Genomic DNA, 144,179 nt, shown 5'->3' with positions numbered 1-144,179 from the left:
ATTAAAATAATCTATTTTGGCTTACCTCTCTAATTTCATTTCTCTAAAACAAGGCACATGTTTTCTCTGTAAATGTACAATTACCAGTTGAAACTACATTAAGCTTTTAAGCTAATGAATTTAATTTGGTGCTTTGGTATAGTTATTTACTAAGCAGTTTAACATCAAGCTATGGAAACATGAAGGCACCTGTAACAAGTCCATAGTAATAGCAAAGCTACCCCAAACTGATCTGAAAATATCAGCTCCTGTTTTTTCGAAACTAATGTATTTTCACACCTGGAGTAAAATTGCCTGTTTTACGTCCATCTTATTGAATTAAATATGAGCAAGGGGAGAGGGCGGTATTTTAATGAAAGAGGCCATCAAACAGAGCCTAAACCCTGAGGTTCCTTCATCTCTTCACCACACAGTGTTCCTTCATCACAAATGGCAATCAGATTTTTAAAAAATCAGGAGAGGGAATTGAAAGAACTGCACCTATGGCAACAGGATTTTTGAACAATAGAGAGAAATCACCTGGGAAACATTAGATCCTTGTTGTCAGAATCTGGGGAGTCACAAAGGAAGTTGTATAAAAGAGGCCTATCGGGACACGTGGATAGACTAGAAAGAACATATGGGAAGTGTGTGAGAGGAATCAGTCTGTCTCAATTAATTACTATCATTTTATGTACGCAGATGGACAAAAGAACAATAGGAGACTGGTTGCTCTGATATGCAAAAAGGCCCCTACACAGTTGTAATAGTTGCCAAGGTTCTTGATTACCATTATGGTGTTGAGTTGAAATATTTCACTTCAAAAATATTTTCCTACTCTCAAATCTTTTGTGTAAAGAGGTGGCAAAAAAAGAAGAGAAAAACAGAAAACAGCAAGCTAGGCCACTAGGGGAACAATGTTGAATGAGTTCTAGTCTATATGTGAGGAATTCACAGTTTTAGGAGGAAAATATTACATAGAAAGATAAATTAAGATATGACATGGTAAATGCTATTACAGAGATGTGAACAAAATACCAGTGGAGGATGGATGGAGCAAGAATGGATCTTGAAGGAGGTTGGAATTCTCACAGCATTTGAAATGGAGAGTGAAGTAATAATAGCAATTTGCCAGGAAAAAAAAATTCAGGTGTGGTATTCCAGTCTGGAAGGTCGGTCCTAATGTCTGGCATTTGCAAGATGAGACAGTCAATAAGAAAATAACATAAAGTGCAAGAGAAATACAAATGCAGGAGAGGCAGCGAAGTCTGGTAGCAGCATGAACAAACAGGTTCATCTACTAGCCAGCTGGGGCAGTGGTTCTCCAACTTTAGTGTGAATCAGAATCACCTGGACTAAAGTGTTGGGGCTTCAATAGCTCTGAGATGGGATCAAAGGTTTTGTTATGCTAACAAGTTCTGAGGAAATGTTGACTCTCCTGATCCAGGGACCACCCTGTGAGATCCTGAAATAAGGTGCTGGAGCTTCATCTTGGAAACAACAGAGAAATGATAGAGAACTTCATGGGAGAGATATCCATATCATTGGCTTTGGTTTACAGTGTGAGATATGACTAGAGTATGGGACACTAGTAACAGGAAAATCGATTAGGGACTATTATATTTTCTAATTGAGAGAAAAATGAGGGCTTCCCATCACAATCACTTCTGGGAAGAAGAAGAATAGCTAAGAACTATTTCTCAGGTAGAAGCTATGGGATTTGGCATCCTGTATTTGAGAGTTGAGAAAAAGAAAGAAGTGAGAAATGACACAGTACCATACAAAGGGCATTAACTGATGTGTAGAGTATAACACATTGGAGCAGTTCTCAAGAAGGAGGAGTTGTACAACTTCCAGTTCTAGCAATATTTCCTTATATAGAGCTTTAAAAACATTTGTGTACAATGCTGAACTCTTTTAAAAAAAACAAATCTTCTTGACACACAGGTGTGGCATAGTGTCAAATGCTAACCAGAGGTTAAATAGGATGCATAATTAAAACATGTTGGATTTGGGCTGCAAGAGGTCATTGTCTTCCTAATTAAAAGAGTTTCCTTCAATGGGAGAAAATAAACTGTAATCAGTTGGAGATTGCATGGGAGTTAAGAAAGTAGACACATCAAGTGTGACTGACCTCTTAAGAAATGTGATAAGGAATAGGAAGGACACAGGAACTTGATATAATGGTTGGATCAAAAGAAATTGGTGGTTTCTGTTTGAGGATAAGTGGGACTTTTATCATGTTTCAAGGCAAATGCCCGTGTAAAAGAAATATGCAAAATTTTTTTTCAAAATTCTTAAAATTAGATATCACCAATCAAGCAAGATCATAAGTAGGCATGAGGATAAAAAATATGTCAGCTGGCTCTCTAGATTCCTCCCCTCTGGGCAGGGCATGTCTGAAAGAAAGGCAGCATCCCCAGTCAGGGGCTGATAGATAAAACTCCCATCTCCCTGGGACAGAGCACCTGGGAGAAGGGGCAGCTGTGTGTACAGCTTCAGCAGACTTAAATGTTCCTGCCTGCCAGCTCTGATACAGCAGCAGATCTCCCAGCACAGTGCCTGAGCTCTGCTAAGGGACAGACTGCCTTCTCAAGTGGGTCCCTGACCCTCATGCCTCCTCAGTGGGAGACACCTCCTCCCAGCAGGGGTCAACAGATACCTCATACAGGAGAGCTCCAGCTGGCATCTGGCAGGTGCCTCTCTGGGATGAAACCTCCAGAGGAAGGAGCAGCCAGCAATCTTTGTGTTCTGCAGCCTCCACTGGTGATACCCAGGCAAACAGGGTCTGTAGTGGACCTTCAGCAAACTCCAGCAGACCTGCAGAAGAGGGGCCTGACTATAGAAGGAAAACTAACAAACAGAAAGCAATAACATCAACATCAACAAAAAGGATGCCCATGCAAAAACTGCATCCAAAGGTCATCAGCGTCAAAGATCAAAAGTGGGTAAATCCAAGAAGACAAGGAAAAACCAGCACAAAAATGCTGAAAATTCAAAAAAACAGAATGCCTCTTCTCCTCCAGAGGATAACAACATCTTGCCAGCAAGGGAACAAAACTGGATGGAGAATGAGTTTGACAAATTGACAGAAGTAGGCTTCAGAAGGTGGGTAATAACAAACTCCTCCGAGCTAAAGGAACAGGTTCTAGCCCAATGCAAGGAAGTAGAACCTTGATAAAAGGTTACAGGAACTGCTAACTGGAACACTTAGTTTAGAGAAGAACATAAATGACCTGATGGAGCTGAAAAACACAGCAAGTGAACTTCATGAAGCATACACAAGTATCAATAGCCGAGCAAATCAAGTGGAAGAAAGGATATCAGGGATTGAAGATCAACTTAATAAAATAAAGCATGAAGACAAGATTAGAGAAAAAAAGAATGAAAGGAATGAACAAAGCCTCCAAGAAATATTGGACTATATGAAAAGACCAAACCTACAATTGATTGGTGTACCTGAAAGTGATGAGGAGAATGGAACCAAGTTGGAAAACACACTTCAGGATATTATCCAGGAGAACTTCCCCAACCTAGTAAGGCAGGCCAACATTCAAATTCAGGAAATACAGAGAACACAACTAAGATACTCCTCAAGAAGGGGAACCCCAAGACACATAATCATCAGATTCACCAAGGTTGAAATGAAGGAAGAAATGTTAAGGGCAGCCATAGAGAAAGGTCAGGTTACCCACAAAGGGAAGCCCATCAGACTAATAGTGGATCTCTCTGGAGAAACCCTACAAGCCAGAAGAGAGTGGGGGCCAATATTCAACATTTTTAAAGAAAAGAATTTTCAACCCAGAATTTCATATTCAGCCAAACTAAGCTTCTTAAGTGAAGGAGAAATAAAACCCTTTACAGACAAGCAAATGCTGAGGGATTTTTGTCACCACCAGGCCTGCCTTGTAAGAGCTCCTGAAGGAAGCACTAAATATGGAAAGGAAAAACTGGTACCAGCCACTCCAAAACACATACCAAAATATAAAGACAAACAACACTATGGAGAAACTGCATCAACTAATGTGCAAAATAACCAGCTAGCATCATAATAACAGGATCAAATTCACACATAACAATATGAACCTTAAATGTAAAGGGGCTAAATGCCCCAGTTAAAAGACACAGACTGGCAAATTGGATAAAGAGTCAAGACCCATTGGTGTGCTGTATTCAGGAGACCCATGTCATGTGCAAAGACACACATAGGCTTAAAAGAAAGGGATGGAGGAATATTTACCAAGCAAATGGAAAGCAAAAAAAAAAAAGGAGGGGTTGCAATCCTAGTCTCTGATAAAACAGACTTCAAACCAACAAAGATCAAAAAAGACAAAGAAGGGCATTACATAATGGTAAAGAGATCAATGCAACAACAAAAGCTAACTATCGTAAGTATGTATGCACCCAATATAGGAGCACCCAGCTTTATAAAGCAAGTTCTTAGAGACCTACAAAGAGACTTAAACTCCCACACAATAATAGTGGGAGACTTTAATGCCCCACTGTCATTATTAGACAGATCAATGAGAGAGAAAATTAACAAAGATATTCAGGACTTGAACTCAGCTCTGGACCAAGTGGATCTTATAGACATCAATAGAACTCTCCACCCCAAATCAACAAAATATATATTCTTCTCAGCAGCACATTGCACTTATTCTAAAATTGGCCACATAATTGGAAGTAAAACACTCCTCAGCAAATGAAAAAGAACAGAAATTACAACCGTCTCTCAGACCACAGTGCAATCAAATTAGAACTCAGGATTAAGAAACTCACTCAAAACCAGACAACTACATGGAAACTGAACAACCTGCTCCTGAATGCCTACTGGATAAACAACGAAATTAAGGCAGAAATAAATAAGTTCTATGAAGCCAATGAGAACAAAGACACAATGTACCAGAATCTCTGGGACACAGCTAATGCAGTGTTTAGGGGGAATTTAAAGCAATAAATGCCCACATGAGAAAGCAGGAAAGATCTAAAATTGACACCCTAACATAACAATTAAAATAACTAGAGAAGCAAGAGCAAACAAATCCAAAAGCTAGCAGAAGAAAAGAACTAACTAAGATCAGAGCAGAACTGACAGAGATAGAGACATGAAAAACCCTTAAAAAAAATCAGTGAATCCAGGAGTGGTTTTTTGAGAAGATTAACAAAATAGACCACTAGCCAGACTAATAAAGAAGAAAAGAGAGAAGAATCAAATAGACACAATAGAAAATAATAAAGGGGATATCACCACTGATTCCACAGAAATACAAACTACTATCAGAGAATACTTTAAACACCTCTACACAAATAAACTTGAAAATCTAGAAGAAATGGTAAATTCCTGGACACATAAACACCCTCCCAACCTCCCAAGACTAAACAAGGAAGAAGTCAAATCCCTGAATACACCAGCAACAAGTTCTGAAATTGAGGCAGTAATTAATAGCCTACCAACCAAAAAAAGCCCATGTCCAGACACATTCGCAGTCAAATTCTACCAGAGGTACAAAAAGGAGCTGATACCACTCCTTCTGAAACTATTCCAAACAATAGAAACAAAGAGGGACCCCTCCCTAACTTATTTTATGAGTCCAGAATCATCCTGATACCAAAACCTGGCAGAGACACAACAACAACAACAAAAAGAAAGTTTTAGGCCAATATCCCTGATGAACATCAATGCGAAAATCCTCAATAAAATACTGGCAAACTGAATCCAGCATTACATCAAAAAGCTTATCCACCATGATCGAGTTGGCTTCATCCCTGGGATACAAGGCTGGTTCAACATACACAAATGAATAAACGTAATCCATCACATAAACAGAACCAATGACAAAAACCACATAAGTCTCTTAATAGATGTAGAAAAGGCCTTCAACACCCCTTCATGCTAAAAACACTCAATAAACTAGGTATTGATCGAACATATCTCAAAATAATAAGAGCTATTTATGACAAACCCATAGCCAATATCATACTGAATGGGCAAAAGCTGGAAGCATTCCCTTTGAAAACTGGCAAAAAGGCTGGGCGCGGTGGCTCATGCCTGTAATCCCAGCACTTTGGGAGGCCAAGATGGGTGGGTCACAAGGTCAGGAGTTCAAGGCCATCCTGGCCAACATGGTGAAACCCCGTCTCTACTAAAAATACAAAAAATTAGCTGAGCGTAGTGGCGAGTGCCTGTAATCCCAGCTACTCAGGAGGCTGAGGCAGGAGAATTGCTTGAACTCTGGAGGCAGAGGTTGCAGTGAGCCGAGATTGTGCCATTTTACTCCAGCCTGGGCAACAGAGTAAGACTCCATCTCAAAAAAAAAAAAAAAAAGAAAAGGAATTTTAAAATATGTATCATTCTTTTTAACCAATGGCTCTGGACCAACTGGCATGCAAGTGCAAAAAAATGAACCTAGATATAAACCTTTCACTCTTTGCAAAAAACTCAAAATAGATCAGAGACCTAAATGTAAAACACAAAATTATAAAGTTCCTAGAAGATAACATAGGAGAAAATCTAGTTGATCTTGGGTTTGGTGATGAGTTTTTATCTACAACCCCAAAGGCACAATTCATGAAAGAAAGAACCGATAAGCTGGATTTGATAAAAATTAAAAATGCCTGCTCTATTAAAGACATTGCCAAGAAAATGAAAGATAAGCCACAGACTGGAAAAAAATATTTGCAGAAGACATACCTAACAAAACGCTGTTAACCAAAATATACAAAGAAGTCTCAGCATTCAAAAATATGAAAACAAACAGTAAAAATGGGCCAAAGACTTTAACAGACATCTTACCAAAGAAGACATATAGATGGTAAATAAGCATAAGAAAAGATGCCTTACCATATAAGTCATCAGAAAAATGCAAATGAAAACAACAACGAGATACACACCTATTAGAACAGCCAAAATTCAGAACACTGACACCACCAAATGCTGAAAAGTTTATAAAGTAATAGGAACTCTCATTCATTGATGGTGGGAATGCAAATAGATGTAGAAAAGGCCTTCAACACCCCTTCATGCTAAAAACACTCAATAAACTAGGTATTGATCAAACATATCTCATAATAATAAGAGCTATTTATGACAAACCCATAGCCAATATCATATCATGGGACAGATGCTTTCAAAGACAGTTTGATAGTTTCTTACAAAACTAAACGTGGTTACTGTACAATCTGCAATCATGCTCCTTGGTATTTAGCAAAAAAAATTAAAAACTTTTATCCACACAAGAACCTATGCATGGATGTTTATAGCTGGTTTATCCATAATTACCAAAACTTGGAGGCAATTGAGATGTCCTTCAGTAGATGATGGATACATAAACTGCAGTACCTCCAGATAATGGAATATTATTTGGTGTTAAAAAGAAAGAAACTACCAAGCCACGAAAAGACATAGAAGAAATTCAGATGAATACTACTAAGTAAAAAGAAGCCAATCTGAAAAGGCTACATATTGTATGATTCCATACTATATATTGCCAATATAACATTTTGGTAAAGGCAAATTATACAGACAGTAAAAAGTAAAAGGCAAAATTATAGAGACAGTAAAAAATCTGGAAAGGCTATATACTGTATGATTCCATACTGTATGTTACCAATATAACATTTGGTAAAGGCAAAATTATAGAGACAGTAAAAAGAATAGTTGTTGCCAAGGGGTTTGGGGAAGGAGGGATGAATAGGTGGAGCACAGAGGATTTCTAGGACAGTGAAAATACTCTGTATGATACTATAATAACGGATACATGTCATTCATATCCACATTTTTCCAAACTCATAGAATGTCCAATACCAAAAACAAAATAAAAAAAACACCCTGAAGTATAGACTTTGAGTGATGATAATGTATCAATGTAATTCCATCAGTTGTAATAAAGGTACCACTTTGGTGGAGGACTTTGATAATGAGGGAGCTATCGTGTGTGGGCAGGAGGTATATGGGATATCTCTGTACCTTCCTCTCAATTTTGCTGTGAAGCTTAAACTGCTCTAAAAATGGTCTATAATTTAAAAAACATTGAAAAAAGATCTACTCCCTTCGATTCAGCTATTCTATTTCTGAGAATTTAACTGTGATTATCTTTTGATGTGTCAACCTGGCTAGATTATAGTTCCCACTTACTCACAAACACTTAGGTAGGTGATGCTATGAAGATATTATTTTTTAGATGTTATTAAGGTTTGTAATCAATTGGCTCTAGTAGGGAAAATTATTGAATATCATAGGTAATATGTGTAAGTCTTATTCAATCAGTTAAAATTAAATGCAGAGTTAGGCTTCTTTGAAGAAGCATTTCTGCCTGTAGGTACCAGTTTCCTTCCTTCCTTCCTTCCTTCCTTCCTTCCTTCCTTCCTTAGGCTTCTTTGAAGCATTTCTGCCTGTAGGTACCAGTTTCCTTCCTTCCTTCCTTTCCTTCCTTATTTTTTCTATACAGACAGAGTCTGGCTTTGTTGACCAAACTGGCCTGGAACTCCTGGCTTCAAGCAATCCTCCTGATGAAGTCAGATATTATAAAGGAAGAGATAAGCACTCTGAATTTTCAAATACTTTTTGTACTAAGGTCTAATAACTTGCCTTTACTCAAGTTACAGTTTGTGAGACATTATATAGAGTGACTAGTAAATGCTTACCATAACAAGCACAATCAGTTAGCAAGCTAAATACATAGAAAGCACAGATAAGATAGTTACTATGATTGGCTTGGTGAACAACTGCCTGAAATTAGATTTTCATCAGAACTTTTTTCTATCAAAATGAACCATAATTTAAGTGGTTATAATAGGCATATATTTTAATGCTTGTATATCTGACTTCTATACAAAACAAATTATTAATGCTTCTTACTACCCCATTATTCTCATCACCCCACCATTTGTGAGTGTTCTCGCAGGTCTTTGCATATGCATCTGAACATATCTTTCTTCTCTCCTAAGCTATCAGAGGAGTCAGGGAAAAAAAGATATAGATGAAATAAGAGCTATATACCGTGAGATTACTTAAGTAGTTAAATCAATATGGAGTATATACAGAGAAAGATATGAAATGAATTCCCCACTTTCTTCTATGATTTGTTCAATGAAGATGAAAACTTGGTAATATACCTTAGTCCTAGCTGCCACATTCAGTTGCTTAATATCTAATCTATTATCACTTCTTAAAACATATTTTATATAGCCATTTATAGACACATCAAATCTAAAGCAAATAGCTCAATAGCAAAAACCACTGTTTTATGTTTTCTAAGAATTATACTACCCTTCTTTATCAAAAGATTTACTGTGCAAATATGTATATATGCATAGGAATATTGATATATCTCAATAGGTCAAATCCACAAATATGTAATTTAAAGGCACAAGAATCTTGATAACAAATATTCACAACACAACATCAGTGTTTGGTATCCAGATACCAAATTCTGCTTGCCTTGTGTCTCTGGATCATGGAGTGACTACAGATTTTCAGATCTGGAAGGACTAGAAGTTTGGAAGATTCTGAGATCATAAAGCAGGGTTTAGGCTAAGAATGTCATGCAATGCATCTGTATGCCTCCCTCCCTCAGTGCCCCTGGGGGCACCAGGTCCTTTGAAAGGGCATCATCCTGGTGAGGTATGCTCTTTGGTAAGCAATCCTGAACTCTATGAGATCATAATCATAATTTTATACAAAAATTCTGGAAGAAGTCAATAAACTTTGGCAATGTGCTATGGGCATATGAGCTTATTAGAGAAAATGTAGTGATCGTGAAGGGCTGATGACATTTCTGAATCCTCTTCTTTATGGCCATCTGTTTTCGTTTATATTCAGTTGTTCATCTGTTATTCATTCAAGAAGGTTTATTAGTAGCCTAGACATATTTAAGTAGTTGAATCATTGAGTCTACATAGAAAGTTAATAATATGAAGTTGAATCATTGAATCTACATAGAAAGTTAATAATATACTCAATGATCAGTGATATGGTTCGGCTCTGTCCCCACCCAAATTTCATCTTAAATTGTAGTTCCCATAATTCCCACGTGTTGTGGGAGGAAACGTGGTGGGAGGTAATTGAATCATGGGGACAGTTACCTCCATACTGTTCTTGTGATAGAGTGAGTTCTTACGAGATCTGTTGGTTTTATAAGGTGCTTTTCCCCTCCTTCACTTTGCACTTCCTGCTTTCCCTTCACTTTGCACTTCCTGCTTTCCCTTCACTTTGCACTGCCTGCTTTCCCTTCCGCCATGAGTGTAAGTTTCCTGAGGCCTCCCTAGCCATGCTGAACTGTGAGCGAATTAACCTCTTTCCTTTATAAATTATTCAGTCTTTATTTTGTCTTTATTAGCTGCAAGAGAACAGACTAATAGAGTCAGAAAAGATTAAAGTTAAAAGATAAAAGATTATATCTATATTCTGCTTGTTATATATTCTGCATATATATAGGTGTACTAGAACTGGAACATTTTGTTATAGTATCATAAATGGATAAAGACAGTGAGGATATGGAGCAACTAGACTCTCATATGCTGCTGATACGAATTGTATGACAGCTTGGCAGTTTCTTGGAAATTTAAGTATACACTTACCTCCTAGAAATTTACTCGAGAGACTTGTATACTTCAAACCAAAAACAAAATTCTAAGCCCCCAACCATTCTGAATGGACCTCTCCTCTCAGCCAAGGGCATTCCAAAGTTAACCTGTAAAACTAGTTCAGGCCATGATGGGAAGGAGAAGTCAGACGTGCCTCATTACCATTAACATCAACACAGACCTTAAGACTGATAGAAAAGGCTCTTTAAGTCTGATAAGAAACATTTACAATCTATTCTCTCTGAAGCCTGCTACCTGGAGGCTTCATCTGCATGATAAAACCTTGGTCTCCACAACCCTTTATTGTAACCCAGGCATTTCTTTCTACTGATTCCAGGTCTTTATTTTAATTTTACTTTTCTTAAAACTCCCACGACAGATTAGATTCCAGGTCTCTATATAACTCAACCAACTGCCAATCAGAAAAATCTTTGAATCTGCCTATGACCTGGAAGCCTCCACATCCTGTTGTCCTACCTTTCGGGACCAAACCAATGTACATCTTACATGTACTGATTGATGTTTTTTGTCTCCCAGAAATGTGTAAAACTCAGTTGTAGCCTATCACTTTGGGCACATGTCATCAGGACTTTCTGAGGCTGTGTCATGGGCATGTCCTTAACCTTGGCAAAATAAACTTTTAAATTGATTAAGACTTGTCTCAGATACTTTTTGGTTTACAATACCAATGTTCACAGCAGCTTTATTTCTAAAAATCAAAAATTGGAAACAATCCAAATGTCATCAACAAGTGAATGGATAAACAAATTCTGGTACATCCATGTGTGATGTACTATTTGGCAATAAAAAGAAAAAGATATTAATGCATGCAACAATGTGGATAAATCTCCACATCATTATGCTGAGTACACACTGTATGATTTCATTCATACAAAACTCAAGAAAATGTTCATAGCAGCTTTATTTCTAAAAATCAAAAATTGGAAACAATCCAACTGTCATCAACAAGTGAATGGATAAGTTATGGTACATCCATGTGTGATGTACTATTTGGCAATAAAAAGAAAAAGATATTAATGCATGCAACAATATGGATAAATCTCCACATCATTATGCTGAGTACACACTGTATGATTTCATTCATACAAAACTCAAGAAAATGAAAAGTTATCTATAGTGACAGAAATTAGATCAGCATTTGCCTCAGGATGGAGCTAGAGAGAGAAATAAATTTAAAAAGAGCTTGAAGATACTTTTGGGGTGACAGAGTTGATTATCTTGATGGTTGCAGTGGTTCTAAAACAGACCAAACTTTATACATTCAATATGTAAAGTTTGATTACATCTCAAGTAAGCCATTTTTTAAAAAAGACTCCAAGTTCAAGCCCTGCTGACTGGAAGCACTGTAGTGCTATATGTAGAAATAAGAGGGTAATATAACAGGAGAAAATGTTGACTTGGTGGTAAATTTGCTTCCCATTTCAAACATTTTGAATTTGAAGTGGCCATCTGCAGCAAGAAGAAATGTAAATCTAGAGAATGGGAAAGAGTTCAAAGCTCAAAGAAAAGATGTACTAGCAATCCTCATAGAAGCATAAAAGCTTAGGGTTGGCTGGGCACCGTGGCTAACGCCTGTAAGCCCAGCACTTTGGGAGGCTGAGGCAGGTGGATGACGAGGTAAGGAGATGGAGACCATCCTGGCCAATATGGTGAAACCCCGTCTCTACCAAAAATACAAAAATTAGCTGGGTGTGGTGGTGCATGCCTGTAATCCTAGCTACTTGGGAGGCTAAGGTAGGAGAATTGCTTGAACCAGGGAGTCGGAGGTTGTGGTGAGCTGAGATCACATCACTGCACTCAAGCCTGGTGACAGAGCTAGACTCCATCTTAAAAACAAACAAACAAAGAAAACCTTATGGTTGGCCTGGCACAGTGGCTCACACCTATAATCCCAGCACGTTGGGAGGCCAAGGTGGGCAGATCACAAGATCTGAAGATCAAGACCATCCTGGCTAACACAGTGAAACCCCATCTCTACTAAAAATACAAAAAATTAGCCAAGCATGGCAGGCACCATAGTCCCAGCTACTCAAGAGGCTAAGGCAGGAGAATCACTTGAACCCGGGAGGTGGAGGCTGCAGTGAGCCAACATGGTGCCACTGCACTCCAGCCTGGGCGACAGAGCAAGACTTAGTCTCAAAAAAAAAACCAAAAAACAAAAAACAAAAACCATGGCTTAGGGATGAGGGAGATAAGAACTGAAAAAGAGATTGAATTCCAAATATTAGGACCATCAATTTAGAAAAGTGCAAGGAAAAACAAACCTTTAGGAAACTGAGAAAGGTGTTAGACCAGTGGCAAAATCAGGAAACCACTATTTCATGAAAGCCATGGGGGAAGAGGGATGCGACAAGGAAGACGAGGTGGCCGACATCAGGCAAGCAATGCAAATGATGTGAAGGATGAGGACTGACAAACAGCAGTGGGTTTGGTGATTAGAAAGCCACTAACAATTCCCTTGGGAAATATTTTTTTAAAGCAGACAAAAAGTTATCAAAAAGTATGTTAATCTCACTATTTTTTATAAAATCAAAAATTAAAAACAACACAAAAGTCTAATAAGAGAGGAAACAAATTATGTCACATTTGTACCAAGAAATATTTTGTAGCAATTAAAATATTTATGAAGAATTTTTTGCAATATGGAATTAATGATGAGGTAAAATTTAGGAATCAAAATTGTTTGTGTATATATGTGTCTGTGTATGTGTAGGTGTGCATTTGCATATATATAATGATATATAGAAAAAATGAATGCGAGGTAATATGAGAAAATAACTGTACTTACACTTCACAGTAGTGAGATTATAAATGATTGTTTCACATATCTTTTTATTTTTTCTGTACTTTCTGCAAATGTTATACTTATCTTTTTTAATAAACTATTTTATCATTATAATACAAATGTTTGATATATCAAAAAATATACCTGAATTTGGCTGGGCGCAGTGGCTCAGACCTGTAATCCCAGAACTTTGGGAGGCTGAGGAGGGCAGATCACCTGAGGTCAGGAGTTCAAGACCAGCCTGGCCAACATGGTAAAACCCCATGTCTACTAAAAACACAAAAATTAGCTGGGCATGGTGATGGTCAACTGTAATCCCAGCTACTTGGGAGGGTGAAGCAGGAGAATCGCTTGAACCTGGGAGGTGGAGGTTGCAGTGAGCTGAGATTGCACCACTGTTCTCCAGCCTGGGCAACAGAGCAAGACTGCTTCTCAAACAAACAAATATATATATATATTGATATATATATATTTGAATTATCTGAAACAAATTCAGATATATATCTGATATATATCAGATATATATAATTTTTGTTCAGTAAAATATCAAAAAAAGTGGGTTAATTTTAGAAAACAGAAAAATATGTAAATATTTAAAAGAAAAAGAAACCCATATTCTCATGTCCCAGAATAACATGTTGGTGTATGTCTGTAGGCTTTTAAGATGTTATTCTATATTCTATATAAAGTATTCAAGTCTAGCTTTTGCCTTACTACTGTAGCAATTATCCTTCATACACACGGTATGAGTGACTGTAGCAATTATCCTTTATACACATGGTATGAGTGACTGCAATTCCCTTGTTGCTTAATAGAACGTTTCCTTTATTTCTCTGTTATCAATAGGTCTGCAATGCATACCTAGGTATATCTAGTTATGTCCTTAATTCAGAATATAAAGATACCAGGTTTTAATAATATGAACATTTTTAAGCCTGCAATGTATATTGTAGCATTATTATATGGATAAGTTAAATAAATTAAGTATTGAGAAGACACTTAAAATGATGCTTGGCCTTTAATAAGTGACACATACACTATTGGTAGAAATCTACAAGATACACACAGCCAGACATGGTGGTTCAATCCTGTAATTCCAACACTTTGGGTGGCTGAGATGGGAGGATTGCCAGAGATCAGCATCGAGACCAGTCTGGATAACACAGTGAGACACTGTCTTTAAAAAAAATAAAAAATGAGCGGGGCATGGTGGCATTCCTGTAGTCCCAGCTACTCCAGAGACTGAGATAGGAGGATCGCTTTAGCCCACAAGTTCAAGGCTGCAGAGAGCTATGATCACTCCACTGTGCTACAGCCTGGGTGACAAAGCAAGGCCCTTTCTCCAAAAAAAAAAAAAAAAAATTAAAAAAAAGATATGCACAACAATAAATAATAAATATGGTCCCCATTTGTGAAAATATAAAGTACCAGGGGTTTGTTAAAGAATAGATTTCTAGACAGAGTGACGAACTGAAAAATCCAATCTGCAGTCATTCCCTATTTTTACCAAATGGCTCTGGAAAGAAGCTGACCTTTTTTTTGAGACTGTTCTTTCACTCTCACTGCTAACATCAAGAAGTAGGGAAGCAAAAGCAAAAGCACTTGGGCTCGTTGGAGAAAACAGCTGTTGTGTCAGTAGCTTTTATCATTGCCTAAGATCCAGTGCCGACTCCTGAGGTCTGTAACTCTCCAAAATACACAGTACAGGAACCACTAAAGGGCATGGCAATGAATAAAAGAAGAAAGAAGAATTCTACTTCAGCCCATTTTTTTTTTCTTAATCAAAAATAAAAGTAGAAGTCTAAGATGAAAAAAAAAATGCTCACTAGTACCAAGGTATAGGGAAAGGAAATTTGAGATAAGAAGCAGCTAACCATATTTCCAGTTTCAAAAGCCTGGCTCCTAGAAGTATTTCATGTCAATGCCCCAGGCTCACAGATTTAGGGAATATGGAGATATTAAAGGCTAACTTACTGAGCATGAATAAGACTTGAATTAAATGTGTGGTTAAATAATCGAGGGAAAAACCATAGTCTTGTGGGATTCAAAATGAAAACCAATAACTATAAGGCAATCCTGATGATTCCAGAGCCATTGATGTCAATAAATAAAACTGCACCTGGACTAAATAGACTCAGCGTTGATCAAAATGATGGGAAGGGAACTGAATGTAGGAAAGAGTATTTGGTAACTCATTTTGTTTATTTGGTTTCCATTGCCTGGCCCAAAAGCTACTCTCAATCTCCACATTTGGCTTCCAATCCTAGAGACCATTCTGAAGAGATGAGTTAGTAAGTGAGTTAGTAAGTCATTAGTTGGAGTCTCAGATACGACACCCTTCCTTGTCCAAGAGACTTGATGAACTCTTGAGACTCATGGAGAGTCTACAAGATTCTGGTCTAGACCCATTAGATTTTGCAGAGATTATTTAACAATTTGCAGTTTGCACATTCAAATCTACTAGTAACATTTTAAAGAGAATTTACAATAAGAAATTGGTATGGTTCCTTAGCATTAAGGGAGGAAGGGGTCAAGGGTTAACAATGACATTTGAAACACAATGCTGAATTATGCAGTGTAATGGCCTCAAACCACATGGATTTGAATTCAATTCCTTTATTTATTAACTGTGTGATCTTTGGCAAGTCATGACACATCTCTTAGAGTCAGAAACAAATGTAAAAATACTCACAAAGACACTCCTCTTGAAAAGTGCAGTCTTTTTCCCCATACTTTGAACCTGATAGGGGTCGTGACTTGCTTTGACCAACAGAATGCACCAAAAATGAGGTTATGCTAGTGTCACGCCTGGGCCTCAAGAGGTCTTGCAGTTTCCATTTGAGAGCTTTTGGAACTGTGAGACTACTACATGAACAAGCCAGGGCTAGTAGGCTAGAGATGAGAAACTGTGTGGGGAGAGGCCCTGTTGGGGTAGGACCTAGCTAAGGTCTTTATAGACCAGTCAAGCCCCAACTGGCTCACCAGCTGATCACAGGTTCATAGAGCTCAGCCAAGATCACCTATTCCTGGCTAACTAAGACCAAGAACAAGCCAGCTAAGCCGCACCCAAGGCATCAATCCACAGAATCTTGAGTTAAATGATGGGTTGATATTTTAAGCCACTAATTTTAGAGGTAGTGCATTAATCACAAAAGAGAATTGACAGATATCTCATCCATAAGATGAGATAACAAAAGTACCTGCCTAATAGGATTGTTGGGAGATTCAAATGAGATAATATATGTAAACCACTTTGTGCCTGGCCAGAGTAATTAAAGTACTCAAACATGTTAGCAATGACTATTATTATTTATTATTGATAAAGATTATCTTGTGAAGGGACTTTTTCAAAAGTATGACAGGTTACGTAGCTAACATGTTATCTGGTAGGCTATAACATTTCCACTCTGAGAAAATATTTACATCATGAGCTACAGTGCTGCTTGCTCTCCTGCTACACTGTCTGAAAATCACTCTCTCTGATAGGGAAGCTGGAGGTGCTCCTCTAGATGACTGCTGTTAATGTAAACATATTACCCAAGAAGAGAGGAGGAAACCTTATGGTTCTTCTCCCTACTAATCTATCAGCTTATATTCTTCCATCAAATAAGCTTTTTGTCTTGTGTGGCATCAAGTTGGACCAAACAGATGTAAGAAAGGGAGGAAGAAGAGCATGAGAACAGTGTCATTAAAAAGACAGAGGTAACAGAAGGACCACATAGAGCTTGAGGAGAATATTTTGTTCATCTTTGTTTCACCATTAGATAGGACTCTTACCCACATTCCATTAAATATTACTATGAACAAAAATGCTCATTTACATATAAGATTTAGAATTTTATTCCAGTGAATCTTCTCATTATGCTCCCAAACCCTAAAATTTGAAGGATACATTCCTAAAAATATATTCTAAAAAAATACATCCCTAAACCTATAAATGCTGATCAAACACTACCCTTTTTAATCTTCCCTTCATTTTTCGCATAATTTTCTGATTTTTTACAAGGCTTTTCCAGCAATGCATTAACTTTTACACTAACAAGTATTAATGTAGTTCCTGTCTTCCCCCGAAAGGACTATAAAACGGCAAGGCTTTTAGGATTTAAGGCTGGGATATAAATATTCAACCCAGGTGTTTCTAAATCACCTTCCACAATCTCAAACGATGCTATACTTGAAGAGCTCTGGCAAAATGTCTTAAATTGTATTCTGTGTTTGTACCAAGTTATGTTATATCCAGAATAAATGCACAAAATAAAGCAAAGCCTGCTGACATATTTATTTTCAGAATAGGTCTGTCATATGAACTTTATAATCATATTTGAAAATCCAGCTGTAGAAAGGTATGCATACTAGATAAATGACTATTGGGCCTTTGCCAGACCACAAAATTGAATAATATAAAGAAAAATTCTAAAGCAGTGTTAGAGCAATTCATCCTTTTACGCTCTCTAATTAACCACCTAATTTCTGTCAATATCAATATAACAATCCTTTTTATGCTTATTAAAAATTACAAAAAGTTGACAACATTTTTCTGAAAATGCCCACTAAAAGTGATTTCTGGCTTTTAAAATTCTTGTCTTATCTAAAATGTTTCTATAAATATAAATGTCCTATGTGCCCAATGTAATCAGTTTTCCATTTTCAGTAAATTCCGAAGAACTCTTAAAATGTGGGCTTAACATCCTGGTGGATTGTTTCTATTAGAAGATGTGTTAGTTAGAAAGGAATATCCCCATGTTTTCTAGCCCTCAAACCCAGGAAGGTTAACAGGTTCAAACCTAAGCATCATATCCCTCCAACTAGGAACAAACTTGTTTATTACCCCCAAAATACACTGCTTGAGCCAGAGTTTATGGATATGCTCAACTTGAATAATTTTTTCTTTAGCCTAAGGCACACTCTGAGTCTAGCCCCATGTACTGAGTAAGTATCTGAACCAGGTCAGTAAGTGGTTGTGATTAATGCATGCTATGCCTGAGATCTCTGGCAGTTCAGATGTGAAGCCCATAAAATATCTGCCACTTTAAGATATGGACCATTTGGGAAGATACTTTCCACTTTAAATATGTTCATACAAATTAAAGTGAATTTTATTTGATGAAAATTATATGAAAACAATTATATGTTGTCAATTTAAGGAGCCAATAAATGCAACGAATAAAGCCAAGGCCTATTACATATGGCCTATGGAAATGTGTTTTATAAGATGTGGTTGATGCAATTAATAGAATGAGTCTAGAATGCTGCCTGTGTTGCATGGTCAGAGAATGAGCAAATGCTATCCCCGTTATTTTCCCTTCTTTCCATTGCCACTGCATATGTAATCAACAGAGAAATAGAGGTCTTAGGTATAAGGGACTTAATTTATTTTTCTTCATATTGCTGTAGTTAATATGGAACACCGTACCTATAGCCTACTGTACCAACGGCACAAAAGATGGTCTTTGCCTTGCCCAGCTCTTTCCCTGCTACTTTCACTGTTGAGCTATATCTTAACCTCTACTTCCCTCAGCCATTGTTGGAATCTTCCGCCATTCTGGATTTGTAACAGTTTACCTATGTGTGGTCTTAATAGACATTGGGAAGAAAGGAAGAATGGTCTACTTCAGCACTTCTGTAATCTTTGACTTTCTCTCTACTGATCTTGTAGTAACTTTATGCATTTTCCAGAGCTGATAAAAATATTTAAGTTAATGAAGGAGAGAGCTTCTGTTTTAAGAAGGCATGTGTTTTCTCACCTTCCACAGCCTCCATTTACAATAATAAAGAAATATGAAAGCTATAAACCCACATGAAAAATATGAGTGAGGGGCTATCAGCAAACATTTTGAGAAATTTCTGGAAAATAGAAATTAGACAAACAACTAAGTTTTACCCATGTAGCAGGAAAGAAAAAGTCATCAGTTTTGATATACCTACTAAAAGAGCTGGAGCTGAGGAGGAAGCTGGTTTCCAGGCAGAATTCTGGACTTCGTGGATGAGCTTCACTGAAACATCAGAGTACAGCAGGAAAAGGTAAGCACAGGATCCAAGAAACAGAGATTACATGCAGGAGAGAGGCCAAGCAAAGCTCTGTGATGAAAGGTATGAAGTATGCCCATGGAGCAGCCAGCTGAGACTGGAACAAGAGGATGTAGCACTCCATGCAGGAAAATTCTAGAAAGGAAACACAAAATTATACATTAAAATATGATCTAAATGCATTGGCAGAATGGATAGATAGGAATTAGAGCAGTGTCAGAGTGCTGTTAATATTTCCTCCTCTTCCATAATAGGTACTCTGAAAGTAATGCCTAAAGAAGACCAAACAAACAAAGAGAAATGACAATCATATTATTTAGAAATATGTTGTTAGATACCGGAATAAACAGCTAAATGTTCAGAGTTTTTTTTCTCATTGGTGAGGAGTGATAGCAATAAGAAATCTATGCAATTGTCTTACTTTAATTAAAAAATTGGTAATATAATTATGAGATATAATTTATGTACTAATTAAAAATGAAAATACTCCATTGTGATTAGCATACACTTAAACAACAATTCCTATAGAAAAGTGTACCTTTTGTGGATGTAAAGCCATCAATAGGTATCAAGTGCCTTAACCACTGCATATCCTGAAAGCACATCCTAAGAAAATAATAATACATATCATCAAAGATTTACATGTAGATATGTTTACCATGGTACTTTTTATGTTAAGGAACTTTATAAACCAGCAAAATATGCAATAGGAAAATGATTTCAAAGATTATGGTAAATATTTTTAGCAGGTTAATGAAGAGGTTGAGAATGAATTCTGAGAACCCCTGACTATTAGATTATGAGTTGCCTCTAGCTCTTGATCAAAGAGAAACAGGCTTTCATGTGCATACTTGGCATAATCCCTGGAGAGAAGTATATTAAGAAAATGTTTTGAAATGTTTCTTTTTAATTTAAAAAACACATGCTATAATAAAAAAGATTATGGTGCTATGCCTGGCACATTAAAGATTAAATGTTTGTTGGACTTGTAGGAAAGAATATTTTGTAGTTATTAAAATCCATATTTTGCATTTGAAAACATATTTAATGATATGGAAAATATTCATAATTTCCATGAAAAGAATAAAAATTCCATGTACCACATAATTTTTTTTTTTTTTTTGAGACGAAGTCTCACTCTGTTGCCCAGGCTAGAGTGTAATGGCATGATCTCGGCTCACTGCAACCTCCACCTTCCAGATTCAAGCGATCCTCCTGCCTCAGCCCCACTAGTAGCTGGGATTATAGGCACGCGCCACCACGCCTGGCTAATTTTTGTATTTTTGGTAGAGACAAGGTTTCGCCATGTTGGCCAGGCTGGTCTCGAACTCCTGAGCTCAGGTGATCCAACCACTTCGGCCTCCCAAAGTGCTGGGATTACAGGCGTGAGCCACTGCGCCCAGCCAATCTTCATTTTTAATAAACACAAAATCTACATAAATATACATATAGATAGAAAAAATAAGAAAATAAGATTTGTCAAAATATTAACAAAGTTTATTTCTGGGTACAACTTGATCTTTGACTTTTAAAGAAAATTTTAATGACAATAAAATGAATGTGTGTTACTTTGAACAATTAAAAAATGAACATGTGTTACAAATTCAGGACATATTCTGAATAAAAACATTAAAAATATTGTATTTTCTTATACAATCATTTTAATAAGTATGAAAGTTGAAACTATAATAAGTATTCCTATCTAAAATATTCTGGTTTACATATTCTTTTTGACCTAAGGGTAGAGGATGTTATTTGCAACTCATCCAAACTCATCTTTAAAAATTTAACAAGACAGTTCAGTAGTCTATTTTTACCATAAATCTATCTTGAGTAAGAATGATGATAGCCTGAAGGTTAACATATATTCATTAATATTTTTTTAACTAAATTAGAGAACAACATAATCCAAACAGTCTTATCCTTTCTCTAAACCTAAAAAAAAAGTTATGAAGTACCTTTTGAACTTTTCCCCTTTGGTTTCTCAAAGCATAACATTTTTAGTTCCCATGAGTAAAGTACATTCTTAAAGCTATAAAGTGTGAGAACATTATCCTGGAAGCAAGATAATGTTAAAGTACCAAATATATTTCAACACTGACAACTTTATAACTTTTATAACTTTGAAGGCATATCAAAACAATTTAAAAACATGTTTCCTTAACATTTACAATGTAAAACCAACTAAAACTGTACTAAGAGGGAAAGGGCTAAGAACTTTTCTAAAAACTCTTATAATTAACTCTTATTAAAATGTGTGTGTATGTGTGTGTGTGCGTGTGTCTGTGTATGTGTCTGTGTTTGAGCAAAGGGCTTTCCCATGATATTTTCCTATTCATCCTGAATCACCTTCCTAATAAAATGGAAAAGTATAGGGCCAGCCTGGTGGCTCATACCTGTAATCTCAACACTTTCAGATGACGAGGCAGGAAGATTGCTTGAGGCCAGGAGTCTGAGACTAGCCTGGGCAACATAGTGAGATCCCAACTCTGAAAAAATACCAGTAAAAAAAAAAATCCAGGTGCAGTGGCACACATCTGTAGTTCTGGCTACTCACATGGCTGCTGTGGGAGGATTGCTTGAGCCAAGGAGTTCTAGGTTGCAATGAGCTATGATTGTGCCACTGTACTCTTGCCTGGGTGACAGAAAGAGACTCTGTCTTAAAAGAAAAAAAAAAAAGGAAAAGTATTGCCATTACTCTTGTACACACTGATCTTAAATGTTAATGGTTTATCATGTTTTTCTATGTAACTTCAGAATAGAAACCTATTTTAATTTATATTGTTAAAGGATGATTTAGGCTTGAAAAGTTAAGCATAACTGATAACTTCTATGCAGAATTTAATTAGCCTGAGTTGTAAATTAACAATATCTTTTATATATGTCAAAGTATTATGGTTAAAAAATCATGTTTATTGAGAAATTCTTTGCCATGAGGGAAAAAAATGAAAGAAATAAGTTTGAGTTGCTCCTAAAAATTACAGACAATTTTCTGGATACACCATAAGACTCTAATCAATGCCTCATGCAACTGAAAAGTCCATAGGTAGGCCTGGCTTTGACTGAAGCTTCCTCCAGCATTTCAAACACTGTCTTATAATTGTACTGTTTGAGATATTGGCTTCCTCCTGGATTTCTATGAGGCAGCTTTTCATTCAAGTACAAATCACTGTATCAATTCCAGTCTCTTCTGATAGTTACTATGGAAATAAAAATTTTCTTTCTTAGAAAAACTAGCAAAAGTTCCTTATCTATATTGAGTTATCTTCTGGACCACTGCCAACATTCTAGGTAATCATCATCTACTCAAAACAGAAATATCCTCTTCCTTTCTTTCCCTCATCCAACCAGTCAGCCCTTTGGGACTGGAATGGCCACATGGCCACAACTTAGCTGTTTTCTCCTTTTCCTACTTCTTGGTGGAATTGTTGGGATCTGGATTGTCTACGGTTCCCCCTTGGTTATCAGATTAATGAGCCAATTGATCCCCTTTCATGCTTAAGCCAGTTTAAGTTAAGCTTTCTGACACCTATTTGGGACAACTTCTGGGAAAAGGCTATCTTTTAGCTAGTAGTTGAAGTATTTAATTTTAATATCATATTTATTTTTTCTCTTATGGTTTGTGCATTTTGTGTTTTTTAAAAACTATTTTCCCACCCAAAGTTATAAAGATAAATCTCCTTTACCAGTGTTTCTCCAACTTTAATATTCATATAATCACCAGAAAAATTTTTAAAATGCAGATTTAGCTTGTAGGTGGTATTGATATTACTGTTTACAGTCCTCACTTTCATTTCTCTTTTCACATTTATGTCTTTAATCTACCTGAAAATGGTTGTGAATGGTGTGAAACAAGACTAAATTCATCACACACACACATCCCATCCATATAAATAGCCAGGTATTCCTAGAGCTCTTTACTGAATAATCTATCCATTCCCCACTACAGTCAGTAATGCAGTATTTGTCACACATCATATTCTCTAGAGTCTGTTTGGGGCCTCTGTACTCTTCAATTAGCCTATTTGTCTGCCCTACACTACAACAATTGCTATAAAAATTTTAATTATTGTTATAATTGCTACAATTAGGAAATAATTTTAAATATAAGACAAATCCCCCACCCTGCTTTTCTTCCTCAAAGTTGTCTTAGGTACCTTTTGTATTTTTCTCTTCTATAATATGTATAATCTTAGACTCTGGGGAAAAAAAAAATGTCAAGACTCTGAGATTACTTGAATTAAAATTATAATCTGGGTGAGAATTAATCTGTATTGAGTCTTCCTAACACGAAGATGGTATGTCTATCCATTTATTTAGGTTTTCTTTAATATTTTGTTTTTAATTTATATGTTTCATAATTTTCTACATAAAGTTCATGCACATATTTTATTACATTTGTTTTTAGGTACCATTTATTATCTGTTCTTTCTCTCTCTCTCTCTCTATATATATATACACACACACAAATACACACATACTACTTATATATATGTAGATATATATATACATACATATATGTGTGTGTGTATATATATATATTTATATATATATATATATAAATCTCCACTTATGGCTCCTATCTAGAAGTAAAATTGGTTTGGATATATTGATCTCATATCTAAAAATGTGCCAAATTCTATTAATTCTAAAAAACTGTCTGTAGTTTATTTTGGTTTTTCTACATAGCTCTTCCAATTACTGAAAATCAGTGGTAATGAGAAATCTCAAATGTAGCGAAGCAGACAAAGTAAAAAAAGATTCCATAAATAAATAAAGACAAAAATAACAGTAGATTTCTCATCAGAAACAATGCAAACCAAAAGACCATGGAGGGCCATCTTTAAATTACTGAAAAGAATGAAAAACAACAAACAAAAAAACCAAAATCCCGTATTCACCTAAAATTGTATCCTTCATTTGAAAATGAAGGTGAAATAAAGACTTTTCCAGAATTCATCACCAGCAACTAGTATTACAAGAAAAGTTAAAGGAAACCCTTCAGGCAGAAGGAAAATTATATCAAGAAGAAATGTGGATCTACATGAAAGAATAAATAGCACTGGAAATGGTAAATAGGTTGGCACATATAAAAGACTTTTTAAAAATTATTTAAACCTTTTAAAAAGATAATGGATTGCTTACAGCAAAAGTAATGATAAAGTTTTGCAGTTTATAACATATGTAGAAGTCAATGTTTGACAAAAAAAGGCTTGGCGGGCGCAGAGAGAATGAAAAGTATATTATCGTAAGGCTTTTATTTTATACTTAAAATGAGTAGTATAATATTTGAAGGTAGCCCATATTAAGTTAAATATATATACTGAAAAATGAGTAGTATAATATTTGACAGTAGCTTATAGTAAGTTAAATATATATACTGCAAATCTTGGAGCAAACACACAGACACACACACACACACACACACACACACACACACACACACACAGAGTATACTTCATAAGCCCAGAAAAAAAAAAAAAAAAAACATTTAAAAATACCCAGTGAAAAATAATTCAGGAAAAGAGGCAAAAAAGCAGCTAAGAACAAATGATAAAAACAGAAAACAAATAGAAGGTGGTAGATTTGAACCCAACCATATCCATAATCAAGTTAAATGTAAATAATCTAAACATTCCAGAGATTTTTAGATTCAATAAAAGAGCAAGACCAAATTACGTTATCTTCAGGAAACCCACTTTAAATACACAGACTCAGATACATTAAAAGTAAAAAGATGGGAAATAAATACTGTAGTAACACTTCCTAAAAGAAATCTGGAATGGCTATGTCAGACAACATAGATATCAGGAGAGAATATTACCAGAGATAAAGGGGGCCAACTCATAATAAGAAATAAGTCTCTTTATCATGAAGAAATAGCAGTCCTAAATGTTTATGCATTTAATAACAGGTTAAAAAATACATGATAGAACTGAAAGAAAAAATAAAAGTTTTTTAGTCTTCATCTACAATTCTAGTTGGAGATTTCAACACCTCTCTTTTTCTATTTTTAGAGACAGGGTCTTACTCTGTCACTCAGGCTGGAATGCAGTGATATATTCATAGCTCACTGAAGCCACAACCTCCTCAGCTCAAGTTATCTTCCCACCTCAGCCTCTCGAGTAGCTAGGACCACAGGTGCATACCACTACGCTTGGCTAATTTAAAAAAAAATTTGTAGAGACAGGGTCTGGCTATATTGACCAGGCTGGTCTTGAACTTCTGTCCTCGAACTTCTGGCCTCAAATGATTCTCCTAACTCAGCCTCCCAAAGAGCTGGAATTACAGGCATGAGTGACTGTACATGGTTACACCCCTCTTTCAGTAACGAATAAAGTTATAAATGGATGTTATAAAAATTTAAAACTTCTGCTCCTTAAAAAACACTGTTAATGAAATGAACGAGAAACCACAGAGTGGGGGAAAATCTTTGCAAAACTGTTCAACAGAGGCCCTTTACAACCCAATAGGAAGACAAACAACCTAAATACAGTAGGGAATATCTTTGAATAGACTCTTCACCAAAGAAGATATACTAATGGCAAATAAATACTTTATGCTCAACATTTTAGACGAATGTAAGCTAAAACTACCATGAGAGACCATTACACACTGTTTTAATCACCCCCTATTCACCATATTGGTGAGGGAGGAATTCCCACCTAGGGTTATGGGAAGGCCCAACACAAAACCCAGCACAAGGCAGATGAAACTGATAACAGCTTATTAGTCATATGTACTAACAGCTTGTAGGGGAGGACACTGCCTGCTCTGTGGGGGTTGAATTTGGGAACAGAGAACAGCTGAGAGATGTGGGAGGCAGACTTTGTAATATGAAGAGGGTGAGACATCCCCTGGTTCCCACAGGAATATGTGATTGGTTTCTTGGAACAATTTCACCACTGGCATGGAACTGAAACCCTGCTACTCAGGGGTAAGTGTCTGGTCCCTCTGTTAAGGAGTGGTTGTTTGGCTAGGGTACCTTATCCATGGAAGGAGAGTGACGAGGGGATCCGCTGGTTAGGCCATTTGAGACCTTCTCAGTTTACCAGATGTCAAGACAGTACATAAAATTGTGCCTTAACTTTTGGTTTACACCACACACGTCCACTAGAAGACTGACAAAATCAAGTGTTGGTATGGATGCAGAGCAACTGAAACTCTCATACATTGCTCGTGGGAAAAGCAAATGGGCCAGCCAGTTTGGAAAAGAGTTCGGCAGTTTTTCATAAACTTAATCATAACTTTACTATATGACCCAGCCATCCCACTCATAGGCATTTACCCAAGAGAAGTAAAAACATGTGTCCAGAGACACATGTTCCAGTGTTCATAGCAGCTTTATTTATAAAATGTAATACCTCCAAACTGGACATATCACAATGTCCATCAACAGATGAAATTGTGGTATGTTAGCACACTGAAATATTCATTGGCCATATAAAGGAATGAATTACTACATAAAACAACATGGATGAATCTCAGAAGCATTATGCTACATGGAAGAAGCCAGACACAAAAGACTAAATATGGTGTGACGATATTAATATGAAACTCTAGCAACAGCAACATTAAAATGATGGAATGCAAATCAGTGGTTGCTGAAGGACAAGGTGAAACCCAGGGCTAACTTAATTAGGCCTATCAAACTTAACTTGCCTTGTTTGTAGTCGCTTGCTTCTAGTTGATTTTAAAACCTACATAGCGAAAAGTCATGCAACTAAGCAACATGTGACTAAACTTCCACTAGTTTCCTTATAGATAACATCTCTGATATACAGGTCACCATAGTAATGGTTGCTTGTTTTTCAGGAAATTAGGATCAGCTCTTGTCCAGTTCAAGCTGACTGACTCCACTGATCCTCCAATGGCCTGTATGAATGCCCAGTGAGTGCCCTTTTGACATCAGAAGGCCAAAAACTCCACCCTCAGATTGTGCCAATGACACTATTTTGCGAACATGCATCCTATGAAAAGCCATGAAGCTTAACTGCACTCGCACAGATGAGCAATTACCTCACTTTTCCTTACCACCAATCACCTTTTTCCATGCATTGGACTGCCTTGCTCCTTTATCCCACAAATATCCCTAATGCCCCAACTTCAAGGAGGAGAATTTGAGGGGTGTTCTCCCACCTCCTCACTTGGTTGCCTCATGAATAAAATCTTTTCTCCACTGCAAAACTCATTGTCTCAGTGATTGGCTTACTGCAGGATGGGCAGAACGTGCCTGGTTTGGTATCAGAGGAATGACTGCAAAGAGGCATGTTCTATTTCTTAAATATGGTGGTGGCTATATGAATGTATGACTGAAATTGGTGAATTTTATTGCATGTAAATTATAACACAGTAAAGCCTGATGCAAAAACATGAGGGGGGAAAACCTCTCAAGGCCTTAGTTTCTAATATCAGCAATCTCTCAGGGCAGCTGCTGCTTCAGGCAAGCATAATACTCTGAATTTCTGCTTCCTCTTCTTTTGGCCTTTAGGGATTTCTTTTAATTTCCTGTGATATCTGTGATAAATATTTATTATTTTTTTTTTCAAGAATGATGATTTGTTGCAGGAGTTTTTTATATATTTTAATACCTTGTATGCCATATTGCTGCAAACAGAAATATCATTTTCTCTAAAAATCTGCTGCCTTTTAGTGCTTTAAATGAGACGTGTTTACTTTTTTGAGTAACTTTTCAAAAATATCATAAAATTTCCTCACCTTTTTATTAGGAAAATCTCACATTTAGGCTCAAAAATATCATGCTTAAAGTATGGGGAAACTATTTTAAAAGTTACCAACTTGGGCATTAATGCTACATACGATATTCTACATTTAAATATATTACCAAATACAGAAATGTAGTATAACAATAAATAGTTGACATTAAATTAAAATGAAATTAATTTCAGATATTGAATTTAGAAATCAGCTAACAGTTGCTTACAAAATTTGAATTCTACCATAATATGGGGAATGGGAGGACGTCTTAAGTGTTTGTCAAGCCACAAAATAAAATGAGAATGTCCTATGTACCAAGCATTGTGCTAAGCATGGAGGATACATCAGTAAACAAAATTCAGGATCTCTTTTCACATAACACTCATAGTTTAGCAGGGAGGACAACCTTAAGCAACAATTGCAAATAGTAGGTTTAATAATGTACAAACTGAAGTGAAGAAAAATTACAGGGTGCTTTTCATAGCATAAACAGGGAATCTAACCTATTTTAGGGACCTAGGGGGCATTATTTGGAGGGAGTTATGTTTAATCTGAAGCCCCTATGATGAGTAGAATTCTACCAGCCAATGTGGTGCAGAGGATAGGAAATGAAGAGTGGAGAACAATGAACATTTTAGGTGATGGAACAGCATTTGTAAAGTCACGGAAAGCCCAACACATTCAGAAAGTGAAAAAGCACAGTATATAAAAAGTGAAGGTGGAAGAGAATGATGATTTTAAAAAATGGTGCGAAATTGAGAGGATAATTGGAATAATGAAATGCTTTTAAACTTTAAACATTTTTCTACTTTCTCATGGCAGTGTGAAAAAATAAATAAATTTTAAACATTTTGATGTTTGTTACTGATCTTCATTTAAAAGTCCTCAGCTGTGGTGGTTTTAAATGTCCTAGTGTGAATATCAACAGACAAACAATGATCAGAATTTAAAAACAATAATCAGATTCTTACCCAGTAAATCAAAGCTTACTTAAACAGAAGATGGCAAATCTGAAGGAAGCCACATATTGATTGGGTAAAGTTTATGAACTCCTAGTGGTTTCTGTTTTCCTCTCCTCTCGCTCTCTTTGCACCTAATTCATCTATGGAAACTGCTTTCTAAATATTGTATTTTCTTAAACTTAAGATGCATTTTTTACTCCATTGTAACACTACTCAAATGGGGTTTCCCTGACAAATGATTTTCAGAGTTTGTAAGACCCTACATTACTGAATTTTAAACTAAATGTGAAATATGGATCTCTAATAATTGCTTTCCATATCTTCAGAAAAGTCACCCTATGACATAATACAGAAAAACAAATATGTATGCAGAATATTGCCTGTTTTACTTTGGGCAACATAATTAAAAGTAAAAAACTAGGAAATTTTTCAACATAAACAGATATTTCAAAGATGGAGGCTAATGGTATGAATTGTGCATGCTTAGTAAAGAATCATTATTGATGAGGACCAAACAAGTTATTTGTACAAAGCTTACACCTAATTTTGAAGAAAGGATGTTTTAATTCCTATTTATATATTATTTGACTGAGGGAAAAAAATCATTTAACTAAATGCACTCAAAACCCTAAAACGCTAACCAAAGGTGCTAAGGAGTCCAAGATACTAAATGTGAATTACAAAAAGCTGTGTATGTTTAGATGAAAGCAATTCCAGAGAATCTGAATTTGAAGGCTTAGATTCAAATGTTAGTTACAATAATAAAACAAGAAGTATGTGAATGTAAACTAATATTTCTTGAACTTAAGGTACCTACAAATTTCTTTGGGTTCTTTGTGTAATGCAGAATCTAATGTAGTAAGTAGGTCAAGAGCAGGGCTTGAGATTTTGCACTTCTAACAAGATTCCAGACGGAACCAATTAGGCAAGATATCAGATTAAACACTAGTGTAGTATCTTTTTGCTATCTCTCGTCCAGATACTAGATTGAACATAGTCCTTAAACTGGAAGTACTACATTCACTCCAAATCCCATTATTTCCCTCCATCTCCACTGTCATCATAATTCAAGTCACTCTTACTATGTTTCTTTGATTACTGTAATAGCCTCCCACTGATTTCTCTGCCTCTAGTTTTGCCCCCTTACCCATTCTCCACATTAAAGCAGTAAAATAAATCCTTAAACTCAGATCTGGTTATCATATTCTGCTGCTTAAATGGTTCAGTAAATAAGATACAAGCTGCCCCTTGGGCCTGTGTCAACTGAGCTCTAGACACACACACACACACACACACACACACACACACACACACACACACACACACACACACACACACACACACACACACACACACACACACACACACACACACACACACACACACACACACACACACACACACACACACACACACACACCACTCTGTATGCTAGCCCTAGTGAATTTCTTTCAAATGCTCTTCCTTTCAAGCCTTTGTTTATGCTAGTCCTTTTGTGTAAACCATCTTCCCTGGCTATATTCTGTTCACTCTTTAGGACTTAAGATAAACATCACTTCCTTCCACGCTAATCAGTATGATGCCTAGCCTTATCACAGCACACTACACATTGCTATTGTGTATTTAACTGTCTTTGCTGCTTAGCTGTTAGCTCGGTAAGAACAGGAACCATGTCTATATCGTTAGCTCTGCCTATATCCAGTGCCTGGCACTAGTAGACACTTCAATTAACTTTCATTCTAAATGTATTTATTAATCTATCAACGAGGTATTCATCTTTGGCTGACTCTTTTCTAGAATTCATGATTACATCTTCCTTCTGTCAATACATTTCCCATAGAAAAGAATATAGTATGATTGACCAGGCCCTAGCTTTACCTTGATAAAACCTTGTTTATCTGGAAACCTTCATTATAATGTACTTGATATTCATTTAGTCAACAACTAATTATTAGTACCATTTAGTCTGTAATGAATAAATAAATGGTAGGCACTAGGTGAAACAAACATTAGAAAAAAGACTGAAAGCTGGAAGACTAATAAGGATTAAAGTCATACAAACAAATAATAGCTATAAAGTGGGTATAAAAATCAAAAGTATAAAAAGGGCACTAAAGCAGCAAAGAGACAGAAGTAGATAATTTGGCCTCTACAGTTGAGAAAAGCTTTTCCAAGAAAGGTATTGGGTCTTTGAGGATAAGCAGAAACTTGCCAGATGAAAGGAAAAGTCATTCTAGACAAAAGAAACGCTGTTTGAAAGCACACTTTTAAGAGAGTTCTGTGTATTTATATTCTCTATAGAATTGTGAGGTCACTGGAAACAAAGACTTCAAAGAAAAAGGCCTTTGCTGTCCAGCATAAAAAGCTGGGCTCTACTCATTAGTAATAGGAGAAACACAAAGATACATTTTTAGCAGCAACATGGCATAATCAATTAAAAAAAAATACACTTTCGTATTGGTGTGGATACACTCAAGGAGGCAAGATCAGTGAACAGTGCAAGCAAAGAATGAGAAACCTTGAATACAGTGGTAATGGGAATGTATGAAATAATATAAAGGACTGTACAGTATAAATAACAGGGCTTAGGCAGGGGATGGACTAGTAGTAGTAGTAGTAGTAATCTTTGAGTGACAGTCTACGTACTGTTTTTGATAGTGAAGTGTGGCAGAATATGCCACCACAAAATATGCCACTTGGCATAGGATTATTTTGAGCTAAAGGCACTTGAAAATCAGCAGTTGCAAAAGAGACACTGCCCTCCTGGCACCAGGAAAAAAGAAGTATCACTGAAGGGAGAAAACTTCCATGTGAAAGATGCCCTCCTTGTACAAGGAGAGAAGAAACATTCTTGCTATCAGAGATGAGTGGAGGTGGAGAAAAACCCGTACAAACAGTCCCTGTTAAAATAACTTACCTTCCTTTAGCCTCTTCATACATTTTAGTTACTTTTCCACAATTGCTGCTCTTCGTTCAACCTACTACACAAGCATTTAGGTTTTGCCACTTCTTTGGATGTTCATTTTCCTATGGGGGCTCCCATGCACATGGGAAAATCCGTTTGTCTCCTGCTAATTTATCTTATGTCAATTCAATTCTCAGGCCTAGCCAGAGACCCTAAGATGGTAAAGTTTTGCCTCCCATACAATAGCAAAGGGCAGGCAAACAAAATATCCTCCACCTTACGAGGACTTATAGAAGGTAATGCTTTCTCATCAAAGTGGGGAATGGCAAAAATGAAAAAAAAAAAAAAAAAAAAAAGGTGAGCCAGTCATGGGTCTAAAAATGATCAATCTTTACTATAATTCAAATTAATAGAGTTTTACAATTGTAATTACAAATAACTATTCCATAGCTTATTTTAAAACATTTTTTCATAAATATCCTAACAGAGATACAGTCTTTGAAAAGCTCAGAAGTTTCAGAGACAAGATAACCAACACAGAAATACTGTTGATGGGGAGCCTGGAAAGGAGATCTACCTGGGGCAAACATTACTGGGAAACTGCAAAAGTAAATCTATAGGGACTGCCAAGAGACATAAGAAACACGTACAGAATTCTGTTGCATTGTCACAAGTGCCTCTCAGGGTTTCAACAACAGATGAAGAGCTACATCTCATGATTTAATAAGTTGATTTGCACTCCAAGTACATAACAACTTAAGTGAACTGAAGGACTGAAACAAATTAGGAACTATTCCAAAATATTCAGCCTTCTCATCACTCTAATTCCCTGACTGTTCAACTTTCCTGTGATTCTCTACTTTTTTTCTTACCACCCATCCCTCTAACATAAAATTAAAATAATTTATACATTTGGGATACTTACTGAATAAGTCCTATGTTTAATATTTTACATTTAAATGATTAAAAAAGCAAAATCAAATTAAATTTTTACTAGTGATTTAGTGGACTTCACTGAGAAAAAAAAAAACCAAACCATATATATATATATATATATATATATATATATATATATATATATACTCCTAATTCCCACAAGTATTAGGAATAAACATAAGTCATAATAAAATTAATATGAATTTTTAAAAATTTCCTCTTCAAAAATAAATTTGCATGTTCTGAATGTGCTACTGCTGTCAGTGCTGTACTGACTTTCCAGTTTTCTTCTCTGAGTGGGATAAGAAACCTGCCATTTTCACTAGGAACATTAAAACTCAAGAGACACAACAATTAAAGCTTTAATTTTGTAGTTTAATGTTTCATACTACCTCTACTTCACCTTCTTTATATCCTTCAGTTTCAAAGAAAGGAGACAAACCTGGGGACTGTTAAAAAGTAAAAACCAAAGCTACAATGTTATCTGAGCTCAAAAAGTGTTGTAGTTTATAAAATTGAGAAGGTTGTATTAATTTTTATGCTTCCCGAAGTGTGTATCAATTATATAAAGTTATGAGTAATGAATGGCATGAAACAAAGTCCCAATATTTTCAAGTTTTATTTTTAAAATATATTACAACATCACATTAGAAACAGTAGAGGAAAACAAGCAAACATGATAGAATTACTTTTTTCCAACTCAATAGTACTTAGCTTTACCTAGAATTTTCATATAGCTGACGCTAACTTCTTCTGAACCCTTTCTGACTAGTATTTTACCTTATGTATTCTTTACAGTATTTCCATATACTCTTTACCTAGGCCTATTCAGAGCATAACATAGACAGGGCAGCACAAGCAACTGACACCTTTGTTGGTAGTACAGTGTTTTTTCATCCAGTTTATGAGAGAATGAAAAGAATGAAAGTGAAAATTTTACTTAACTTAGGGTTATGTAGCTCCAGGTAATCTCTTCAGAACTTCCCTGCTTCACCTTCTCAAGTTAATCAACAGTGGCTAGTTTATGACTAGAAACCACTTACCCAATTGCCTAAACAAAAAAACTTTTTAAAATAACAATTTGCTGATCTGTCCAATAACTCCAATAAAGTTGAATTTGCTTTATTTTTCCAAAAATTATGTTGTCTAGATAAAGACTCTTTGTAAGTGTAAATGTACGATATATTGAGTTGATTTTTAGTCTATTAGAGAGTTGTTAGACAAGTTATTAAAGTTTAAGAAAATTTGGATTCTAAATTTCCACCTGATAACATATACGAAATATTTTATATTTTCAATATATACTTATACTTTGCACACTGTATATAAACTAGGAGATTAGAAATGTTTTAACTCCTTTCACTGTGTGTATATCTGCACTATATAAAGAAAAAAAGAAAGGGCAGAAAGAGACTTAACTTTTTTTCTATCTTCCATAAGAAAACTTCAAAAATGTTTCTTTCTAAAATTGAGTTTTTCAAAAGGGAAAAAATATTATCCTGTTTGATGGGAAATCACTTGTTTTAATAAAAGGTAAAATACTGGCATGTTAACCACAAGGTGGTGCTATAATTCCATGCTGGTACTGATATTTTAGGAGTTAATCGATACAGTAGTTTTTTCCCTTATAATTATAACCTCTTAACCTCTTAATTTTTATAAATGTACTTCTCTCACAATTGAAAAAAATTAAAGCTAACATGCTTCATTAATTCTGGAAATATTTACTGAAACTCTGTTAAATTCAAAATTGTATGTTTCTGTAGGCTATCATTTTAAAGTTCTGATGACCAAATATTTATTAGAATACTAAAAATGTGGCCAAGCATGGTGACTCACCCATGGAATCTTAGCACTTTGGGACGTCCAGGTGGGCAGGTAGCTTTAGCTCACGAGTTCGAGAACAGACTGGGCAACATGGTGAAACCCTGTCTCTACAAAAATACAAAAATTAGCCAGGCATGACGGTACAGGCCTATAGTCCCAGCTACTCAGGAGGCTGAGGCACAAGAATCTGCTTGAACTCGGGAGGCAGAAGGTGCAGTGAGCCGAGATCACGCCAGTGCACTCCAGCCTGGGCAACAGAGTGAGACCCTGTTTCAAAAAGAAAAAAAAAAAAAAAAAGGGAATTCTAAAAATGTTTTCTTAAAAGTGATTTCTTACACTGTTTCAAATTCACAAACACAAAAAAAAATTTAAGTGATTTCTACTCATATAACAATATTTTATATTTGACAGTGTAATATAGAATTATACATATATACCATAAATAGATGAATAAAATGTAATCAGATGGTCCACATAATAATAAAAAAAAAACTCTTTTTCCTTCCGAATAACGAAGTCAATTTTCTTGAGGATTTTCTGGTATTACTGCTACACTTTTATCTACAAGTTTTAAAAAAGATAATTCATATAGTAATATTAAAAATAAATTTCATTTTTCCATTGATTTAACTTCAGCTAAGACTTCTCTCCAAAAAATGTGTAACTTTTCATCATTAAAAAAACAAAACACAACACCTCACTGTCTATCTTTTAACGTTGGCTAGAATGGCTACATTCTCTTTCTGTTATACTGGTCTTAAAAAGTGTTACACCACCAGGTGTGATGGCTCACGCCTGTAATCCCAGCACTTTGGGAGGCCAAGGCGGGCAGATCACCTGAGGTCAGGAGTTCGAGACCAGCCTGACCAACATGGAGAAACCCCAACTCTAATAAAAATACAAAATTAGCTGGGCATGGTGGTGCATGCCTGTAATCCCAGCTACTCAGGAGGCTGAGGCACAAGAATTGCTTGAACCCGGTAGGCAGAGGTTGCGGTGAGCCAAGATTGTGCTATTGCACTCCAGCCTGGGCAACAACAGCGAAACTCCATCCCCCCCCCAAAAAAAATTATACAATAGAGCATACTAAAACGTTCAACACATTTCTCATGGTGAACCTTGAGACCATAGTCCTCTTGGTCTAAACTTGAGGACCATAGTCCTCCAGCCTGTTTCCCAGTACAAAAGGAGAATCTTAACCTTAATTTCTCCGTGTTAATTGGAAAGGTATTGATGTTTTTGACCAAGCATGAAATAGCTGTCTTTTTGTTTTATTTAATTTTCAATGAGCATTTTTAACTGTTCATTATAACTTATTCATTAGTACAGATGCCAAGATGGTATATATGAGAGCCTCTTGGGTATAATACACAAGTCCCATTTGGAATGTTTCCAACAGGATGTAAACCATAGTCCTCAAGCCTGTGCTTTAAAAAACATTACTTAGCACACTGCCAACAAATGTCAACACAGAAATACAGTGCTGTAATGACTTCACTCTGTAAGAGAAATATACTGGAACATGAGTTTTTCCTAAAAAAAAAAAAAAAAAAGTGACACAAGGTAAAGCAGTATAATCATTGCTCAAAAATATTAAAAGATTTATTTAATAATGAATGCAAAAATTCATATACCAAATGGAATCCAAATTGTCAAAAATTGCAGTATATTAAAATTATATAAAGAATTCTTAAAATATACAATATATATAGTAACCAAAGTCCTAGAAAAGTTCATGTAGAAAATCCTACAAGTAGTGATTTGGACATTTCAGTAACTCTGCAGTTTCTTCAAACCTGAAATACAATAAATAATATATTAAGTAAATCAATACTTCATAATAAAGCATAGCATTTTAGTTGTTGAAATTATGCTTTTTAGCCTAAAATAAATTTGAATATTTTTCTTATCTATAAGTACAGTTACTATGAATAAACTTAAGTATGGCCAGAGGGAAGACAAAGAGGAGTCAATTCTGAGTCTTGTATTCTTGGAGTGTAAGTTAAGTACTTTTTGCATTTCAAAATAATATTATAATTTTCTATAGTAATAGGCTGCATAATCATCTTATATGCAATTTCATTTCGTATTTCCTTTGAACTGCTCTTTAGAAAAATCACATCATTTGTACTAGACAAAAACATCATTTTTAGTATCTTATCAATAACTTGCCGAAAAACACCAGTGATATTTTCACAACACTGAAAATGTCTCCAAACCATCCATCCACATATATTATTTAATATTTTGATAAATCAGTTATCAAAAATAGATAATACTCTTGATTAGTTACCAACCAAAAATATCTTTGTACTCTATCTGCAGTTAATTCCATTAACAATTCCAACAAGTTTTAAATCCCTTGTTGGAAACTAAAACAGTGACTCATCTCACAAACACATAACTGTAGGTGGATTTATTATCCAGCGGAGTCCTGAAGGAAATTCCACACCTGATTCAGAGACCTTTAAGGTTTGAAACACACATGCACATTCTATATATACTGTAATCCAATACAATTCCCTATAGAGAAATGAATTTCTGTTGCCCCTTTCTGTTACTTACATTTTTTTCATCCTTTCCATTTTCTGGATTGTTGTTTCCTTTAATTTAAAAAGCAACAAATTTAGATGATTTCTCAAAGTAAACCATCATCAAAGATGGACCGAGAATGTACAAAACACAGTTTGAAACATTGCATTAAGTACTGTTTACTTATGAAAGAATTTTGAGAGACTAAGATTTGGTTTTGCTATTTTTCTTGCCAGCAATAGTTACAACTAAAACTAACGCTTGCTTGTTTTCCTAATTTAGAAAGGAAATAATCTAAGCATTTTCTTACCTCCGAAATCTCATTCAAACCACAGTAATTAACGGTAGAGGCTCTGGGAGTTGAATCTGATGATGCTGTACTATAGCCAGAGGACAGAGGAATACTTGCTGGCCTCTCTACTTTGCTTTTTCTGTCTGTGAAGAAATTAAGTTTTAGATTCCCTTTTCCTTTCACAAAAAGAGTGAAATATCTAAAAACATTATTTACAGATGGAAGAAAAACATACTATTTTAATTAAAAATGGCTAGCGGTATAGATCAAAGAGTTTTTAGTCTCTTTTAAGGTAACAGCTTTCATATGGAGATCTAGATGTTAAAAACTGCCCAATAAAAATTACAAAAGGCAGTATTATTATCATGATAGCAATCAGTTTGAATAAACAGGTAAGTTAATAATTTATTTTAAAATATAACCTATTGAATCAATCATGTATATTCTTTTCTTAAAATGGTGATATTTACATTAAATAATTAGTATCCATGAATTTGTCATGATGCTTTTATTCAGCAACATTTAGGCATTTCACAAATTTTTTTACTACTGTTCTGTGGCAAGTGACAACTATTATTATAAATGACCATATATATCTTTTAAAAATCAAGAAACATTCTAACTTGATTTGACACATATGAAAATAAGTAATGCAAAAATTTAAGATCCACAGATTTCTTTTTCTAAAAAACTGAAAAACTTAACATTTCAAATATCCTGATAATATTAATTTGACAAAATGATGGCATCTCCCCTACAAAAATATCAATTAGAGAAGATTACGGATAATGTAATAAATCCTGCAAACCCTGTGTTTTAGTCAGAATACATTTGGCTGCAAAAGCAATGCAAAAAAAAAATTAGACACCCATTTAAACTGGTTCACATAAAGAGAGCTTTATTGTAAGCCTATATAGACAACCTTAATTGGGGAACAAACTGTTACCACTGAGAACTGAAACAACTAGAAGACTAATTTTCATCTCTCATAAAGCCACAGTCTCTTTTGCCTACTTCTGCTATTTGCTCCATTCCTCCACTCTTCTCTGTAGAATGGCGTTCTCTGCTGACTCATCAGCATAAACTTCCACCACATGGCCAGCCCAGCCCAGGCTCAATATCATTTGACTAACTAACTCGTTCGTGGTGTCCTAATTCCAAATGCTAAGAGAGAGAATGTAATTTGACTCATCACACTTTGAGCTGGTATTCTCTGGGTCAGGTGTCTACTCTTAATCCAATTAGCTAAGCCTGGAGGTCAAGATTACAGGGTATAATTCTGAAGACTACCTAAACCCAGATCTTTTAGTAGGAGCTATGGACAAGAGGTTATTTTAAGAAATAATTTGAAATTAGGCAGGAACTATATCTACTATGCACTAAATCTTGGACTTTTTTCTGTGGGTACAGATAGTTGTCCTGAACATTTCTTTCATCTTTCCAAAAAGAGGAGGGAGTCCTAGGAAAAGGAAACAGGTCAGGGAAGACAGATAAAGGGTGAAGCAATGTCTCTCTTTGTCTTCCACTTTGGGGTCCAGACTTTGCGGTGTCTAACCTTATTCAAGAGTGTGCCTCATGGTGGGAGAAAGCTGGTATTTGGCAGGCTGGCAGGCTATTCATAGTTATTCCTACAGAGGATACCAGAGGTTACAGAGTGGACCATTACAGAACACCAACTATATTTAATAGCCAGATCAGTTAAGTGCACATTAATTTCTATAATTTTTCTTATTGCTATCCTGAACCTTTAGTAAAGCCTTACTTGTTTAAACATTAATAGTTTCTTAGCTGTGCTATAGGGGATTGAGAAAAGATTGGTAACTGAGTTCAGGTTGGAAAGGAATGGGGAAAGGCAATGGCCACTGACACAAGGACCCTGACACCAGTTGTTATGTACTTCAGTAGTGACTGCTAAGAAGTCTCTGTAAAGTCCCTTTCTACTTCTAAGGGTATGGGGGTATGGGACATGAAATCTTCTACCCAACTCTTACCATGTAACAATTAATTTTTCACTGCCATCTTTGGAGGCTTACCACCTTATTCCACTAAGGGAATCAGTAGGGTCCTTTACCATTTAATAATTTGTAAGCCAATACTTCTAAATCAAGGACCAATGTATGTATCCAATGATTTCTAAATATTCTGTCTTAAGGATTTCATACATAATTTATTATACTCAAAAGTGAACTCATTATTTCTCCCAAACCTTCTCCTCTTCCTGAATTTTTTATTTTATTAAAGAGTAACAATCACCTACCCAATCACATGAGCCAAACACAAGTAGTCAGTCTTAACTTCCTTACTTTCCTTCACCCTTTTTGTATCTATCAGGAATCAAGGCGTATCAATTTTAACATCTAAATTTCTCCCAAATAAATCACCTGCTCTTTATCCTCACTATCATTGCCTTAGTAGAGACCCTCATTATTATTCTGAAATAATGACTATTAAAATTCTCTTCAAATTATCCTTGCCTATCTTACTTTCCTAACAAATCACTATTCTGCTTTGATGATAATCTTTGTGAAACACAAATCTGAGAATATTAGCCTTGCTGAACATCTTCCTACGACTCTGGGATAAACTCCATGACTTGATCTTTCTACTCTTCTGCTACAGCTTCCTTCAGGTGCTCACATGTACCCTTCCTGCTAGTCACACAGGAACAAACCACACTCTTCTGTGGTGCCATACCTTTCTTTTTTTTTTTTTTTTCCCCTCTAAGGGAAAAAAGGCACAAAACAAAGCGAAACAAACAAGCAAACAAAAAAGGAGCACTAACAGTTGGTGCCCTGTCTGGCAATTAACACCTAAACTACTGTACCCTCTAGTGAATATAAATAATTTCATGAAAAATAACATCACATGAGGTCACTTCATTAGCATAATGAAACAACACGCCCAAAACCACTATTCATGTCCGAACATAGACAAAACAAGGGCACCATGTAACCACATAAATGAGCAGATATAGCCCCCCTTGCTTAACATGAGTACTTATTTTATGCTAAAAATTTCATTCTTACCATCAATCATCAAATTGCTCCTGCTCCCTGACAGCACCCGTAGCCCTTGCTTCCTCAAACCCTCTCCAAAATTATCCAACACAAGTCCAATCCTTAAAAGCCCCTGCTAATTCACTCTTACCAAGACATTAAGGTGGCTTACAATTCCCCATGGAACACTGTATTCCTGAAAAAGGCAAAACAAATCTGGAACCTCACAAAAACTATTACTGATTTAATATGATCCTAAACCCAGAGTAGTAAATTATTGCTCTCTGCCTCCAAATGAAATCAAACCCTATTTCCAAGTAGCATGTATAAGGTATAATGTGTAAGTCTTTATAAACTTGAGTCTTTTAATTAATCTAGATCAGATCATAAACTCTATGAGACCAGGTATTCACCCTAATCATAATCATTTCAGATAGTGGCCTGTTAATTACTTTCAGTCCTGGCACAGTTGTTGAAATTTAGCTATGTGAACCCGGACATGGTAACTCACACCTGTAATCCCGGTACTTTGAGAAGCAGAGATGGGAGGATTGCTTGAGCCCAGGAGTTCAAGACCAGCCTGAGCAACATAGCAAGACCTCGTTTTACTAAAAACAATACGTAAATAAATAAAAAATTATCCAGGTGTGGTGGCACGCACCTGTAGTCCCAGCTACTCAGGAGGCTGAGACAGGAGGATCACTTTAAGCCAAGGAGTTAACGTCTAGGAGACTGCAGTGAGCTATGACTGCATCACTGCACTCCAGCCTGAGCAACAGAGTAAGACCACCCTTATCTCAAAAAAATTAAAAAAAAAAAAAAACAAAAAAAACTTAGCCATGCGTTTTCTAAATAGGTTAAAGGTATATTCTATAATCATGTCATTAAAAAAATAAGCCTGAGCATGCAAAATCAAACTTGAAAAAGGCAATGTTTTGCAAATCACAAGCATTCAATATTCTCTCAGTGAATAAATATTTAAACTCTACTATATGCAAATACTGGTGATAAAAGCACCGACATACTTTCTGTGTGCTAGACACGCAGATCATAAGATAAAGTTTTGACTCTCAAGGATCTTACACTCAAGCATTAACATTTGTTGAATAGATATATGAATGGATAAATAAAACAGGCAACATTTTACCAAATCTGAAATCTGCAGCCTATAATAAATTTAGTTGCCTTAAATAGCATCTCAAATAATTATATTTAATAAGCTAATCACTGAAATTGTTCTTTGTGCAATGATATTGATATGTGCTCCAAATATGCAGTGGTCAAGAAAAAACTTCAGATCAGTTGCCTGGATTCAAATTTGATCTACCATTCAATAACTGTGTGACCTTTGTTGTAGTTACTTAATTTTGCTGTACTTCAGTTTCCTCAACTGTAAAATATAAAAATAGTACTTATCTTGCATGGTTACTTCAAGAATTAAATGAGTTAATATAGTAGTTAGAATCGTGCCAGGCACACTGTTAGTGCTAGAATACATATTGTTATTTTATTGTTACACATATAGTAGAGCTGAAAGATTTTATAATGTTAACAATCCACAGATATTAAAAATTTAACTTAATGATGAATTCTCAATTGGACAAAACATCTCTTCTATAGATATGATTTAATCACAGATATGGCACAAAATTTAGATCTTTTAAAAATATAACAATCAAAAAAAACAAAGCTGTCACTGAAAAACAGAAATCTTATACTTGCTGCTCAGTTACACTAAGCAAAATATCAGTAGCCTAGTAAAGTGACCAGGAAAAGACCTGTCCTAATATCAGATCTTTCCCATTTTATCATTATCAGTGAACTATTCACATGGAAGAGGTTTGCAATACTTTATAGATACTGACAAATGTGTTCTCTTCTCTTACATATTATTATTTACATATGAGAAAGCTACTACCTACCCAAGCTTAAATTTAAAAACTTGGAGGCCAATTTTAATATTCTAGAGCACTTGATTATTCTCGAATGATTAAAACAGTAAAATATCTCTAAAAATTTTCAATTTTGTACACTGAAATTTATTCGCCCACTATGTTATGTGAAATAAGTAGGCTGGCTTGTTAGGCAATTCTTGGCTTTAGTAGTCTGTAGGTTCATTATTTTATTTGTTCTAGGAGCTCTGCAATTTCTAAACAATAAAGCTTAAGAATATTAAAATTACCAAATACCTATAACAATCACTTTTCTGAAAACTCATCATACCAATTCTCATAGTATTTACAAACTTACGAGGATTCAGAAGGTCCATGTCGCTACAAGAAGCGTAGTCTTCACTAACTTCATTAAACTCTATAAATTCATCATTCTGGAATAACACAGTTAAATATTTAGAATGAAATAAAAAGAAAAACCCTCTCATTTTATATTCTTAATACTGAGCATAAAATATAAAGGTAGCATGATAAATGTTTAAATATTTTTAATTTTTTATTAAAGCAATACATACACTGTATATTCCTACATATAAGAAATGTTTTGAATATGGAAGCAGATAGCAAGCTACTTGAATCTATCAACTTCACTTTCTAGGAAGGAAAGACAGACCAGAAATTGAAATCCCAAGTAAAAAAAACAAATTTATCAGATTTGATAAGGCAATGGTAAATTTGGTAACTATTCTATGAAATTCACAATATGATTGAAGTAAATGAGTGAAAAAAAGATAGGAAGAGTTATCAATATCTTCTGTATCTTTTCTACCCTATGAAAATAGGTCATTTGTACTATTAAAAGATATAAAATAATTTTAAGCTTTTCATAATATCTATCATATTCTTACCTCATTTTAAGTTCTTCAAGTATTATTAACATCTGTAAAGGCTCAACTGACAAGTTTTTCAGATTATCTTATTCAATGAAGAGAGAAACAACAGCCACAACAAACAGGCTATATTTAAACAGAACTTCATTCTAACTAGACATTTTCTCATTATTCAAATATTCTCATATTTAGCATTTCCAAAAAAATACACATACAACAATCAAAGAAATACTTTGTTATATCTGAGATATTTTATAAATGTTAAAGGAGGAAAATACCTTTTTAGACAAAAGCATTTCTGTTTCAAGTAGAGTGACACGACTAAGAAGATTATTCCAGGTGTTTTCATCTACCATCACTTTTCCTTTCATTTTTTGTTCCAAACAGTCTAACCTTTTCTCTATCAAAGTCAGTTTCTTAAGCTTTTCTTGGCATTCAGCAAGCATAGTCTGTAGTGCAGTAATCTCAGGATTAACATTTACATCCTAAAAAGGTTAGAGAGATTAAAAATAAAATTAAACAAACTGAAATTTCTTTAAAATTAATGTATTCTCACTTCCACAGTGTTATCTCAATAGTTAGGAGAGTCGGTCCTGCTTGAGATTTAAGAGAGCTATCTCTGGATGGAGACTACTTGGCCACTTAAACTAGTTCTGAGATTTATGATCTTGATGCCTCCATTTCCTCATTAAAAAAAAAAAAAAGAGATGAGAGCAGTATCTATTTCATATGATTCTTCTGATAATGAGTTAATTTGCATGATTCTCTTAATACCAGCTAGTAAAATAAAACTATTATTAACTAGCTTCTTGAAACAACACTTAGCACAAAGCTAAGAGGAAACAACACTTAGTGCATTGAGATTGTTCGGTTTGCCATATAACAGGAAGTAGGTCCAATGGCCATCTGGTAGTTTTTGTAAGTGCCAACGGTATATTGATATACTGAGATATATAGAAGTCACAAGACATAGAAACATAGAAAAAGAAGTTTTAGCAGAAACAGTAGAGATCAGACATATTGGGGTCTGTGGCAATTAAGAGTAATAGAAATGGTTAAGAGAGAGAAAATAACAGCAAGGACCCAGAAAGGAAAATGAATAGGCAATAAAGTGCCAATCTTTTCCATTCACCAATAAAGAAAATAGGTGGTAGAGAACCTCCACTATGCAAAGTAGCGTATCTCTATGTCTCACTAAATTGTAGATTCCTTAAAGCCAAGTACCATATCTTATTCTACTTTGCATCACCCCAACACTTAGCCCAGCACCCTACACATATGCAGCAAATATTTGTTGAATTATTTTAGTAAGACTTATTGACACTTAAGTAACTGTAACATAGGTAAAACGTCATGATTAATAATTCAAAAGGCTAGAAATATTCCAAAGTTTAGAGGCTGAAATAATTACACATATTTAAGTAAAAAATACTGGCATCTATTTAAAAAGTCCAAAGTTGTTACCTGTTGCTCAGCCTTGATTTCAGGAACCTTTACTTCAGGCATCTTTATTTCAGTAGCATTTAAGTCAGACACATCAACTGCTTCATTAACACCTGTTATTGGACTTAATGTATCCTCAGAAATGTCAACATTATCTTCATTATACAAGTGACGAATCACCACAGCTTTCTTCTGCATAGAGAAAAATATGTAAGAAATACTTCAATGTTTTCCTCCCACAATTATTTATTTTTTAACTTTTAAGTTCAGGGGTCCATGTGCAGGTTTGTTACACAAGTAAATGTGTGTCATGGGGGTTTGTTGTGCAGATTATTTCATCACCCAGGTATTAATCCCAGTACCCATTGGTCATTTTTCCTGAACCTCCTCCTACCCCCCACTCTCTGAAAGGCTCCAATGTGTTTTGTTTCCCTCTATGTGTCCATGCGATCTCATCATTTAGCTCCCACTTACAAGTGAGAACAAGCGGTATTTGGTTTTCTGTTTCTGCATTAGTATGCTAAGGATAAGGGCCTCCAGCTCCATCCATGTCCCTGCAAAGGACATCATCCCATTATTTTTTATGGCTACAGAGTATTCCATAGTGTATATGTACCACATCTTCTTTATCTGCTCTATCATTGATGGGCATTTAGGTTGATTCCATGTCTTTGCTATTGTGAACAGTGCTGCAATGAACATATGCAAGCGTCTTTACAACAGAACAATTTATATTCCCTTAAGTATATACCAAGTAACGGGATTGCTGGGTCAAATGGTCTTTAGGTCTTTGAGGAATTGCCACATTGTCTTCCACAGTGGTTGAACTAATTTACACTCCCACCAACAGTGTATAAGTGTGCCTTTTTTTTCACAACCTCACGAGCATCTGTTATTTTTTGACTTTTTAATAGAGAAGCGTGAGATGGTATCTCATTGTGGTTATGATTTGCATTTTTCTAATGATCAGTGATGTTGAGTTTTTTTCATATGATTACTGGCTGTATGTATACCTTCTTTTGAGAAGCAGATGTTCATATCCTTTGTCCACTTTTTAATTAGGTTGTTTTTTTCTTGTAAATTTGTTTAAGTTCTTTATGGATGCTAGATACTAGGCCTTTGTCAGACACAAGTTTGCAAAAATTTTCTCCCACTCCGGAGGGTGTCTGTTTACTTTGCTGATAGTTTCTTTTGCTGTGTAGAAGCTCTTTAGTTCAAATAGATCCCATTTGTCAACTTTTGCTTTTGTTGGAATTGCCTTTGGCATTTTCGTCATGAAATCATTGCCCACACCTATGTCCTGAATGGTATTGCTTAGGTTGTCTTCCGGGTTTTTATAGTTTTGGGTTTTACATTTAAGTCTTTAATCCATCTTGAGTTGATTTTTGTATATGGTGTAAGGAAAGGGTCTACTTTCAATCTTCTGCATATGGCTACCCAGTTATCACAGCACCATTTACTGACTAGGGAATCCTTTCCCCATTGCTTGTTTTCATCAGGTTTGTTGAAGATCTGATAGTTATAGGTGTGTGGTCTTATTTCTGGGTTCTCTATTCTCTTCCATTGGTCTATGTGTTTGTTCTGGTACTAGTACCATGATGTTTTGGTTACTGTAGCCCTGTAGTATAGTTTGAAGTTGGGTAGCATGATCCCTCCAGCTTTGTTCTTTCTCCTTAGGATTGCCTTGGCTATTTGGGTCCTTTTTGGTTTCATAGAAATTTTAAAGTAGTTTTCTTTAGTTCTCTGAAGAATGTCAATGGTAGTTTAATGGGAGTAGCATTGAATCTATAAATTGCTTTGGGCAGTATGGTCATTTTAACAATACTGATTCTTCCTATCCATGAGCATGGAATGTTTTTCCATTTGTTTGTGTCATCTCTGATTTCTTTGAGCAGTGGTTTATAGTTTTACTTGTAGAGCTCTTTCGCCTCCCTTGTTAGCTAGATTCCTAGGTATTTTATTCTTTTTGTGGCAATTTTGAATGAGAGTTTGTTTGTGATTTGGTTCTCAGCTTGACTGTTGTTGGTATATAAGAATGCTAGCAATTTTTGCACATTGATTTTGTATCTCAAGACTTTGCTGAAGTTGCTTATCAGCTTAAGAAGCTTTTGGCCTGAGAAGATCCTCCTACAATTATTTTAAACATACACACAGCAATTTTGCAAAAGGAACACCAATCTTTAAAAATTAAAAAAAGTTTAAGTTATCACATATAATGTATATATCAAAATATTACCATTACTAACATTACCAATAATTTATGTGTGATGATAAAATTGGGGTTATGACTTTTAAAACAATTCTTACATTTTAGGACAAGCGCTGAAATATTTATTAAATTATGTCTGAGATTTGATTTAAAATAAAGACAAAACAAGATTAGCAGAGTTGATAAATTGCTGAAACTGGATGATGGGTATGTTTGTAAATGTTTGAAATGTTCCATAATAAAAAGTTATTTTTAAAAAAGATTGCCGAATAATTCACTTATAAATAATCAAAAACTGGCTCTATGAGTAGGGCTCATTACAATTTTTCTATTAAACAAACTGCAATTTATTAGACCTTCAGCTAACAATTCAAACCTAATAATGACAACGAAAAAGTCCTGACAAAAAAAGCAATAGGTCACGGTATGCATTTACCTAGAAATCCTCTACCTGCTTCCTATTCTACAGTTTGCATACACACTATAAAAACATATGTGACTCAGAAGCACAAATAAGCATACTATATAAGGCACTGGGATAGGAGACAATTTGCTTTAATATTGACTCAACTTTTGCTTGGAAACAAAGAAATGTACTTGTAGACTCTCTCTTTTCTAAATCTGAGAACTTTTAATACTTATTCAAATTTCTGATAAAGATCTGATATACATTTTAATAGATAACAAAGAAAACTTTGCTTTAAGACAATTAAAAATAAGTCTAATGTTTTGAAGTTTACATTTTTCTTAGCTAGGACAATTTAGACTGTCCCCTCAACTCTCATACTGAAATAGAAGATTGAAAAGCACATTATATCAATAAATAATTAATAAGTGCTCACAGTGTACCTAATCCTGTGCTAAGCAAAATGAAGGTACCAAAAATCAGTACAAGAAAATCCCTGTTTATATATGTTCCTTCTAGTTGAGGAAGAATACAAGATATAAGTCATTTAACAGTTACAAAATAATAAATAAAACTAACAAGAGTTTGATGAGTTAGAGATGCAAGTGTACAAAAACTATATGCACTTATTCAAAAATGGCGGCTCTGTATCATTCTTTATATTGTCCTCATTACCTACAGCAAAACAGGCACATTAAAAAGAAGTGGCATAAGAACCTTTTCTTACAATAAAATTTCACTGTTTTAAGGTATAAAGGAATAAACATATATTTTTTTGAGATGGAGTCTCGCTCCGTCACCCAGCCTGGACTGCAGTAGTACGATCTCGGCTCACTGGAACCTCTGCCTCCAGGGTTCAAGCGATTCTCCTGCCTCAGCCTCTCAAGTAGCTGGGGCTACAGGCACCAGCTACCACGCCTAGCTAATTTTTGTATTTTTAGTAGAAACGGGGTTTCACCATGTTGGTCAGGCTGGTTTGAACTCCTGACTTTAGGTGATCCACCCGGCCTCCCAAAGTGCTGGGATTACAGGCGTGAGCTACTGCGCCAGGCCCAAGAATAAATTTTTAAAATAGATTCTGTTTACATAACTCATCTATTTTGGATTAGGGCAGAAATAATACTCTAGATTATACTTCAGTCAGAAAGTATTCACATCCTTTACTTAATTATACCATTGATAATTCATCTGATATTCTATCATTCAATCAGAAAGAGTTTTCTCCAGATGGAAGACAGCTGAAAATATATTAATAAATAATATTTTAGCTCAAATCTCCCTTAGTGATAGAAACACTGTAGCTCTAAGTGCATTAGATTCAATTTGCCACAGCTGCTCAAAGCAGATAATGGCAGAAAAATTATCTTTCAAGAAAGAGAAAATATTCAAAATATTAACGGAAAACCAGATTCTACGTGTAGGGACTACAAATTATTGGATAATTCATACTTGGTTACAGAAATACAATGTACATAAATGAATGATTATAACCTATCACTACTGCTAATGTAGGCTCTTCATATGTTCCCATGTTTTAGGAAGACCAGAACACAATTAAGAGCAAATGTAGATAACTGCATAAGATAATCTTCCTAAATCACTACTCTTCTGTTTAGGAAATCAGGCAGAATTAGAAATTAGAAATATAAAGAGAACACCTATTTAATTTTATATTTCTATCCTATTGTTATAACTTCAGGCATACTGCCCAAAAATATATGACATGCACTGTTAAAAATCCCTACACTCCAATATCTAACTAGAATGTTTCATCAGGTGCCACTCAGAAAAGTGAAAACTGTATATTGGATTAATTAGATAACTCTTAAACAATATGATATTTTCTTTGTGGTTGCATACCTTTCCTGAAGCCATAAACCTGCCACTGATATCAACGCCAACAGCCTCTGCAGATATTTTCTCAGTGCTCAAAGGAGGTTCTGACTTACCAGAACTGATTTTCTTTCTTTGTTGTGATGGAATCTAAAAAAAAAGGTATTAGTCAAAATAACAAATTCTGTGTGAAAGCCTAATTATATATTAAAATTCCATTAACATTTAAATTTTCATATATGAAATATAACTGACAAATAATGAGACTCTAATGAGACTACATGACTTTTAAAAACTAAGAAGTAACGAAAATGTATTATATTTGAACTATTAGTTTAACACTAGGAGTTCCCAGTCACAGGTGTATAAAACAAGAGAGTAGTATTTAAAATAAACAACAAGCTTTATAAGGTTACTCAAATCTTTGAATAATACAGTAATTACACTATGAAATAATTTGCTGTCTAGGGTATTGATTTTATACATTAAACTACTAAGCCATCTATTAATAGCATACATCAGCATTAAAATCTATTCATAAAACTACCTTCTGAAGACTGCTTAATTCCTTGTGCTTTTTCATCACACAATTCAAAATATCACAAACAATTTGGATTTTCCATTCTGCAAACCCACATTGGATAAACTGCTTTTTTGTCAAAATTGGTTTATAATTAAATTGATCACGAAGAAGCTGCAGAGGAAACAGATTGTTGTAATAATTGGGAGCAATTTATTTCTAAAATTCCAAATGATAATGCCCACCTGGTCAGGGGAATAATGGCCACCTTTGAGAGGACAAGGAAAACCAAGCCATTAACTAAAGAGTACTAAAGTAATTCATAGGGCTGGTGTAAGTCATGATCCAGTAAGACACGTATCAGGTGGAAAACAGGTAGCAAAGGATACGCTGGAGAACAGCTGTCTGTCCAGAGAGACGGAAATATATAGTCAATCACCAGAAAGTTTAAATATCTTCACAGACATTAGAAAAACTCCTTAGTTCACTAGAATACCATACCAGAGTCAGAAACTATAGTTCTATTTGTTTATAACTCTTCCACTATGTGATTTTTGGATAAGTCAGTAGGCCTTTTGGTCTCAATTTTTCATTTGTAAAATGAAAAAAACACTAGATCAGTAGTTTCCTAAATCTACTCTGTGGCGCTCTAGAATTTCTTAAAAGTGCCTCTTAGGCTTCCATGGATGTTTTCTGGGATCAAAAGCAAGAAAGAGAAAGATTAAACAGAGACTACATATAAAAGCTCCCATTTCATTGACTGCAACTCTGCTTTTTTTAAAAGACTATTTGACGCTGGGTGCAGTGGCTCATGCCTGTAATGCCAGCACTTTGGGAGGCCAAGGTGGGCAGAGCACAAGGTCAGCAGATCGAGACCATCCTGGCCAACATGGTGAAACCCTCTCTACTAAAATACAAAAAATTAGCCAGGCATGGTGGTGCATGCCTGTAGTCCCAGCTACTCGGAAGGTTGAGGCAGGGGAACTGCTTGAACCCAGGAGACAGAGACTGCAGTGAGCCTAGATCGTGACACTGCACTCCAGCCTGGTGACAGAGCAAGACTCAGTCTCCAAAAAAAAAAAAAAAAAAAGACTACATTTGATAAGTGGGTTTTACCATTAAAAACTAACTTTAATATAAACCACAGTACTTAAGCAAAAATTAATGATAAAAGCAGGGTTTTAAAAAAATCAAATACAAGATTAAATTCAGTATATACATAGTACGAGTATAAATACATAGTACAAGTATAAATACAAGTATAAATACATATAGTACAAGTATAAATACTAGGGTAGATACAATATAAGACATGCTCTCAGACCTCAAAGAATATATCAGTTTAATAAAAAAAGAATATGTCAGTAATAGTTCCTTCTTACAAACAACTAAATTAACATATAATTCTAAAAAACTATAAGTTTTATTGAATATAATTACATTATTCTCTAATTTCTGCCAGTATACCAAATTTTACTAAAATTTGATTAAAAAGGCCAAACAACAGCCAACAACAAATATTTACCAGTTGCTGTATTTATTAGAATAGGTAACATTCAAAAAGCAAACATGAATTGCATCTTGATTTCAATAGGGACTACATTTAAATGAGATAAATACAAATGAAAATATCCTGTCAACTGTATATGCTGCATATATTTAAGAAGTTATGGCTAAATCATTAATTTTTTAAAATCATTCAATGACTAATAGTTATTGTTTCATAAACTCAAAATACCTTATAGACAGCATCTATAAAGCGCAAGTCATTTTTCGCTATGAGCTCTACATTGGATTCCATTATAAGTTCTGTAACATAAGGTGAGTATGAGGTAAAAGAATAGCTGATGATGGGCAAAGATGCTGCTGGGTCTCCCTTTATCAAACTGTTAGGAAAAAAAGAAAAATATTTTTAATAAGCATTTAATAAGCATAATTCCACAAAGTTGGATAATCAAGAAAATATTAGAAATGTTTATAATAATTTAAAACTTAACACTATAGCTATAATAATTAGGTGATACATGTGACCTTCTAGATTCCATTCCCCATTCTAAACCAGTCTAGCCAGACTACTATGAAATACCACTGTTCATGTGCTCAAAAAACTTACTATAGGTCTCTAGTACCAACTATTTACCATTGATTTTCCAAAGCTTAGTCTTACGTGATCTACTCCATTTTCTACTACTAATAAAAGCAATGTACCATCTTACAAAATTGAAGTACACTTTATGGTTTTGCAAACACTTGTTCTATTACCTCCTTTGCTCTCTACCACAAACTTCCAAAGGTAAATATTATGAATTCTAAGTTACAGATGAGGAAGATGGGGTGGGAAAAAGCATGAACTGTGACTTGGCTGACCAGTCTATTACTTTTCACTTACTGCTCCTTCTAAATCGTACATTATTACCTATGCTAATTCCACCAGTCTAGAAAGGTATCCCACTCTTCTTTGCTTATCCAATTGTTATTTATTTTTTATGAATCATTCATCAAATCTCAAGCTTCCCATGAAGCTTTCCTCAACTTTCTGATCTATACTGATCTCTCCAAGAAAGACTCCCAGGCTACTCAGTATCTGCTGTGTCATTATCTGTCTGGTAGTGTTTCGTGTCTTCTTATTTTCTCAATGTGAAGTACCTTCACTGATTTTCCCACAACAAAGCACAGTTACATTTGTTCAATTGCAGTATTTTGTACTTATATAAAACATAAATGTTTTTCAAAAAATTCAAGATGTTCACATAAACATCCCCATCTCCACCCAAATTTTTAGTTAAGACAGAGAACAAATACATGATGATAGCACTGCATTTTGTTGTACTGGACAAATATGAATTATTTCTTGTATGTTTCTTTAAAATACTATTCCACCCAATTAGAAAACTGCTCTGGCAATCTTGTCTATCTGAACACAGTCCAAAAACAGGAAATGAAAAAAAAAAACACCTTTGAACAGCAAAATCTGTCCATTTATGCACACTATACATAGATGACAGCCAGCCCCACATTTAACACTTATGTTAAACAATTTCAAAAACCTTGATTATCTAGTTCCTAAGGACTTAGCATATTAGAAACAGTAAGAAAAACAGATACCAACACAAAAAAACAGCAAATGGCCAGAAAACATAACACATGTGAAAAAGTGGAAAAAAGAATCAAAATGAGGGGGGTGTTGTGTGTGTACCTACATGTGTGTGGCAGGGAGACTAGCAATCTGAGTGCCTCTATGGAAGAAGCAAGCAGCATTTCAAATCTCAATAGACCCTGCAGATTTTAGTATGTTATATAATAATCTAAAAATTATTGTTCTTAATGATGCTTTTGGGTAATAAGAAAATTAAATGTTTAAACACTGTATTTAGAAAACAAGAGAATACTGGTATATTTTAGAATTATTCCTATTTAAAACATCTTTTAAAATGTTGACACTTAAAATGGCAAGGAGAAAACTTGGCTACTCAAACTGGTTAAACCCCTGCAAGTTCTGGACGGTCAGGATTTTCATGTTTTGAGGAATCAAGATGATTCTTACATACATGGATTACATCTGTTTCATACCTTCTGCCTCTCACATATAATGCCTATAATAACAGCAATTAGAGCTAAACTTTCTCCTTACTCTCCTCTCTATCCTTTCACTTTCAGCCTTCTCTTGAGTTACCTCTCCCTAGTGTAACCTCAAGAGTTATTAGAATATCCATTCTTGTATGCATATCCATTCTTATATGTAAAGCCCATTACTGAAGGATTCTACTTAGTAGTTGGTTTAACCAAGTTTCCCTCTACTCTTGAACATCTAACTTGGACTTGTCCCTGGACACTCATTCATTCAATAAATGTCTAATCAACTCCTAATATGTGCCATGCATAATTCTAGATGGGGGGATTCCACAGTGAAAACAAAAAACAAAGTCCAAGACTTCAGCTTACATTCTAGTAAGCTGAAGGGAAACATTTAACCAATCCATCAATTAATCAATAATAACAGGTTAAGGGTAAGTGATATGAAGAAACAGAATTATGAAGGGATACAGAATGACTGCAGTACCATATTATATAGGCATGAATATAGGAAAATGTATGTTGCCATATTCTAAAAACGTTAAGTCATAGTTGCAAAATGGGAGCTAAAGTGAAAGGTTCAAAGTGGGGTCTGTTAAATGGGAGAGCTTAAGAGCAATCTTCAGGTTGCCATACACAAAAAAATCTACTAACTAGAATATTCCATATGAAAAAGAACACTTGCCTTAAACGTATAAAATCTTTCCTCCATAAAAGAATAAACAAATAAATGACAAGAAATGACTGACAAGAAATGGCAACAATCTCTTCTTATTCTGGATATATTTAACTGTAAGAAATATCATCCAACTGAATATGAGAGAGTGGTAGATTATACAAATAATGAAATCTATTATACCTCTATGAGTTTAAAAGTTGTACAGAGATTATACCTTATGCAGATAAATACTGTGCTTCTAAACAGTTTTAAATCTTTTAAGTTGGAATTCTTCATTAGTTCATACTTAGAAATAAACTCCTGTAATTCCCTGCTTTCTCAAATATTTTAATCATTTCAAGGCAGATTTAAATAGGATCCAGGTAAAATCTGATTTTTCTCAGGTAGTCCCCCATGTTAAATATTATCTCAAATCACTAGCAAGAAGAATACAATTAAGTTTGATATTATAGCTTACCCTACACAGTCCACCTCTTCAGGATAATTTAGCAAGCGGAGCACCTGTTCTAGGTTCCGTAAGCTTCTTTTTAAGTCACCTGTTGCCATTATTTAACATCAGATTCAGCTCCAACTCTTGAAATAGTCTAATTTTTCACCTGAAAATAGAAATCCATGAAATATTGGTTAAGTCTCTGTATTTCTGAAGCTTCTTGATTCTATTTTGTTCATATCTCCTATTGGCACTTACCATATTTATCTTACCCTAGCTCTTTTTCCCCTAGCTTCTTCTCTATTACTCAAGTTCTACTTTGTAACTACTATAAGTTCCTGAATATAGGGTAAGTGTCTCCCCTACCCTCCTACATGTTTTCCTTCCAAAAAAAAAAGTGTGCCTTATATTCATCTTATTATAATGTATCTTATATGACACTTGCCCAAATAGTTTTTTTTTTAAGCATAAAGCATCAGTTGAGAAGACACATCAACTTGGAATAACATCCATCAATGACTCTTTTAGATGCTTATAGAAGCTACATAACACAATCAATAAAAAATGGAGACAAATAAATTTAGCGCAGATTTAATCAGAATCACAGGGCTCTGATCTCACATAGTTGCCAAAAAGATACCTTTCCTAAAAACTAAAAATACATTTTAAAAATGCAGGGTTCACTTGGATAAATATGACAGATTAAATGCATGTTACCTTCCTTTCCATTTTCTAAAGACCACTAAAATGAAAGTAAATAATTAAAAATCATATATACCCACCAGGACAAAAAGAACTATAGGAGATTTCACATGACAAAACAGGTATCCACAAAATTTTGGAAAACAAAAAGCAAATGAATAAGGGATAACCAACCTAGCAGAGCACAGACTGGCCAATGCCATCTGCCTAATATTTAGGAGGAAACCAACTGAAGCAAGATAGGTTCACAAATCAGGTGCACTTGATGCTTCTGAAAGACAAAGGGGTAAGTCCAGGGGGCTGAAATAAGAATGATTATTTGAAAGTCTACATAAGAAGCAGCTAACCCTAGAATTTATTTTCCCTCCCGCCTCCTATCCCTACACACATAACTTGCTCAGCAAGGCAACTACCTCTCACCTTCCCTGGAAAGAGAAAAGAGCTTTACACTCTAAAGAAATTGAATCAAGGAGGCACCAAATTTGGAAACATCAGGCAAGGCAAACAATACAGAAGGAAGTGTTAGAAGGCAGAAAGAAGTATTAATGAAAACACACACACACACACACACACACACACACACAGTAATAAAGTTCCTTCCTATATCTCAGCCTCAAGAAGCTGTTAGACTTATATCCTCTGTGACAACAGACTATCAGGTTCTATGCCAGAGAAGGTGGATGGACCTAGAGAAAAAGTATCACATTTCTGACATTTGAGGAAAATCCCCATTGAAAAGGGCAGGGTCTTGCCCAATAAACCTGCAGCAAACTCACTCATTGATAAGCCCTAACCAGGCACCTTTTTTTCTTAGAGACTCATGTTTAAAACCGAATATATGCTCAAAGGTCAATAACTATTAGAGGGAAGCTTCAGTATGAAAAGTATATATAAATACCTTAAACAAAATAAGCAGAGAAGAAAAATTCGGTGGAAATAGAGATAATACAGAGAAAAAATTTCAAAATGAAGCTTTCCATTCTCAATGAGATTAGAAAAAAAATTAAAACCTAAAACCAGAATAGAAGGATATAAAAAATATTAAGCTTGTGAGAATGTAAAATGAGCCAGAGATCGTTAAAGTGGACCAAAAATAAGATCTAACTACCTGTTGTCTATAAGAAATCCATTTTGTTTATAAGATTAAAAGTAAATGGATAGGGAAAAATATACCATGCTAACATTAATCAAAAGAAAGCAGAAACAGTTATATTAATCTCAGACAGCAGACTTTATAATAAGGAAAGTTATTAGGGACAAAGGGTCATTACATAAAGACAAAGGACTTAATTCTCCCTGAAAATATAACAATCTTTAATGTATATGCACCTGACAACACAATGTCAAGATATATGAAACAAAAACTGACAGAACCACAAGGAGAAATATACAAATCCCCTATTTTAGTTGGAGACTTCAACACTCCTCTATCAGAAATAGATCCAGCAGGCAAAAAAAAAAAAAAAAAAAAAAAAAAAATCAGTAAGGACAAACAATATTATCTATCAACTGGATATAATGAATATTTGTAGACTACTTCATCAAACAACAATAGAATACATATTCTTCTCAATTTCACATGGAACATCCACCAAGATAGACTATCTTTGGGGTCATAAGGCATACCTTAACATTTTTAAAAAGTAGAAATCATACAATGTCTGCTTTTAGACCACAATGAATTTAAATAGAAATCAACAATAGAATTGAAAATGATGGCAAAAATAAAAATTTAAATAAGACAAGTTTGAGGAGATAATTATAGTTACACAATGGATGAAAAGACACAAAAGTGGAATAGAAATTATAAGAAAATTAGAGGACCAAACCGAAAGGTTCAACATCTCATGAACGAGAGAAAATGAGGGAGGAAATTGTGAAATAATACAAAAACACCTCTTAAGGCTGAATGTCATGATTTTCTAGATTGAAAGAACACAATGAGTGATCAACACAAGAAGTGAAACAAAACTCACACCAAGATATATCACTGTGACATTTCATAAAGTAAAAGAGAAGTTTTGAAAAACATCCAACAAGGCAAGAAAAGATCACATAGGAAGAATATCAAAATAGCATCAAACTTTCAATAGCAATGTTAGAAGCTAAAGGATACAGAAACATTATCTTCAAAATCCTGAGAGGAATTACTTATAATCTTGAATTCTATACTCAACCAAGGTATCAAATACCACACCCAGTAGATTTACTCTAGGTATGCAGGGGCTTAGTACAACATTCTAAAAATCAATATAAGCCACATTAGCACGTCACAGAAGGCAAATCATGTATTATCAACGGATGTAGAAAAAGCACTTGAAAAAAACCTAACACCCATCCATAATAAATACTCTCAGCAAACTAGGAATAGAGGGAAACTCCCTCAACTTAATTGGGAAAATACCTAGAATTCTGAAACAAACAATACAATTAAAAAATAGGCAAAAGATGTTAACAGATATCTCACTAAAGAGGATATGTGGATTGTAAATAATATGAAAAGAGGCTCAAAATCATTTATCATTACAGATTTGCAAATTAAACCAAAATACCACTACACACCTATTAGAATGGCCATAAAGCCTACAAAAAAAACCAACAGCTAACACCACACTTAAGGCTGAGAAACTGTATACTTCCCCCAAAGACTGGGAATTACACAAGGATGTCCTATCTCCCCACTCCTATTCAACAGTGTTCCAGAAGTCCTAGCTAGCGAAACGAGGCAAGCAAAGGAAATAAAATACCCTAGGAAGAAAGGAATAAAGTGGTCTTCATTTGCAAAAGGCATGATTGTTTATGTAGGAAATGCTAAAGAATTAACAACAAAAAAAACCCCTAAAAGTAAAAAGTGAGTATAGCAAAGTCACAGTATATAAGGTTAATATACAAAAGTCAAATGTTTTCCTATATACTGGCAATAAATAATTAGAATGAAATATAAAACTAAAAACACCATTATCATAGCACAAAAAACACTTCTAAGTCTAACAAAATATGTACATGATCTGTATGTGACAAATTACAAAACTATGAAAGAAATCAAAGAAGGTTTTAGCTAGAAAAGGATAGTGGAACAGGACATCCCCAGCCCTTGTCCTTCACAGAAACACCAATTTAGCAACCATCTATGTATAAAAGTGCCCTGATGGGTCCAAGTAGAAGGCTGTGACATCCTTCTAGAGTCCAAGACTGATAGAAGCTATTGTGAGAAGGCAGAATCATGCCTCAGTAGCAGGCATGTGACGACAGAACTGGCTCCAGACCCAGCAGCAGCCTCATCAGCATGTGGGCTTCAACTCACCTGTCCAAGGTCCCACAGGAAGACTTGTTTGTCTGGGAACCCAGAAGGAACCACACCCACCCAAGCCCCAGTAACAGGCCCACAACCGCAGACCTGATTTTGAACATGTAAGCAGACCCACAACCTGGCTCCACCTAAGTGACTGTGGTTTGGAAGTCAGTCTCATCAAGAGACCCAGCAGGAGAAGATCTTTATCTACTGAAATCACTCTGTGAAGTACAGAAGTGGTAACTGCTCCTTCAAACGTACAGACACCAATGAAAGACTCAAAGGATTATGAGTAAATACAACATGCCAAAGGAAACCAATAAGGTTACAGAAACTGACTATAACAAGATGAAGATCCATGATCTGCTTGACAAAGAATTTAAAACAATCATCTTAAAGCTCAATGAGCTACAAAAACAAACAAACAAATAAACAAACCCAGATAGAAAATAAAATAAAAATCAGGAAAACAATACATGAACAAAAAGTTCAATAATGGAGAAGCATAAAAAAGAACCAAACAGAAATCCTAGAGCTGAAGGATACAATGACTGAACTAAAAAATTCAATAGAAGGCTTCAACAACAGACTCAATCAACCAAAAGAAAGAATCAGCAAACTTGAACACTGGTCATATGAAATTATGCAATTAGAGGAAGAAATATTAAAAAGAATAAAAAGTGAAATGAAGTAATACTATGGGACTTATGGTACACCACTAAGTCACTTAATAAACACATTATACAAGTTCCAGAAGGCAAAGAGAGAGAGAGAAAGGGGCAGAAAGCACATTTAGATTATGGCTGAAAACTTACCAAATCTAGGGAGGAAAATGGACATCCAGACTCATGAAGCCCAAAAGTTCCCATATAGGTTGAAGCCAAAGAGGTCTGTACTAACAGACACTATAATGAATTTGTCAAAATTCAAAGACAGAGAAGAAATTTTGACAGCAGCGACAGAAAAGTAACTTATTTCATATAACAGAGCCCCTATAAAGGTATTGGTGAATTTCTCAGCAGAACACTTGCAGGCCAGGAGAGAGTGGAATGACATATTCAACATACTGAAAATAAGAAAAGAAACCTGCCAACCGAAAATAATTACCTGAAAAAACTGTCTTCAGGAATGAAGGAAATAGCCAAGCGTGGTGGCTCACACCTGTAATCCCAGCACTTGAGGAGGCTGAGGGCAGGCAGATTGCTTGAGCTCAGGAGATCAAGGCCACCCTGGGAAACATGGTGAAATCTTGTCTCTACAAAAAATACAAAAATTAGCCAGCCATGGTGGTGCATGCCTCTAGTCCCAGCTACTTAGGAGGCTATGGTGGGAGGCTGCTTGAGCCCAAGAGGTTGAGGTTGCAATGAGCTGAGATCATGTCACTGCACTCCAGCCTGGGCAACAGAGCCAGACCTGAAAAAAAAAAAAAAAAAAAGAAAAGAAAAGAAAAAGAAAAAAGAATAAAGAAAACATAAAAACTTCCTCAGATTAAAAAACTCAGGGAGGTTGTCACTTTTAGACATGCCCTAACAAGAAATGTTAACAGGGGATCTTCAAGTTAACTGAAAAGATACTAAACCAACAGTATGAAAGCATATGAAAGTATACATCTCACCGCTAAAAGTAAACATGAAAACAAACACAGAATATTGCAATACTGAAATCTGTGGCACGTAAATCTCATTGAACACTAGTATATAAATTAAAAGACAAAAATAGTATGAATAACTACAACAACCACAGAAATTTGTTAATAGAAACAATATAGAAAGAAGCAAAATCTGAAATCAATTACATATATTGGTGAGGAAGATGGGGGAGGAGTGTAGAGATTCTGAATATGAATGAAATTAAGTTGTTACTAGCCTTAAAAAGCCTGCTATAACTACATAATATTTGGTGCAAACCCCATGGTAACCAAAATAAAAAGTATAGTAAATAAACAAAAAAAAAGAAAAAAAAAATCAAAGCATTCTACTACAATCATCAAATCACAAAGACAACAAACAAGAGAAAAACAGGAGAAACAGAAAGCAAATAGAAAACAATGAATAAAATGGAAACAATTAAGTACTTAATTATTAAAAATTATTACTTTAAATTTTTAATAATTAAGGGTTCTCAGTAGACATGGAATGGCTGAAATGGATAATAAAAACAACAACCAACTATACACTATCCTCAAGAGACTAACATTTAAGGACACATGTAGGCTAAAAGTGAAGGGATTGAGAAAGATATTCCATGCAAACTATAACCAAAAGAGAGCAGGGTGGCTATCTATATCAGACAAAATAGACTTTAAGTCGACAACTGTCAAAAGAGACAAAGAAGGCATTATATAATAGTAAAAGGGTCAGTTCAATAGAAAGATACAACAACTAAAAATACATATGCACCCAACATCATTCAATACAATATAGAAGGAGACTTTGATACATCACTCTCTATAATGTACAGGTCATCCAGACAGAATGCCAACAGCAAACATTGATAGACTTGGAGGAAGAAATAGATATCAATACAATATAGAAGGAGACTTTGATATGTCACTGTCTATAATGTACTGGTCATCCAGAGAGAATACCAACAAGTAAATCGCAAACTATACAACACTACAGACCAAACAGACCTAACATGCATATACAGAACATGAGACCCAACGATAGCAAAATAATCATTCTTCTCAAGAGCATATGAAACATTCTCTATAACTCATCACAGCCTACGTCACAAAACAAGTCTTAACAAATTTAAGAAGACTAAAAACATTCTAAACATTTCGTCTGATCACGATGGAATGAAACTAGAAATCAATAACAGAAAGAAAATGGAAAAATTCACGAATACAGGGGAATTAAATAACATACTATTAAATAATACTGGGTCAAAGAAGAAATCAAAACAGAAATTATAAAATATCTCAAGACAAACAATAATAAAAACACAGTATACCCAAATATATAGGATGCAGTAAAAGCAGAATAAGAGAAGTGTTCATAGCAATAAATGCATTAAGAAGAAGAAAGAGGCAGGACATGGTGGCTCACACCTATAATCCTAACACTTTTGGGGGCTGAGGCGGGTGGATCACTAGGTCAAGAGATTGAGACCATCCTGGCTAACATGGTGAAACCCCGTCTCTACTAAAAATACAAAAATTAGCTGAGCTTGGTGGTGCGTGCCTATAGTCCCACCTACTCGGGAGGCTGAGGCAGAAGAATCACTTGAATCCGGGAGGCGGAGGTTGCAGTGAGCTAAGATCATCACGCCACTGCACTCCAGCCTGGTGACAGAGCGAGACTCCGTCTCAAAGAAAATAAAAAAAAAGATCTCAATAAACAACTTAACTTTACACCTCAAGGAACTAGAAAAAGAACAAACTAAATCCAAAATTAGCAGAAGGAAGAAAATAATAAAGAGTAGATTAGAAATAAATGAAATAGAAAATTGAAAAACAATTTTAAAAATTGACAAAACTAAAAGTTCCTCTTTTGAAAAGACAAACTAAATCAACAAATCCTTGGCTAGACTTTAAAAATAGAAGACTCAAATAAAATCAGAAATGAAAGAGGAGACAACTGATCCCACAGATATAAAAAGTATCATAAGGGACTATTATGAGCAATTATATGCCATCAAATTGGACAATCTAAGAAAAAATGGATAAATTCCTAGAAAAATATAACTTACCGAGACTGAATCAAGAAGAAATAGAATGCCTGAATAGACAAATAACAAAAAAAGAGATTGAAGGAATAATCAAAAAATTCCCAACAAAGAAAAGCCAAGAGCCAGATACATTCTAGCAAACATTTAAAGAAAAATTAACACAAAACCTTATTAAACATATCTTAAAAAAAAAAAAAAAAAAGAGGGAACACTTCCAAAGTCATTCTGAGGCCTGCATCACCCTGATACCAAAGCCAGACAAAGACACTACAAGAAAACTACAGTCTAATATATTTGATGAATATAGACGCAAAAATCCTCAACGAAATGTTAAAAAACCAAACACAACAGCACATTAAAAGAATCATATACCATGACCAAGTAGGATTTTTCATTGTGACGCAAGGATGGTTCAACATACGACAACCAACCAATGTAATATACTGTATTAATAGAATGAAGGATAAAACTCACATGGGCATCTCGACAGATGCAGAAAAAGCACTAGACAAAATTCGATATTCTTTTGTCATTAAAACCCTCAATAAATTAGGTATGGAAGAACCTTATAGCAAATTAGGTAAAGGAAGAACAAAATAAAGTCCATTTATGAGAAGCCCACAGCTAAGATACTTAAAGGTAAAAAACTGAAAGCTTTCCCCATAAGATGAAGAACAAAGGTTGCCTACTTTAGCCTCTCCTATTCAGCGTAGTATTTTAAGTCCCAGCCAGAATAACTAGGTAAGAAAAAGCAATTAAAAACATCCAAATCAAAAGAGAAGAGGTACAATATCTGTTTGCAGATGACATGATCTTATATGTAGAAAACCTTAGGGACCCCAATAAAAATGTTAGAATAAACAAATTTGCCTTTAAAAAAGAAGGAAATCCTGCCATTTGCAACAACATGGATGAACCTGAAGGACATTATGCTAAGTGAAATAAGCTAAACACAAAAAGACAAATACTGTATTATCTCAATATATGTGAAATCTAAAATAGTCAAATACATACAAGCAGAGAATAGAATGGTGGTTATAAGGGAATATGGGGAGAACAAAATGGGTAGCCGTTGTTCAAAGGGTACAAAGTTTCAGTTAGGCAAAATAAATAAGATCTGGTGGTACAACCCAGTGTCTGTGATTAGCAATATTGTATTCTTAAAATTTTGCTAAGAAGTTAGGTCTAATGTTAAGTGCTCTTATCACAAAAGGTGAAAAAAAGATGAGTAGAAGGAAACTTTTCAAGGTGATGGCATTGATTTCTTGTAGTAATAATGGCTGGATGGTTTCACAATATCTACTTATCTCCAAACAGAAATTGTATACATTAAACGTCTATAGCTTTCTGTATGTCAATCACACCGCAATAAACAGGTTAAAAAATGAAGCAGCACCAGATCCCTGCACACACACCTCTAAAAATAGTCCCTTTGTATATAAAGCACCCCAAATTTTCCCCTTCTGAGTGTGTTATCTACTTAATTAAGGGCCTGGACTACAAAATCCAAGTTTTCACTTTTTACCCAAAGTTTTCCATTCTCACACACAGAATTTTCTCGTTCAGTTAGCAGATGCAAGAAAAGAATTTCAGATATTAGCTTTAAATACTACATTCTTATCTATAGCTGGTGTTACTAGCTCTACCTAATTCATCTTCTTTCTTACCATGAAATTATAGAAACAAAAAGGTTAAATTACTGTAAAACACTTGAAAACATATTGTCAGCATGAAATAATTATAATTATCCTTTAATAAATTGTACCTTTTGAACAATTTTGGTCACTTTTTGATCTTCGTGTATTAATAAGTTAATACACGTAAATCATAAACAGAAGGGAAAATCAAAACATTCCATTTACCAAGTAATGATGAAAAAGAGAATGTGTGTGATTTAGTTAATTTAAAATATTTTGGAAGCAACAAATAACAGAAATGGTATCTGGGATAAAGTTCCTGGACCTGGATAAGGATGTCTGGTGATATCTCAAGCTCTTCAACACCTTTGTACATGCCATTTCTTCAAGCTTGAAGAGATATAGAGCAACTCCTTCCCTCTCCCATTCTCCATCTGGCTAATACCCCTCGGCATCCTGCTTAAATGTCACAACCTCAAATAAGTCTTAGATCCCAAACTAATTAATCCCCCTCATTAATTTTCTCTAATAGACCTAGTTCTTTTCTTTCTTGGTACTTATCATAATAAAGAACCAAAATCTGTGCCAAGGGTCCAAAATAGCACTCTACCTGAAAAGCAACACTTAAACCCTTGTCATTTCTCAGCTCTATTTCAGAATGAGCTGAGTTACTACCTGGGGTCCCAAAATGACCTATATCCCAACGGCCTAGAAACAGAAGGAATACACCCATTCCCCCTCTTGATGCTGATTCTTCACTTTAATAAGCCACTACCATTGTCAGTCAATATGTTTTGAACTGTCATCAGCCCCAAACTCTTGCTGGTTAGCCAGCTGTCTACTTCCAAGAAGAAAAGGTGAACACAGAAAAAAAGGCAAGAAATTCAAAATATCTATGCTTTTTACAGAAAGAGTAAATTGGTGCAATTATTTTGGAAAACTTACTGGTGATACCTACTAAAAGCTGACATACATAGGGCCTATGAAACAGGAATATGACTCTGAAGAATGTACACAACAGAAAAACACATACGTGAACTAAAAGATTTGAACGAACTGAGACTTTAAACACAATGATTCATTTTTTAAAAACTGCCCCAAAAGTAATAGCATGGAATTTATTTCTAAATGACTAATTTTCTTGCATGGAGTGGGACTTTCATTAGATTCTCAAAGGAGATTTTTCCCAAAGAAGAGTCATAAATAGGTATATAAAGGATTAAGAACCTTTGCTGGAAGGAGATAAGTTTCTGAACTATAAGTCTAGTCAGCCAGTAAGGTGAAACTCAATAACTTACATAAAAACATCTATCACAACTGTCCATGGACACTTCATAGAAGAAAAGTAATACATAACCATACCTTGAGTAATGAACCCTTAGAGAATGAAGCTCCTTTAAAATGAAGTTATTACATTAAAATGAAGTCATTATATTAAAATGAAAACAGAACAATTCATAAATCAGGTGAAGCTGGGTTAGTGTGATCTTTTCCTCCAATTCGCATTACCCAGCTGTCCAGGATACAAATCATCCCTTTACACACCGTTTCTCTATCTTTAAATAAGGAAAGGTAAAAAGGCTAGCGATTTACAAAATCCTAAATTTAGTAAGCTTCCTACTTTAAGCCCCTAGCCACTCATTTCCATAGCCATTTCCCCAGGGTAGAGCAACTGCTCCGCTCCCTCTTTATGAACCTACCTTTCTGTTCCTAGTCTCTTTATCAACATGGTAGGGAACAGCTTATTGAATATACTTTTATAGACTTGTGCATGCACATTTTAGTCACTATTTTGCAGCCAATCAATTACTTCAACTAAATATTTCCATTTTTAGACAGAGATAATTTTAGGTACTGTCAAATGGGAGATAACTAGAAAAAGAGAAAGTCATCCTGAAACCACTTTATACAAAACACTGGCCAAGAAGGTAAACCCTATTTAATATCCTTTAGATTGACTAGGGGTAGATGGACACATGGAAGCCTAAAAGAGATTTCCCAAGATCAGCCTTTACTTTCCTGAAAAACATGAAGTAAGGACTACTCTGACTTTAACTGCAAAAAATGTATTCTTGGATTTTGCCACTGGCCAATATAGTTGGTCTGAGCTTCTTTCGGGTTCCAGACCCATCTATCTTAACACAATTCTTCCAGGGATACCTTCTTCCCAGTAACTTTAATGTAAATTCTATGTCTTTCCAGACTTCCTTTAGTCCTTCCAGATGTATATTCCATTTTCCCAGTGCAAGTAATTTTGTTTTACGTAACACTTCATGATATCTTCTCACCTTTCCTTTTTCTGACATCTTGGAAAACACTTCAGTGTCTCTTACATGATTTCTACCTCTGGTAATGGAATTTCTGACAACAAAGTATGTCTCTCTTCAGTACCAGCAGAATAAATATTTTGAAGAGTAATACAAGTAGAGCTTGTGAAGGAGGTAAGTGATGAGACAGAAAAATAAAGGGATTTAAAATTGAGATTATTACAGAATAAAACTACAGCTACTGCTCTATATTCTCATAAAGGGCTTTACTAAGTCTACTATAAAATTCAAAAGCCTTAAAAACAAGACATTAAAAGAAGCCAATCTATTACTTATGTACATCTTAACACCTTACTTTCATTAATGAAAAATACTTTTAAAAATTTAACATTTTCAACTTACAGCACTGATCAAAGGAAAACTAAGAAAAAAAGGAGATACCACTCAGCTTGCAGCATAGATTCAATAATAAAGAAGCTCTCAATATTACTTTCTAGCTTCCTTCCTTGTCTACAAGTCAGATCTGCGCAATAGAACTTGTGGGAGAGGTTGTGAAAACGGTGTACTCTAGCAGTTTAAGATTTTCAACATCGCTCAATCTCATTGCTGTTAGAGGTCATTAAAAAAATGCCTCCCAATAGAATGTCACTGGACCAGAGTGATTTTTGTTTAGAATGAAGCAACTACATTGACTCTAATAACAGTCAATGGCTAAGAGTGTGTGACATAGCACATAACGCTCGATATTATCTAAAAACACGTATCAAAAACAAAAAAGTAAAAATGAGAAAAACACTTTATGAAACTGCAAAAGATATTAGGGAAATACTTCTCTAAGAGATAGGAGAAAGGTCTGAGAAAGGCAAAGCACTGAGAAAGCTGGGCGGGAGTGGGGAGGAGAAAGGGACAAGTAAAGAGTTCAACGGGACTGCTGTGTTCACACATAAAATTAAAAGGTCTGCAGATAATTCGGAAAAAAAAAAGTCTAGCATAGCCATAATTCCAGAGTAAAAGAGAATAACAATTTCAAGATTAACTTGTTACAGTGAGGAAAAATCTGTAGCCTTCAATAAAGGTGGGGAAATATTTGAAAAGCTGGGGAAATGCAAACAGGGAAAACACGAACTGCTGTCCTGTCTTCCTTACAGTCAGGAGCCGTTTGTATCCTCACCCCAGAGGATCCAATAGGAATCAGTAAGCCTATAACTTTCCAACCCAAAGTCACAACCTAATTCTAATAGGATGAGCTGCCACGATACTTCCCACTTCATTGTGACTAAAAGCATATACTAGTTGGGTATATAAGCAAGGCTCCCCTCCCGCCATTTGATTTAAAAGAATGAAAAGGCGGACCTGGTCATTCGTCTCCGCCCGGGGTCTCTGTAAGGACGGCGGAGAGAGGCGACCTCTGACCAATACCGGGCGCAGCCTTGCCGTCTCCTCGAGGCTCACCCAGCAGCCACCAGCAAAGAAGCCGGTTTCAAAGGCCCACCACGACAGGGAAAGGAGAAGGGAGCATATGCAACCATAGACAGTCACCAGAGTCCAGCCTCCCGCAGCGAGTCACTACAGCCAGGCGCCTGCACCCAGAAGCGCTTCTCGCGCCGACGGTTTGTATTTGGAATTGTGGGTTCCTGCCCGCCACGCACCACCGCAAGACCTTCAAAGCTGGGAGCTTCTCTGTGCTCCAGGATTCCTCGCTGCCGATTCCACACCGCGTTCAAGACTCCTCTGAAAAGCGACTCTGCTGAGAGCCTCCTCAATGGCCAGTCCAATTCTAACTTGCAGCTGAGAAGTTTTTCTGATCTTGATGGTCAGAGTGGCTCGTGCTGCCAAGTGAGAAACAAGGAATCTATAGCGAATCGTAAACAACAGAAATAAAAATGCGTCTCCGTTAAGAGTCGGAGCCTAACGTCACTTCCGGCAACAATAGGAAACGTCAAAACTGGGACAGTCGGCAGTTCTGGCCCCTGCAGCTGGAGGTACCTTGAGTTCTGAGGGTCGTAGTGCTGTTTCTGGTATTCTCATCGCGGTCACCTCTACCGGTGTGGACAAGTAAAGTCTGAACCAGCTTCTCCATGGCCTGGGCACCAGTTCCCGGCTGAGCCATTTTCCTTTTGGCTAAAAGCCCCCGCCCAGAGGCCAGTTCGTCGCGGCGGCGGTGGAGATCGCAGGTCGCTCAGGTACAGGAGTCAACCTAGATATTTCAGATCTCTTGCCTCTTTTCCCTGTTCACCTTCACTTTTCTCGAAAATAAAGACAACCAGTGCTTGCCAGTTGGCCGAAACTGGCCGACCAGCGAGAGTTTGCGACCAATGACAGTGCGAAGCATCTTGAGTGACAGCGGTGGTGGCTCATTAAAGTGAGGAATCAGTGTCAAGAGGCGGGACTGGGTGTGTTCCTTCTGTTTCTAGGCCATTGGGGTGTAGTTCGGGCTAGGACTCCAAGTAGTAACCCAGCGTCATTGTGAAATAAACCTGAGAAATGACAAGGGTTACTTTCTTCAGGTCCAAGTGTTGGTTTTCGGGTCGAGTGTTATTTTGGTTCCTAGACACTGTTTTTGGTTCTTTACCACTTTCCAGTAATATGAATGCAAACACAAGTATAGTTAGGATCACGATGGATTGCTAGCTGCTACAGTAGTCAAACTTTGTTTATAAAACTTGTCAAACTTATCTTTTATTTGTTTCTCAGCGACTGGGTTCTAATCTCTTACATAGTAGGTTCTCAATGAATAGTATTTATTTGGCAAAATTACATAAATGGATCCCAATCCTCAGTCATTTAATTTTTTTAGTTTTATTTTTAGGTTCTGTATGAATTTACTAATAAAATAAATTGATTCTACCTGTTTTACAAGTAAAATATTCATTTTCAAGGCTCCTAGGTGTATATTCCCAAATGAATATATCATGATTTTTATTACGGCAAAGTGAAGACAATTTGTTTTCTATTTCAGCTTTCCTTTTCCTTCTTTTAATGTTTGAAGTAATGTATTTCTGAGGTAGGAGCTCTACACACTCCTCAACTCTACCCTTCACGAAAATGATATGTGAAATAGAGTAGGTTTCAGAATAAAGAATGGATAAGTTTTATTATTTTTTTCATATTGGGTCAGAAATTCATCTTTAGCCAATTAACCTGACAATATGTCTGATGAGGTACTTCATTAGTTGTCTATTGCTGGGTAACAAATTACCCCCAAATTTACCCCAGCTTAAAACAACAAATATTATCAGTTTCTGTACATCAGGAATTAGGGTGCAGCGTAACTTCATTTAATAATAAGTTACAGCAAATTAACTAATATTACTTGGGGCCCTTGGATCAATTGAAATACTTCCATCCACAAAATATTATAGTAACTTCTAGATAAGCCAAAACATTGATCATAATTTATTACATATGATCACTTTAATGGGGAATGTTTCGTGTGTTTACTGTTGCTAGGTTAAAAGATATCTTCCTCATTTTACAGTATAAAAACATTGAATTACCAGATCTTTAATCGCAGTGTGTTGAAATTAGTCATTCAGATTTGTAACTTCATGGTTTATTATTTAACGAACTGCTCATGTACAACTAATTTTTTTCCTCATTTTGATTCAAATTTGGAAACTGGCACTATTCCATTGACTGACCCATGATAATGCATCAAAATCATTAATACTAAAGTCTAAGAATTATGCATTTAACTTCTGTTTCTTTTTCTTGAATTATTTTACTTAATTTTTTAAACAATTTAAATGAAATACATCTATTTCTGGAAATTTATGTTCACTATTTCTTTTTCGTTTTGCTCTCATTGTTTTTCTGACAAATTTCTTGACATAGCTCTCTAATAAACTAAAACATTTTTGGCTGACTTGAATAAATTTATATCATATTTGGGGCAAGTACTTTTTTTTGAGACAGATTTTTATTCTGTTGCCCAGGCTGGGGTGCAGTGGTGCGAACTAGACTCACTGCAGCCTTAACCTCCTAGGTTCAAGCAATTCTCCTTCCCACCTCAGCCTTCAGAGTACCTGGGACCACAGGCACACGCCATCACGTGTGGTTATTTTTTTAAATTTTTTTGTCTGACTGTGCTGCCCAGGCTGGTCTTAAAGTCCTGAGCTCAAGAGATCCTCCTTCCACAGCCTCCCAAGGTTCTGGAATCATAGGTGTGAGCCACTGTGCTGGGTCTGGTGCAAGTACTTTATGGCAACATAAGATAAAAATATTTGTGGTTTGGAGTTTAGGCAATAGCTTTAGGGAGTTTAACTATTTAGTCAGCAGTTCGTGTATTTTTCAAGAATAGATTGCATAGGATTCATAAGCTATTTGAATGAAGGAACCAGATTTTAGCAAGTAAGCCAAGCTTGGAGAGACCCTATATGGAGTAGTGATTTGTGGAAGTCGTGAATATAGGGAAAAAAGAGATGGAAAGGACAGATGTTAAATACACACACACGCACACCATCATCTCTTCTTTTATTTATTAATTTATTTTTCAGAGGTTTTTCCTCTCATTTTATTTTTATGGGATCACAGAATTGTTTTTTCCAATTTTTAAATTGTAGTAAAATATACATAACATAAAATTTATCATCTTAACCATTCTAAGTGTACAGTTCAATGGTATTAATTACACTGATAATGTTCTGCCACCGTCAACACCATCTATCTTCATTACTCTTTTTATCTTGTAAAACTGAAACTCTATACCTATTAAACAATAATTCCCCTCCCCCATTCCCAGGCCCTAGCAATCACCATTCTACCTTTTGTTTCCAGTTTTGGAAACCGGAAATGTTTGTATTCATATTACTGGAAAGTGGTAAAGAACCAAAACCTCATATAAATGGGCTTATCCAGTATTTGACTTTTTTTGACTGGCTTATTTAACTTGGCATAATATCCTCGAGGTTCATCTTTGTTGTAGCATATGCCAGAATTTCTCTTCTTTTTAAGGTTACATAACATTCCCTTATATGTGTCGGCCACATTTTGCTTATCCATTCATCTATTATTGGACACCTGGGTTGCTTCCATGTTTTAGCTGTTGTGAATAATGCTGCTATGAACATGGGTGAACAAATATCTTTTCCAGATCCTGCTTTGAATTCTTGTGGGTATATACCTGGAAGTGGAATTGCTAGATCACATGGTAATTCTGTTTTTAATTTTTTTTTTAGGAAGCTCCATATTGTTTGCGCAGAGGCTGTACCATACATATTACATTCACATTAACAATACATAAGGGTTCCAGTTTCTCCACATCCTTGCCAATACTTATTTTTTTTTTGATAGTAACTATCTTAATGGTTATAAGGTGGTACCTCATTGTACTTTTGATTTGTATTTCCCTAATGATTAGTGATGTCGAGTGTATTTTCCTGTGCTTATTGGACGTTAGAGTATTTTCTCTGGAAAAATGTCTTTTCAAGTCCTTTACCCATTTTTGAATCATGTTTTTGTTATTGTTGAGTTAAAGGAGTTATCTGTAAATTATAGATATTAGATTTTATCAGGTACATGATTTTCAAATATTTTCTCTCATTCGGTGGGTTGCCCTTTTACTCTGTTGATACTGTCCTTTGATGCACAATTTTTTTTTAATTTTCATAATGTTCAGTTGGTCTATTTCCTCTTTTGTTGCTTGTGCATTTGGAAATCATTGCCAAATTCAGTGCTGTAAGCCTTTTGCCCTGTTTTTTCATCTAAGAGTATTATAGTTTTATATCTTACATTTAAGTCTTTGATCCATTTTAAGTTAATTTTCATAGATAGTGTTGGATAAGGTTCCAACCTCATTCTTTTGAATGTGGATATGTTTTCTCAGCACCATTTGTTGAAAAGACTGTCCTTTCCCCCATTAAATGATCTTGACACCTAGTCAAAAATCTTTTGACCATATATGTGATGGTTTATTTCTGGATTCTTTGTTCTATTTTATTGGTCTGTATGTCTGTTTTTATGCCAATACCATACTGTTTTGGTTACTGTAGCTTTGTAAGAAGTTTTGAAATCAGAAAGTGTGTCTTCCAGCTTTGTTGTTCTTTTTCAAGTTTGGTTTGACTATTAGCGGTCCCTTGAGATTCCATGTGGATTTTAGAATTTTTTTCTATTAACGCAAAAAACGTCATCGGAATTTTGGCAGGAGCTACATTGAATCTATAGATCACTTTGGGTGATATTGCCATCTTAATAAGTCTTCCAATCTGTAATCACAGGATGTACTTCCATTTATTTGTCGTCTTTCACTTCTTTCAGTAGTGTTTTGTAGCTTTCATTCCAGAAGCTTTTACCTACTTCGTTAATTCCTAAGTATTTTATTCTTTTTGATGCTGTTGTAGTTGGTATTATTTTCTTAATTTCCTTTTCAGATTGTTTATTGTAAGTGTATAGAAATACAACTTATTTCTGTGTCTTGACTTTATGTCTTTCTACTTTGCTGAACGGATTTATTAGTTCTAAGTTTTTGGTAGAATCTTTAGGGTAACTACAAAGGATTTTACTGCTTTCTTTCCAATTTGGATGTCTTTACTTTTTTTCTTGTCTAATTACTCTTGGAACCATGGAATTTTATAGCTAAAAAAGACCTTAGGGAACACCAGTTTCAAAACCCTTATTTTACAGGGGAGGAAACTGAGACCTCAAAATTTTAGTAACTTGCCTGATGCTCACTACTAGCTAAGGAAGGAGACTGAGTCAAACTCATGTTTTCTTTCCATCAGTCTCTTTTCACTATTAAATGTTTTCTCATTTCTCACCTTCCCCCTATTTCTGGCTGCTTTCAATATTCATTTAATTTAATACCTTGTTTTATTTGTATAAAAGCAACTCAGTGAGAATTATGACTTCTGTTTTGGTTTTTAATACCATAGCACTCATAGCAATGGCCTTTGTGGTTAGTGGGCAGGTGAGTATGTGTATACTGAGAAGGTGGGTTAGGATATGCTACCATGACTACAGCTGATTACAGCCATGTTAAGTAAATAGTGATACAATTAAGTAAGAACCATATAATTAAAAATAATGCTAGTGAGAAGTATGATACATTTATTTTATTTAAAGTTTCAAATAGTTGGACAATGGAACATTTCTTGAAAAACAAACCACAGAAATTGAATAAGCCTAAAATTCTTAGATTTTTGGTTGCATTTAAATAACACATCTTAATTTTTACATTTATTTAGTTGCCATTTTGGTAAAACTTTTTATAGAATAAAATTAACAGGAAAAAAACCTTCAGGAAACAAAGTAATATTGTAAATCTTTTTGCATTAAAAAAAACCCAAAACCTGCAAATGGTATGCCTTTTAGTAACAAAAACTGCTCTTGCAGGACCAGATCTTTAAATTTAATGAGTGGGGGCTTTTTATGTGTTCAATGTACCTTGTGACCTCTTAGTACTTAGCTATTTCCCTTTTCTCCTTAGAAAGACCTTCTTGTGGACCTACTCTTCCTTCATTTCTCTACATTTGTTGCCTTTAAATTTTAGGGATGTGATTGGTTATCAGGGTTTTTTTCTTTTTTAAAAAATTTCTCTACGCAGTCTGTTCTAAACTTCTTTGGTGGTCTATTCTTTTGGAAGTGAAGAAATAAATGCTAGGCTCCTGATTTGATTCAAAATGTTTCAGAAAATATTTTCTCATAGACTCTCCCATGTTCTTATGCTATTGAATAATATCACATGATATCACTTAAAGATTTTTAAAACCTAAAGTAACCAAAAATAGAGTTGCTACTTTTTACTTAAAAGCATTGAAAATTTATAAAAACATGTAAGTGGATTTCCTTATCTTTAGAATTTGTATTTTAGAGATAACTGTTGTAGCACACATTTTAAACCTTTATCTGAGACAGGACATTTACTTATAAATTCCACTATTTAGACAACTAAGAAATACTGAAGAAAAATGACATTTATAATGTGTATTTAAATGAGGCTATTCATATGTCAGTCATTACATACCAATGATTTAACACTGTTTGCTCCGTAAAAGCTTTATGGAATTGGTTTGCTTCAAACAAAAGTACTTAAAGCAGAATGCTTTTTTGAGACCTCCGGACTCCTTTCTATTCTTGCCATCTTTCCCTGTGTAGATTTTATATGCCCAAATAGTATATAAACCATTCTTCATTACTTATTGTCTGCACAGCATGTGCCATTTGAGTGCTTAGTGCCATGAAATTATTAAAAGCAGTAGTTACCTTTTTCTTAATAAATACTACTTTAACTTGTTACAGAGAGATAGTTTGATTAAAGCTGCTTAATATTTTACAGATAGACTTTATATTAGATACAAAATATTAATAAAACTTGTATTTTAGTTTTTTTAAGAAATAGTCTACTATTTTGAATAGGAAACAAAACATAGTAGTCAAAAATACCATCTCTTTTAGAAATGTAACGATCTTCTAGAAGTTAAAAAGTATAGAAAATATTATTGTTCTTATAAATTTTAATAAATGTATAATCTGTGTAATTATTTGTAGTTAATCCATAGTTTGTACTGCTTTTAAGTGGAAGCTCTTTTATGCTGTTGTAACAGACTTGTTTAGACTAAAACTGCTACTTTAAAAAACAATACATCCAAAATTATGTCAGAACAATATAGCTGTTTCAGAAACTACATACTGCTTTACCAATTAAAAGATGCTTTTATATACATTCTCTTAGTTAAGGCTCATAGCCACCCTGTAAAATAGATAGGAATGATTTCCCCCATTTTATAGGAAACAAAAGATCAGAACCTTGTTTGAAATACCTAAGGTCACACAGCAAGTTACAGCGTAATTGGAGCTCCATCTTTAAATTCATCCTTCACAGTAGTAGTGTCAAAAAACTCCTACATTACTGTAAAGCAGAGATTATAGTATATAGCCCACTTTAGAGATTTCGGTTTTATTTATTTATGCTGAAATTAGCATAATAAAACTGAAAGTGGACAAATTAATTTTTAAAAACCAAAAGATCTACACGCCACTGCACTCCAGTCTGTTGACAGAGCGAGACTCCATCTCAAAACAAAAACAAAAAACAAAAAAAAGATCTAAATACATTTAAATTTTTTTAAAAAATTGGCTCTGTCAGCCAGGCACAGTGGCTCATGCCTGTAATCCCAGCATTCTGGGAGGCCGAGGCAGGTGGATCACATAGTCAGGAGTTCAAGACCAGCCTGGCCAATATAGTGAAACTCCGTCTCTACTAAAAATACAAAAATTAGCCAGGTGTGGTGGTGCGCGCCTGTAGTCCCAGCTACTCGGGAGACTGAGGCAGGAGAATCGCTTGAACCCAGGAGGCAGAGGTTGCAGGGAGCCGAGATTGTGCCACTGCACTCCAGCCTGGGCAACAGAGCAAGACTCCAACTCAAAACAAAAAAAGTTGGCTCTGTCAAATAAATATTTGGTCAATATGTAATAAAAGTATTACTGTTAATATTGCTATTGTTATTTTAATGGAAACAAGGGCATATAAGAATTTAGGAGATTCTAAATAAAATTTACCGACTTTAATGTATTTTAATAAGTAGAAGCATTTTTCTACAGATATTAGAAATATAATATTTGTAGCAATCCAAATTAATTCATATGGCTTATTACTTTGTTTTTAAGTAATTATACCAATTTTCTAATTAATGTATTTTATATTTACATTGTCTTTTTTATTAGACTAAGAGTTACGCAAATATCGATCCTTTTTGCATTTGTACCTTACTCTGTTGTTTATATATCCTACGTAAGTGGTCAAAACATCATTTTAGGATTTGTGTCTATAAGGATTTGTATTCCTTAATTCCATCTTCTTTTGATCTATATGTATTCGAATTTACCTGAAGTGAGAGATGATTCATAGGTTGTAGATTTTTCACAATTAGTTGGATTCCTAAAATCTAAAATAGTTACTATTTGTGAAATGATACTAGACTTCCCATGTCTTTGCTCACCCTCTTTAAAGCATTCATTAGAGTTTCTAATTCCTTTTTATAAAACATCTTTATTAAGGTATCATTTACATACAATAAAATTCATTCATTTTAAATGTGCAGTTGCCTATCCTTTTTTAAACTTTTTTTGTTTTTTTTTCCATCCTTCTATGATTTTTTAAGATCATTGTAGATGTACATGCAGTCTCAAGAAATAGAGAGTGATCCCTTGTACACTTTACCTAGTTTCTCTGATTGGTAATAGTTTTCTAACTATAATATACTATCAAAACCAGGATTTTGACATTGATACAATCCCTCTATCTTACTCATATTCCCCTAGTTTTATTTTTACTCAGTGTACATATGTGTGTGTGTGAAGTTCTGTGCCAGTTCGCATATCCAACACCATAGTCAAGATAGTAAATAGTTGTAACACCACAGGGATCTCTCACACTGCGCTTTTATAACTGTACCCACCTCTCTCCTGGCTAATAATGTTGACCATCTTACCATGTGCTTATTTGCCATTTGTATATCCTCTTTCGTGAAACGTATGTTCATATCTTTTGCCCATTTTTATATTGGATTGTTTGGTTTTTGTTTACTATTGTTTTGAGAGTTGTTTATATATTCTAGATACTCGTCCATCAGATATGTGGTTTACAAATATTTTCTCTCAATCTGTAGGCTTTCCTTTCATCTTCCAAATATAGACTTTCAAAGAGCAAAAATTTTTTATTTTGATGAATTCGATCAATTTTTACTTTCATGATCATCTTTTTGATATAAGTCTGGGAATTCTTTGCCTAGCCTTAGACCCCAAAGATTTCCTTCTATGTATTTTTCTAAAATTTTTATAGTTTTGTGTTTTACGTTTAAGTCTATGGTCCATTTTGAGTTAGCTTTTGTAAAAGGTGTAAGGTTTAGGTCAAGGTTCATCTAACTCATTTTTTTAAAAATCAGTGTTTACCAATCGTTTATTCATTCAACAAATATTTTCTGAGCACTTTATATGCCAAGGCACTGTGTTTGATACTGGGTTTATTCATGTAACCTATTTTGTGGAGTCAGTTCCTTATTTTAGTACTTACAGTCATCATTTTGCATTTTACCATGTTAACTGAAACTAGTGCATGTTGGAACTATGGCCTTGCTATGTAAATGGCATCTCTCCAAATTTCACAGATCCCAAATTAATAAAATTCAGGACCAGGATTATGACTACTCAGGTAATTAATTCACAGTTATCAGGTGTATTTGAAATGAAAGAACCAAAATAATAGTTATCATTTAAAGAGGGTGAGAGGGATGAGTACAAAACTACCTTTTATTGTAAACTACCTACTATGGGTTAAGTTGTGTAAATGTTATCCCCACTGAGTCCCATGGAATAAGAATTATTATCCGTTATTTTACTAATGAGAAGAATGAGGATCAGAGATCATAGGCTAATCAGATTCCGTGTTGGGGTTTGATCCTGATCTTTTTTCACATCAAAGCCTGTGTGCTTTCCACAAGAACAGCAGTAGCCTGAAAGAGCAGCTGCAGCTGGGAGCAACGATGGAGGTAATAAACAGTGACGAGGTAAAAAGAGATGAGAACCAGTGATGAAGAAACAGATGGTAAATTGCCTTTGTCATCCATGGGCTCCAGCAGTTCTGGGAATATGGTTTGTGGTTAAGAATAAAAGCTTTGGACTCAGATAGACCTGAGTTTGAATCCTAAATCTTCCATTTTTCCAGCTTTGACTTCTCAGGCAAATTTGCTTAACCTCTCTGGACCACTATTTCCTTTGCTGTAAAATTAGGATAATAACACCTACCTATTGGTTGTTGTGAGGACTAAAATGAGATAATATATAACAGACTTAGAGTGTTTGGCACAGAGTACATATTAATGGGTTATAGCACAAAATAATATTGCTTAATATTTATATTATTAAACATTATATAAATAAATGTATATGCATAATATTATGTACCAAAGGAGGGGACAGAGCCAAGAATTCATTCTAAGGCTTAAATCTCCACACACAAGAAATAATTAAAGGGATTTTTTATTCTACTTTGTTAGAATAAAAAATGTCTCTGCCCTTTAAAATAGGAAATTCTTATCAAAAATGGCAAAAATAATTCCTACTAAATATTTTGATGTTTTCTTTGATAGTAGGTTTCCTGCTACTCTTATACTATGATGCTGAGTATTTATCTCTTTAGTAATGGTCTTCAGTCTGTATTACACTGAGCCCTAAGGTAATAATTCTTAAACTGAGTACATAAACTCAAACACACATCTTTTTCAAATTTACATGCCTGGATTCCACAACTAGGAGATTTGTAGTTACAAAAAAGATTGTTAGAGGAATAAAAATAACCCTTGAATACATTTTAGCCAGGTTTACAAATTTTTAGTGTTTTGCCACTTCACCTTATTGTTCCGTCTGTGTAGACATAGACGTCACTGTTTTGCTGAACCATTTTGGAGTAGGTTGCATACATCACACCATCACACTTCAGTGTGTGTTCCCTAAGAACGAGAATATACTTCTGTATAGCTATTTCACAGCTATCAAGTTTAGGAAATTTAACATTGATACTATGATACCATATTTTTATCCAATCTTCAGCCCATATATCTAGTTTCTTATTTATCTCAATAATGTGTGACATAGCAATTTTTTCCCAATCCTGTTGACATACTGCATTTCGGTGGTATTGTTTTTAGCCTCCTTTGATCCAAAACTGTTCTTCCACCATTTTCCTTTTCTTTTTTTTTTTTTTTACTTTTGTGACGTTGGTATTATTGATTTATTTTTTAGGAACAGAGTTTTGCTCCATCACTCTGGTTGAAGTGCAGTAGTATAATCTTAGTTCACTGGAACCTCCAATTCCTGGCTTCAAGTGATCATCCTGCCTCAGCCGCCTAACTAGCTAGGGCTACAGGCACATGCCATCACACTCATCTAATTTTTAATTTTTTATAGAGACAGGGTCTCGCTATGTTGCCCGGGCTGTCCTCAAGCAATCCTCTCGGCCTTGCTCTCGCAAAGCACTGAGATTAGAGGCATGAGCCACCATTCCCAGCCTGGCATTGGTGTTTTTGAAGGAAAATATTCTGTTATTTTACAGACTGCCTTTTGAGTTTCTCTGATATTCCCTATTAAATTCAGATTATGGATTTTTGGCTGGAATACTATATAATGATGTTGTGTCCTCAGGGCATCACATCTAGAGGCACGTGATGTGCATTTGCCTCTTATTTGTAAATGTTAATTTTCATCATTTGGTTAAGGTTTTGTCTTATTTCTTAATTTTTTCTTGCAATTAATGACTGATATGTGGGAAGATAATTTGGGATTCTGTAAGTATTCCATTCTTTGTCAAACTCCAGATTCAGCAACATCCATTGATAATTCTTGGCTAAATTATTTTTTCTCTGATGGTAAAATGATAATTTTTCTAACTACATTATTCTTTCTATCTTCTTTAATTAGAATTCTACTCTAAAAAAGAGCTTTTCTTCTCCTTTATGTTTTTATTGATCATCATCAGTGTAGACTCACAGATTCTTTTTTTATGTAATGGATTATACAGTTGGTCTTCAGTATTTGTGGATCTGCATCCAGTGTCATCCAACCACAATTGAAACTATTTGGAAAAAAATAGAAAGTAACAATACAACAATAAATAATAATACAAATTTTAGAATACAGTATAACAACTATTTACATAGCATTTACATCTTATCGGATGTTATAAGTAATCTAGAGATGATTTAAAGTATACAGGAGGATGTATACTATGCCATTTTATACAAGGGACTTGAGCATTCATGGATTTTTTTTTTAATTTTTTAAATTATTATTATTATTATTATTATACTTTAGGTTTTATGTTACATGTGAGCAATGTGCAGGTAAGTTACATATGTATACATGTGCCATGCTGGTGCGCTGCACCCATTAACTCGTCATCTAGCATTAGGTATATCTCCCAATGCTATCCCTCCCCCGTCCCCACACCCCACAACAGTCCCCGAAGTGTCATGTTCCCCTTCCTGTGTCCATGTGTTCTCATTGTTCAGTTCCCACCTATGAGTGAGAATATACGGTGTTTGGTTTTTTGTTCTTGTGATAGTTTACTGAGAATGATGATTTCCAGTTTCATTCATGTCCCTACAAAGGACATGAACTCATCATTTTTTATGGCTGCATAGTATTCCATGGTGTATATGTGCCACATTTTCTTAATCCAGTCTATCATTGTTGGACATTTGGGTTGGTTCCAAGTCTTTGCTATTGCATTCATGGATTTTGGTATCTGGGGGAGGTGACATGAGGGGGTGATCCTGGAACCAGTCTACTGCAAATACTAAGGAACAATTAATTCATTACTGTCATTTTTATTTTGATGTTCCAGGTTTGGCCAATAGGAGCCTCCTTCAAATTAGCTCCTAATGTCCCTTTGACATTATCCCATTGCTTTTGTTTTGCTATTAGTTCACTGAACACTCATAATCCAAGTTTAAGAAACACTGCCTTAGGAGTTTCTTGGTAGCCCCTAAGGGGGTCCCAAGTAAACTGGAAAGGTACAAGTTGAGAAGAAGATGCACCTTTTCACCATATTCGTGTATAGCAGAACGTTGATGAGTACCTCCTATAGGTAAATCCCCCAAATATGTAATGTATATAAGATTTTATAATTATATCTATTTAAATTAAGATTAAAATTAACTTTTATTGACCAGTTACCAGATGAAATCAGGAAAAATAAATCAAGTAATTGCTATGCAAGTGTTTCAGCCACATTTTAATGCTTGAACATTGGATCTTTGAGGCAATAAGAAGTGACTTATAGATTTGTGCACCATATTTCTTCCGTTGAGGTGATTGGTTTGACAGCCATTGTGCTGGGCCGATTGTAAATATAAGGAGGGTGGTGGCAGGGAGTTTTTCTCTAATGTCATTCAATTTCTTTAGCAAAAATGCTTCTTCATTTTGCCTGAGTGAGGGAAAGGGGTTGGGGTACATACCTAAGCATTCTAGATATGTGATGTATGTGTTTTGAGGGGAGAGGTTGTGGTCCATTGTTACATATACATATGCACATTATTTCATTTAATTCTCATAAAAATCATACAAGGGGGATATTTTTATTGTTATCGTGTAGGGAAGGAAACAGTGACCCAGAGATGTTAATATCCTGATTCTTTTGCTCATTTGACTCTGAATTTCTCTCTTCCTTATCCTATGTTTTGGACTCCCAAGCCTCTTGAGGCTTCTGCAAGGTACATAAGCTTCTGCTTCTCTCTCCATATGATTGCAGGCTATCCTCTGTCTTTCTCTACATGGCTTCGTTAGTAGCCACTCCTCCTTCTACTTTTCATGTTGCAGAAATATGTTGAAATCTCATGTTCATGAATGTCCTGTTTTCATTTTCTTTTAGTTGTAGTTTCTGCCTTTTTTTTCTCTGTCATTTTATGGGAGAGAGAGGTGATAAATATATGTGCTCCATCTTACAAGAATACAACCAAGGTTGAGGTTTTTTCCGAAAAAGTTCCTTAAAAGATTGTTTCAAAAGTGAGTTCAAAAATTGTTTCTTCTGTTTCCTGTCCAATTGATATCTTACAATTGCAAATCATGGTCATGAGATGATACCCTACCATTTATACTTATCCCAATATTAGTTTAAAACCTATTCCTGGGAGGCCGAGGCGGGCGGATCACCTGAGGTCAGGAGTTCGTAGACCATCTTGGCCAACATGGTGAAACTCCGTCTCTACTAAAAATACAAAAATTAGCCAGGCGTGGTGGCAGGCACCTGTAATCCCAGCTACTCGGGAGGCTGAGACAGGAGAATCGCTTGAACCTGGGAGGTGGAGGTTGCAGTGAGCTGAGATCGCGCCATTGCACTCCAGCTGGGGAACAAGACAAGACTAAATCTCAAAAAAAAAAAAAAAAAAAAAAAACTATTCCTAAGACATGAGCATGAATAAAAATGAACTTGAAGTTTAGCATATTAAATTTAAGCTATGTAATACCAAAAGAGCTTTTGTAGAAAGAAAAACACCATATATGTTTAGTAATCCTAGATATAACTTTACTGAAATGTTATCAGGTGGGAGGACAACAGATCATATAGGGGTGATAGTGGCTGTTTGCTCTATAAAAGGACCTTTAGCTAAGTAGGAAACTTTATGCAGTCTTCTAGATAAATACCTCTCAAAGGCATTATTTTTAAATAATGCTGGACTCTTCCTAAAATCATGTTACTTTCCATTTATGTCTTCCCAGCTACTGTGCCACAGCAGCATAAGACTTTAGGAACAGAAAGTTAAGTTTGAAATGTGAGCTATGATAATAAACCAAAATATGAAATTCTTATACATGAGATTAATTTAATAAAATAGCTCTGTCTCGGCTAATGTGACATGTTTATACACAATACCACTGAGTGTTCAAGGTCGCACAGTTTGGTTGCCAGTCCACATTCAGTAGCCATTCAGTAGCCATTCGTGTCAGTCTTCTAAGTTTCCTGTTTACTACCATGCTCCCTGAGTATATTTGCAGGTGGTACAGAATTGAACATGAATATTTTATCCTTAAACCAAAACAGTATATAATAGCTCTGAGACACAAGGAGCATTAGTTGACTGCTGTATTAAAATAGTTATAATTAATTGATAGTCATATTTGCATAATTTCAGGGAGTAGAAATTCTGGGATCATATTCGTTTGCCTATTTGGCTGTTGCTTCATTTGATGCTTCATCCAATTTATAAAGGAGTTCTGATTTATTTTGTGCTAATCATTCTCTGGAAATTATCAATTTAAGTTTACTAAATAGTATCTAAATCTTCAGTTGTAAGTATTCATTTTATTACCATTCTTTTTTTTTTTTTTGAGACAAGAGTCTCACTCTGTTGCCCAGGCTGGAGTGCCACATTCTCGGCTCACTGCAACCTCTGCCTCCCGGGTTCAAGTGATTCTCCTGCCTCAGCCTTCCCAGTAGCTGGGATTACGAGCATGCACCACAATGCCAGGCTAATTTGTGTATTTTTAGTGGAGACGAGGTTCGCCATGTTGGACAGGCCAGTCTGGAACTCCTGACCTCAAGTGATCTGCCTGCCTCGGCCTCCCAAAGTGCTGAGATTACAGGCATGAGCCACCACTCCTGGCCGCATTTTATTACCATTCTGAAAAATAAGGAGAAAATGTACAGTTGTGATTGCTTTGGGGTTTTCTTCCCCCATTTTTTTTTGTTTTTGTTTCCTTGGAAAGGAAGAGTTTCAACTTTGAGATCTTACGGAGAATTTTTTTGTAGCATAATTTCTCTCTGTGACCTAAGTAATTATGAAATTTTTGTTTACTTCTGTCAGATGATAAATAATGAAGTTATGTTTCTGTGTTTGTAGACCAAGAAAAAATATGTTTGGTTTCATTTTGAAGCTCCTTAGAAAGAATTCTATAGATCCTCTCAACATGATAAAGAAGCTTTGAACAAAATAAATTCAAATTTGGAAGAAAAGGCATGGGACACCTTGAATTGTATTAATTACAGTTGATCTTCATTATTTATAATTTTGTATTTGTGAATTTACCTACTCACTAACATTTATTTGTATCTCCCAAAGGAGTACGCCTGGTGCTTCTGCCGCCTTTAGCAAACATGCACAAGAGCTGAAAAAAAATGTGTTGTTCAAGGTGCACATTCGCAGCTGAAGTTGAAGGCAAGGCTTTGCCTTCTTATCTTAGCTGTCATTATAAACAAGTGTCCTTTTTGTGGCTTATTTAATGCCACATTTCCCACATGCTTTTTCTTGGTGATTTTAGTGTTTAAAACTGCCCCCGGCCGGGCGCGGTGGCTCACGCCTGTAATCCTAGCACTTAGAGAGGCCAAGGTGGGCGGATCACGAGGTCAGGAGATGGAGACCATCCTGGCTAACACGGTGAAACCCCATCTCTACTAAAAATACAAAAAACTAGCCGGGCGTGGTGGTGGGCGCCTATAGTCCCAGCTACTCGGGAGGCTGAGTCAGGAGAATGGCGGGAAACTGGGAGGCGGAGCTTGCAGTGAGCCGAGATCACGCCCCTGCACTCCAGCTTGGGCGACACAGCGAGACTCCATCTCAAAAAAAAAAAAAAAAAAAGTGGCCCCCAAGCCTAGCGCAGAAGTGTTATCTAGTTTTCCTAAGTGTTGTGCCTTATGGAGAAAATACATGTTAGATAAGCCTCATTCAAGCCTGAGTTATAGTGCTGTTGGCCATGAGTTCACAGTTAATGAATTAGCAATATATATTAAATGTCTTTCAGCAGAAACACACATAAAATAAGGTTATATATTGATCAGTTAATGAAAATATTGTGAATAGAGGCTTACAGTAACCTAACCTTGTAATTCCCTAGGAACAATGGTTCAGTATTGCTAATTCAGTGTTTGCGGAAACTTTAAAGAACATAATTGCCATGAATAACAAGAAGCAACCGTGTTTCTTTTATTTCTATATGGGATAGACTAACATAGACTAATTATGCTCTTAGAAGAGTAAATATTTTTTCAAAGAAATAAGTATCTGTTTTTTCCACCGATTTTGAGTGAACAAATAAAGCTGTAGTTTCATCACAAAATCCATATTTACACTAAAACTAGTGATTTCAAATACAAAAACTTCTTTTGTGTTGCATTTTTTTTCAATTTGATACTTTTTGCATATTCAGTTATTCCACATTGCAGCTGAATTTTATTTTACCTAACAATTGCTGCAAGTGACAGGACAGTAATATATCTTTTATAATATTATGTTTCAGTTTTAAAATCTTTATACGAAGATATTATTAAAACTTTTAAGACAAATCTGAAAACTTTATACTTTGAAATTAAGTTTTAATTGGTTCAGTCTAAACACTATTTTCGAGAGTTTGAAATCATGGAAGAACCCAGCATGAAACTGCATCATTTTCTACATCTCTTTTAGAGCTAGTGTTGACAGTTTATTTTCTTTTAATTTTTAATTTTAATTTTTTTTAGAGGCAGGGTCTCACTCTGTCACTCAGGCTGGAGTGCAGTGGTGTGATCATAGCTCACTATAACCTCAAACTCCTGAGCTCAAGTGATCTTCCTGCCTCAGACTCCTGAATGGATAGGACTACAGGTATGCACCATCGCACCTAGCTAACTTTTTTTGTATTTTGTAGAAACGGGGTCTATGTTGCCCAGTCTGGTCTTGAACTCTTGGTCTCAAGCAGTCCTTCTTCCTCAGCTTCTCGAAAAGTGCTGGGATTACAGACATGAGTCACCATACCTAGCCACATCTTGACAGATTATTAACAATAACACAAAGACCTATTTCATGACACTGCTATTGGCACTATCCTCAGGCATGCTGAGTTTTAAAATTTTCTGGGAAAGACAACACAGCCTTTTTTGTTTTCTAGAGTTTTTTGTTGTTGTTGCTGGGTCATTGATATAAAAGAACTACATTTACAAGAAGAAAAAACATAAAAACATGGTCAAAATATGAAATAACTAAAGGAGGCAAATTGTGTGTAGAGGCCCTACAAAGCTGTGCAAGTAGCAACATGAACAAATAAGCTTATTCAACAGGCAGGACATCAGAACAGTTGAAGTATCATTAAATGAGCTTTATGAAAGTGCTTATTTTCACTTGATAAAAATATGCTTGTCAAAGTAATATCTAAGGTATTGACTGTTAGTTAACTGTTAGCCATGAAATTAACTTTATGTACATTATCTTACTTAACACAATAGCTTTTTGAGCTATAGATATTTTTATCATTATTATTTTTTGCATTGTACATGAAGAAACTAAAGCTCAGAGTAGTCAAGTAACTTTCCTAGAGTCCTGCAAGTAAGAACTAATAAAGTCAGGATTTAAACCCAGGTCTGTCTGACTTCAAAACCCATACCACTATACTCCCTCCATGACTTGCTTTACAACTCATACAATGGATGTTATGTCATTTTGAGAGTTTTAAAGCTTTTCTGACAGTTACACCCGTGTTTCACATCCCTATTATGCTAAGGAAGATAGAGAATGGGGGCAGAATGCTACAGACTCCCTTTTCTTTCTCCAAATGCTAAACTCATGATGTTACTCTTTCTCAGAGTGCTTTATCATTACTGTGTTTTTATCCAGGATCAAGAACTGCTTTAAAGGGAAATGAAAGTCCCAAGGGGACAATTTTCAGTGTTGTTTAGCAGTAGGAATACAGAAAATAAGGTATAATTTTGCAGTTTTCTTTGTCTGAGCTATGTATACATGAGCCTCAACCCTCCAACCTCCCCATTATTATTATTATTATTTTTTAAAGAACCAGCTGCTGGCTTTACCTCTTTCTACCTGCCGGATGCTTTCTAAATCATATTATCCAGTGTGTTCAATTTAAGTGATCCCCATTGAAGTCCAGAGCCTAGGGAAATCACCCTGATTCTTTGTTCCCTAGCAACAGGCCTAAGAGTAGCAACAGCTGCTTAACCATATGCCGCTAGAAAGATTCTGTAGGAAAATAGACTGAAATTGTTAATAAATGTTTTAAATATTGAGACTTCAGATACTGCAGTTACCATGTTTGATAATTTACCTTTAGTGGTACAAAAACAAAAGAGAAGAATAAATGTAATTATTTAAAATAACAGCTGTGCTAGGTGAGCTCAGCAATTAATGTGATTTCTAGATATTTTCTTGCTAAGTTAAATAGAGGAATAACAATGGTGAAAATAAAATACTTTTCTTTATTATTAGTAGACTTAAAATGTTCAATTTGTGTCAAAATTAAGTTGTACTTAATGTTGTAATGTGACATGGTACATTTAAACAAATATAAAACTTGTACTTATAATTTTTTGTTGACATTCTCTATTTTTTGTACATTAATCATTTCTACTGTCTCCATAGTTTTGCCTTTTCCAGAATATCTTAGAATCATACAGTAAAGAACTTTTTTAGATTTGCTTCTTTTACTTAACATTAATAATAGGCACTTAAGTTTCCTCCATGTCTTCTCATTGCTTGATAGCTCATTTCTTTTTAGTGCTAAATAATTTCCCATTGTATAGATATACTGTACCACAGCTTATTTATACATTTGCATAATGAAGTACATCGTAGTTGCTTACAGGATTTGAAAATTAATTACCAAAACTGCTTTAAACATTCATATGTAGGTTTCGGTGTGGACATAAGCTTTTAATTAGGTAAATACCTAAATAAAAAGCTTTTATTTAGGTAAATGATTCAGCTAATGCTGAATCATACAAAGTATGTTTAATTTTTAAAGAAACTACCTATCTTCCAAAGTGGTTGTATCATTTTGCATTCCTACATCCTTGCCAGCATTTGGTATTGTCACTGTTTCAGATATACTCTTTTAATGGGTGTGTAGTAGTATCTCATAGTTATGTTATTTTCACTTCCCTCACGACATATGATGTTGAGCATCTTTTCATGTGCTTATTTGCCATTTGTATATTTTCTTTGGTGAGGTGTCTATTCAGATCTTTTGCTCATTTTTTAAAGTGGATTATTTTCTTACTGCTGAGGTTTAAGAGTTCTTCACATATTTCGGATGCACAGTCTTTTTATCATATATGTGTTTTGCAAAGATTTTCTCCTGGTCTGTGGCTTGTCTTTTTAATTTCCTGATATTCTGTATTTTTTAAAGAATTATATTTGTATAGCTTAACCACTGATTTAGGAAAAAATACCATGGTGTTGTGTGTAGTAGGGAGAGAAGGGTTATCTTTTGTGCCGCCTTTTCAAAAACAAATATGCCTACATTTTAAAATTATTAATATGTTTCTTCTCTTTGTACCTCCCCACCATACCTTTATAGCTTAAGCTGCTGGGATTCCAAGCAGTGCAATATAAGGCGGGGGAAGAATTAAAAATTATCCTGGACTATTTTTTCTGTTTTAATCAACAAATGGCTGAATTTAGTGTCCATTACCCAAATAATAGCCAATGGCTTAGTAAATAAATGCGTGGATCATACCTTTTTAAATACTAAAATAAAATCCCTATGGATTCTTCAGAAGTACCTGGGAAAAGACACCAGAAGAAGGCATGCTCTAGTCTCCCCACTATTTTTTCTGTTTTAATCAACAACAATCTTTGACATTCTTTGAAGTTCCACTCAATTTTCAAATTATTTCTAATTAAAAGATTATCTAGTCACTGTTGTTGGTTTTTTTTTTTGTCTTTTGGGGTTTTTGCTTTTGTTTTTGTTAGTACTTATTGTAAACAGTTAATTAAAGCAACATATTTTAAGTTCAGGTCATGCTATAAAAGTTATTTGACTATTTTAATGATTTTATGGGAAAGTCAGTATTTTTTCCAAGTTTTTGAAACACACAGGCATTAGTAGTCAACTTGAGTTGATAAAACACAAGTATTTTGTTTGAAAAAGAGATCATGAAAGTAATTATTTGTATTCATTAAGAACTCCGATTTAGTTGTTCTGAATGACTTTATTTGCTCCAGAAAAGCTATTTAAAGGCAATGCCAAATCTAGATCTAGGAATTTTCTAATACATTTGTACATGAGGAAGTCAATATATGTGACAGACAAATGTAGAATGCTCTGGTGGGAGGTCAGATGGTAGTGGGGAGACTAGAGCACACCTTCTTCTGGTGTCTTTTCCCAGGTACTTCTGAAGAATCCATAGGGATTTGTGGAGAAGAATTAGAAAATTTCTCTAAATTACAATTTTTAATTTAAGGCAACAACAAAACTAAATAGTCTACTGTTACTGAGCTATTTGTCATGGAGTTCTAGGTGTCTAATTTATAAGGTTTCTGAATTAGACTTCAGGGCCTATGTTACATTTTATTACAGTCTACAATGTAAGTGTAGACTGGCAAGAATTAAACTAAAAGCCTGTTTCCCAGCTGTTACGCATCTGGGAGTTTGGTTAAAAGGAGCTAGCTTAGCTTAGACTGAATTGTGATAAAAAGCAGGGTCTGGAGGCCTTTAACTGAAGTCTGTGCTCTGATCAGAGCTGTATTTAATACTGGCCCATAAGTCCACATAATTATAATTTGTAAGAGTATTAAGGACATCGGTAACTTTTAAATCTTACCACGTGAAAAATGATTATGTCACATATGGACTTTAAAAGTAGTTAGCAAACTGGGATAAAGGTGATGATTGAACCAAGTAATTCTGAAACTTTGTCTATCAAAATTTGCACTTATAATTTTCCAGCTATTCTTAGTAATATACTTCTGGTTTTAGTAGGTTTTAATGAGAAGTTTTAATTTTGATAAATGAATGCTTCATGTCAGATCTGTTATACCACTGGGAAAAATGGGTTACTTTTAAAATGTCACCCTTATTACATTCTGTTTTTTTCCCAGGCTTGCAGATGGGTCAAGGGTTGTGGAGAGTGGTCAGAAACCAGCAGCTACAACAAGAAGGCTACAGTGAGCAAGGCTACCTCACCAGAGAGCAGAGCAGGAGAATGGCTGCGAGCAACATTTCTAACACCAATCATCGTAAACAAGTCCAAGGAGGCATTGACATATATCATCTTTTGAAGGCAAGGAAATCAAAAGAACAGGAAGGATTCATTAATTTGGAAATGTTGCCTCCTGAGCTAAGTTTTACCATCTTGTCCTACCTGAATGCAACTGACCTTTGCTTGGCTTCATGTGTTTGGCAGGACCTTGCGAATGATGAACTTCTCTGGCAAGGGTAAGTTAAACCCACCAATGTTGAATTCAGGTATCTCTAAACATAATCATGCTTAAATGTTCTTTTTATAATGTATATTACAAAATATTTCCTTTAAACTTGGGCTTGTACTTTGAGATGCTTTTTATTAAAACCTGGAAAAATAGACAATTAGCATTACAGTCAAATTTGATCTTGTGAAAAGGAGGACAATAGAAAACAGAATAATAACTTTACAGTTAGAAGAGAGGTTACCAATCAGGCTGTCAGTTGATTATAAATCAGAAACTCTCACTTTATTCTAAAAATACCGCAAAGTTGTGGAGTGAGAATTTTTCTTTTTTTTTTTTTCAAGGCATTAATTTTATTAAATTAGTAACTTAATTTACTAAAATTATTTATTAAATTAATAACTTAATTTAATAATATTAATGGTTCCTGCTTCATCAAGGATATTCTTAGGTAAAATTGACTTTTTTGTTTGGTTATCTGAGAGTTCACAATGGTAAAAATACAATAACTGTTGGTATAATTTGGTGCCACCACATGATTTAGGATAAGGTTTCAGCAGTATCTCTCATCATCAGTACTTTTGAATCTTCTTTTTTTTTTTTTATTATTATTATACTTTAGGTTTTATGGTACATGTGAGATTTCTAATTTAAAAGTTGGAGTGTTCACATGCTGTGTAGTTTCTGCTTCCCATAGGTATCCCATCTGAAGAACAGGCAGACTTCAAAATCAATGAATAGTCCTCAAATGTTACTGTTTTTAATTTTCTTCATATAGAGCCTTACATTTCTATATTTTTTCAAAGGTGCTTGTTAGAATAAAATTTAACTGGTGAAAATTTTATCTGCTTTTTTTTTTCTAACCAGCATGTCAATGAAGTAGGCAAATATTAGAAAGCAAGGGGACAAATAGTTGTTTTTATTTACTTGCTGAACTTAAAGTAGATTATATAAATTTCCACATTGTACTAGTTTGAATTAAACCACAAATCTAAGAACATTTGCTGGAATAGAATCTGTTTTATTGAACCTAAGTTACTCCTTAAATAGCATCATATACTTTAACAAAAAGTATAGGTACATGATTTTTTGGCCTAAAAATATTACCAAACATGGAATCATTGGATCTCAGACCTTCTAGCATCCTTTACCAAAGTTTATTTGTCTTATTATCTTGAAATAGGTCTTTATAAAAATATAGAATATAACTAGAAACAAATATCTTTTTAAGACTTCATATAATTTCAAACTAGAAATCTAATTGAGAGACTTAATAAATTACAAACTTTAGTCAAAATATATTTTCAGTAATGCCATTCCTAAGTTAGACTTTCTGATGTCACACAGTTCTAGTACAAGTTATATAGGTCATTTCTCAACCTCTAAATAGATAAAAATCATCAATATCATATCTTGTTATTCTTTTATTCATTTGACATAGTGAAAGTACTATGTGAGAGGAAATTCTATTAATGAGGAGTCTTTAAAATAAATAAGTTATTAATTTTTTAATCACGTGAATAGAAGAGGAAATGAAAGTACTTTTAAACTGGCTCATTCTTTATAATCTCTTTTCTACATTTTAGTATTCCTTACTAACTTAATTTCTGTTTATTTGAACTTTTTTAAAAAGTTTAATTTCTAGTCTTACCTGAAGTCAACCAGAATGTATTCTTCATTTGGGGTTTAAATCTGAATTTTTCATTTGTGAAAGAAATATTTGCCATAATTATGACTATTTTTATAATACTTGGATTTTTTCCTTAATAATAAATTGCTTCTATTTGAAATTAAAGGCTGGCTTAGTTTTAATTTCAACTTTGGATGTATTGAATACTCATTGATGTTGTGAAGTTCTCTGGTTTTCACAAAGCTTAGTAATACAACTCTAGTTTTGAGTTTTATTGGGACTAGATTAATAAGACTGAAAAAATATTGATAATATTCTAAACAATTTTTTATACTTACAGTTTTGAGTCAGTGATTTCATTTGGTGGGTAAAAATAATGCAGCAGTATAAATCAACTACTAAGAGGGTAGTCTCATGTTAAATTAGATATTTTACCCCCTTGTCCTCACAATTTTTGATGTTATATGCTCAGACAGTAACTTTTTCTTGTTGCTCTGCACTTTGTGTGTTTATTAAAAGAAGGAAATCTGAGGCAGAAATTAATAATGAATAAAAGAAAGTAAACAGTTTCGTTTGTCTCAACAAGTAGCAGGTGTTTTTGAATACACAACAAATCAGACAATTTTGAGACAAAGACTCATCACAATTGTATCAGAATATAATTTCAGTATTCTCTGTTTCTCTAGAATAATGCATTTATATTTAAGGCTTTTTGGTAGATATCCAGAGTTTCCAGGCACTATAATAAGATAAAACGTTAACTTTCAAATAACCAGTAGCTATTGCCTCTGTGAAGAGTTAGAAACTATCCCAATCTGCAGTGTTTTGAGATATGAACTGTTAGTATTTTAGGTTTTATAGAATTTCTAAACAATCATATATCGCTCTGATAGTAAAGAACCAGTGTTTTTGAAGCAGTATCTTAAAAACAGCTATGTTTAACATCACAGCTTGATGAATGTATTCAAGTTGTGGCATTACAAACAATTTCTATATTTAATTTGTCTGTTGTAACATGTATTATTTGAAAAACAAAAGTTGTTTCCCTTCCCAGCATTCTTTTCCTCTCATTTAGTTTTATTTCACAATAGAGCACATAGGTTAGTTAATAAACCCTATTTAGATTCTTGGTTAATAATTGCAAGCTGTGGATTACTCATTGGGTTGAAATCCTGCATCTGTACATATTAGCCCTATGATCTTGGGCAACTGTTTTGTCTCTGTGTTTCTTATCTGTATCACCAACGTCATAGGATTGTTGTGAAGATTAGGCAGGCTAATCCAATTAAAATACTTAAAATAGAGTCTGACATCTAGTAAGTACTCAGTAAATGTTAGCTATTATTACTATTATTATGAATAGTTTATGTTTAACTTCAGATAGTACTCATGAATATTAATCTTTATAACTCACATTTATTAGATGCTGTCAAAATTGCTAAATTTAAAGCATCTGTCATACTCTAGTAAACAAATAGAAAACAATTACAAACTTAAAAATTTTAAACTTTAGAACTATAAAATTCAATCTTATTTCATGTTACTATTTTTGCATGTATATGCATATTTAACTTACGAAATTAAATGTAGTAATGTTTTCTTGTCTCATTTTCTCTGATTTTACAGGTTGTGCAAATCCACTTGGGGTCACTGTTCCATATACAATAAGAACCCACCTTTAGGATTTTCTTTTAGAAAATTGTATATGCAGCTGGATGAAGGCAGCCTCACCTTTAATGCCAACCCAGATGAGGTTAGTGAAGAACTTGAATATTTGTATCCAGTGACCTTTATTACTATCTTGCTGCAGCTTTCCAATATCATAAGCTAGCAGGGAAAATAAAGTCATTGAACAAGCTTTTTTAATCACTGAAAAAACCAATATTTTAAACTATTGCTATGTGACATAGTCATTTTTCTTCGCCTTACCATGTCACATTCTAACCTTTCTACCTGTTCACTTTATGTAGCAGCATCCATGATATATATTCAGTCCTCTACTGACCTGATTACAATATTAGTACATTATAAGTAGAGAGCACAAAAATTTGATAATAAGAACACAGAGTGTGTTCATCAGATTTTATCTGTAGCAGTTTCTTTCTGTTTATTGTTTTTCCTTAGTAGTGATGTTACTTTTATCAAAGATAATCGTTGAGGACATTGTTCTATTTTCTGACAAATCAAAACGTTGTCTTCAAATAATGCCTTTAACAATATAATTCCATGTTGACATAGGAACTATTTATAGATTGTTATAATATTGAAGAATTTTGTATTAATTATTTAATTCTTTCTTAACATAACATGTAAGCATGATCAACATGTGAAAACAACTTTTTCACTGATTTTTTTTTCTCTATTCTTATTTTACTATGTCATGGAAAAGTTCAGATTTTCAGAAATGTTTAAATACTTACAGATTTATTCTTAGAAATCTAAGTGAAAATTATACAGCACTCAGAACTACTACTTTTGGGTCCATTATTTTTTGTGGAAAAATTTAATCTGCAGCATTATTTTAATTTACCTAATTTTCAAAACCAACTTTTTTTCATTTGTTGTCGAGGTATTAATGACAGTTCAAATCATGCAGCCAAGTATTTTCTAAAGTTATCTTAACTTTTGTTATAATTAGGGAAATGTTTCTCCTGTGTAAATAAAATATTTGAGTCTTAAACAAAAATACCAATTTTATACGTATGCATATAATAATACCAATAATATCTTTTTCTAGTCAATTGATTTTTACTTATATATGGTTTATTTTTTGTTAAATTTTTATGGTACATAAATTTAAAATAAAATAAAATGCCATTGCAAAGGTTTACTGATACACTTCTTACCAGTTAAGTCATATCTCCAGAAATATAACAAGGTATATATATTGTAAAGCCAGGTATAATATTTAAATTCAGATATTTCTTTTCTTTCATCACTATTTAAAGAGGTATTACTGTCAATGAATAGCAAACTGATACCTTAATGAAATTAGAATGATTTATAAGAAGTTCAAATTACACATTTACCAATATAATATTGCTTTTTAGAATCAAATGATCATTCTTCAGAAAGGCAAATAAATGGATAAACTATTTATCATAAATTTAAATGTTGTTATTGTCCCTTTATTGCACATTTTTTCTAATGCCTTTTATTATAAAATATACTTGTTTTCACCTTGTTTTTGGTCAAATCCCAGTTATCGTCCATGTAAACATATGGCAACATAAGTATGTCACTTTTTTTATCCTGTACTGTGGCATACCTGCTCTTACAAGAGATTCTGCTGCACTTACATATTCAAATAATGGCACAGTTATAGAGACTTTATTATTCTTAATTCTTTATTTAGACTTAAACATTATTTGTTGTTAATTAAAACAGTTCATATGATGAACTTTATAATAAAATATATATTTTTCAGGCCAGGCATAGTGGCTCACGCCTGTAATCCCAGCACTCCAGGAGTCTGAGGCAGGCGGATCACTTGAGCCCGAGAATTTGAGACCAGCCTGGACAACATAGGGAGGTCCTGTCTCCACAAAAAATTTAAAAAAAATTAGCTACGCATTGTGGTGCATTCTTGTGGTCCCAGCTACTCCGGAGGCTGAGGTAGGAGGATCACTTGAGCCCCAGAGGTCAAGGGTGCAGTAAGTTGTGAGAGTGAGACCCTGTTTCAATGATAATAATCATAATCATAATAAAGATATGTAGCCCCAGAGGTCAAGAGTGCAATAAGCTGTGAGAGTGAGACCCTGTCTCAGTGATCTGAATAATAGTCATAATAAAGATATGTATTTTGCATCAGTCTGTTGAGGTAATTGAATGATGATTGCTGGAGTAAAACTGAGGCAGAATGGTACAGTGCTGTACTGTACAGTACGTAAGAATCAGGAGAGGCAGCTGTTTTAAGCCCCAGTCTTATTATGCCCATTGAATCAAGGCATGCTGGCTCCTATCATGAATTATTCTGATGTTGAATAAAACTGTCATCTTCAATTCATATCACTTTCAAAAGTTACATTATAAGAGAAATGTAACCTGGTAAGTACTAAGTTGTAGATTGTTACAGTCAGAAAAGTTGGATGTAATTGCTGATATTGATTATGGTAAGTACTCTTTCCTTGCTAAAGGAATGCCAATTTTTAAACAAATTATAAAGCAATCATTTTTACACAAAGATGAAAATACACATGGGTCCTCATATACTAAAATATTATATGTATAGGTTTAAATATCTAATTTGGAAAAGCTAGACATATAAATAGATTTTCATCTTTGCAGCTACCAATATCAAACTATACAGTTCTTGTTAGTACCTCCTCTAGGGTGTTTGGAGAGGGGGCAGAGAAAAGAGCTCAAATTCAAGTTCTTTTTATATCTGACATAATTTTTTAAAATTATAAGTCAAATGTTTGTTAAGAGAGGGGATTCAAGTTATTAATTAAAATAAGATTTTTAGATCTTCAGATTTTACTTATCTATCCTACCTTCCATTGTTATTGAGAGTTGGCTGTATTTTCTTTTTTTTTTTTTAACTCCCTGGCCTGATTTAAAGATACTCTGGCACATTGCAGAAGCACTGAATTTATCATTCTAAAAGGGCAATATAGTACTCCCAAGAGGCATAGAGCTGAGCCACTCAATGTGTCTTGAGGTTCCAAAATTCTGATTCTATGCTTTTATGAACATGTGATTTAGCAGATGTTACCTAATAGCCAAAGAAAATGCTATCTTTACCAGAATGCACTTAGGAAATATATAGGAAGAAAAAGACATTGCAATACACTTAATAAGGTCAGAGAAATGAGGGGAAGTAGTTTAGTGACTATATTCTGTACTTTCTTTCATTGACTAACATAAATAATGTTAACTTGGCTAATTGTTTACCAAGTCAAGTATTCAAAATTGAAATCATGTAAGTGAAAGATCTATCCTAATAAATGTTCTTATATAGCACTTATCTGTATGAGTCATACTTTAGCCAGACTTTAGAATGACTCTTGCCAAGTTTTTTGAGTGCTCAAAATTAGGCAGTACTTTTTGGAGACTGTATTTTGTTTTCTTTTTCCCCACTCACTGGAGCACTGTCATCAGATATATTATTTTGGGTTCATTTAACTCTGAGCAGTAAATTAGTTTTGATAATATGTTTAAATATGTGATGCTTTTTGCAAATACCTGAGATAAGATGTATATAATTGCTTAGTATTGTAAAAAGTCTACTTTTTCATAATTTCCAGTATTGTACTTAACATTTTGATAGCAAGCATCATTAAAATATTATAAAAATAAGAATACTTACAGCCACAGGGAACAAGATTCTCCAAAGGACACCGTTCATGTCACGGATATGGGTAACCAAGCTCCACAGCAGCTGCTGGCAGTGGCTCATGGGGTGGGGGAGAACATCTGCACAGTTTGTGGTACGATAATCTGGCACGCTGTTGTACTATGCATGACATTGTGATCTCAGCTGTATGTAACGTCTTGATCTTGTGCATGAGCTTGTGTACTTTGTGGCAGGTGGCCACATTCTAGTAAAGGAATGTGCTGAAAACCATCTATTTACATTGTTGTATTTTCCCTGCATGTACAAGTTGTGTGTGTCAATTTTATTCCACTAGCAGTAGTATAATGAAGTAATTTTATTTAACAACCAGTAAACTATATTACTTGTGCTCCAATGTATATTAAAACACTTTCTTGACGTAGTTATTTTTAAATTTAGGATCTGAAAAATTGGTAGTGAACATGGTTTAACTTTAATATAGGCTTATTTTTGTTTGTGTAATTGTGTTTTTAAACAGTTTTTTGTTTTAAATATCCTCATTGGGGTCAGATAACAAAAGTTTTTTTTTTAATGACTATGTAAGCACATTTTTCTGGTATTTATACAGAAATATCCACATGTGTATAATTTTATACATTTTACTAAATAATCTATTATAAAAATATTTTAAATTTGATCTATCCACATGTTTGAGGTAGAAATGAATATGCAACTTATTTTCAAGATAACATGTTATTTTTGTTATTGGACCAGCTAAAGTATAAACAGGAAATTTGTAGTTCTCCATTATAGAAAGCATTTCAGGAATTTATATTCAGTTCTTAAAAATAGTATCTCAGATATATGTTAATGACTTTTTGCTCCAGTATTCAACAACAAAATCGTCATTACCATTACTTCATAGTGTAGCAACAGTGGTGAAAAATAACTTTAACTTCTATTCCTAGGGAATGAAAACCCTCATGGGCATTATTAGAATGTACTGATAAACATTTCCCAAGTGCATTCCTTGGGAATACACAGTTGAAAAGGAATTCTTAAGTCTAATTTGAACATGATAGATTATGATTAGTTGGCTTATTTACAGCCTAAGTTTTCAAAGCCGTTAATACTTTGATGTACATCATGACTGTCTAACAAGGGAGAGATTATATGCAATATATATCTAATTTTGTTTGACGTGGTGTTCTTTTTTGGGGGGAGGAAGGTAAAAACATTCCAGGGAATATATTTTGAGATAACCTAGTATAGATTATCTGTAATCTTACTGTGTGTAAATAAATATTTTAGAGTGGTTGAAATACCCTGTTCACTTGCGGTTATCTGATGTAATCTTCTCTCTTATCAAAGTCTGTGGGTCTGTAATTGTTTTCTTTCCTTTGGTCTGATAGTACTTACTACAAAACAAACAAACAAACCCTGAGAGTTGAATTGAGTCTTGACAGACTGAGAGATTCTTCCATTTTATATTTTGATTACCATCTGATTTGGAAAGGGAAGTGTTACTTTGGACAATAAGGGTAAGGCAATAAACCTGAAAGCAATATTGAATTCAAATAACTGCCTGTACATATTGATAAATGTATCTGTGTCAAATAATTTGTAACTAATAGACCATTCATCATTATTTACTTGGTGTCTCATTCTCTGTACTAACTCTTTTAAATCTTAGTACCTTCTGCAACACAGAAGTATTCCTAATGAAGGCTGACAGGCCACTAAGATACTTTTTACTTTGGAAAATATACTACCTTTTGAGGTTTTATCCTTAGTTCTATATGTCTAGAAATTTGGCTTTATCTTTCTACTGAAAGTGAATCTCTCAGGAATAAACTTCTAGGTAGTAGAATGTGAACCAAGTTGACAGTAAGACACACATACTTCAACAATGCCAGATAGCATAAAGAAAGAGAAAGATAAACTCGAAATTCTAATTCTTGGCTGTGATATAAACTAAGATCTAGCTAGGAAGAATTGAGTTCTCAGCACCCTTCGTTATGCTGCTCGACTCAGCATGTTCCACATTTTATGACTGGCTTCTTGCGTTACCCACTTCTCCCTGTGTGTATCAGCTAATATGTTTTTGGCTGCAAGGAACAGAGAACCTAAACTGTGACTTAAACCCTTTACATTTGTTTACTTCAAAAGAGTCCTGGATGCAGGTATCCCAGTTATTTTAGTGAGATGATGATCTCTTGATGGACCTGAGTGTGTTGACTTTCACCCTCTCTTGATAGCAAGATGCTACCACAACTCAAAATATCACTTGCCCCATAATAGTGTCCCCAGTACAAAGAAAGAGAGGCAGAAAAAGAAGCTTTCTCCTCATATTCCTTATACTTATTAGGGAGAAAAATCTTTTTGAGAAGCCTTTGGCGTACTTCTACTCATTTCTTATAGAACATAATTGAATCACACGAGCACCCCTAGAGCACTAGAGAATAGAATAGAAAGATTACATGATTGGCTTAGACTTATGATTCAACAACTGCAGCTAGGATGCTAGAAGAAACGAAAAACAGGGAAATGGCCTTTGTTAAGGCATCCAAGCATCTGGAATGCCATTTTAACTAGTGATGCACTTAAAACATGTGTGATTCAGCCTTCCTTATTTCTGGTCTCTGCTGGGTTAGAGGCCTTAGTATCCAAAGGAGGAACATTGGCACCTGTGGCACAACAATTTGATTGGTAGCTGACCCTACCTTCTTGCCAGTTTAGGTCTTCCTGCTACTAAGCAAACATATCAAAATTTTAAAAGGGAGGAAGAGGGGATAGGAGGGGAGGTAGTTATGCTGTGATTGAAGTGGTTAAGCCTGATAACCAGAGGGAAATAGTACTACACAATGTGGCAAAAGAAAAGGATATAGGTGGAACTCAAGAGATGTCTTGGGGTTCCTTCTAGTGGTACTATATCCTATGATAAAAGTAATTTTTTAAAAATCACACTGGGCCTACATGGCCAAGGCTTATAACTCACCATTTAGACTCCTCACTAGGGAAAGCACCTCTACCAGTTGTGTGGCTGGCTCATTCCTAGGGTCCAGAGTTGAATATGGATTCTTTATTCCAAGCTCCATTCACCTTGGAGGATGCTTTTATGGCATCCGTGTAATCTATCTCTTGACTCCTGAGGTTGGAATATATGTGTATAGAGAAAGATTTTTTAGATTTTTTATTTTTCTTGAGACAGAGGCACACTCTTGCCCAGGCTGGAGTGCAGTGGTGCGATCTTGGCTCACTGCAATCTCTGCCTCCCGGGCTCAGGTGATTCTTGTGCCTCAGCCTCTGGAGTAGCTGGGATTACAGGTGCATGCCACCACACCCGGCTAATATTTTTTTTAGTAGAGACAGGTTTGCCTCAAGTGACCCACCTGCCTCGGCCTCCCAAAGTGCTGGAATTACAGGAATGAGTCATCATACCTAGCCTATTTTTTAGGTTTTAAAAAGAGACACAAAGAAGTAGTATTGTCTGTCTGTGTGTGTGTGTGTGTGTGCATGCATTCACACGCACAAGTACATGTGTCATGTACACCTCTAGGCATTGGTATGTGAGAATATAATGGCATGACCACGTGCAGCCATGTGGTAGCCATGAGGGGTATTAGTAACCCTACCAAGAATAGCAGACTGGAAAGAAAGAATTGGGTCTGTGATGCTATCTGTGAGCCTAACAACCTGGAGGCATATTAGTTTGGAACTTCTTGTTATACAAGGTAATTTTATTTTTGAAGTAAATGTATCCCTTTTATTTTGAACTGGGTCTCCTGTTGTTTATAACCAAAAACATCTTGATGTATTATTGCTATTATTATTATCCAAACTCAGGAGTTGGAGATGTAATCCTCAATGCAAATTTTTAAAAATAAACATTGCTAACTGGGTACAGTGGCTCACACCTGTAATCCTAGCAATTTGGGAGACCAAGGCGGGTGGATCACTTGAGCTCAGGAGTTTGAGACCAGCCCAGGCAACATGGTAAAACCCTGTCTCTACAAAAAATACAGAAATTAACCGGGTACGATAGCATGTGTCTGAAGTCGCAGCTACTTAGGAGGCTGAGGTGGGAGGATCACTTGAGTCCAGGAAGTTGAGGCTTCAGTGAGCCGTGATCATGCCACTGCACTCTAGCCTGAGTGACAAAGCAAGACCCTGTTTCATAAACAAACATTGCTAATTCTCAGTAGCAGATCAATTTATATCCAAATTTGCTGAAGGGAATTTAATCAGGGCAAAAGAAGCTAGATGACAGAGGAGTCCCTCACCAAATATGGCTTAACTAGCTTTCCCCTCTATAAGAACTGTTTACCCATAGGAGCTAAAATGCTGGAGTTTATAGCAAGCCCCTTCCCCTTGATCAGCATTAGAGTCAAAGTGAAAAATTATGCCTCTCAGACACTAAATAGCCTCTTCCTCTGCGTAGACAAGTTAATACCTTTAAACGACTAGCTACAATTAGTCAAATGGTGCTAAACTGGAAGTCATTTTCTTTTTTTGAGAGTAATGTGGTATGTGTGGATATGCGTGTGTGTATGTATGTATGTATGTATGTATGTATCTCTTTTTAATCTGATCCATCAGGTGATTTTATGGTTAAGAAGGCAGCTTTACCCTTTGCCTTTTAGGACAACTTTAGTTTACACCTTACCCTAACCATACTCTATCCCAGCCACCCTCCTTTTCCCTTTTCTCCAAGAGTCACTCCAACATGTGGTGTAGAATCAGTTCCCAGAGGAGGTTTGTGTACTCAGAATAAACCTTTTAGAAACTTGAAAGAAAGACAAATTTCTGAGACCCTCTTCTAATCTTTATCTGGTTGAAAAAGAGATTCAGGCCCTAGAATATTCCATAGTTTTTTCATCAGTCAAACCACCTGATGTATTTTGCTCTTGTTTTATTCAGTGTGCTATGGAAACTACTAATTTGCTGTATCATTGAGTGTGAATTGTCTAGGGTGAAAACTGAAAATAGTGGAAAATGTTTTCATCCTAGGACACATTTTTAAATTTTTAATATTAAAATATGATATGCTATAATGAACAATTTTTTATTTGAATTTTACTTTTGTTAGCAATTTAAGTAATTGTAACTAGAGACTTTACAGTGGTACATTGAGCTTTTTAAGTACATTTTAATGAAAAATCTGTTTGCTTTTTATTTTCTCATCATACACTACCTGACCCCCTTAATACCTCCCAAATATTTTTCCTTATCCATTGTGATCACAGTTTCAGTGAAACTTGATATTATTTCTAGATTTAAGTTCTTAGCTTTAATGTCCAAGGTGTTTGCCTCTACATGTCTTTCATCAATTTAGCAATTGTTACCAGTGTCACAGTAGATGTCACTTCAAAATATGAGTACTGTATCAGAAATCCAAAGGATAATATTTCCTCAATTCTTGGATGTCCTCAATTGTAAGACATCCATCAACTTACTTACAGCTTTTCAAATATGGGAGTATGAAGGAAACACTACCTTAAGTGCATTTTTTAAAACCAGCTAACTGTAGTGTACATTTATCCATAAAACTATATAACATTTTCTTCTTTTATATCATAAAGTTTTTAGAGAGATGCCTTCTTTATAACAAAATTCCTAAGATTTCTGTAAATCTCTTTTGGTTATTAGCAGTTAAATATAGTATCAAAGTGATATGCTACTTTGGATTATTTGGATTGGTGACTCTGACCTTTGAGAATGTATAACTTGAGGTATTTCAAAGTGTGCTGGGGTTTTATCTGCCCTTAATATTTGATGCAGCTTATACATTTTTTGGAAGGGGGTGGTTTTTGTATTTTTCCCTTGGTTGAATTATATAATCCTCAGAAGTTTACAGCATCTCTTGAAAGTCAGCTGGAAGCTTTGTACACGTAGATTCAAACATTCATTCAACAAATATTTATTAAGTATCTCTACCACTTACAATTTATGTAATGTTGACTCTGAGCAAGTTATTTAACCTCTGTGCTTCCGTTTCCCCATCTGTAAAATGGGGATAGTAATAATACTTATAACAGTGTTCTTGTGAAGATTAAATGAAATAAGACATGTTAAACATGCCTCTAAGTGTTCACCAAACTGTTAACTCTATGTTTATACTAAAGGTACAACTACAACAACTTAAAATACCAAGAACCAGGCACTGTTCTAGGCCTTGGGGTTCTTCCTCTTCTTGAACTTTTGGATTCTAGTAGATAACTATATGACACCTGACGAATGGCCCTTCATGAAGTATGTATTGGTCACATCAATATCTCCTAGCTTTAAATGATACCCTTTGTCTTTAATTGTATTTTCTGACATGTATATGCAATCTTTTGCATATACAGTAACATTTTGTTTCAGTGGTGCTGCTGAGTTTAATCTTTTTGACATTTAAGCAATAATTAGGGGTCCAGAGTTATGTTAAAATTAAAATATGTGTCTTGGCTACAATGTTGGCGGGATGAACAGATACTTACGTTACATGATTAAGTATATACATGTGCTAGCAGTGAAACTACCATGTAAATCCCAACTTGCTTGTCTACTAGTAGACTTTTTAAAAAAATGTTGTTTACTTTAAAACTGTTTCAGAGCTGTTAAAATATATTTATAAATGTACATATTAAGATCTAGGTAATATGATAAAACTAGTATTTACGGGTTAGTCATTTAAACAGTTGTATATATGCACATTGCAAATCCAGTATTTGTATGTGATTCTTATAAAGCAAGAATTCTAAATTAGCTAGCATCATTGTTAAATGTGTCACTTTCTCATTAGTTTCAGTTATTAATCATAACCTAATAGAGATTTATCTCCATATTTTGATTAGAATGCTTTCTTTTTCTAATATAGAGACAGGTTAGAGATAGAGGGGGCTTTTCCAAGAAGCATGACTCAGCTAGCAGCAACTTTTTTGATAATAATTACAATAATGATTGTTACATTTAATTGATAGTAGTAATTTATTATTTAGGAAATACTTTCTTAGCTATCATATTGATCCATCCCAGTCACTAATGTGGTTCTTTTGGGGGATATTAGAATTCACAGATGTGGTTCTTTTTCTGTTTGAGGCTATTAGAACTAATTAATAGGGGCTTTTAATTATTTAAAACTTTAGAAAATTAGGGTCATGTTATTTTGTTTGCCATTGCTTTTTCTCTCTTGAAAAATAAGCAGGAAGACCTGTCCTATACCTCCTCTGTGTTTTCCCTGGACTCCATTGGAGGGAATTTTTATTTTTATTTAGATTTTCCTTAAACCATCACTCTTTTATGTGAGATTTTCTGTTGACATCTTTTAACTGCAGATAATTTCAGGTGTATATATCTCTGTCCTTAGCAGTTCCTCAGCATTCTGCTCTTTAATATGTTGAAAAGTCTTCCATAAATCATTCTAGCTGAAATCCTTGCCAATTCAAACAATGTTTATACATAAACTGGTTTAATATTATATGAAAGGTAAATGTAAAATTAAAACTCTTCATTATCCTCCAGACAAAATATGGTATTATGTTTCATAACTAACTGAGAAAACTGGCTACAGGATACTGGCACTCTCTCTTCACAGCTGTTAGTTCTCCCACTTCAGTGTGGACAGTGTGTGCTCTCTGTTCTTGCTCTGGAAGAAAGGAGACTGAAATCTGCTATTTAGACTTAAAACTGACATCAAAACTATCTTTACATTTCTTTCCCGGTTTTCATTGCCCCCTTTCCTCTTAGTTCTGGGTAACACAGAGTCTTCTGGTGAATAGCCTAGTTATGGGTTCCTCAGTGAGAGGAAAACTTAGTACTCTTATAATCTTTCTATCTAGGACAACTTTTAAAATCTGGGCATAGATTTTACTTTAGTCTTTGAATCTAGTGAATGTATTAGGAATAACTATTGTAATATTTATAGGCAGCTTAATAAAAGCAATGTGTGACATTTCTGTTATGTATGTGCTCAAGGTCAGCGTTAAACATAGAAGGTCATGGAAAATTACAGAAAGCAGAAAACATTACAAAATTTAGTGGGTAGAAAGAAATGAAATGTCAGGATAAAAACATAGACACCTGGTCTTAAACATACTAATTAAGAAATCTTCTGCACTTATTTCACTGCAGCCAAAAAGCAAGGTGTTGATTTTTTATTTGCATAATAAATATCCTCAGATAAATTATTCTCAATTATTCACATTCTGTGGGGCCCACCCTCCCTTAACTGTAGAGCACATGTTCTCTGATTAAATAGGGAGAATGAGAACTTCTGGACTGATAAAAATTAATAGACTTTACATTTACCTTAGCAATTCTTCAAACACTGTAGAAAAGAAGAAATAGTATCAGAGCAGTCATCTTAACCATTGCTGCTGCTATTTGCAAACAAAACAATGGGGATGTTCCCATTTGACCTGCAGATGTGTCAATTATTTTTTACTATTAATAACGTATATTGTGTCACTTAGTTTTTACATTATCTTCAGTCTGAAAATGTTACATTTCAGTTTAAGTTTCATTGTGGTCAAATGTATACTTGAAAAATAATATATTCAGTTAATTTCACTGTGGTTAAAATGTATATTTGAAAAATAATATATTGGTTATCATGTTGAAAGAAAAGTTAGAAATCTAGATTGAGCTATATTGTTCAAGTATTACTATTTTTAAAGTCTTCAAAATGTTTTTTTTAAACAAAATTAAATGCAGTATCCAGTTGGCTTTCTACTATATAATGATCTAAGGACAGTTTGATTACCTGAAAAGTAGTGGCCATTGTACTAGATTTTACATTGTATACAAGGACAAAATTGAACAAAACTTGCTAAATTAAATTTTTTTCTAAATTTCTTTACTAAGTTGTTCTTTAGGAAAAAAATTAAGGGTACTCCCTAGTATGTGACAGTTTTGTTTTATTAGTGACACCAATAAAACAAAACAAAACATCGTGTAACTTTTATTGATACCAACTGTTACACAATGTGTGTGCCAGGTGTCTGTGCCAGTAGACAGTACTTTCAGTACCAATAGCCAGTACTTTTTCATTTGGCTTTGCATGTCTAATTTTCTAGAATTCACTCTGTTCCCAAATATATATTTACTGATTCTGAACATATGTAGGGTAGATTTTGCTTAACCTTAACAAGAGATGGGCTGAATTCACATTAACTTCACCTAGATTCTCACTGCTGCTTGGCACTCCTTTAGTTTATTCCTAGTGAATTCCCAGTCATATCCAGTCATATCCTGCATCGTTGTTGATAGAAATCTTCACCACTTTGCCCAAGAATCCAAATCAGCCCTGTCTTTTCCAATGCTCCCCAGATAGACCTCTCTAAGAAAGAAACCAACATGTTCTTTGTTTTCTGCTTTTCACTTTCTTACTGTAGCTGTCTCTGAGCCAGTGCTACTGTGCTGTCCCCCAGGATAATCATTATAAACTCCAGCAGTATTTTCAGACCTTTCCCCTGCTCTCTTTTTATCGGCTTTGGTGCCCCTGCAGCAAAATCTCCCGCACGTCAGTCTTTTCCTGTCTGCATTGACCTCTCTTTTTGTCTTCTAACATGAGTAGGTCATAATTATCTCGAAAAAAAAAATTCTTTCTCTTTTTTCCCTTTAATTTTGCCATTTTTTCCTCCTTTGTACTAATACATTTTCCAAGTGAGTGGACAATACTCAGTTTCCTTACCTTGAGCTCATTCTTTTGTTTTCTTCTTGGATTTCAGCCTCTGCTACAGTGTGGAAAGAGACCTCTTGAAAATCACTTCTTTCCTCCCAGTCACCAAACTCAGTGCCCTCTTCCTATTCTAGTATCCTTCAGCTATTTGAAAGAAAAAGAAAACTAGCTGTGTTCCTTTTGCTATGCACTTAGCCCACTAAGATTTTTACCGTTTAGGAAACTGAGGCTCAGGAAGATTGTGTAGATTGTTTATGTTCATATCATCATTAAGTTGCAGAACCATGACTTGGTCCCTGTCCTAAAAATGATGCTCTTTCCATCATACTGCATAATTGCACTAGACACCCTGTTCTTTAACTCGAAGGCTCTTGGCCTCTGGAACATTATTCTATCCTTCTCTTCATTACTCTCTTACTGATCCTTCTTATCCAAGATCCTGAATCTATATCTTCAACCCTCACTTTTAAAATATATCCTATTACATTACCAACTGCCTACTATGCCTTTCTAGTTATATCTGTCATCACCTAAAATTCAACATTTCTAAAAGCTAACTCATCACTGTTTTCTTCAAATCAACACCCTCTTTGACTTTTTTTTGACCTGTCCATCATTCTTCTGTCAGTCATTTCCCTCTTCGTCTAAGCCAGAACCATCAGCTGTCTTTCACTTTTCACTGTCACATGGCTTGATAGCCAGCATATTTATCAAGTTATTTTCATATATGAAACATATTTCTAGTGCTTTTTCATATGTTCAAAGCTGGACAGTTGTACAGCCTGCTATCTATTTATTTTTATTTTTTAAGTGAGTGCTCCGCTGAGTAGCCCACTATCTAATTTTTCTTTCGTTATTTATCTTTATATTGCTGCCGAATTCACATTGTAGCATTGTAACCCATTGCTTCATCAGGTTTAAAAGCCTTCGGAGGCTTCCAGTTAGATTTAGGATAGAGAATAAACTTCTTACCCTAAAATTCAGCACTATTTCTGTCACTGTCATAGTCTGGTTGTAGACTTACTCTCCAACCCAAAATATTTCCCCTTCCTTCCTAAAAATAGTCTTTAAAAATTATATATTACTTTTGCTCATATAATACAGTATTAACTGAAACATTCTTCTCCAGTGTTCCCCTCATTCAGAGCTGTCTAAACCCCTTACATTCCTTGTCTAAACCCCTTACAATACTTCAGTCTAATCTCTAGCAGGAAACCTTATCCAAACGTCCTATCCCATAGTGACTTTTCCTTTCATTGAACTCTGAAACACTTACTTTTCATAAGCATTCATTTAGGTTTTCTTCTACTGCCATGTACTATTGATGTACCTTGGCACATGTGTGTATTCTAGATGTTTATGTATGTGTCTCATTGCCACAGATAAACTTTAAATTTTCTTAGGGCAAAACTCTGTGTTACACTACTCAGTGTCTATCACTGAATACCTTGCATATCACACCTTGTGTTTAATATATTTCAAAAATAAAGTGTGGACAATTTTAATGTATTGCTTCATGTTTTAAAAAATATTTTAAAGCAGATGCATATATGTAAATATGCACAGATATACATATATCTATTTTACAAGCTAGTCTTATAGGTATTCATCTTTCTATCTAAATGTAAAGTGAATTGGATACTTTTTTAAAAAAAATCAAATGACTAGGAAATTTATAATTAGTAGCATGAACATTATTTACCAGTTTATTTTCCCAAGAAATGTGAGGCCTAATATCTATTTTAATAAGAGGAATTTTATTTACCCCACTGTAACTATCCTTTAAAACTATTTTTTAAAAATATATTTTGGCCAGTAGTTTCCTTTCACCTGACAAGAGCTGATCTCTATGCTTGGAGATAACTGAGATTAATCATGATGGTTTCAGCCCATGATAGTACTGACACCATCATGATTCATCTCAGAGTTATCTGACAAAACTGTCTTAGAAGTCTCCCCACATGCAAATAAAAAGGAACTACATTATGACTGCAACAATTTAGATAATTCTAAAAGTTGAACAGGGTTGCAAATGGGAGTTAAAATGTGTATAGATTAAATGGTCAAATTTAAGTAGTTCTGAGTTTGAAGCTTAATCTTATTTTGAAAATGTAAAAACAACAACAACAAAATTGAATCAAGCAAAGACAAATGATTGGTCTTTGAACAGCTCAACTGAAGTTACAAGCATTCCCTTCATTATGTGGTACTAATCTGTCTGCCTATGTGTCTGCCTAGATTTCCTGACTTTACATCTATACTCATCTAGGATAGGGATTTGTAACCTGCAGTCCTTAGATGGAACTCAATTTCTGTTTTAAAAAATGTGTATGTGCATTATTCTGGGAAGAAGTTCTGTGACTTTCCTAGTACTCAAAAGGGTCCATAGCCCCCCAAAAGAGCTTAATATCTTCACTACAACCACACACATCTTTTCCTTTTTCCTTGTGACACAGCCTTTTAGATATCCTAAAGTCTTAATCTTTTCTTCTTTCCTAAGTGTATCTTCTTCTCTGGCCTAATACTCCTACATCCCTCAGCTCTTTCTTACATAACATGACTTCTACAGCCTTCAACGATCTCACCGGGTCTTGATGTCCTTTATCCAGATAAGTCCTAATTTGTCAGTATGCCTTATAAAATGTGACACCCAAAATTGGAAACTTTTATAGTCAATTATGTAGACTATACTGACCTACAACCTTCCTTCTTTAGAATACTATATATATATGTATCTAGACTAATGATTTCCTTTGCATGTGAAACACTGCACAGATGTCCATGCACATACACACTGCTCAGAGTTCTAGTCCTGACTAATCACTGATATGCTATGTGGTCTAGGAGTTTCTCTGTACTATTCTTCTAAAATTTTATTTTTAAAAACGTTTATACCACTTACTAAACAAATATATAGTTATTCAACAGACCTCATGCTGTGGTATTTTTTTGTATTTAATTGTAGTTTGGTGCGAAAGTGATTGCGGTTTTTTGACATTACTTTTAATGGCAAAAACCGCAATCACTTTCGCACCAACCTAATATATAAGAAGATAAGAATTTGGATGACTTACAGCTTGCTTATTAGAGACAGTTATAATCTGTTCTCATGTCTTTTTGTATTTGTTATTCCTTTACCATTCACTTTGGTAGCCCTTCTAAAGTAACCTTCCTCTCCAAAGGAATCCCAAGCTTGAAGCTGATGCCTCTTTTCCTCATAAAACCAGTAGAGTTGGCTTATTTCAAACTGTGTTCCCAGTTTTCAGGATTGAATTTAAAATTCTTTGTGCTCATGCCTGCTTCTATGTATTTGATTGATTTGGGAGAACTCAGGTTAGATTAGATATAAAATTCTCAAAATGTGTTTTTTATAAAACAGAATATGGCTAACTGTATTTTTATGATGTTTACATGAGGCAAATACCAGTGTTAATTTATAACTAAGTATCACCAAATGATATTAAAGTGGCATAGATTACGTAACTAGATAATTAGATATCATTAATGTATACTATTAGTAGGTTTGTTTATTTTGCACAATTTTTAAAAAGTAGCTTAGCATTAGTTCTACATCTCAGATACTGATTTAGGTATGAATAAAGAATCTATTAAATAATGCTTAATTGACATTGTTTTTAAATCATTTCAATTAAAATTAAATACTGGAAATAATTCTAAAATATTGTTATCCTTTTACACTGAGGAATTTTGGAAACAAACCTGACTTTTGCTAAGCAGATTGAGTATACAGTCAACTCTCGATTATTCAAACTAATGGAGGAAAGGATAGAACAAGCATTAATGGTTTTCTAGTTGCTGCCCCCTCAGACAGTTGATGAAAGCCTTATTCCAAAGAAGTATTTTGGCTTTCCATTTTATCATATTACATTTTCTAGCCCTTGTATTCAGGATTTAGTCTGAAATACAGGTTACAACAGAGTTGACAAGAAAGTTTCACATTATCACATTCTTTTCTTCATGTACATTTTTAAAATCAGTGCCTTAGCATTGCTTTTGTATTATTAAAATTCACATGAAAATTTGATCGAATTGCTAGTAGGCTATTATGTTGATGGCTCATAAAGTTAGTTTTATATAAAAAGTCTGATCTTTGAATTACAACTTATAGATAATTATAACCTTTCAAAAGCATTACCTCGTGGTACCTAATTACTTAAAAAAAATTTTTACCATAAAAGTTTTATGAGAAAGTTTTTATCTTGAAAAGGTTTTTATAGATATTCTTCCAACTTTTAAAATTCTTAATGTGTGTAATATTTCTGAGTACTATGTAAGTGTTTGTAAAGTGAAGAAATGCCAAAGGAATTTATGTGTGAAAACATTATGTTGTGTGTATATAATACGTCATTTTCTCTGCCAATTAACTGCACATAGTGTGCTAGTATCCAGACATAAGTATTCATGGGAATGCATGTATCTGGATAACCACGAGTTGAAATAAACCCACCTGCCTTTTATTTCAATAACTGCACATTCAAATCCAGCTAAGACATTTATTTGAATGTGACCTCTGTATATGTGAGAGAATACTGTTTTCAGCATTTGATTTTTTTGTTGTTGGTGGTGTTTTGTTGGTGGTGGTTTAAATCTAAAGTAGGTAAAAACTTATGGGTAATGCTTCTCTGGAAAACTTTGCATGCAGAGAAAAGGAAATTCAAAGATAAATTCTATGAAAAACATTGAATTGTTTTGTCTTACTATGTTTTCCCTCAGTGTGTATTGTAGCTAGGTTCTTGTAGAACGTAGCAATGTTTAAAGCCAAAGTAGTACAACCTATACATTGGCTTGGAGTTGGGCTTCCTTTACTTTAAGTTAAATAATTTAATATTTTTCTCCCAGAATAAAATTGCTAGTCTTTCATTTGGAGCATTTTTTTAATCAAGAAGCTATTTCCTTGAAAGGCATACTACAATATATATGTGAGCTTTAAGAAATCGTGTTTTCTGTTAGACAGCAGAAGTGTTTGTTAAAAGGCTTGTTTTAACATCTGTATTGTGGTTTCATCTGCAGCCCCCTTCCCCATATTAGGCCATATTTCTGTATAGTTAGTTTTACCTGACATGAGCCAGAAAATTAAATAAGATTTCTTTAACAGTCTTAACTTTGAATTTCCTGCTTTTCATTGCATGTAAACTATCAATCACAAACAATAGTTTCAGTTCAAGTTCTAGCTTGTATTTTGCATGATAAAGCTACAAAAAGTCTATTAATGCTGGAAAGAATTTATAGCTACTGTTGTGCTATTGCTTAATTGTTAAAATGCATAAATAAAGAGCAATTTTATTTATGTAGACTTGTCTTTCTGCCTTAGGGAGTGAACTACTTTATGTCCAAGGGTATCCTAGATGATTCACCAAAGGAAATAGCAAAGTTTATCTTCTGTACAAGAACACTAAATTGGAAAAAACTGAGAATCTATCTTGATGAAAGGTAAAAATGAAAATTAACTTTTCATCCAAAATGAGTTAAGTAATGTTTTTGATGAGTTAAGTTTTACTTTAAAACTAATACTGCATAGTAATCATCTGGTTGCAAAATTGAATAAAGACAGGGAAGAGATTCCTATATCTCACACATCATTTCTTTTGTGAGCTTTAACTTATTGATGAGGAAGTTACCATTTTAAAAGACAGTAAAAGTCCACATGCACACAAAATGGAAGCCCAACGTCTTTGTAGTAGCAAACCAAAACAAAATATTTTTCAGGAATCTGCAACCCTGATTTTTTAAGAGAAGTAGCCATAATCTAAGTGTTTATAGTGGTAAAAGTTCTCAATTACGAAATTATCCATATAAAAAAACCTAGTACAAAGACAGATTATAGTCATAAACCCCAAATCCTAGGGATATAAGGTATATATATTTGCATGTAGACACTATATAGAAATGTCATGTTCAAGTGTGAAAATTATGAAAATGTAACATTTAGCAGTGTTTTACACAGATGATGGTTAGTACGCTGTTCTGATTTGATAGTTATTCATTTGTACACTTTACTTTTGGTTATTAAAGAACATAAATTTGGGGACAACATTTTGATGCCACGTAACTGAACTACCATTTTTAAAATTATAGTTCTCGTGCTAATCTAATGTCTGGCTTAAAAATGTTTACCTTCATTGTAATTCTCAAACTTTTGTATATATCAGTATTTTTCAACAACAATCTGTAAATATTCATTTTATTCCAGAAACTTTGCTAGAGTAGTAGTACATGGATGATTAAGATATAATCCCTGTCTTTGAGAAGTTCAGAGTCCAGCATCCTGGTCATTGAAAGATGTAAAGATGGCATCATTAAGTTTTTTTGTCCTTAAGTGCCAAGTACCTAGGGATAGGCAGGGGTTTTTTTCTTTCTTTTCTTTTTCTTTCTTTCTTCTTTTTTTTTTTTTTTTTTGTAAATAATTTAGGTTTTGTGGGTCATATGATCTTTGTCACAGCTACTTAAAACTCTGCCATTCTGTGGTGAAAGCAGATATAGACAATACATATACTAGTGTGGATGTGTTCTAATAAGCTGTATTTACAAAAGCAGGCAGCAGGCCAGATTTGGCCCAGTAGCTGTACTTCGCCTGTTCCTGTTATATACAGTTGGTAGAAGTTGAAGATTTGATCATAAAATCATGACTGAGTTCAATAAGAATTGGAGGACATTGTAACAAAGTGTGACTCTATATTGAAATGCTAGTGATTTTTTAAAAAATTATATATACACACACAAATATTTATATTATAGCAAATAAGCTAAATGTATATCAACAGGATTGTTGCATCCATTAGATAGGATACTGTGCAGCCATTAAAAATAAATTAAGTGGATCTAGGTATAAAGATACACAAAGCTGTCTACAATATACTATGTGAAAAAAGCAAAAACAAATTATAAAACAATATATAGCATATGTAGGCATTCTTAAAAGTCTATGTAAATAGTATTTACCTCTGAAGATGTGAATTGGTATAGGTGGAGACTGTCATTACTTTCATAATTTGAAAAATAAACAATTCTATTGCTATTTGGATTTGGCCAAGAAGGCACTTAAAAAGAAATTATTCATTTTAATACTACAGAATTCCTTTTTTCTTCATTTTAGAAGTAAAATTACTAGGTTTTACCTTGTTTCATTTTGTTGTAAACTACCCATGAGAGATTTCAAAGTTAACTTCTTAAATAATCATACTTAGATTTTTTTAATGTTGGGAATTACATATACTTTTATAGGATTAGCTGATCTAGTAATCAGTAATAAGGTATTTTATCCAAAAAATGGAAATTTGTTATTTTTCTTACCATTTTTTTAATGAACAAAAGTTAACTAAAGCTGTGCCTTTTTTTCTTTCTGTAGGAGAGATGTCTTGGATGACCTTGTAACATTGCATAATTTTAGAAATCAGTTCTTGCCAAATGCACTGAGAGAATTTTTTCGTCATATCCATGCCCCTGAAGAGCGTGGAGAGTATCTTGAAACTCTTATAACAAAGTTCTCACATAGATTCTGTGCTTGCAACCCTGATTTAATGCGAGAACTTGGCCTTAGTCCTGGTAAGAATATATATATTAGTAGTACATCAGCTGCTGCCCACCTTCAGGTAAAAACAGGGATGTATGAGACTTGTCTCACTGTGGGGAAAATATTCTCAGTAATTACAAATACTTGTTTCACTGTTTGTAGCAGTGACTACTTCATCATTTATGTGAGCTTAGAAAAAACAGTTTGTCATAGCTATGGTGTGCGTGTGTGTGTGTGTATATATACACATAGCTATATATATATAGCCATTTATATTTTTTATATATTACCTACAAATTTATATATAAATATATATATTACAACTTTATACAAATGTCTGTGTCTATATACACATATAGACATACACACAGACATATATACACATATAGACATTTGCATATATATAAAGTTGTTATATATGTCCGTCTTATAGGTATATATAGATATTTGTATATATAAATTTATAATATATATTTGTACATATGTATATAGACATTTGTATATATATAAATTTGTAAATATATATTATATACATTTGTATATATGTTTATACATATATACATAGACATAGCTATCGTGTGCATGTATGTATATGTGTATATATGTATATATACATAGAATTTTTTAGAATACCTATAATACACATATTACATAGAATACATATAAATAAAATATATATGTAATATAAGCAGTCTTTTTCCTTCCAGATGTTATCTACTATGCTATTCTTTGATTCTACTTTCCATTAAAACAGTATATGTGTGTGTATATATGAGTGTATGTGTGTATATATGCACACAACTATACACACATATATACATACATGTACATATATATTCACACACACACATACTGTTTCAAGAAGAAAGTTAGACTTAGCTACATAAGTTCTTTAAGAAACTATTCTTGTTTGGGTTTTAGATATTTTTACTAGTCTAATTGAAAACTTGAGAAATTATTTTTAAAGCTTTTAATAATCTGCATATTATATAGGGAGCACCATTTTTCACTAAAATTTGTTTTTAATACAACCAGTTTTCATTGTTTGTGTGTACTTCTATCTATATGTGTATGTTTGTGTGCATATGATATAGCCTGAATCTCCTACATACTGTTTCAATTGGTATAACTTATCTTTTCATATCAAAAATTTTATTGTGCTTATCTGATTAAGCAGAAATTGCAAAACTGTTCCTGTCATGTGAAATTTGTTGAGCATGCCTTACAAGACATAATGTTCAACTTGGCTTTCTTAAGACTGCAGGATTCCGAAATATTAGCACTATAGTAGTAGAACTATTATGACGTTTGTTACTATTTTAATATTAAACATCAAATATTACCCTAGGCATATATAAAATCTTGTTGCATGGTGCTCAGGTGTAGCAGTCTTTTCCCTAAAGATTTGCTTTCAAAATTAATATATAAGTTCCACAGGCCTTTATAACATCTTAAATGAGAATATTAATAATCTTTTGAGTTATTTACATTTTATTTTCTAGTACCAGATTAATATGTTTTCTTGTCTTTAAAGATGCTCTCAAATTAAATTAGGTTTTTGTAAAAGCATTCTCTATAAATTTTTTTTTAGAAAGAGGAAATAAATACTGACAGTACAAATGTATTTTGTGGATGTTTGAATAGAAATATCACATTTGAAAGCAAAGATGAAAATAAAGCCAATCCTAAATTTTTTAAATCTAGAATGAATTTTTACTATACACTCCTAAATTGTTCTAAAGTTCTTTTGAAATGAAGGAAATGCATGCTTAATTAGTATTAAGATAGGATGATAACCATCCTGGTTTGCTCGGGACTGAGTTTCCCAGGATGACAGGACTTTCAATACAAAACTGGGAAGAGTCTAGACAAACTAGGATGGATTGGTCACTCTATATTTATGAGCTCATCTTGATATCTTGAAATTATGAACATTTTTGCCTTATGTAATGCCATTGGAATCATATTTTGTAAACCAACTAATAATTTGAACTGTTTCTTTTTCCTTCCAGATGCTGTCTATGTACTGTGCTACTCTTTGATTCTACTTTCCATTGACCTCACTAGCCCTCATGTGAAGAATAAAATGTCAAAAAGAGAATTTATTCGAAATACCCGTCGCGCTGCTCAAAATATTAGTGAAGATTTTGTAGGGCATCTTTATGACAATATCTACCTTATTGGCCATGTGGCTGCATAAAAGCACAATTGCTAGGACTTCAGTTTTTACTTCAGACTAAAGCTACCCAAGGACTTAGCAGATATGGGGGTTACATCAGTGCTGGTCATTGTGGCCTGAGTATACAATCAAGCTTCAGTGTGCAACCTTTTTTTCTTTTGCCATTTTCTATTTTAGTAATTTCCTTGGGGAACTAAATAATTTTGCAGAATTTTTCCTAATTTTGTTTATCATGTTTTGCACAAAGCAGAGCCACTGTCTAACACAGCTGTTAACGAATGATAAACTGACATTATACTCTAAAAGATGGTGTATTTGTGCATTAGATTTGCCTGAAAAACTTTATCCATTTCCATTCTTTATACAAATACCATGTAATGTGTACATATTTAACTAAAGAGATTTATAGTCATAATTATTTTATTGTAAAGATTTTAACTAAAGTTTTTCCTTTTCTCTCAAACTGAGTTCTGAAGTTTATTTGATTCTGATCTGAAACTATTGTCTTCGTAAAAGTTAGATCTGACTTCAGATAGAAACCAATACCAGCTTCCTTTTCCTTTAAACTTTGAAGAATGTTGATTTGTTACTATATTACTATGCAAAACTGGCAGTTATTTTTATAATATAAATTTATAATTTGATTTTTTATTTTAAAAACTGGGTTAATCAAGTCTCGGTAAGTCCTTTAAACCATTTAGGATTTTTAAAACATCAAAATTTATGATTTACATTCATAGGAATAAAATAAAATATTATTAGAACTCTGGTAAATGTTTGCTTGCTTATATGTGGTGTGATTATGCAAACTTTACTGTTTTTCTAATCTTGATGATCCCTGTTCAGAGTCCATTGAGAAAGTCATATTGTGAGGAACAGTAAACACTCTTTACTCATTGGTTCAGTGAATATCTATCCAGGGCTTTATATGTGTTAACATTGTGCGAGGTACTAGACGTGGGCCCTGCTCTCACAGATAATACTTACTGGGTACTGCGAAGAAAAAATCTGCTTAATGGAGAGCAACTATGTGAAGTATATCTTAATTAACAATTATTTAATAGTTAAAATATGCAGCATTAGAATGATAGAGACCAGTGTATTTATATGGTAAGTTAAAAGTAACCTCCAAGTAAAAAGCATAACCTTAGGAATGAAATAGTATGTGATGAGTTGAGCTACTAGTTTAGAGGAGGAAGTTGAGGGAGGTAAAAACTCCTTACTTAGAGGTATTGAATCCTGGCTTCCTTCCAGATCTGACCCTTAGTCAAAAGTGGTTGTCAGTATTACAACTGGAATGTTGTACTACAGATTTTTCAAGGACAAGACATACGATAATCAAATTTTGAATGTCTAAGGGACTTTTAGACTGATAGTAAATAATTTCTAAGATTCTGAAGCAAATATCCAAATCATTTTTACATGTGCATAATTTTGAATTCCATGACAATTCTAATTTTTAACTTCAAAACTGCTTGATTACATTTCAAAAGACAAAGGGTGGTGATAACTATTATTTACTATCGTGCCTAGTTTCTGGTGATTAACACTTTGCCCTCTCCTTCTGTCTACCTCCTTCTATCTTTCCTTCTTTGTTTTTCTTCATACCTCTTACTATCCAGTTCTCTCTGCTTCTGTTTTAGCTTATATCTTTTCCTTTTTTTGTATCCTCAATTTCCTAACTTTTTTTCTTTTTCCTATTTTATTTTTCTACCCTGACCTGATTATAAATGTGGATTGGCAATATTTGCTTTTCCAACATTTTCTTAGGAATATTTCAAACACATAGAAAAGTGGGGCCAGGCACAGTGGCTCATGCCTGTAATCCCAGCACTTTGGGAGGCCAAGGTGGGAGGTTTGCTTGAGCCCAGGAGTTTCAGACCAGCCTGGGCAACATAGCAAGACCACATTTCTACTTAAAATTAAAAAATTGGCCAGGCGTGGTGGTACATACCTGTCTGTAGTCCTAGTTACTCAGGAGGCTGAGGCAGGAGGATGACCTGAGCCCAGGAGTTCGAGGTTGCAGTGAGCTGTGATTGCCACTGCACTCCAGCCTAGGCAACAGTGAGACCCTGTGTCAATAAAATTTAAAAATAAAATAAATTTTAAAATAGAAAAGTGGAATTATTTTGCAGAGAATGCCTACTCACCACCTGGATTCTACAATTAAAATTTTACTGTATTCACTAAATCATGTTTATCTATTCCTCTATCCATCAATTATTTTGATACAGCTAAAAATAAGTTTGAGACATAACTTCCTTCCTAAAGACTTAAACTTGCGTATCATTAGCTACAGATCATTTTTTTAGCTTTTTTTTTTTTGAGACAGAGTCTCCCTCTGCTGCCCAGGCTGGAGTCCAGTGGTGCGATCTCGGCTCACTGCAACCTCCGCTTCCCAGGTTCAAGCGATTCTCCTGCCTCAGCCTCCCAAGCAGCTGGGACTACAGACACGTGCCACCACACCCAGCTAATTTTTTGTATTATTAATAGAGATGGGGTTTTACCCTGTTAACCAGGCCAGGCACAGTGGCTCAAGCCTGTAATCCCAGCACTTTGGGAGGCCAAAGTGGGAGACTTGCTTGAGCCCAGGAATTTCAGACCAGCCTGGGCAACATAGTAAGACCACATTTCTTGCTTAACCAGGACAGTCTCGATCTGACCTTATGGACCACCCATCTCGGCCTCCCAAAGTGCTGGGATTACAGGCGTGAGCCACCGTGCCAGGCCAGCTTTTTTGTTTGTGGTAAAATTTATGTGTACTAATCAATGAGTCTCCGCAAATGCATGTATGCCTGGGCAAACCAAACCCAGTTCAAAATATACAACTTTACAGCCTATTTACAGATAATATTGTACTATATAACATGAAGCATAGAAAACTTACAACCATGTAAGCCTCTTTACCCTATCACCTCATCCAGTATCTTATTAAATGTATTACGTATAGTATATGTTATAAACTCCACAATATAGTGTTATAATTTTCTTTGAACAGACATATATATTTTAAATTTAAAAAATGCTCTTTTATATTTACCCAAATTATCATTTCTGATGCTCCTATTTCTTCCTGAAAAATCCAAGTTTCCTTGTAGCATCTTTCCTTTCAAACTGAAAAACTTTTAACATCTATAGTTCAGATCTGCTGGAAATTAAGTATGACAAACTTTAAAATCTGAAAATGTCTTTATTTTGTTTTCCTTCCTGAGGAATATTTTTGCTGAATACATAATTCTAGATTAACTTCCCCCCACCCCACGTTTGGCGTTTTAAGGATATTCCAGTTTCCTGACCTCCATTGTTTCCAATGAGAAGAGTAGTGTTCAAATAGTTTTTCCCCTGTGAACAAATGTAATTTTCCTCTGAGTGCTTTATTTCATCAAATTTTTTTTTTTCAATCTCATTTTCTCTTCTCCTCCTGGGACTGCATTTATGAATATGCTAGACCTTTTGATTTTGTCTCACAAAATCACTTGATTTGTATAGTCCAACTCACTGACTCTTCTGTACTCATTTTCTTTTAAGCCCATTCAATGAAGTTTTATTCTAATTATTGTATGTTTTAGTTCTAGAAATTCTATTTAGTTTTTATAATTTAAATTTCTGTGCTGAGATTATCTTTTAATTCATAACAAGTGTATTTTTCCTTACACCCTTTAGCATAGTTGTAATAGCTAAGATACTTGATGGCTCATTTCAATATTCTATTTCAATATTAAATACTTGTTTATTTTAATATTTAGTATTTTAATATTCAATATTTCAGTATTGGATATTTCAATATTCAATTTTCAAAATTCTTATTTTAATGTATGAATATACTCAATATTCATTTCAATATTCTAGATCATTTCATTGTCAGTCTTCTCTAATTTTCTTTCAAGAATGGGTTACATTTTCTTGTTTCTTCATGTGTTAAGTAATTTAGGTTGTGTCTGGGACATGGTAAGTAAAATGTTGCAGAAACCCTGGATTTTTATTTGTTTCTCTAAAGACTTCTTTTTTTTTTTTTTTTTTTTTTTAAAGCAGCTAGTTAACTTGGCCAAACTCCCAGCTGCAAACTCTGGTTCCCCTAGAGTTCGTGGCAGCTCAAATTTTAGTTCAGCTTTTTAACCTGGCTATTGTACTTGAAATCTCTTCTGTACATGCATGCTTGAGAGACCAGCCAGTTTTGGCAGAGTCATACACAGAATTTAGGGCTCTCTCTGTGGTTCTTTCCTTATCAGGATTTCCCTCTGCATTTTCCAGCAGTTGCCATTACCCCAAACGTGTCCTAGTGTTCTTCAAGTCAATACAACTGTAGTCTCCACATGATGCAGAGTGAGGAGTTCCCTCAGGCTAAGAGCTATAAAAATAAGAAACTCACCCAATGCTATTTCTTCTAAGTATTCACTCCTCTGTAGGATCAGCCTGCTTTTGGTTGTTTTCTATTTCTTTCAATTGGTTAATTTTTAAATATTTTGTCCAGAGTTTGTAATTGCATATGTTGGCAGGTTGGTCTGAAAGAACTTCTTGACCATCACTTGAAGTGGAACCCTCTCCAATTGGGTAGTATTCTTTTTACTACTTCCTATGATTACTGAGTAGGGATTTGTTCCTGATTATTTTTAAAACTAGGTGAGTAGAAATTTTTAACATGTTCTATCCATGAAAAACCTTAATTATAAACATTTAGTAAATGTTTACCAAATTAGCAATTCAGTGTTTCCTAGTCGGTGTCCTACTAGGAAGGAAAAAGAAAATGAAAAGAAGGAAGAAGAGAGGAACAAAAATGCTTAACAACTTTTAGAATTCCCTCCAAATTTGTCATCAATAGGGTTTTTACTGAATACATTCTTTTAAAATTAGCACTCTCTAATCTTGATGAATTTGTATTTTCATAAAAATCTGTATTTTCTTACTTCCATTCATTTGCACTGTGTTTCTCTTCTGGAAAGCTGTTAACCTTTCTTCATATTTGCCTGTTGAATGTTACTTGTCCTTCCAAGTCCTGTTAGATTCTTTCCCCTCCAGGACAACTTTCTTAATTCTTGCAGATGGAAATTTTGTTCTTGTATCTCACTCAGTGCCTAACACAGATGTTAGCCCGGAGTAGTTTCTCAATAAATCCAGTTGAATCATTTTTGCTCTGGTTTAGATTCTATATAATCACATAGAAAGATGGCTTTACTATTTCCATTTTTAAAAAATACATCCAGATCTTTCACAATTTACAAATCAGAGTATATTAGCTAACTTTTTAAAAATATTAAGATTCAACTATGTATTATTCTAGACATAAATTCACCTCTCCAGAAGTAATTTGAACTATCTGAATGAGTTATTGCTACTTTTAGATTGCCTACCTACTTTTTTTTGTGCAGACTCTGTGTTGGTGACCTTTTTTAAAAATAAGAAAAACATCAAGAGTTTGTCATTGATCTTGTTACTTCTTTTAACTGGTCTAAGTTTTTGACAATATTATGAATATTGTGTTCAATGAGAGTAAGCTTATTCATAAGCTTTAATATTTAAAACAACATCTTGTTATTCAAATTAAAAACTATTTTCCTGTGTCAAAAGTGAACTTTTTCCTAAATATCACTATTAATAACACTATTGCCTACAGTTTCTTGTCAAGCATTCATAAGTGAATGTGTCTTCTTCTAGGAAGTCTCTTAAGGAAATAATTCCAAATTGGGAAAAGGCAACATGCACAACTTTAATTACATCATTGTTTTTAAAAGAAAAAAGAGATGAAAACACTGAAATTCTAGCAAGTACCCAACAAATATTTGAGTACATTCTGTGTACCAGACACTATGCTAAGCACTGGTTGAGAAGACCAAAATACATCCTCATGATGTATTACTATGATGCAATGATATTTATCAATAATATGGGAAAATACTTATAGATATTATAAAGTATATAAAATAGTACATGTGTGTATATTGTACATATACACAAATTACAATTACTGTATAAAACAATGCAAAAACCTGTGAATACAAAGAAGAGACTGGCATAAAATATACCAAAATATTATAGATAGTGGATTTTTTGTCTATTTCCTCTTTAAAATCTTATTAAGGATCATATATTTTAGATAGAACAATGTAAATTCATCAAACTATTCAGAACATAAACAATGTTCCTAATTTACCTAGTAGGGTTTCCCTTCAGAATATTTCCATGTATTGTTATTCAAAATTTATTTTAAAAAGACACTTAGTTGATCTGTTAAATCATTATCTGGACAAATGTTTTGTTTTCAAGCTTAAAAAAGTACGTTGTTTTATTTTATTTTTGTCTCATCGAATTAAAGACCAACAAGAGAAAGATACCAAATCTTTACTGAGGAAATTTTTATTTGTTAAAAAAAAATTAAAGGCTTTCTTCCTGGCATGGTTGGACAGGAAGGTTGGATTTAATTTAAAATGATTAATGAGATTTTGTCAGACTCCTTGACTTTGCCACCACTGCAGTTTGTCAGTGCAACAACCTGGGAAGCCGGACGCCACTCTGTCGCCCAAAACCATTCTCCAAGGAAAAAATTAACTGGAAGGACTAGTGCCAGGTCCCCATCAGTGGCGTTGTCTCTCTGGTATTGACAGTTTAAAAGTCTAAATCAGAAATATGTATGTTTGGGGACCCACATACTTAAGATATTGTTTTTAGTCTCTTTGCAAGTAGTTAATCACTTTTTAAATATTTAAGTTGTTGACATTTTCTAAAGGAAACTTTGAAGACAAAATCTGTACTAATGTCCCCCTCCTCTTAATTTGTTTTAAAAATTAAAATAAACAAACAAGGAATTTTAGGATCTCAGGTTACATTCTGTTTTTTTAACTTAAAGAATTAAAGTGAAGCATTTTTTTAAAAGCAAAATCATTTTTCATTTTCGAAAATACTTTAAAAAAACATAAGCATGACTAATTTTGTAATCAAGTTTCTAAATTAAGGTATAAGATTACAATATGACTTCAAACACGCTTATTTATGTATGTATTGTTTAAAAATGATGACATTAGCTAAACTCAAATTGCTGAATATACCTAATTACTAGGTGGCAAATGGAATATATATTTTTGCTTCAATACTGATATTGTATTTTTAGTATTGTACAAATTATTGTATTTGACATTTGTGTTTAACTGAAAGTTAGGTAAATGTTAATACCAACTAAACACCAAATGACAATTGCTAATTCCAAAAACAATGCCAATACCAAATTACAATAACAATTGTACAAATTGTTATTTGTATTTGTAGCAATTACCAATACCAGCGTTTATCATTTTATTTCAAAACCTGTCCAAAAGAATTCAAGCTAGAGAAAATTCTTCCAAAAAAATCCTCATAGAAAAGGTCTTGAAATAACAGACATCCAACGGCTCCTTTTACAGAAACTTAATGTATATTTGCCAGTTTTTATCTAAACAAAAAAATGAACAAAGAGTGCCCTCATCTTGAACAATTTGAGGATAGTTGTCTCCTCTGCGATGCATGAATATATGTTCCCAAAGGGAAATTACCTTTTGCCAGGGCCAGAGTTCCAGTGAATATCTGCCTGCGCTCCTGTAGTAGGCAGTCTGAGAAAAGTGGGGTGGCCCAGAAAAGTTTATCAAAGCTGCTGCCCTTTTAGAGAGGACAATAAAAGGAGCTAAATAAAGTAGTTCTGTATGTATACTAGCACAGTGACACCCATCACATTGCCCTCCAGTGAGTGTCTTCCAAAGCCCATGTCATTTTCAATCTTGCAGCCGTTGAATAGTTTATTGTATCTCTATAATTCTCAACAATTATATATTTTATTTTCTCAATGTTTGTGAAATTAAGGGAAGGAGAGAAATACATATTTTTTCCCTAAAAACGGACTGCAAAGTCTAATTTAGGCAATTGTGTTTGCAAAGGAGTTCATAGTTATTCATTTTCTTTCCCTTTGGAGATTTTTGTTCTTACAGCATAAATTCTAAAAATATGTATTACTCTCCTTCCTTTAATTAATCTTGGTACTATAATATATAGTATTTTCCTGGATGCCATCCAAAAAAGATTATGACTATTGTCAATAATAAGCCAGAGAAATGAAAAACTCGAATGAAACCAAGCTTATATTGGATTAGGTGAAATTCAATGCCTTGTAACAGCTCTTCCAGAGTGGCATTTATTACCATGATGGATTTGTATTGGTTCTGGGTCTGGTTCTTAACCTCAGAAATCTGGTTTTGTCAGCAACCCTCAAGCACGTGTATTTTTCATGACATGATTTTAAATCCAGAACTAAAGGAAATGTTACAGTGATAACCTACTAAATGTGATCAGCACCTTCTCTCTCTCTGTTTACCAGCCTACGGTAAATTGATTGACGGGCATGGAGTCCGATCAAGGGGAGTTACCTGAATCAAATGCTTTATGTTTTGCATCAGACTTAAATGCCAAATGCACTCCTCAATAGAGATCATTTTGCACATTTAAAATTTGATAGCTGAAATCACTTTATACTAGAAACTGCCAACAATTGCTCCCATTTTGCTTTTAATTTTATACTAAGTAGCATGCTGTTTTGCCCTTTCTTTCATCAGTTTCCCGTTTCTTTGACTCAGAATGTTTCTAATACTTCCACTTATTATTACATCAATTTATTAAAGCCTTAATGTAGCCAATCACATTACAGGTAAGACCTGTTGTTCCAGCATCATTCTGATGTACTTTGTGCTTTTCTCACTGTTTAAGGGAAATATCATTTCTCACATATTCAAGTTCAAATTTACCATAACCCCTAAGTACCTATGATACAATGATAAATTTAGAACATTATTTTATATTACAATGACATTTTAATTTTTAGTAGTTAAATAAGCATTTAAAGATGGCTCATTTTGTGCAAGAAAGGAACTTACTAGGTGCTGTGAAAGAGACAAAAATGAAGAAAACTACCCCTCATTATTAAGGCCTTCAGTGGGAAGAAGGCAACCATAATACATCACACACGTTCTGTAATACTTCATATATAATATCACCACAATTTTTCAGAGGTCTGGAGGAGTTATGTGACTTTTGGAGGATCACATGACCATTAATAGGGACCAAGACAAACACTGACTCCCATGTACCTTTTGTTTATTACTAACCTTAATGAATAGAAGAAGAAACGATGTTAAAAGATCTTTTTAAAAAACGACTAGTATTTTAGAAAGAGAAGAAGAAGCAGTTAATACCAACTGGCTGAATGTGAAAGAATGAATGCTATTTCAGTAGGTATATTACCGACTGAGTTAATAACATGATCAAAGGCATGGAACCAAAAGCATATAAGCGTCATGAAATAGTGAATAATTTGCTAGAGTTGGAGGGTAAAGTGGGAGTGATGTGGAAGAAAAGCCTGGAAAATATAGTTTGAACAGACAGTAAGCTAAAATAGAGAGTCAGTACTTTATTGTGTAGGGAATTGGATATTTTTCAAAAAGAAAGATATCATTTCTGATCTGTGTTTCAGAAAGATCTCTCTAATGCCAATCTAATATATGAAGTAGAAGTGCAATAGACTGTAGTCTAAGGAAATTAGTGAAGAGGCTACTATAATTACGCAAGTGAAATACAATGGAAATCTGAACTTTAGCACTGTCATTGGGAGTAGAAGTGATAGAAGCAAGATTTGAGATAAACTTTTGAAGTAAACCATCTTGGTGAACTACTGGCTGTTGGACATGAAGATGAAGAAGTTAAAAATTACTCCAAATACTCTGAAGAAGGAGTTCTATTCTGGATGGAGGGAATGTAAGTGAAGGACACATCTTCTTGGTTTGGGAAGAAGGTAGTGATGATGGGGAGGATGTAAGCAGGCGAGAATGAGTTCATTGTGGTCAATTTGAAGTATTCATAAGACAATTACGTGAAGTTATTCAGCTGTTAGTTGTACAGTGTTAAGATGGGAGATAAAGGCTAAGATAATGTTTTGGGAGAGTCCTCAGCATAGACATAGTAGAAGAAACTAGAGGAGCTGATATGCATTGTGACATTGTCATGAGCACTTAGCATAGTGCATGGCAAGCTGTAGGATCTAAATAAGTGTATGAACAAATTGATTTTGACAAGTGCTCTCGAATCAAGCATCCAAAAATCTCAAAGTACTTTAATAACATTCCTTGTATATAAAAAGTTACCATCTGTCTCAATTTAAACGATCTTCCGGAATAAAAATTTTAAACTAAATAACCAAGGTGCACTCTGTTCAGAAAGGTTTCCTCCTGCCAGGACATGAAGTATTCTACTTAACAAATATTATTTTTTAGCTGACAGACTATCTGACCCTTTAATTGGAAGTACTGAAAACTAAAACTTTAGCATGAAACCAAACCAAATTATATCTTACACTGGTGATTAAGATGCATGCAAGCCCAATCCTCAGCCAACCCCAAATGTTTCTTCGAGTCCTCAGAAACCCAGGGTCAGTTGTTTTCACACTTCACTGAGGTTTAGGATTGCAAGGCATCTTCTGAGTTTTGTCTCATTGCCCTTGGTTCCTTGTTGTCTTATAATACAACTACAAGCCTCAAAAGAACCAAAACGAAGCTGTTCTCTTCCATCCTCACTGCCTTAGAATGTGTTGTGTTCTTAGCAGAAATGAGAAGAGGAGCCCTCTTCTTATAGAGTTTCAGTGTAGTCTTGGAGGCCCTCCTTACTCTCCTCCACTGATTCTGCCTTTGGCCCTCGGTGCCTAAGTTTCTCCTCAACGCCCTTCTCTACATGCAAAACAACCAGACATCTCTGGGTCACCAGCATCACCAATTTCTCAAACAGGCCCACACTTAGCTTAGGACCACCCCAGTGCTCCTCAGCCTCTGCAGCCAGGCACCTGCCTCATAATTGGGGGACTATAGAGTTTATTGTCTAAACCAGGACACTTTTGAGAGTGCTAAAATGCTAAACCAGATGGTACTTCAGGACAAAAGGCATAAACTTAGGATGTGTGGTTACCCTACCCATGACTATAATACAATGTGATTAATGCAATAATAAAAGTTTAAACACTTTGCAATGGAGACATTTTGAATGTAACGCACCATGGGGTCAAAATTTGTTTCCAATCAAAAACATCACTAAGTTATGTTCTAATCAGCATCCATGATAAAAACCATGGCGTTAAGCTCGGGATATTTGTATTATGCTGCACAGCAGAGCCCTGGCTCTGGGAGGAAATACTTTTCCAGCTTCTTGGGAATGTATTTTGTAGCTCAAAATTCCTGCAGGGGAGCTCATTTTGCAGTTTGGTCAATGCCATAAGGAAGCAAGTCTCAGAAATCTCTGAAAAAGTTGTAGAAATATTTCTTTACAAAAATGATAATAAAAATCCAAATTATAGATCATATTTATCTTACATTTATTGTGCTAAGGGCTTTGTATTATTTAAGTTATTTAGCCTTCAGAAGTATGCTCTGAGGAGATAATCATGACCGTTTATAGAGGTCACAGGCTAGCGAGTCCTGGATCTACTGATTAATCTCGCTCTGTCTTTGCAGCCCTGAGAAGATAAGTGCTTTCCAAAGCAGAGGAGCAGTAAAGGCTGAGCCCGGGAGGCAGATACAACACTGGTCCATGCGCCATAAAATGTAAGCGCCATGAAAGAAGACACTGTTATATTCACTTCTCCGTTCCCAGCACCTAAAAAAGCCACTAAAACATGATAAACATCAGGAAATATGTGAGGAAGGAAGGAACTCATAGAGGGAGATGGGTTTGGAAAAAAAAAAAAAAAGGCAGAAGCCGTATCTGGCAGGGCCTGGTAGGTAGTAGCAAAGAATCTGAATTCTATTTCAAGGGCAATAAAACATTACAGAAAGATTCTAAAAGAGGAGTCGTGTGATGTGATGTATGTTTTTAAAATAATCATTCCTGACTGCTGTGTGAAGAGCGGGTAATAGGCTGGAGCAAGAGGGAAAGCCCGGAGTCCAGTTAGCAGGCATCTGAGGCTGTTCAGATGGAAGGTCGTGAAGGCTTAGAACTGGGTGGCGTCAGTGGAGATACAGAGAACTGAGATGGTGCCATGGCTCATGCCTGTAATCCCAAGCCTTTGGGAGGCCGAGATGGGAGAATTGCTTGAGCCCAGGAGTTCAAGACCAGCCTGGGCAACATAGTGAGACCCCCATCTCTACAAAAAATAAAAATATAAAAATGAGCTGGTTGTGGTAGTGCACACCTGTGGTCCCAGCTACTCGGGAGGTTGAGGCGGGAGGATTGCTTGAGCCCGGGAGATTGAGGGTTCAGCAAGATGAGATCACGCTACTGCACCCCAGCCTGGGCGACAAAGGAAGACTGTGTCTCAAAAAAAAAAAAGAGAGAGAGAGAGAGAAAGAGAAAAAAGAGGGGAGGGGACGGGAGGTGAGGGGAGGGGAGGGGATAAAAGAGGAGAGGGGAGGGGAGGGGAGGGGAAGGGAGAGGAGGGGAGGGGAGAGGAGGAGAGGAGAGAGGAGGGACTGAGAACTCCTGGATTTTTGGCTTTAAAAACCGGACAGCTGCTAGTGCCCTTTACTGAAATGAGGAACACTGGGAAGGATAATGTTTAGAAAGAAATGCAAGGGAGTTTAGCCATTAATCTAGATGAATATAAAAACTAGTTAAGGATAAGATAACTGTTTATAATAACATATGAAGTAAAAACCCTAAATAAAATGTATCCAATAATTATAATGATGAAGAAAATGTATATTGAAAATTTTGAGTAGAAAATATGGTTACATGAAAACTTTGATGTATTGAGGAGTTATTGAGAAATTTGTGGTTTTAAAAAATTTTATTGAGTTCTGCTCTGCCTGTTATACTATTGTGAACTAAAAAGTAAAATTCTCGTAAAAGACAGTAAGTCTGTGAGAAAAGCCTAAAATGATAGTAATCCAGAATAGAATTTCATCATAATAAAGTCATTAAAAAGTTGACATATTTTGTAATGGGAATTAAAAATAAAAACACTAAAAGCTCTATTTCCAGGTCCTGAAACCCAAAGCAGAATTATTGCAGCGAGGGTTGGGGGGAGGGTGGGTGAGATTTATTCTTTTGTTTAGACTAACTGAAGGTAAAATCCCTTTACATTTAAAATTGTATTAAGAATGGATTTTTTTTTACTAGTAATACCTTGGCTTGATTACATTATGATCTATAAATACATTTTATATGAATGACTTCTCCATGAAGCAAATTATAGTTATCAATCAGTAAATTTGTTAATTGAACTATGTGGAGGGCCCTGAGCTAAGCAGAACAGATATAAATTGGTGCTTGATTGTGTATTGAGAGGAATTGAGCCTGACTTAAATGTTTTTCCCTAACTTCAAAAAATAGCTTCCCTACAACTCTGATAAATGGAAAACAACCACATCTATCAGAAACAACCCACATTTCCAATTTATGTATAAAATAATATTTCATTTGCTTATTCACAACTGTTATCAAAACTCATGGCCAAATGTATAAACTCTGCTATGAGGCACACATTTTGAACGTGTTGAGAATTATCACAGCCAAAGTGAATATATAAGGAGAAAAATTTCAGCTATTCACATTAAAATGTTAATGTTTTACTAATAATTATGTCCTTAGACACACAGTCTTGTTGGGGAGAACATTTTCACAAAGAAAAATATTTATCTCTAAAATCTCACTTTATTTATGTATTTTTAGAGAGTGGGGTCTTGCTATGCTTCCCAGGCTGCTCTTGACCTCCAGGGCTCAAGCAGTCCTCCTACCTTGGCCTCTCAAGTAGCTGGGACTACTGGTGAGTGCCACCATGCCTAGCTAATATCTCACTTTTGGATTAGAGGCTACTCATCTGAAAACAAAGATACAGATTTCATATGTTAGACAAGCACAGAAAAATCTCAAACTGTATATTTAAACAACTCTACAAGTGTTCTACATCTTGTATAAACCATTTTTCAAAGAAGGAAAGTTTTTTTTCTTTAATCTCTTTGGGAGATCTAAAGATGCATAAAGATCCAATTTCATTGAGAAAAAGAACACAATTCTTTACCAAAGAAAAGGTGTGATTAAATGAAGTAATTTTATTTCTTTGCTATAAATGTGAGATCTCACTTAAATGGTCTCTGAAAACAAAATATATGCATAAAGGCCCGATTTCACTGAGAAAAATATCACAATTCTTTTCCAAAGAAGAGGTCTGATTAAATGAAATAATTTTATTTCTTTGCTATAAATGTGAGATCTCACTTAAGTGGTCTCTGAAAACAAAATATATTCATGATTGCATGTATGTACATATGGGCATATGTGTTTGACTACTTATCAGCATGGGTGTTATTGTAAGATGTTAGTGTTTTGGACACTAACCCCCTAAATCAGCAGATCAAAGTGTGATATCTAAACTGATCTAGGTAAATTTGAATAAAATTGAACCAAAGCTTTGTGGTCCTTCTGCAAAGCCAGATGTTCAGATCCTTAGGCAGATTTCATAATCCACACATCTGGGGGCACAGAGAAATATAGGGAGGAAAAGAGAAAAATTTCTTAAGGTAAGCTTGGGGATCTTGTAGACGGGCCACTAGGGAACACAGCTGGCTCTCGAAGAGATGAGCCCCAAGCAAAGAATGCTTTGTAAAACTGAACACAAAGTGTATCCTGACCGTTAGCTATTAACTGTAGAGCTCAAAAAGGGACTTTACAAATATCATTACAAACAAAATATGGTGGAAATTTTCATAGAAAGCCACATTCTTTGTACCAAATTTTGCTCTACAGTAAGCAGTCAATTTTGCACACCTTGCCACCTAGTGGATAACCTGAAACCTACAGAATTTTTCCCCTTAATTTCCATGCTCTGCAGAAAAGTTCCCCAACTCTACCAAGGGTAGGTTGTTTGTTTTAGTCATTGGTGCTCTGAGAATTGCAGTAAACAGTCAATAAATAGTTGTTACATTAATAATAAACATGAAGTTGAGGCATACTTCATTTAAAAACTATTGTTATGGGGAATGTAGTGGAAAAGATAGACAATATGATGTTGGCAAAATGTGTTTCCTAACTGAAATGAAAGTTTTGAATTATTTCAAAAGCAAATGCTGGGGGATCTATAGTTTCCTGTTAGAGATGTATCTACATAGCACATTAGGAAGAGGAGCCGGGCGCCGTGGCTCAGGCTTCTAATCCCTGCATTTTGGGAGGCCGAGGCAGGCGGATCACTTGAAGTCAGGAGTTCAAGACCAGCCTGGCCAAAATGGTGAAACCCCTGTCTCTACTAAAAACACAAAAATTAGCTGGCGTGGTGGTGGGCACCTTTAATCCCAGCTACTCAGAAGGCTGAGGCAGGAGAATCTCTTGAACCCGTGAGGTGGAGGCTGCAGTGAGCCGAGATCACGCCACTGCACTACAGCCCGGGCAACTCCAGTCTGGTCGACAGAGTGAGACTCTGTCTCCAAACAAACAAACAAACAAACAACAAAACAAAATGAAACAACAACAAAAAGAGATGTCATTATTGCTCTGTGTAGACAAATCATCCAGATAATTTAATTTAGCTATTGAGAGCCTACCCTTCTTTCTTGCAAGTTGTCCCAAATAAAACTAACTCTAAAAGCAAATATCCTTGCTCCTTTGTCTAGACACCATTGCTAGTTTCATGCTTGCTTTGGGCTGTGATGCCTGCTACTCCCTTTTTCTGCTGTCCCCAATTATGAAGCCCTTTTATTCATTTAAAAAGAATACCTATGCATATGTATAAATATATATATATTTTTCCTTTTTCTAAATAACATTTTATTCATTTTGAACATGTGACTCACTCATATGGTCAATGAGCCCAAGGTGTTGATGACTCTTAAACATGTTTCTCCTAGCATAAATATTGGTGGTAAAAAGCAGAATAATGATCATCATTTTGAAATAGGGAATACCACTAATGTCTTTGATTTTTGAAAATGATATTTTAAAAAACAAACATGACTATGTCTTGATACCTTAAAATTCAGGCTGAAAACAATTTATTAGGTAATCCACTTCAGATTTCTTTTGCAGGAGGATTATTTTCCATTTTGTTATGGATTATTTTCCATTTTCTTGCTAAAATCAGCAAAACATATATACATGTAACAATATACCACTAGTTCATTAAAAGAACTTATTCTTTTTGTTTTCAAATCAAGCTCATTCTAGATTGACAATATCTTAATGCATTTTAGGAATATATTGTCAAGATTAAAATCTTACTTTTTATTAGCTGAAGTTGTATATATTCATTATATAAAACTGACTTATGTTGCATAGAATTAAAACCCTCCCCAGAGTTCATAGTTTTAAATAAATACGCATACATATCCAAATACATATTAAATCCAAAGCAAACAATGACTTTATGTTGACAGTGAAAAATACAACCTTACATACATAGTCTACAAAACAACTGAAAAATTTTAAATGCCAGATTTGAGGAAGCCAAAAAATTTTAACAATGAGAAATATGTTATGAATTAAAATATTCAATCTTGAAAGCCTTTAAAAGTGAAAGTTGCACTGTAACTGCTTTCTAAGGTAATTTTTGCCACTTTTAGGAAAAAAGATGTTTATGTAACATTTTTAAAAGTACAATCATTTCTTACATAGCTTTATGATTGAGGATAACATTAGTATGCACATACAACATAACACACAAAAGCAAAGCTTAGAATAACATTTTAATTATGTTTTAGTGTATGTGAAATAATTTGTTTTTCTCAATTATATTCCTGGGTCAAGGTCTAAAGCATTTATTTGAACCAGCTATATATCTTATTTTCATAAGGGTCTCAGGAGGCAGTAGTTATATGTTGTTACTTCAGCCCTCCACAAAGGCAATACAGTACAGATCTCTGTACTATAAACGACAACAAGGACCAATCACAATTTCAGTTCTTGTTACATTGATAAGACTCCTTCAGGTAAGAGATTAAAACATGCCTTTATTATTATAAGGTTAGTGACTATTTTAATGGAATAAAAAGATTATTCCTGTTGCATTGGAGATAGGAAATTTGGGATGTGAATGTGTGAGGTAGGTGTCTTTTCTCTCCTATGCCTGTATTGTTCAAAAGCTCTTTGACATTAGAAAAAGTTTAGCTCTATAATCTTAATATTTAGTATAAAATCTATGGAGAACACACATTATATAGGGAGCCAAAAAGTTCAACTCTTTTTTTAATGGAGAGAAGGTAAGTAGGTGATCTTCACAAACTAAGAGGTTTTGCCTTTTAACACCAACAACATAATACTGTTTATATTTGCTCTATCATTGTGAGCAAAAAACACGCTTAGCTTACTCACCTAACAGTAATGACATATATCATTTTAAAAACAAAGAAGAGTTTCAAAATTAATTTTTTCTACCTAATGTGCGTGACCGATGTTGAAAAGTTAGTGAGGGCTACCCATATATTCACACATGTAAATTGTGGAAATAAGAGAGAGAAAAAACTCAACAGATATAATCTGTAAAGCTGTCAAAAGACTTTCAAATAGCTAATTCCTTCAGATCATATGTTTCAATATAAGTTGCTGTTTAAATAGGGGTCTCTCATTTGGTGGGAGGAGCTTTTAAAAGAAAAAATACATGAAGGTAAGTAATATTACCTTTGCCATTTGTTATGAAATAAATATATCATGAGGAGTTATGTTTCATTAAAATGTAATACTTATAGATGACAGTTTCATATGGTCAGATATAAAATGTATATAAGTTATGTTTTACTAGGAAGATTATACAGTATTTTTAATCTTGCTTTTTCATGACTTCTTGCAAATATGCATTTATTTATTGCTTTCCAAACCATGTCTGGGAATGAAGGAGAAAAAATTGTTTTATCCGAAGAGTTAGCTGTTCTTCCTTTGTTCAATCAGGAGTAAGTTCTGATATCATAGAGGGAAATGTATTAGGATAATTCCTAAAATATAACTGTGCTTTTACTGTTTTGCGTATGCTTCCAGGAAGTTAAAAACATTTTGTTTCAAATAACTGTGTATGTTTAAAAGTCAAACCTATTACTTGCTATGTTATTTGTCATGTGCTATAGTTTGACAGAGGAGCAATGTTTTTCCAAAAAGTAAAATTTTATAACCAAAGGCCATCAATTGTACAAACGACTAAGAGAATTAAATTTTATTAAGTTAGAAATGTAATTTATTCATTGTAACTGTTTTAAGAGAAATTAAGTGAGCACTTTGTATGTAGTTATCTTAAATGTTATGTGTATTCTTTTAGAAACTCTTTTACTTGTTCTCCTTCTTTTCACCTTCAGTGTCCTGGCACGCGACTAGCACAAATCATACCTTATCTGTCATAATAAAGTATAGCATTGGAAATTCTAAAGAGCATAAAAATTACTTAACGTCTTTAACATATTTGAAGTAATATTTATGAATAAGGGAGGGCTGTCCATTTTTGAGTTTCGTCGCGCCAATGGTTGAGGGATTTTCTCATTATCTTCTCCTGATTCCCAGAGAAGGAAGCCAGTCGCGTGGCCTTAGGACCCCTGGCCACCGGGAGTGGAGGAGCGGAGGGTCTGCCCCAGCTACCCCTGAGGCCACCGCCTCTCCCTCCAGGTGTGTGTGGGGAGGGGGCTGACAGAAGCAGGAGGCGACTTGCTGAAGTAGGGAGGCCAGACTGAATTTTTCCAGGATTCAGGGACCTTATCTTTAGGAAGCACTTAAGGACTTACTATCGCATTCTTTATCTCACTGTCTTCCTACTGCCAGGCTGGGTGCCCAGACTTTGGCGGCTTTTTCACAGTTTCAGCGGCAAGGGTGGGAGTGGGGCTCGGGAGCTGGAGAGGAATGGTACGTTACGCCCCGTTCGGTTTCAAGGCCATGATCGCATCGCTCTCTGGAACGAAGATGGCCAGGAATTCGGGCAGGGAGAGGAACCACTCAGTGACAAAGTTGGTAGTAACGTCGTGAATTGTAAAGAGGGATAGCCCTCTCCTGCAGTCTCCAAGCAAAACCTTTTTCGCAACATTGGTGCCTGTCCAGTTTAATTCTTTGCTATCTTTCTTACTCGTGTTTTTGTTAGGGGACCGTTATAAAGTGAATTTTTGAACTACTGGGTTGAGAAATAAACAGGGAAGGAATTGGGAAGATTCAAATCAGCTTCCACCGACCCTATTAGAGGTCCCTGAGCAGGAACCCCCCTAGCCACAAAATGCCCCGCAGGAGGTCTGCCTGGCGGAGGCGCTGTCTGGCGGAGGCGTGGGCTCAACCGAGTGAGGGCTACCACAGATGGCTTCGGAGAAGCAGCCTGCGGAGAGCGGTAAACCGCAAGGAAAGCGCTTCAGGATCTGACTGCTTTTTAATAAAAAGATATGTTTGTAACCAGATGGAACCATTCTGGCTCCATTATCGAGAGCGCAGCTTGGCCACTTGCCTGGCGCTGGGGCTTTGGCCACAGCCTCTGCTGGATTCTGGAGGAATTCAGATCTAAAAATAAATGATCGGGGATAATTCTTCCCCGAGACGAACGGCTCGAACTCCCCTCCTCCACCCGCCACTGTCACAGCAATTCACCTTGAACTCTAAGGCTGATCGTTTCCACCTCCGCTCAAGGGGCCTGGACGCGGCGGCGCTGGCTTTGCAGCCTCCTGCACCCGGAGCTCTGCTGGGCATGCTGCAGCCAGGACCCGCACCAGACTGCTCCAGGCGCCCTTAGGGTCCTGCGGGCCGGGTGGAAGTGAACACACTTTCAGTTAACCGAGGGGATTGAAATTGGATCCAATGAGGGAGGAAAAGCTGAAATCCCTGCGCTCTGGAGCTGTAGAGCACCAGGTTGGGAGACCTTGCAGGTCAGAGGATAAGTCCTCTGCATTAACTGCGGCTCAGTTCCCTGTACGTCTAGCAAACTAGGTTTATGGTCTACGTGGGTCAGAAGCGCATAAATCATTGTCAGATCCGACAGTAGGTGCAGAGCTCTCTACCTCGCTCTGGCCACACCAGCCTTTAGGTAGGCTAACTGCAGAGGGCTTGGCGCGAAATTTCCCAGCCTAGATTATTTGCCTCGAATCTTTCCGTCCAAGTCTCCGAGACAGCTCCAGAATATGCACTTGCTCTTTTAATAGACCTGCAAAGGGCGCTGGGTCTGGCAACCAAGCGCATCTCTTCACTATGGCCTAACGATTGTCCTGCAGTCAGAGAATCCAAGAGGGCATCATCTGATCTTATTTTATGCGTGAGGAAACCTGGCCCTATCCAGGTTAAAGTGACATTGCACGAGGTCACACAAAGCTCCGGTAAAACTCCTTGATCCTAGGTCTCTTGATTCTTGCTCTCACACCTGGCCCCATCCATCGTCCTGCCTCAAATATCCACTGTGTTGTAGAGATACCAGGATCTGAGAATGCCTATAAAGAAGGACTCATTATTTGTTGCCATTGCAATTTACTAGTATAATTTTCAATATGACCATTTCCAAAGTCCCAGGAATGTACTTCAGATCTTCTTCCTCATTCTACCTCACAATTCACATAGGAGGAACCCCAGTGGCAGCCAGATATCAGGGTTTTAGACACCCAGCTGCTTCAGCCGCTGAGCCCTGGGTTACCAGCACTTAACGAAGTGAAGAAAAGGAATTCCTTGCTGAGCCGGGAGGACTGGGAGAGATGGGGGCTCGGACTTAGAGAAACGCTGGAGAGAGCCGAGTGGTCAGGCAATCAACTTTCACCTTCTCACAAGCTATTAGTAAAGGGACTGTTTTTTGTCCAGCAAACTCTCCCCTCAGGCATGCAGGGCTTGATGTTATCGTGATTACTTTTCACTATTCACATTAATTATTTTAAGACAACACACACACACACACACACACACACCTTCTGACTTAGCGTCAATGCCAACTTGAGCCATTTCAAATTGTTAGTCCTCTTTGTGAATGTGTTTGCATTTTTAAATCTGGATTAGAAATTTGGTAGTCCCTCAATTACTTCGGAAGTGAAAAGGCCACAAAGTGGTCTCTTCCCTTCTTTTTTTTCATTCAACTCTCTCTCTCTCTTTCTCTCTTTCTCTCTCTCTGTCCAAGAGTTGAAAAGAGAAACTCCAACCTTCAACTGTCAACTGTTTTCCAAACATCAGATTAATGTTCCCCAGGACTCGGTAGTAACGTGACCTTTCTGTTTTCAGATGTGTTTTTCAACATGTAATCGTTTGTTTGTTATGTCTCTCAGTATGGAATAAAGAAAGCTGGGGGAAGGAGTGTGTGCTGCCAGAGGCAGGAAAAAAAAAAAAAATGGATGTGGAGGCTGTTTTTGTTCCTTCTTCAAAATGCTCGAATCATTTTATTTTGAAGAAAGTAGTCCCCAAGGGGGGGAAATCTACAATACTGGTCCTGAAAAGAAATCCAAGCACTTGATGAGCAATTATTTAAACATAAACATCCCCAAAACAAAAATCTAATAAATTGATTTTAAAAAACATCTTGCAGGAGAGGAATTTCTGGGATGCAGGTAACGTTCTTTATCTTGGAAATTCCATAAGAAGGTTTTAAAAAATAATTTATCAAACTTTTCATTTACGACTTATGCCCGTTTTTGGACGGTTACACTTAAATTAAGTTTTTTTTTTAATTTGAGAAAGGAAACCTCTAATGTGTGTATACTACTATATTCTACATCTTAGTCCTAATAAATTTCCAAACCAATATATTTATGAAACTATTAAGAACTTTGCCACTAACTTGTTTTCTGAGTGATAGGTTCTGAATCAAAGTGAAAACAGTATACTTGAATTAGTTATTCGAAAACCAGCATAATTATTTCACCACTGTTTCTAATATAGTAAAATGTCAAATATGCAATGAGTTTAAAATTTGTTTTAAGAAACCCCAAAGAAACCAAATAGCTATTTTGTTAAAAACAAAAGCTTTATACTTGAAAAAGAGAAAGTATTAGTTTGGTGCAAAAGTAAATACGGTTTGTGCCATTTGAAAGTAATGGCAGAAACCGCAATTACTTTTGCACCAACCTAATATTAACTTTTTTTGAGACTAATTCTTATTAGAAAATGTTATATTCTAAAGAGGAATTTTAAAAAGCCATACTCAAAGGTGAATTTCTGCTACTAGAAAGATGCCAGTTTTAAACTGCTCCCCACACCCATAAAATATTATTAGGCCGCTTTCATGGTTAGTGACTAAGCATTTTACCAAGAAACCAAAGACTAAATTGCTCCCTTCATTTAATCAACAGCTTTTATCTCCGGCATCAACCTCACTAATGACCTCACTGCGGCCCTCCAATCCTTATTCTGTGCTTTCCCTTATCACCCTCTTCCAAATCACCCCAATATTTCTCCTGCCCCGTTCAAGTTAGAGGCATCATGATCCCCATCTAGAAAACAATTTCCTGACGACTCGCTTAATTATCGCCCGCTCCCCCGCCCCCACCTTCCTAGCTCTGCTTCCCTAATCGACCCTTTATCGCCCGGGAACAATCGCTAAGCCTGAGCTGCCCACATGGAGGCTTCGCTGCTGCTTTACTTTACAGGCCCTTCCGCGGTTTTATGATTGGTTGCTGTGGTTGGAATGTTTATAGATAATAAACAACTAATCCATTTCTTGCCTAATGAATTGCCCCACCCGCGTACCAGTTTAACACCCGTAACTAGCTCCAGGATCAATCTGCGCCAGCGACCGAGGGGATGAGGGGGGCGAAACCACCCAGCCTCACTGCCGCTTAAAATCAAAGCCGAAGAACCCTAGGTCAGCAGACACCTATTTCCCATTTTCCAGTTCCTCTCCTCCGCGACCCCCCACCCTCAGCTAGGGCTCTGCGCCCACCTGCTCCTCTGCCCACGGTCGAAGGAGTGAGTTTCAAAAGTGCTTTTCTTGGCTTCTAAAAATGTGAGAGGGCGATCCGCGAGCTTGGGCGCGCTGCCTGCGAGACTGGCGCGCCCACAGGAACCGGCACTCGGGTGACGGGCTGAAACTGGTGTCTGCAGCGACCGCTATTTTGGCCCAACCAGCCTCTTCAGGCTTCGGCGGTACACGCCCCGGGGGTAGTTACAGTCCTGCTGGCTCTGATGAGTCTCCGCCCGCGGAAGATCAAAAAGGCTGAGGTTGGCAAGGGCGTTCGCTCCCGCACCCGACGGCTGAGAAGGAAGATAGGCAGGATAGGTGGTGGGGAGGGCACAATCTAGTTAACACTTCGGAATCCTGTCTGAAATAAAGGAAAATGCATGTTCAGACTCCCAAGAGACCCGGAAAACGCGGAGGATCTGCCAAAAGCATTCCAAGAAGAGAAGAAACCAACGCCAGGGAGAGACTCTTTTATACACATTATGGCAGCTGCACATGGTCTCCGTCAGTAACTGGGGCCAGGGGGTGTGAGGACGGTGACTGGGAGCCAAGGAGAGGGCCACGGGAACCGAACACCGTAGTCCCTATGGTGTTGCGCTGTGGGAGTCCAATGTCTAGTCCTGGAGCCTCCGAGAGCGCGCTGGTGGTCCTTTGGGACCTTCCCTTTCGGTAAGGACCCAGAGGAGGGAAGTCGAATAAGAATGGAAACCCGAAAGTTCCAGATAGGTTCGCTTACTAGAGCTGTTTCTAAAACCCACTTAACAGCCAGCTGAGCTTTCAGTGGAGGGACTTCCTTTACTTACACAGTAGTTTGAAAGTTCTGCAGTTTTGTGTTTATAGATTTAATTTTAGAAAGCTAATGTGTATGCCACCTTCCAACTGAGCCCCCTGTTCCAGGATATCTTCTTTCCAAGATCCCCGAGAAGGACCCTCAGAAGCACTCTCCGCGGCAACGTCCCCATCTCATTTGCCTGTGATTTTACTTCCCTTTATTGTAAAGAGTAGGCGAAGATGTCGTTGGGTCAGTATTTATTTTACCAGATGGCCAGTTCTTCCCAAAACTCTGGTAAAGAGCACTTTAATCCCTGTCTTTTCCTTCGTTCACTAATCTTGGCTGGGAAATTCCATTTTTCACCGGGGTGGGTGGGTGGGGTGCAGTGGGGATGGTAGTGTTGCTTCTAATGTTCTGTCACTCAATTCACAAATATTTACTTAATGCCTACTGTTTTAGACATTGGGGACACAGTTTAAAGACACACATGCACACAGCAGTTTAAAGACACACATGTGCGCATACACGCACACACACACACACAGAGACCCTCTCCTAGAGCTTCCACTCTAGAAGGAGGCTCAGGTTAACATTAGGACTCACTTAGGGCTGGGAGCTGAGAGGATGGGATTTTTAACAGAAACGTAAGGAACAACGCCCGCTATCTGGTCAAAACTTTTCTCTGTGTCACCTAAGAGGTGTCTTCATTATGTGTAGTTTAAGTCATAGCCTTTCCACAATGTAATTGATGTGCTTAATAGCACATAGCACTCTCCACCCCTTTGTGCTCACAGAGGCTATTTTCATTGCTGGGGTGGGGGGTAAGGTGAAGGGCACTCCAGGCCACTCTCAACCGGTGTTGGTCATTGTTCAACCTAAGAAGTCAACAATTTCAGATTTTTAGTGTCCTGAAAAGAATCTTGGCCCCCACATCTTCAGTAACACAAAGCCAACTTCAAGACAAAAAGCAGGTTCTGTCCCTCACTGAGAGAGGGATTTTTCTCACTCCATCAGCACTGAGCTTGGATCTTTTACTTACCTGAGGTCTCATTCTCCTCCGCCTCTCTAGGGGAGTAGGAGTTGCCTGGGAAAGAATTAGCAGCTCCTGAATGGCAGGTTTCCCCATGCGTTGACTGATTTTGCTGGAAAGTTTTTCCATTTCTCTTTCTCCACTGAAAGTCTCCTCCTCAGTGGGAAGGGAAGCTGCCCATTGAACATTGGGGCAAGGAAGCTCTCTAGGCCTTCTTAACTACCCGGGCCACTCTTGCTGAGCACAAAGATACAGATTTAACTACCCCTTAACAAAGAAGAGAATTAAAAATGATCCGCAAAAGAAAACTAGAATAAAAACAAAGGCAAAGCGGCCACCGCGAGCTGTTTGATTATTTTCTCTGACTTTGCTGTTTGATTGGAACCTGCCTCATCAGAAATAAAAATAAATAAGAACACAAAACGTTGATTGGTTCTTCATCAGTGAATATGTCCATGGCTGATACAGAGAGAAAAGAAAATAAATCCTGATTGCTAAATGAAAGGAAGAAAAAAGTAATTTGTATAAATAGAGCTTTAGAAAAAGGAACTGAAGAACCGCTCAGGAAAAGGCTGCCTGGACCAGCGGGACCTCGCTGACGCGAGGGAGCTGGGGATTCTGGAGTGAGTCTTCGCGGACCCCGCGGCAGCCCTTAGAGGAACTGAGCCACAGATCAAACAGCGGGGAGTTGGCCTTAATTTTATTTTATTATCAAGGGATTGGATAACTCAGCAAGGCGTCCATGTCTGCATCTTAGGAAGCACTGAAAACTTAAGAAAGGTGTTTGCACTTCGGAGTGGCTTCTTCTGAACGTGATGCACAAAAGAAAAGCCTCTTACCCGCAGGAAAGTACGGCTGTTCCTGTGTCTTGACCGTGCCAGATCCGGCAGACACCGTGTGAGCCCTATTGACTGTCCAGCGACTTGCGGAGCTGAGAGAGTAGTGGTGGTCAGTTCCCTGAGAGGTGGTGCCTACTGAGTTGGGGACCCAGAACGCTACTTTTCAGCCTCAGGTAGCATCCTGGGAGTCTCTCTGACAAGGCTGAGAGTATTCAGGGATCACAGCCTGCAGAAAAGGGAGAAAATGCATATGAAAGCACTTTGTTAACCGTAGAGGATTAGATGGCAAGATTACCATGCGCTTCTGAAAATTTCATATATAAATGCAGGGACAATTGGTAAGAAAATAGTAGGTAGAGTTCTGGTTTCGTTTCATTGTCTCTGTCCCCTGTCCTTTAGCTCCCACTGTCATCTGAAGTTGACGTTTGCTGAAACTTTACTTATAAAATCCAGTGTTTCTGCTTCCTTTTTCTTTTGTAAAGTTAAGCTGCTCATAAACTTGGCTTCAGAATTAACCAGGAATCACCCTCTATTCAGAAGCACAAAATTACCATTTGTACAGAGGTATGTTTAAAGGAAACTTCCTCTAGTGCAGGCATGGAAATGTGGAATAATAATTCATACATAGTGAGTCACAGCTATGACTCAAGTTTACTTCTCACGTTAATATAACGTAAAAACTAGCAACAGTAGGCTTTTTTCTCATTTCATTTAAAAAATTGCAAAAGTTAAATAAATACTCTGCCCATATCTTGCTGCGGGGAGAATATAATTTGAGAAATTATGGCACATTTCACTTTAGCACCTTAGATGATCATTTATCAATAATTTTCTATGCAAAAATAGAGGCACTAAACATCAATGTGTATAACAAATTTTGTGCAGACCTTTGAAAACTTTCTTGCGTGGATTTGGGGCAGATTATAATACTTTATAAAACAGACAACTCGGGATGAATATGTTAGAAATTATTATTGGCGTTGGTGACAACAGAAGGCTTTTAGAGTAAGATTCAGTTAAAATGAAAAGATAGTTGAAAGGGTCAGAAAAATAAAATACTTATAACAGAAAAGAAAAATCTATGTTGATCTGGAAGTAGAAGCTTAGCTGACCAAGGGGAGGGGTGGAGGAGAGCCTTCCCCTTTACTAGGGATCAGCCCTCCACTCTCTTGGTGGCAAGCCTCAACTGTCAGAGCCTGGGTTTCCTATCACTGCCCTCTACTGCTCAGGGTTGCATTCCTTTTCTTCACCCTTCCACTGCCCTGAGCCTCAGAGTACTTTACAGTTCCCTAAAGTGATGACCTAGGGAGCATTTTTTTTTTTTTTATGCCCTGACCCACCAAAACTTACTAGATTTTCTCCAGGCCTCTCGAGGTCCCAAGAGCTAATAGATAAACTTATTCATATGGAGGTGCTAATGGATGGTTTAATGTGTTCTCTGGTCCAATCTGTTATAGCTGCCCTAAAACTAATGTTTTTAATACCTTTAAAAAGATGGGACTAGAAGTAGAAATTGTAGGCAGCATTGCTACAAGGGGAATACTCAGGGGAAGGTTGCTTGAAAGGGACCTTTTCACTGCAATAATATCTTATTTACCTATGTTGAACTGGCCAGGCCATCTCTAGTAATGAGTGAATTCACTTATCCTCTAAATTAGTAGTGAAATCTTTTCTTCAAACGGAATGTTACCTGGAAGTCTAATATATGAAATCAATTCAAAATAACTACCTCGGTTGAAAGGAGACTGATGGACATATTACTTTGAAAACTAGGATAATATTAATAGCAGCCAATTACTCCCATCTTTTTCACTTCTTCCCCGGGACTCCTGGAAATACAGTTTTAACATTATTATCTTTCATGGGGTCAGCATGGAAGATATAAACATCATTTATAAAAATAAGAAACAATCGGAGGCAGAAAGAAATTGTATAATTAGAAGCATTTTCAGCGGCCATGATGAGAATAACTATATATGTATAAAATATGTGTACAATTAATAGATCCCATAGTCACAGATTCATAAATATGTTTATAAACAATGATTACTGGAAAGCATTCACTTTTACATCTTCTTTAAACCAAGTGTCTAGTCACCATCTGTGTTGTCACCATCTGTGTTGAGGAATGTACACTAGAAAAATCACAATTCAAGGTCTGGGAAGAGAGCCACGGGAATGAAATGCAGAGAACATTGTGGAGATATATTTTCTGTTATCCCCATTCGAAATAGATCAGGCTGCACTGATAACAGCTGCAAAAACAATTGGGGACCTTATTCATAAAATCAAAGGTAAACTGCCAGATGGCAACCAACCAGAGGAACTGAGGATGAAGAGGATTGCAAAATGCTGGTGACATAGAGAACAAATCCTTTGGACAATAAACATGTCTGTATCTTTGTTAAAATGTAGAAATCAGAATTTTTCCCAAACTTGCAAGTAATAGAGAATAAAATAAAAACAATAAGTGTTTGTTAACTAGAAAGTTTACCTATGGAGAAAAACAATTTTCTTAGTTGAAAATGTGACGGGCTGTTCAGGCTTCTCTGTCATTCTTCTTGTCTCTCTTCATAATCTCTACGTAATCCAGAAACAGCCAGTAAAAGAAGAGAATCTCTGCATCTTTAATTACTTCCTGTAAGTTTGACAAGCACTACCACAGCCTCATTGGCTATGCTATGTCTAAATAAGCCACTGTTTCAAAGACAGCATAATTATTTGCATACACTTGCTACCCTAGCTATATATCATGCCTATCAAAACTAAGTGCTTCCAACCTACCTTAACAGTGTCTTAGCATTTATCTCACTTGTTACTAAATTCTGTGTTGGTAA

At 35.2% G+C, this 144,179-nt stretch overlaps 2 protein-coding genes across 13 annotated transcripts; one reads left to right on the top strand and one right to left on the bottom strand.

Annotated features, from left to right (window-relative positions):
* Window positions 1–36,001: 36,001 nt before the first annotated feature.
* Window positions 36,002–68,386, bottom strand: CEP44 (centrosomal protein 44). Of its 12 annotated transcripts, none has more exons than XM_054485198.2 (13): window positions 67,363–68,275; window positions 66,031–66,171; window positions 55,316–55,412; window positions 54,467–54,605; window positions 51,496–51,643; window positions 49,785–49,931; window positions 49,265–49,387; window positions 44,811–44,981; window positions 43,625–43,831; window positions 42,815–42,890; window positions 37,587–37,711; window positions 37,310–37,347; window positions 36,002–36,540 (listed from the first exon to the last, which is right to left on the bottom strand). In XM_054485198.2, the coding sequence occupies exons 4-13, from the start codon at window positions 54,553–54,555 to the stop codon at window positions 36,492–36,494; spliced, it is 1,173 nt and encodes a 390-aa protein (XP_054341173.1). In that variant the 5' UTR covers window positions 54,556–54,605; window positions 55,316–55,412; window positions 66,031–66,171; window positions 67,363–68,275; the 3' UTR covers window positions 36,002–36,491. The 12 variants fall into 12 exon arrangements, with proteins under 12 accessions (XP_054341173.1, XP_054341175.1, XP_054341178.1 ...); XM_054485200.2 differs by lacking the exon at window positions 66,031–66,171 and adding an exon at window positions 59,541–59,688; XM_054485203.2 differs by lacking the exon at window positions 66,031–66,171 and having other exon boundaries at window positions 67,363–68,306.
* A 16,564-nt stretch (window positions 68,387–84,950) lies between these two features.
* On the top strand, window positions 84,951–116,369 carry FBXO8 (F-box protein 8). The gene is made up of 6 exons (XM_063664295.1): window positions 84,951–85,076; window positions 89,301–89,637; window positions 92,884–93,010; window positions 111,529–111,647; window positions 113,563–113,759; window positions 115,740–116,369. Exons 1-6 carry the CDS (start codon window positions 85,061–85,063, stop codon window positions 115,925–115,927), a joined length of 984 nt encoding a protein of 327 aa, XP_063520365.1. The 5' UTR covers window positions 84,951–85,060; the 3' UTR covers window positions 115,928–116,369.
* The last annotated feature ends 27,810 nt before the right edge of the window (window positions 116,370–144,179 follow it).

This window comes from Pongo pygmaeus, chromosome 3 (assembly GCF_028885625.2).
Source record: "Pongo pygmaeus isolate AG05252 chromosome 3, NHGRI_mPonPyg2-v2.0_pri, whole genome shotgun sequence".
Lineage (NCBI taxonomy): Eukaryota > Metazoa > Chordata > Mammalia > Primates > Hominidae > Pongo > Pongo pygmaeus.
This window is presented reverse-complemented; position numbering and strand designations above follow the sequence as displayed.

Bases quoted from the DNA above. Each gene is read 5' to 3' on its own strand.
- CEP44 (XM_054485202.2), bottom strand. From the start codon at position 54,555: ATGGCAACAGGTGACTTAAAAAGAAGCTTACGGAACCTAGAACAGGTG. The intron at 44,982-49,264 runs GTATGCAACCAC...TTCTCTATGCAG, and splicing joins GGTTTATGGCTTCAGGAAAG to AAGAAAGCTGTGGTGATTCG. The intron at 42,891-43,624 runs GTATTTTCCTCC...GTGTTATTCCAG, and splicing joins AAATGCTTTTGTCTAAAAAG to AATGATGAATTTATAGAGTT.
- FBXO8 (XM_063664295.1), top strand. The intron at 93,011-111,528 runs GTTAGTGAAGAA...TTTCTGCCTTAG, and splicing joins TTAATGCCAACCCAGATGAG to GGAGTGAACTACTTTATGTC. The intron at 111,648-113,562 runs GTAAAAATGAAA...TTCTTTCTGTAG, and splicing joins AGAATCTATCTTGATGAAAG to GAGAGATGTCTTGGATGACC.